Source organism: Oncorhynchus nerka, linkage group LG10, assembly GCF_034236695.1.
Source record: "Oncorhynchus nerka isolate Pitt River linkage group LG10, Oner_Uvic_2.0, whole genome shotgun sequence".
Classification (NCBI taxonomy): domain Eukaryota; kingdom Metazoa; phylum Chordata; class Actinopteri; order Salmoniformes; family Salmonidae; genus Oncorhynchus; species Oncorhynchus nerka.
This window is the reverse complement of record NC_088405.1, coordinates 43065536-43209714: the sequence shown is the minus strand read 5'-3', so window position 1 is coordinate 43209714 and position 144179 is coordinate 43065536. Positions and strand designations below refer to the sequence as shown.

At 43.5% G+C, this 144179-nt stretch overlaps 4 protein-coding genes and 1 long non-coding RNA gene across 5 annotated transcripts in view; 2 read left to right on the top strand and 3 right to left on the bottom strand.

The window, feature by feature from the left end:
* paox (polyamine oxidase) overlaps positions 1-6360 on the bottom strand; it is an 18823-nt gene extending 12463 nt beyond the window's left edge. Inside the window, exons 1-3 of the mRNA XM_029669973.2 lie at positions 6081-6360; positions 451-627; positions 43-173 (exon numbers count right to left, since the gene is read on the bottom strand). Of these exons, the coding sequence (XP_029525833.1) occupies positions 43-173; positions 451-627; positions 6081-6240 (468 nt within the window). The 5' untranslated portion in view covers positions 6241-6360. The remainder of the gene's footprint in view (positions 1-42; positions 174-450; positions 628-6080) is intronic.
* Positions 6361-27684: 21324 nt separating this feature from the next.
* rassf4a (Ras association domain family member 4a) lies at positions 27685-110707 on the bottom strand. The gene is made up of 11 exons (XM_029669971.2): positions 110573-110707; positions 62793-62856; positions 62516-62591; positions 40540-40655; positions 40382-40464; positions 36236-36399; positions 35628-35729; positions 35478-35529; positions 35253-35374; positions 33105-33202; positions 27685-28606 (listed from the first exon to the last, which is right to left on the bottom strand). Exons 2-11 carry the CDS (start codon positions 62834-62836, stop codon positions 28543-28545), a joined length of 921 nt encoding a protein of 306 aa, XP_029525831.1. The 5' UTR covers positions 62837-62856; positions 110573-110707; the 3' UTR covers positions 27685-28542.
* LOC115135352 (C-X-C motif chemokine 9-like) lies at positions 91501-94953 on the top strand. The gene is made up of 4 exons (XM_029669972.2): positions 91501-91608; positions 91809-91938; positions 92506-92589; positions 93857-94953. The coding sequence occupies exons 1-4, from the start codon at positions 91545-91547 to the stop codon at positions 93957-93959; spliced, it is 381 nt and encodes a 126-aa protein (XP_029525832.2). The 5' UTR covers positions 91501-91544; the 3' UTR covers positions 93960-94953.
* LOC115135353 (uncharacterized) lies at positions 104636-105442 on the top strand. Its single transcript, XR_003864491.2, has 2 exons — positions 104636-104805; positions 105196-105442. It is a non-coding gene; the product is annotated as an uncharacterized LOC115135353 (long non-coding RNA).
* Positions 110708-115273: 4566 nt separating the features above from the next.
* On the bottom strand, positions 115274-120605 carry tmem72 (transmembrane protein 72). The gene is made up of 5 exons (XM_029671964.2): positions 120292-120605; positions 117885-117951; positions 117190-117261; positions 116781-116920; positions 115274-116547 (listed from the first exon to the last, which is right to left on the bottom strand). The coding sequence occupies exons 1-5, from the start codon at positions 120365-120367 to the stop codon at positions 116135-116137; spliced, it is 768 nt and encodes a 255-aa protein (XP_029527824.1). The 5' UTR covers positions 120368-120605; the 3' UTR covers positions 115274-116134.
* Positions 120606-144179: the final 23574 nt, after the last annotated feature.

The following is a 144179-nucleotide window of genomic DNA, read 5'->3' as shown; positions in this document are numbered from 1 at the left end:
AGGTATACGGTGTGTGTATGTGTGTGGGCGCATGTGACGTACCTCTGTCCTTATGAACTCTCCAACACTGCTATACGGTTCTCCTCCCTGTCCGCTGAACTCGCCTCCCTCCTCCAACACCTCAGCAAACAGCTCTACAGCAGGACCCGTCAGCTCTGGAGTCAGCTTATGACCTGGTAGAAACATAACACAATGCTAACGAACTACTGACTAGCTAAGACTTTGTATGAGCCAATGTTTTTTCTATGGGGTTCATACATTTGACCGACAAAAAAAAAAGGGAACGGAGAGCGCATCCACAGTTTGGTCTGTCGCTTGTACATACACAACTCATGTTAGTTCAACTCATTTTAACTTCTGACGGACAAAAAAATGAAAAAAACTGACTGGGTGACATATTATTACATTTTCATCCATTAAAATCAGTCTCTGTCTGGGCCAACTTTTTACCAGAGCTGGAGAACCAGTTTGGTACCCATGGTGGGTGACCTCCTATAGCCAGGTCCTGGTTCTCTGGAGTCAGGCTCTCTGGGTCCAGCAGGCTGTACTGTCTGGACAGACAGAACACTGGGTTAGCCTCCGACGGACCATGGATCCAGTTAGCACCAATCTCTATGATGTTATTACCTAGAGGAGAGAGTGGGAAGGGAGAGAGAGTGTGTAATACATTCAAACAAGTTTAGCGACACACAGCATGTGTAGGTTACACAATTACACAGCAATAAAAACAAGTGCTATGGTTTTATGATACAGACTGCAGTTCAAGACTCACCATGGTTTGATATATTACTGCATATTGATAAAGCTACAGCCTACTGTATCACATGCTTTTTTGACAATGTTTATTGACAGCGGTCATATTCAATGGGTGTTGCCCATTTATAAATTCATCCGTTATTCTGCACTCTGGCACAATCAGACGAGAGTGCCCTGAAATCGGAGTAGATGGCCAGACTGCAGGAATGTCCACCAGAGCTGTTGCCAGAGAATTGAATGTTAATTTCTCTACCATAAGCCGCCTCCAACGTTGTTTTAGAGAATTTGGCAGTACGTCCAACTGGCCTCACAATCGCAGACCGCGTGAAGCCCACGCCACCCAGGACCTCCACATTTGGCTTCTGCAGGATTATTTAGGGTGGGGTGGGGGGGTTATTTCTGTCTGTAATAAAGCCCTTTTGTGGGGGAAAACTAATTCTGATTGGCTGGGCCTAGCTCCAAGTGGGTGGGCCTAAGCCCGCCCAGGCCCAACATGACTGCGACATTGCACAGTCAGATTATGGCTTAATAAATTTATTTCAATTGATTTCCTGATATGAACTGTAACTCAGTAAAATCTTTGAAATTGTTGCATGCTACATTTTTGTTCAGCATATATTGGATCTTTGTCCAGCTACTGTGAAAAGTTTGGATGTGTGTAAAACCATCCATAGTCTGCGTTGTTTTAACATTATATGCCCACAGGGAGAAAGGATGGTACCTGTAAGTGTGACATAGCCTATTTAGAACTTGAATTTTATTATTCATTCTCTTTTTAGGCCTTATCAATAATTAATTAATGTAATCTTGTTTATTGACAATGTTTGGCATGTCCATGCACAGCCATAATGCAATTTACAATAGGCCTAGATCCTATATCAGTGTGAATGCTATTGCAGCCATGCAATTACTTAGAACAATGTGGACTGCAAACGGATTCAAGTTAACATATTTATCAAAGATAGGTCTACATTGTTATTTTATTTCTGTAAGCCAGTAGCCGATGTGAGTAAGACCTTTAAACAGGTCAACATTCAAAGCTGCAGGGCCAGACGGACTACTCCGAGCATGCGCTGACCAACTGGCAAGTGTCTTCACTGACATTTTCAACCTGTCCCTAGCCAAGTCCGTAATACCTACATGTTTCAAGCAGACCACCATAGTCCCTGTGTTCAAGAACACCAAGGTAACCTGCCTAAATGACTAGCGACCCGTAGCACTCACATCTGTAGCCATGAAGTGCTTTGAAAGGCTGGTCATGGCTCACAACACCATTATCCCAGAAACCCCAGACCCACCCCAATTTGCATACTGCCGCAACAGGTCCACAGATAACATAATCTCTATTGCACGAAACACTGCCCTTTCCCACCTGGACAAAAGGAACACCTATGTGAGAATGCTAAAAAATGGACAAAGACTCCAACCACCCAGCCATAAGACTGCTGAACAGCTAACCAAATGGCTACCGGGACTACATGCATTTTTACGCTGCTGCTTCTCGCTGTTTATGAACTATTATCTGTGCAAAGTAACTTTACCCCTACCTACATGTACATATTACCTCAATATAGCCCCATTATTGTCATTTTATTGTTGCTCTTTAATTTTAGTTCATTTAGTAAAATGTTTGTTTTTTCTTAACTCTTATTTTTCTTAAAACGGCACTGTTAAGGGCTTGTAAGTAAGCATTTCACGGTAAGGTTTACTGCACCTGCTGTATTTCGGCGCATGTGACAAATAAAATGGTATTTGATTTGATTTCGAAATTAGCCCTGCTGTCACCATTCAGACATTGATACCACATATGCATTTGCTCGTCGTGGAGTTTGTCTTACACAGTGTAGTGCATAATAGAGTTGAAGAATGTAGAATCAGTTTAACAGGTGACAAAGAGATTATTTTACTACATTCAGTGGGGAGAATTCTATTGTCCCCGTCAGGAGTCCAGGCTTTTGACATAGATGGTAAGAGCTCTCATCTCTGGACCACACAAGCTTGAGATTGCATACTGCTAAGGCGCTCTCTACATCGGTCAGCAACATTGGTGACCAGGGTGGGATCCTTTCGATCAGTGGAGGCTGTTGGGAGGAGCTATAGGGGGACAGGGTTATTGTAATGCAATGGTATCAAACTCATTAAACTTACAGAAACCATGTTTGACTCTGTTCTATTAATTCAATTCCAGCCATTACAATTAGGCCGCCTCCTATAGCCCCTCCCACCAACTGCCACTGCTTTCGACATCCCTATGGGGCCTAGGCACACAAATTCTCCTAGAGAGAAGGGGGAACACTGAAGTATGTGTTGATGACAGTTCTACAGTCAACAGAGGCCCAGGCTTTTGGCATAGATGGTAAAGCTCTCCTTTCTGGACTGCAACATGGTAAGATTGTGCCCTCCACAGCACTTGATATACATTGATTGGTAGTTTAACCTATAATTAGATACTTCAAATACTGCCTGAGACACTTTTGCTATTTGTCTCCGTACTCAATAAATGGTGAAACACGGTCATGGTGTTCTTTTTTTCCGAATGTATATGCATGAAACACACATCATGAAAACCATGTCTCACACTCAGTCATAGTTTGTAGAATAACAAATGGATTGGTAAGATTTAGGCACAGTCACCTTTTATGAGGTTAGTGGGAAAGTTAATCATTTAAACCACCTAAATATACTCATATTCACTTAACATTTAGTATTCATCATTCTCAATACCTTATGTTCCAATGCATCAAACTCTATGCATGCCCACCATGGAATTGGTCAGCTGCTATTTGAGAACTAATCTGGTTTAGAAATCAAAGTGGTTATCTTATTACACAGATTGTATCGCAAGGTGCCACAGTGCCTTCAGAAAGAATTCGTACCCCTTGATTTATTCCACATTTTGTTGTGTTACAGCCTGACCTCAATGGATTAAATATATTTTTCTCAACCATCTACACATAATACCCAAAAAGTGAAAACATAATTTTAGAAAAATTAAATACAGAAATCGTATCTATATAAGAATGCACACCCGAGTCAATACACGTTAGAATAACCTTTGGCAGCGATTAAAGACTCTAAGCTTAATCGCTGTTTAAGACTAAGACTAAGCGCTTTGCACACCTGGATCGTACAATTTTTTAAATAAAATTCTTCAAGTTCTGTCAAGTTGGTTGTTGATCATTTCTAGACAGCCATTTTCAAGTCTTGCCATAGATTTCCAAGCAGATTTAAGTAAAACTGTAACTAAGTCACTCAGGAACATTCTTGGCAAGCAACTGCAGTGCATATTCGGTCTTGGGTTTTAGGTTATTTGTCCTGCTGAAAGGTGAATGTCTCCCAGTGTCTGTTGGAAAGCAGACTGAACCAGATTTTCCCCTCTAAGATTTAGCTCTATTCCGTTTATTTTTATCGTAAAAACCGCATTAGTCCTTGCCGATGACAAGCATACCCATAACATGATGCAGCCACCACTATGGTTGAAAATATGAAGAGTAGTACTCAGTGATGTGTTGGATTTGCCCCAAACATAAGGCTTTGTATTCAAGACAAAAGTTCATTTCTTTCACATTTTTAGCAGTTTTACTTTAGTGCCTTGTTGCAAACAGAAGGCATATTTTGGAATATTTTTAGTCTGTACAAGCTTCCTTCTTTTCATTCTGTCAATTAGGTTAGCCATGATATATCAGACCTATACCACACGTATGACAAAACATGTATTTTTTCTGCTCGAATTACGATAGTAACAAGATTATTATAGCAATAAGGCTCCTCAGGGTATTGTGGCAACGCATTGCATCGTGCCTAAGAACAGCCTCTAGCAGTGGTATATTGGCCATATACCACACCCCCTTGGGCCTTACTGCTTAAATATGTTTTGGCAAATATGCATATTGCAGCGGTCTCCAACACGGAACCCAAACTGGCTGTGCGCGCACCACCGTGCATACATTTATTTCCCCCCCCCCCACACCAAATGCGATCACGACACGCAGGTTAAAATATCAAAACAAACTCTGAACCAATTACATTAATTTAGGAACAGGTCGAAAAACATTAAACATTTATGGCAATTTAGCTAGCTAGCTTTCACTTGCTAGCTAATTTGTCCTATTTAGCTAGTATGCTGTTGCTAGCTAATTTGTCCTGGGATATAAACATTGAGTTGTTATTTTACCTGCAATGCACAAGGTCCTCTACTCCGACAATTAATCCACACAAAATGGCAAACCGAATCGTTTCTAGTCATCTCTCCTCCTTCCAGGCTTTTTCATCTTTTAACTTATATGGCGATTGGCATCTACACTTTCATAGTATATAACCAATGAGATGGGAGAGGCAGGACTTGCAGCGCAATCTGCATCAGAAATAGAAAGGGGGTTCTATTTTAGCCCTTGGCATCGCAGACGCTCGTTGGCGCGCAATGATTGAATAACATAGATTTCGAAATGTATTTTGCGACGCGAGCGGTGTAGTCAGCCTCCATTCTAGCATATATCATTACACACACCTTTCCACCTTTTTGCTTTTATATGGGATTCTATGCAAACGTATATTATTGAATGTTTCGTTAAGCTTGCAGCTAGTTCCTTGAAATGAGAATCATGCCAAAACATTTTAATTCACTGACAGAGATATGGATCATTAAACACAAATTTACGTTTATAGTAGCTGGCTAGGCTAGTCAAACTGTAATATTGCCTAGCTTTCAATAAATTGGCTAAATGGTCAACGATGTTACCTCTTCACAGGATCAAAACAAATCGTATTGCATGCTGCATATTTCAAGTGCACTCGAAAACAGATATTTATCTATAGCTATTCCTCTTCATCAGACAGCAACTTGCGTTTTCACAACAGGCTGTGTTTACGACTAGAAACAGTAGATATAAGATTGACTGTCTTCATCACGAGGTGTACGAAAGTTCAAATTCAGCCGTTCGCCACATTTGCCCGAGTAGACCGTGTTGAAGTATACTTTTTATGAGAAAATTCAAGGTGCCAACACCTGTTATAGTCATCATAAGAATGTTTTACTGTCATATGCAACAACAACCAAAAACAGCTCCTTCCTTAGACTGGGATCGATCAACTTCACGTTTTTCGCCTATCATCTTGATGGCTGCAGTTGGTGAAGTGAAGACATAACTTCATGACCTTTGATCACATGATTTTTGTAAAGTTCCTGCAGTCGAGATGTAAGCGTAAATCGGACGATTTTATCCCCATAATGCAACACTTTGAAAAGCGGTGAGAATCGACTTGGCAAAATTAAGTGATCCGATCGAACGCAGCCCATTCTCTCCTCATGTTCCCTCTACACTCACCCATTTTGCCTGTCTTTATCCTTCCTCCACTCCGCCCCGTCGCTTCCAGGATCCTCACATTGCGGAAACCATGTTTGGTTAACTTCAAAGCTGCTCCAATACCAGATATTCCACAGCCAACTATTACTATCTGCGAGTCCAAACCGTGCCGCAAAGCCATAGCGGTATCCTGATGTCTATCAACTGGTCTCCGTCTCTCCTTCTATCTTCTTATTCTTCTTCGATGGGGTTTAACAACTGGTCTCCGTCTCTCCCTCTATCTTCTTATTCTTCTTCGATGGGGTTTAACGGCGGTTGGCATCCGATGTTAATGGTTCATTACCGCCACCAGCTGTACGGGGTATTGAATAAGAACAACAACAAAAACATTCCGGGAAAGGTGGAAAACGACATCACACTAAATAAAACACGTAAAATAACAAGTAAAATAAAAACACCATACTTCTTCAATCACAGTCCACTCCAAAATGCATTCCTACACAGGCTCAGGGGCCTGTGTACATTCACAGACAGGATTTATTGCACTGCATCGCGAAGACCCCAAAAAACATCACCGCCTCCAGATGAGAGACACGTTGGACGCTCCTTACCCTTGCCACCTCATTCTCCTTCACCCTTCATAGGGCACTCCAAGAATTCAGGTGCATGTGCACCACCACAATTGCAGCATTTTTTCCACCCTGCCCACTTGACACATCACCAAATATTTTACATTTATGACACTGAATGGGCACAAAAGCTCTTACTGCGCAGCTCATGAATCCTAAGTTTATATGAGAAGGGAGCAGTGGAGCCCCACATCTTTTTTTTTGGGGGGGGGGGGCTTGCCTGTTTTGCATGTTATTTTAGCATTAATACGTGTCACATTTCAGTTTGCAACAATGTAAAAATATATACAGAATTTAGTTATTAAAGCTGCATACAAACTTTGTCTCTTTTTTGTTTTCTTGAGTAAGGCAGCTCAAATGCAGGTGTTCCGGGCAAGCTCAGTGCTTTCTGTGGTGGTGGTGGGGCAGGCCAGCAGAAAATACGGAGCGTTGCGCCATGATTGGCTCAGTGTTCTCTCACTCATGGGGACACTACTTCACCGTCAAGTCTAAAGGTAGACCTCAAAAATGTTTGCCCTTTGGATGCTGCCATAGAGTTACAATAGAAGTGCCCAGCCAAGAAGGCTCAAGGTCATTGGCCACAGATAAAATGACGTCAAATCACATTATATGTACAGTAGCTTTGATTGGACTGATCGTGTAAACGTCATACTTTCACAATCTTAGCTAGCAGTCATCATCATGAATAAAGTCAACAATCTACTGGTACATCCTTTTTAATCCATGTCATAATGAAGAGAAATTATAGATAAAATGTATCGATGCTCATCGGCCATTGGACATAAACATTACACAACAAGCTGGAAATTGCAACTTCAACAATGAGAGGTTTGGAAGGAATCAGTGACAGTGGCTGTGTGGTCCCAAAGCTGGAATTAAGGGTCTCTTTTACAAGTTTAAAATGCCATGCTGTCAATGAAGCTCAAAACTGTTAACTCGGAACTGTGAAAACTTGACTTCAGTGAGTTCAAGTGAACTAGGAAGTCAGAAATAAACGAGCTCCGACTGGGAAAATACGCTTTGAACGGTCATCCAACTCAGAATTTGTAAATCCGTCCTCTTTCTAGAGCTACGACCTGAAGACCAATGACGTCATTATGATTCAACCTTGCTTTTTTCCAGAGTTCCCAGTTGTTTTGAAAGTATCATAAATCCAGAGAATGCCAGACTTGATGACAACATTTTCCCACGAAGGACCACAGCACAACAAGGGGAGTCCAAAAATGTATTATATGCTGCTGCATAAATTATGTAATATGTCGGGAAATGTATATTCTGTAGCTAAGAATGTGATACTACGTGTATGTTGTGCAGTAAAATGTTAGTAGCCCATGTGCCTCACCCTAATGCTTTGGTCTATTTACCCCTATTATTTTGCCTACTGTTCTGACTTGGTGGTGCACATGTAGCCTATAACCAGTTTTAGAGAAATGTAATCATCGAATATTGTAAGAGATTTCATTGTCTGCTTATATGCCACTTTTATTTATCCTACGGTTCTGACTTGGTGTACAGGGAGAACACTGTAAGAACGGCCATGTTCTGAATTCTGTCGCTGTGCATTTCAAAAGAGCTAAACAAATAGTTATATTGACTACGCCCGCCCTAGCTCGCTCATTAACGTTTTAATCAAAATGACGGATTGCCTCATATTTGCTTGTCGTCCCCTTTATGCCATAGTTTGTACATCTCAATTGACATTAGAAACCACATTTGTTTAAGAAAGTCAGCCATATCAACTATGTTTTTTTAAAAGGCAGTAAATGAGGCTGAATGAACTGTTTTGCTGCCAGACAAGGCTCCACTGATAGCCAGATGTAGCGGTGGTAAGATGGTGGCACTGCTGTTGGGACAGCTTTATGTAGGCCCTAAAAGTTTGTGGGCACCGTTTGTCACCATTACAGTGCAATTAATATACTGTTTAGTGTTGTGTTGTGTATGACATGCATCCCACATAATTGTTTTTTGTTGCCCCACCAGATTTACATGCTAAAATCGCCAATGGAAGGGAGAGACTCTTCATCAAAGAACAGTAGGATGGATGAAGTGAACTTCTTTTCTCCATCCACCATACAGGTCAATCGACATGCACCAACCACTCCATCGATGTCTTCAGTTACATCCTCTACCTTTATTTATTGCGCCACCCCAGAAATAACATTCCACTCCGATATCTTTTTCAGTCTTAACACACAATTCTTCTTTGCAGACACACAAACAAATCTAAATAAGACCACTTCGTGACTCTCACCGACTCCACACTTTCTTCCAACACATTCCAGATTTTCATGGAGACGTTAAACGGATTTCCCAAGTAGCATTTATCCAAAACCCTAACCTTCCTATTTTCCAACATAGCTTTACTTCTCGTTTCCCTTTTTCTTCGACACTGTAACCCACTCATTCTCACCTTCTGTACGATTAGCTTCACTCGACACACTAGCGGTTTCAAACAAAACCTCAGTTTACACCATCTTCCGCATCCATTACAGATACTCTCTACTCAATCTAGCAGTACAGCTATCTGGCAGAAGAGCTTCCTAAGAGGGCTGTTGCTTCTTCTTCGGTGGGGCTGTTGGCATCCAACGTTATGATGCATTACCGCCATCTACTGTACTGGGGTGTGGGCCAGAGACAAGGAGAAACTAAATCCTACCTGCCAGCACCTTTTCTCTAAAAAAGACAACAAAATGTTTGAGGCTGCATCTAATTACGTTCTACTCAGTATACTCTTTAAACTCATTTCCTGTATCCCCTTCTCCCTCATACTGGATCTCAGCCTCTCTCTTTCCCTCTCATACTACCCACACTGTTTCAGTACATGCTCCACTGTCTCGGTTTCCTGACAATAATCCCACTTTCCTGTTGGATGCTTTTCCTTTCACATTTAAAGTCTTATTCAACTGGCTGTGTCCCACCCTTAATCTTGTAAAAAACAAAAAATAGCCTCCTCTCTTCTGTCTCTTCCTTCTGTCCTCCCTGTCCCAACTTTCCTCTTTACTTAGAATAAATGTCAGCCCTTTTTGTCTCTGTCAAATCAAATTTTATTTGTCACATGCGCTGAATACAACAGGTGCAGATCTTACCGTGAAATGCTTACTTACAAGCCCTTAACCAATAATGCAGTTCAATAAATTGAGTTAAGAAAATATTTACTCAATAAACTAAAGTAAAAAATAAAATAAAAAGTAACAATAAAATAACAATAATGAGGCGATATACAGGGGGTACCGGTACTGAGTCAATGTGTGGGGGTACAGGTTAGTAGAGGCAATTTGTACATGTAGGTAGGGGTAAAGTGACTATGCATAGATAATAAACGGGTGGCCATTTGATTAATTGTTCAGCAGTCTTATAGCTTGGGGGTAGAAGCTGTTAAGGAGGCTTTTGGACTTAGACTTGGCGCTCCGGTACTGCTTGCCGTGCGGTAGCAGAGAGAACAGTCTTTGACTTGGGTGACTGGAGTCTTTGACAGTTTTTTGGGCCATCCTCTGACACCGCCTAGTATATAGGTTCTGGATGGCAGGAAGCTTGGCCCCAGTGATGTACTGGGCCATACGCACTACCCTCTGTAAGCGCATTACGGTCAGATGCAGAGAAGTTGCCATACCAGGCGGCGATGCAACCGGTCAGGATGTTCGATGGTGCAGCTGTTGAACTTCTTGAGGACCCATGCCAAATCTTTTCAGTCTCTTGAGGTGGAAAAGGTGTTGTCGTGCCCTCTTCACAACTGTCTTGGTGTGTTTGGACCATGATAGTTTGTTGGTAATGTGGACCCCAAGGAACTTGAAACTCTTGACCCGCTCCACTACAGCCCCGTCGATGTTAAAACCTGTTGCGACTCTAGGGGCAGTATTTTTATTTTTGGAAAAAAAACATTCCCGTTTTAAACGGGATATTTTTTCAGGACAAGATGTTAGAATATGCATATAATTGACAGCTTAGGACAGAAAACACTCTAACGTTTCCAAAACTGTACAGATATTGTCTGTGAGTATAACGGAACTGATGTTGTAGGCGAAAGCCTGAGAAAAATCCATTCCGGAAGTGCCCCAGGTTTTGAAAGTGCTGCGTTCCAATGAGTCCCTATTGAGCTGTGAATGTGCTATCAACCAGCTTACACTTTCTACGTATTCCCCAAGGTGTCTACAGCATTGTGACGTAGTTTTACACATTTATGTTGAAGAATAGCCGTAGGCGGCTACATTGCGTAAGTGGTCACCTGATGGCTCCCAGGGTGACTCTCGTGTAAAATACAGAGGTAGCCATTACTCCAATCGGTCCTACTGAAAAACGAATTGTCCCGACGGATATATTATCGAATAGATATTTGAAAAACACCTTGAGGATTGATTATAAACAACGTTTGCCATGTTTCTGTCGATATTATGGAGCTAATTTGGAATATTTTTCGCCGTTTTCATGACTGCAATTTCCGGGCGATTTCTCAGCCAAACGTGAAGAACAAACAGAGCTATTTCACCTACAAAAATAAGTTTTTGGGAAAAAATGAACTTTGGCTATCTACCTGGGAGTCTCGTGAGTGAAAACATCCGAAGTTCATCAAAGGTAAACGATTTAATTGGATTACTTTTCTGATTTTCGTGACAAGGTTGCCTGCTGCTAGCAAGGCATAATGCTATGCTATCGATACATTTACACAAATGCTTGTCTAGCTTTGGCTGTAAAGCATATTTTGAAAATCTGAGACGACAGGGTGATTAACAAAATGCTAAGCTGTGTTCCAATATATTTCCCTTGTGATTTTCATGAATAGGAAGATTTTCTAGGAAGATTTATGTCCGTTGCGTTATGCTAATTAGTGTCAGTCGATGATTACGCTCCCGGATCCGGGATGGGGAGTCACACTGGGGGCCTGTTCGGCCCGCCTTTTCCTGTAGTCCACGACCAGCTCCTTTGTCTTAATCACGTTGGGGGAGAGGTTGTTGTCCTGGCACCTATAGGCTGTCTCATTGTTGTCAGTGATCAGGCCTACCACTGTTGTGTCTTCAGCAAACTTAATGATGGTGTTGGGTCGTGCTTGGCCATGCAGTCATGGGTGAGCAGGGAGTACAGGACGGGACTAAGCACCCACCCCTGAGGGGCACCCGTGTTGAGGATCAGCGTGGCAGATGCATTGTTGCCTACCCTTACCACTTGGGGGCGGCCCGTCAGGAAGTCAAGGCACTATAGTGTTGAACGATGGGCTGTAGTCAATGAACAGCATTCTCACATAGGTATTTCCCTTTGTCCAGATGGGAAAGGGCAGTGTGGAGTGCGAGTGAGATTGCATCATATGTGGATCTGTTGGGGCGGTATGATGATGATGATGATGTTGTTGAAGTAAGCCATGACCAGCATTCCAAAGCACTTCATGGCTACCAACATGAGTGCTATTCTAGTCTGTGCTAACTGTGCTAGCAAAACAGTGCTGTAGCGTAGCATCTGCGTCGTCTGACCACTTCCGCATTGAGCGAGTCACGGGTATTTCCTGCTTTAGATTTTGCTTGTAAGCAGGAATCAAGAGGGTAGAATTATGGTCAGATTTGCCAAATGGATGACGAGGGAGAGATTTGTATGCGTCTCTGTGTGGAGTAAAGGTGGTCTAGATTTTTTTCTTCCTCTGGTTGCACGTGGCATGCTGGTAGAAATTAGGTCAAAGTTTTTAAGTTTGCCTGCATTTAAATTTACCTGCATTAAAGTCCACTAGGAGTGCCTCTTCTGGATGAGCATTTTCTTGTTTGCTTATGGCATTATAAAGCTTGTTGAGTGTGGTAGTGCCAGCATCGGTTTGTGGTTGTAAAAACTTCAAATATAGATGAAAACTCTTGGTAGATAGTGTGGTCTACAGCTTATCATGACATACTCTACCTCAGGCGAGCAATACCTCGAGACTTCCTTAATATTAGACATTGCGCACCAGCTGTTATTGAGAAATATACACCCTCATCCCTCGTCTTACCAGACATAGCTGTTCTGTCTTGCCCATGCACAGAAAACCCAGCCAACTGTTTATTATCTTGTCATCTTTCAACCACGACATGGTGAAACGACACAATCCTCTATCCCATGCCCTCCAACACCCTTCCCACATCTTGGAATCTCCCTCCTACACACTGCTGTGATATGACCATAAACGTTGCACGTAGTGACAGTATGTGTTCTTCTTCTTCTTTAAGTTTTATCGGCAAATCGCAACCAGCTGACAGGTGCATACACCCCGCCACCTACTGTACCGGAGTGCGAGGCCGGCACGATCTATCTACATACACTATACTCTCTTAACTAACCCTGAATTTCTAATAAAACCTCACTACTCCCATTACCCCCTCCCAAAATACCACCCACTCCCGTCTAACCTCTCTGACCCTATTAAACAACCTCTCCCTTTCTACATCATACATTTCACAAAACAACCGTTTCCTCTACCATACAGCCATTACACATTCCAGCACCATGTTTCCCTATCAATTTCAAAGATGAATTCAGTCCCGTATGCCCTAATCTTATCCTACACAACATAACCTCCTCCCTTCTGTTCCCATTATATGAGAGCATCTCCCGTACAGATTTCCTTGTACATGTACTATAAAAATGTGACGGGATTACTACGTTCATTCCATTGTCTCTGGAATCCAAAAGAACTGAATTTCAATACATTTTTTTTTTACCCCAATAGCAGCATCATTATTTCTAACCAGAAATCGTCACGTTCTGACTTTCCAGATCTTAAACTACACAAAACTGATGTAGAGTCCAAACATATTACTACTCTTCTTGGTTGCACCTCCTCTATCCACTGCAATGCAGCAATTACCGCAACCATTTCTGTTGAATATACAGATAAATCATTTGTTAGTCTCTTACATAGATTAATATCGAACTCACGAATAAATACACCTGCTCCTGTCTTCCAATTCATGGGATCCTTTGAACCATTTGTATACACTGCAAAGCAAGAATAAAACTATTTACTTGTCACGTCCTGATCTGTTCTGATCTGTCACGTGTTCTTGTGATTGTCTCCATCTCCTCCAGGTGTCGCTTATTTTCCCCAGTGTATTTATCCCAGTGTTTCCTGTCTCTCTGTGCCAGTTCATATTGTATGTTCCCGTGCTCCTGTTTTCTATTCTCCTTTTCTAGTCTCCCCGGTTTTGACCCTTGCCTGTTTTTTTCTGGACTCCGTACCCGCCTGCCTGACCCTTCTGCCTGCCCTGACATCGAGCCTGTCTGCCACTCTTTACCTCTTGGACTCAGAATCTGGTTTTGACCTTTTGCCTGTCCACGACCATTCTCTTTCCATCCAGACTCTAACCATCTGCCTCCTGTGTCTGCATCTGGGTCTCGCCTTGTTCCCTTATATTACTAATATCTACATCCACTATTGTTCCTACATTACTTCTTCACACCACTGCTTATTTTCTTCAGACTAAGATCAACATATGGTCTTGTATAAAACTATGGTGGCACATTTCCTAATGTCACAGATGGCCATATAACAATATCTCGGAGTCCATATTCTTCAACCCTTTTTCAAATCTCTGGGCCAAAACCCCTCTTTTGATATCATTCTTATTCCCAGCAGTCTTCCAATACTGTCAGTGTAGGATGATATACTATACTACCCTTCAGTCTTGCCCATTCTGCCAGGGCTAGCTTAACTCTTCTAAGGGATAGTGGCATTTCCCCAGTATCTAATTGTAAAGCCTCAACCGGTGTAGTTCTAGATGCAAAACGCAACAGCAATGTAAAAGCCGCAAAACCATATACAAAGCACGCATCCATTATCTATGGACGTTCTCATCAAAGTACAATAAATATTCAGTAAAGATAGCCTATTTGCCCCCCAATCATGCCCAACTATTGTCCTCATTGTCACGTTCTGACCTTAGTTCCTTTGTTTTGTCTTTTGTTTTAGTATGGTCAGGGCGTGAGTTGGGTGGGTTGTCTAAGTTAGTTTGTCTATGATTTTCTATTTCTGTGTTTGGCCTGGTATGGTTCTCAATCAGAGGCAGCTGTCAATCGTTGTCCCTGATTGAGAACCATATTTAGGTAGCCTGTTTTCCATTGTGTTTTGTGGGTGGTTGTTTTCAGTCTTTGTGTTGTCTGTTTTCAGTCTTGGTGTGTCTGTGTTACGCCCCTGAAAACAGGGGAGAAATAATCACGAGAGTGATACGGTGTTGTTTTCTCAATTCAACTTTTAGTTCAATAATTTTACAAAAGTAACACATTACAAAACAACAGAAAAACCATTATACAAATAACACAGCAAAATATCTTATTAACAACGCACATGTTCATTCACAATCGACATAAAATGGCAGCTACTCTCAGTACGATGCTATTCTTCACTACAACCGAGCAGGGCTCATATTACTCTCTTCAAACTTAACTCTAACTTCCTCAAGATGTTACTAAGACACACCTTAAACACTCTTGACATGTTAGCGAGTTATAACATTTAAATTATAACTCGGGATAAATAATCACGAGAGTGATACGGTGTTGTTTTCTCAATTAAACTTTTAATTCAATGAGGATAGACCGTGATTTCACCCAGGAATATGGGTGGAGACCAGAGCAATCGATCTCCGGCTCATAGATTAAGAGCATTTCGTAGATCACAGATTAACACTTTTAGGCACCACAAAATAAAGTAATCAATATAATATTTACACATTACTCTCACAATTTGTACCCTTTGTACACTTGACGGATTTGAACTTTAACACAATTATGAATGTTTTCAATCTCTATCAACTAATACTGAATGCATGATCTTTTTAACCTTATATGTTTTAAGATCCTCACATACTATGAACTTACTAATACTTTTTAATGTATAACAGGCTATGCATATTTCCTTTAACCTGTCACATCTGCACCAGACAGAACTGTTTCGGTTGTTTCTTTGTTGTTTTGTTATTCCGTGTTCAGTTTACTTTATTATAAAGATGAACATGTACCACGCTGCGCATTAGTCCTCACCTTCTTCCCACGACAGCCGTTACACTCATAAGATGTAATACTTTCTTACAATTAGTCTCAATACATGTAATGTGACATCTCCATGTAAGTTTTTCATCAAACTATAGCCCCAAATAATAAAATTCTGTTACCCTTTCCATTCGTTCTCCAAAAAATTAAACACTAACATCTTCCTTAATCTTTTTGTTAGTGAACAACATCTGGCAAGATTTAGATAAAGATAACTTGAAACCCCATAATAAGGACCATTCCTCTACTGCTACAACAGCACCTTGCATTTTCTCTATTACATAAGGAATATTCATTCCTCTTTTCCAAATTGCACCATCATCTGCATGTAACGCTGCCCCTATACCCTTTCCAATATCCCCAAAGATATCATCAATCATCAACGTGAATAAGATAGGACTAATAGCACTACCCTGTGGAGTTCCATTTCCCACCTCATATTCTCTTGATAACACCAATCCCAGCCTAACCTGGAAGATTCGGTCAAACAAGAAATCCATAATCCAGTTATATGGGGTAGATGGGGTACTTGAGAAGACCACAGGCCTACTGGTAAAATGCACATGAGTGGGTACTTTAGGGGTACTTCGGGCAGAGCAAATTTCATATGGTGGTACAGTAACTGAAAAAGGTTGGGAACCACTGTTCTAGATAATACATCAATCTTCCTACAATCAACTTTTCCATTCATTTAAAGAGATTTGATGTACATGCAATAGGTCTATAACTAACAGGACTGGATTGATCTTTACCAGGCGTGACAAAAGACAAAACCACAGCATGTTTCCATCCTGATGGTAGCACTCCTGTCCTCCATATTTTGTTAAATAAACTCAAAATCTTTCCCAAAACTGCTGTAGGCAGATGTTTAAACATATTGTAGCATAATCAATCCTCACCTGGAGCAGTGCAACCCCACCCCTCTAAAGCCCTTTCAAACATGGCGAATTCAGCATCCAATGACTCTCCAGAATCACACTTCTTACGGTTTACATCTTGATGCATTTTTATAATTTCTTCCTTGCGTCTTTCACATTCATCTCGTAGATTGCCAACTTTATGCACTGCTGCAAAAGCTCTTCCTAGAGCGTCTGCTTTTTCTTTGTTTGGAACAGCCATAACATCTTTCTCAGCTATCACAGGTATCTGTCCTGTCTGTCCTTTCCCCATCATTCTCTTTAGCATTTTCCACACATCCCCCAGTTGTGTTTCCCTTCCTATAGAAGAACAGAAATCCCACCATGCACCTTTCTTTGTGTTCTTAATGACTTTCCTATAGCCCAATGCTCTCTTTCTCTGAAAGACTATCATGCTATCAAATGTCAAATTATTCTTCAACGTTTTAAAAGCATTATCACGATCAATCGCCTTATTACATACTTCCGTCCACCAAGGAACTGTCTTTCCTCTACCATCCCCCTCATCTTATTGGAATAGCCAATACGGCAGCATCCAACATGACTGAATTTACAGGTGCAGCACAGTTTTCTACTGACCTTTCCATTGACAATTTATCACGAAGTGTAAAAACGTTCCCAGTTTGCTTTGTCAAAGCACCCATTTGAAACCAGTTCCCTTTTCTGAAAACATAAGTCAAGCTCTATGTTGCACATGACTGGGAAATGATCACTACCTATTGTGGAATCCATCTTCAAATCCTGCTCACATATAATGGAGTAATGGAACGGAGGAGGACACCAATGTAAGATCTAAACATGACGATGTACCTCTAGTCACATTTACCCGTGTCCCCCGACCATCGTTTATAAAAACTAGTCCCCTCCGCTCCATAACATCTTCATCCACTTAACAATTGGCATCTGTGGTATTGCTGCCCCACAAGGTGTTATGCACATTGAAATCTCCACACCATAGCTCCTGATCACCTTTACTGGATTTCGCAACTATGTCCAACTCAGATACAGCGATGGACTTACAAGGATTATTTGTCATTAAAACACTCCAGTCTGAACTTAAATGACTTAAACCAGGTAGAAAGTGTGTAGAAATGATAATACATTTACATTTTTTATAATTTAATCTTTGAACAATCTTTCCTCAATAACAGTATTCTAAAATATTGGCAGAGCCATTTTGGTTGATTTCATGGTGTCAAACCAGTGAGTTTATTTGACTAGGAAAGTCAGGTAAGAACAAATTCTTATTTTCAATGACGGCCTAGGAACAGTGGGTTAACTGCCTTGTTCAGTGTCGTTCTTGTCAGCTCTGGGATTCAGCTCGGGGATTTGCAACCTTCCGGTTACTAGTCCAACGCTCAAACCACTAGGCTACATGCCGCCATAAAGAAGAGAGAGAAAAGAGGGACCAGTTAAATTTTTTAAGTGGGATGCTGCAGTTTTGCACGTTGTTATTTATTTTTCCTTGATATGGAGCAATATTCTATTATTATGTTGTTCAGATTGTATTAGTTTTGAATTGTTACATTTATATGCACTTTTGTTAATATACATTAAAAAAGTTCTACTTTAAATGCACGTGTGATAGCATTGAATGGTTAGATTTACATGCACTTTGTTTATATACATTAAAAAGTTATCCTTCAAATGCTCATTTTTAATAGCATTCTTTGTCATAACAAACCAATGCATTTTTAAATACAAGGTGGTTAAGGTAGAGTATGAGTTCATCTAATAATTTATTTAGAATTGTTTTAACACCAATCATAGTCAAACTACCACAAACAGTTTGACTTGAAAAAATATAAAACATATTTTTTTTAAAGAGCCATTTGGGAGCCAAAAGAGCCCGGCTCACTGAAAAGACCTGGAATTCCCATCACTACTCTGCACACCTCCTCCACCACCTCCCATTCCTCTTGGGTCAGAGCATCAACAGGTGCATTGACAACGGCCAGGGTAGAGATGATGACATCCTTTGACTCAAGAAACCGCTTCAACTTATAAAATGTTGAATTCCACCTTGTAGTGCAGTCTTGTTTAGGCCTCAGCTCAGGCATCCCCATCTGGCGTTGTGTAGACTTTAGTTTTTCAGCACCTACTGTGCTCCTGTGGAAGTATTCCACAGCTGCTTTCACTTTGTCCACAGTGGGCTTCATCACCTTCAGAGTATCTCTTACAATCAGATTGATTGTGTTGGCAAGACATGGATGATGGGTCCATTTAAACATTTTCATGGCTTTGGTTACGTTAGCTGCATTGTCGCTAACACAACAGACCACTTTTCCATCTTACTTGCCATTCTCTGGCCACTCTCAACAGTTCCTCTGCCAAGTTCTCTGAGGTGTGTCTGTCGCTGAACTCAAAGCAGTCCAGAAGACAGCTAGACATTGAAAAATCTTCATTGAAGTGACATGTAACAGACATGTAAGAAGTGGTTACGCTTGATGTCCAGCAGTCAGTGGTAAGGCAAACTGCAGTAGATATTTGGACTCTTTCCCGCGCTGAAGCCTGTGTGCTCTCGTACAGTTGTGGAATACTTGATTTGAAAGGGTTTTCCTGCTAGGAATGGTCTATATTGGATTTAGACTATTGCTATCATTTCTAAAACCTCTGCCCTCCACGATCAAATATGGCTGGTAATTGGTGTCAAACATTTTAGCCATTTTTGTTTTGCTACAGACATAGACTTTGGCATAAACTGGTCCATAGAAGACTGTGTTGCTGTGGGTCGCGGAATAGGCCTACTTGACTGAGTGGATACATCTCCACGTATGGAGGTGCTGGCTCCACCACTATCACTAGCAGGCCTACTTGACTGAGTGGATACATCGCCATGTGTGGAGTTGCTGGCTCCACCACTATCACTAGCAGGCCTACTTGACTGAGTGGATACATCGCCATGTGTGGAGTTGCTGGCTCCACCACTATCACTAGCAGGCCTACTTGACTGAGTGGATACATCGCCATGTGTGGAGTTGCTGGCTCCACCACTATCACTAGCAGGCCTACTTGACTGAGTGGATACATCTCCACGTGTGGAGGTGCTAGCTCCACCACTATCACTAGCAGGCCTACTTGACTGAGTTGATACATCGCCATGTGTGGAGTTGCTGGCTCCACCACTATCACTAGCAGGCCTACTTGACTGAGTGGATACATCTCCACGTGTGGAGGTGCTAGCTCCACCACTATCACTAGCAGGCCTACTTGACTGAGTGGATACATCTCCACGTGTGGAGGTGCTAGCTCCACCACTATCACTAGCAGGCCTACTTGACTGAGTGGATACATCTCCACGTGTGGAGGTGCTAGCTCCACCACTATCACTAGCAGGCCCGCTAGTTTCTCTTTCAACTTCACAGTTGGATGCACAGTTCCATACGCCGGTGTAGGTTGTGCGTAGAACTGTCTTTATATGAGATTTTGTTTTGGCAAATTCTACACTGTGCTCTAACATTGTCTACATTATTAAAATGCATCCAAATGCTACTGTGCTTCCGACTCATTTTCTAGATGTTGTTTTCACAGCTGTCCTTCCTTTCTCTCCTCAGCTGCTAAGTGTGTGACTGTGAGTGAGTTGGCTCGGGCCTCCCTCACGCATCTCAAATCAAATAACATTTTATTTGTCACATACACATGGTTATCAGATGTTAATGCGAGAGTAGCGAAATACTTGTTCATTGGTTGACACTGTGTGTCTGATTGTCAGGAACAACAGGTGAGGCTGTTAGTCTGAGCAGACAGCCTGAACGAATGTGTGTGCGTGCACTTGAGCATTTTGGCCTATATTATTTGATTTATTTTTTAGTTCTTTGAATTAGTTAATTCTATTCATTTAAATCTTTTGATTATTCATATCTTAATTTTAAAACTATTTTTATAAATAGAATCGGCTCTTCTGATATGCGAGCCGGCTCCCAACTTTCACCTACAAGAGCCGCTCCTAGAGCCGACTGGTTTCCGAACGACCCATCACTAGTACTGAGGAGTATTTCTGTCTTTAAAAAAGCCCTTTTGGCTGGGTCTGGCTCCACAGTGGGTGGGCCTATGCCCTCCCAGGCCAACTAATGGCTGCGCCCTTGCCCAGTCATGGTGAAATCCATAAATTAGGGCCAAGTGAATTTATTCCAATTGACTGAAATTGTTGCATGTTGCGTTTATATTTGTGTTCAGTATAGTTTTCCACATTGTATTTTGGCGATTATTTTTTGCGATGCGAATATTGGGTCGTGACAGGCAACCTGGTTCAATTCCGGTCCCGTCTCAAAACCAGTTGAAAACCCCTGCTCTTTTCTATCACTTCTCAGAGAGACAAACCCAGGTATAATATAATCCAATTGTGGTTTAAGCCATGTTTCTTGTACAGTATATCCGGTAAAACATCTAAATAATGTTTCAACTACTTCAATTCTTATCCACTGGCTATCAAACTCCTAGCATTCCATTGAACAACAAAGACCACCATAATACTATTGATTTGAATTCTGGTTCAGCATCCGATGTATCATTTCTACCGTAACTTCAGATATCCCTAGTCTTTGTTATTCATGCAGTCCTGCTCTTATATGGAGCAGTCATATTGATTTCCCAACACGTGAAGTCCAAGAGGGTCTACATATTTTCCGACCATGGTCCTCCATTTATGCTCGCGTATCCCATTAACAACCCGGCTGAGTTTCCACTGGCGCCTTCGGAGCCGCCACTGTCTGCCAATGTGTTTTATCTGCAGTAATTTGAACCCTAGGTTTGTTATTCACTTTCCGAACAGCGTTAGCATAGGATACATTTTTTGTCATTTTGTACCGCTGCGCTTCCATGGCTTTATGTTGTACTTCACATCCTTCGTGTGATGCAAATGTTCTCCGTCACAGTTACAACGTTTAACTTTAGCTTCAGGATCACATTTCCCACGCTCGGGATCCCCACCACACTTAGCACATCTCATTTTATTGATAAAAAATACATATATATTCTTATTTTGCACATCTCATTGAACCTTTTCACACATTAGCAACATGCCCTATCCGTTGGCACTTAAAGCACCAAAGAGGACTCTTTAACCAGATAACTGAGTGATCCCCTCAAATTGTAACAATACAGTTGTAGTGTCCACTCGACTGCCACTCTTTTTTGCTTTCCATCCTTTTCGTGTCAATAACTTTTCCTCCTGTCAGGGAAGCCTTGACTGCTTTCCAATGGAATCTCAAATTTCACCAGACCCCCATTTTGTGAATTTAATTTAGACTATTTGCAAGGATCAGGACCATCCCATAATCCAGCAGGTTGGCAACCTTAAATCACCCCAATCTCTTCCCTATAACTGCTTTTGTCAAATGCAAGGGATGGAAGTACTTACTTGCTGGTTCTGGGAACACTACCATATATTTTTAACTTTATACTCTAACCTCTTTGTCTACAGTCCTGCACTTTACAGTTCTACAGTACTCTCAACACTACTCATTGTCTCCCCAGCAGTATTCATCCCTCCATCACCCTCATTACGATTTCTCTTACTCCTATTTACAACAGGTGTAAATAGCTGATCATCACTGGTTTTTATCATCATTATCAATAGCCCTAATGTTACCATCTGAACTATCCGCCATGCCGACCCCAGTCACAGTACAGTTGTGCCAAATCCGCCAAAAAACAAACAAATAAAGATACAGTTTACCAACTGTCCAAAGCCAATGTGCGCAGCTACGCTGACTTTGAAAATTGCCCCGCTGCCGCCTCGATCACGTCACGACAAGAATACTTTCTTCTTCGTGGTATAGTATATGGTATATTGGCGATCACACAATTTAATGTGCATCCATCCCGCCATCTACCGTGCGGGATGGAAACAGGATTCCCCCCAAAACTGCCCCCAAAAAACTACAAAAAACGAAAGAAATAAACTAAACTAAATCAAAAAACGTTTCTGTTAAAAAATAAACAGATCTGATCCCTACACAGGCTCAATGGGAACCTGGGAGGGGGACTCTTCCGGCACCAGTACCTCTTGCTAGTCTTTAGATGTAAATGTTTCTTAGACTTCTTTGAGGCTTGTGCTGTACAATTAATAACTGTGGCAGTGAACGCAACAAAAATCCACCTTTTTAACACACAGGGTATCTTTTGTCTTGAAGCAAACATTTACTGCAGGCTGCGGTGCATCCACTACCATAACTTCACTAGCATCCCTTCGCATAGGAGATTAGATTGACTGCTTTAACTTTTGCCACCTCAATCTCCTCAATCACCACAATTGCAACACCATCGTTCTTCAGTATACTCTGTCCATCTGCACACACTTGAACCTTGGCAAAGTCCTTTACAATTATTACACTGCAGTGGTTTGGGAACGAAAGTTCTTAGAACATATCTTACATAACCAAGCTTCACATGTGTAGGTATTTGCTCTTAATCAAACAACGACAGGACCGACAGACTTTCTTCTTTTTCTCCATTCAGCCTGCGGGTCAGAGGCCGGGTACCAACTACACCAGGTATTCTCTTCAGGTATTCAACCTGAACATACGTCATCACCCCTGAGATGACTCCTTTGACAGGTGCACTATTCCCGAAGTTCAAAACACAAAACTTCTGTTGTCCGGATTCTTTTGAGGCCCACTGAAATCTTCCTCTGTTCTTCAGAAATGAAGTTAATCAAATCGCTGCTTGATTCGAACTCAGCATCCACTTACGCCATCTTATTGCTTTCTTCTTCTTCGGTGGGGTTTAACACCGGTTAACATCCAATAATGTTTCATTAACTGCTCAAACTGAACTATAGTATAAATCCATTACAGTTTGTGATACAAAATTGGAAAATGGGCAACGGGAAAAATAAATTAAAAGTATATTTTGAATTGCCCTACCAACTAACTCTAAACTCATTAAAACCCACCTTTTGTCAAATGTACATAAAAAGTATGTTTTGGGATTTTAGCAAACAGGGAAATGGTTACATCCACCATACATTTTTCCCATAGGGGATTTTATTAACACTTAAAATAAGGTCTGTGTTTCGTGTAGGCTTACCCTGGCATGACGTTTTGATAACTGTGTAAATCTCTCTAGGACAAGGCGACTTTTAGTCATCCTAATGGATCCTATAGCATTCTCTCAATCCTATAAAATTGTGTCACCTCTATCAGAATCCTATTTGACTACTTTTTTTACTAATGGAATTCAAAAGTCATCCTATTGGATCCTATTCTGGTAGGATTTTGTCACCCCAATCAGAATCCTAATTTTCAGAAATGTATTCAGTTATAATTTGTTCTCATTTGTTTTAGTACAAACATTAATTACCACATTTTTGTTGATCGGAAATATTAATTTATGTTTTAATCACTACCACAATATGGGAGTGATTTAAGTCTGAATTAAAGGTTTTCCCCTTTACATTGCTTATATGCAAATACAAATTAGAAGGAACAGACATTTTTAGGTACAGTTTTACAAAGATATTAGTATTTCCTTCATTTCATATACACTGCTCAAAAAAATAAAGGGAACACTAAAATAACACATCATAGATCTGAATGAATGAAATATTCTTATTAAATACTTTTTTCTTTACATAGTTGAATGTGCTGACAACAAAATCACACAAAAATGATCAATGGAAATCAAATTTATCAACCCATGGAGGTCTGGATTTGGAGTCACAATCAAAATTAAAGTGGAAAACCACACTATAGGCTGATCCAACTTTGATGTAATGTCCTTAAAACAAGTCAAAATGAGGCTCAGTAGTGTGTGTGGCCTCCACGTGCCTGTATGACCTCCCTACAACGCCTGGGCATGCTCCTGATGAGGTGGCGGATGGTCTCCTGAGGGATCTCCTCCCAGACCTGGACTAAAGCATCCGCCAACTCCTGGACAGTCTGTGGTGCAATGTGGCGTTGGTGGATGGAGCGAGACATGATGTCCCAGATGTGCTCAATTGGATTCAGGTCTGGGGAACGGGCGGGCCAGTCCATAGCATCAATGCCTTCCTCTTGCAGGAACTGCTGACACACTCCAGCCACATGAGGTCTATCATTGACTTGCATTAGGAGGAACCCAGGGCCAACCGCACCAGCATATGGTCTCACAAGGGGTCTGAGGATCTCATCTCGGTACCTAATGGCAGTCAGGCTACCTCTGGCGAGCACATGGAGGGCTGTAAGGCCCCTCAAAGAAATGCCACCCCACACCGCCAAACCGGTCATGCTGGAGGATGTTGCAGGCAGCAGAACGTTCTCCACGGCGTCTCCAGACTCTGTCACGTCTGTCACATGTGCTCAGTGTGAACCTGCTTTCATCTGTGAAGAGCACAGGGCGCCAGTGGCGAATTTGCCAATCTTGGTGTTCTCTGGCAAATGCCAAACGTCCTGCACGGTGTTGGGATGTAAGCACAACCCCCACCTGTGGACGTTGGACCCTCATGGAGTCTGTTTCTGACCGTTTGAGCAGACACATGCACATTTGTGGCTTGCTGGAGGTCATTTTGCAGGGCTCTGGCAGTGCTCCTCCTGCTAATCCTTGCACAAAGGCAGAGGTAGCGGTCCTGCTGCTGGGTTGTTGCCCTCCTACGGCCTCCTCCACATCTCCTGATGTACTGGCCTGTCTCCTGGTAGCCCCTCCATGCTCTGGACACTACGCTGACAGACACAGCAAACTTCTTGCCACAGCTCGCATTGATGTGCCATCCTGGATGAGCTGCACTACCTGAGCCACTTGTGTGGGTTGTAGACTCCGTCTCATGCTACCGCTAGAGTGAAAGTACCGCCAGCATTCAAAACTGACCAAAACATCAGCCAGGAAGCATAGGAACTGAGAAGTGGGGTCTGTGGTCATCACCTGCAGAACCACTCCTTTATTGGGGGTGTCTTGCTAATTGCCTATAATTTCCACCTGTTGTCTATTCCATTTGCACAACAGCATGTGAAATTTATTGTCAATCAGTGTTGCTTCCTAAGTGGACAGTTTGATTTCACAGAAGTGTGATTGACTTGGAGTTACATTGTGTTGTTTCAGTCTTCCCTTTATTTTTTTGAGCAGTGTATAATATTCAGCTATGCCTACAAAAAATGGAATGTTCCCTTTACCCTCTTTATGTTGGGACAAGGTGAGGAAAATGTAACTCTGTACCACCCGTGTGTGCCGTTAACCACTTTCTGTACCCCTCTCTATATCGGTCTCCTGATCTGTACTTACATCTGCCCAGTCAAAACAACTCCAATCTCCATACTTTTTTTTTTTTTTTTTACCCTAGTCCAAAAATCCTATGGGATTCCAATTAAAACATCTTATTAGTATCCAAAAGAAAATCCTATTCTAGATACAATTGTATAGGGTAGGTTCTATCCTATAGGATAGGATCAAATCCTATAGGAAAGGTTCCAAAATCTGATAGGATTTTAAAAATTATAATCCTATAGGATTTTTTGACTATGTCATAGAGATAGATAGAGGACACATCTTTGTAGCTGTGCCATTATAGAACCTGTGACAGAATGGGAAGCGCCATTGAGGCTATCTGTCACGAGTCCAACCGAGGGTGGCTTCCCTTCCCGGTCGGGTGGCGCTCGGCGGTCGTCGTCACTGGCCTATTAGCTGCCACTGATTGTCTTTCCTCCCCCTCCTTGTATGTGTATTGGTAGCACCTGTTTGTAAATGATTAGTTGGGCTTTATTAGACAGCCGGCCCGCCTGTTTGTTGCGCGGGATTAATTATTGTGACCTTCGGCTTTGTAGTAGAGGAACGTGTTTGTTCCTGGTTGTGTGTTTCAGTTGTAAATTTTTCATTCCCCGTGTTTGGGGCCGTTATTATTGTGAGCACCCTGTGGTGCGTTGGTGCATTAAAGAGCACAGCATTGCACTCTCTGTCAACTGCATCTGACTCCACACCCACGACACCCGGAGTATTTACACTCCATTTTAAAGAAAGACTTAACTTCTTCTTCATTCTTCTTCTTCTTCATTTGCTGATTGCTCCCAACTCTTAGGAATCCCACCCAGTTGACAACTTTAAAATGGCGGAAGCCCTCAATGGCAATGTCCACGTTGAAACTGGTTAAATCCACGATGAATCATCTATCTCTATGATAACAGGCACAATTCCTGCATGTGGGAATTTCTGCATCTGCAGGAACACCTCTTTATACTTCTTTTGGTCCATTTTTACGCTAGGAGTCGGGGGCCACTCCAGTACAGTAGGTTGCAGTAATGCACCATAACGTTGGATGTTAACCGCCGATAAATCCGACAGAAGAAGAAGAGGCGGTGGCAATGACAGTAGCACAGATAGAACAAGGAGCAGTTAAGGTTAGTTATAAATATCTTTGATGGTAGCTAGGAGAGGGGCGAAGGTCCGATTTAGGGCCTAGTAAAACCTTGTGGACAGATTTATTCCTCTCTCAGACTGTCAATAGGGTCAGGATAATTCCAATATGTCAGACCTATCGCGCAGTCATCAATAATTAAATGGTTGATTTCTGATTACTCTACTTTCCCCAAAACACTGAATATGGTGACTATGTGGATACTTCTATACACTATATTCTATTATATTCTTCAAATACAACGTTAATTTGGCACCAGACCACACTACTGTTTAATACTAAATGCAGTTAAATTGCATAATAACAATATGGAGCGTAATAATACATTACTGTCATTTTCAGTGAAGTGCTTTTTCACCAGATCCGCTATAACAGGGGGGCCCTGTGAAATCTGCAACAGAATGATATCTCACAAGATAAGGATGGTTGAACAAAGGTGCTGGTCATCTACACTGGAGTTAACCCTGCAGCTTCCTCGAGCTGCCGCTGCTAAATATGACAACACTTTTTTATTTTCTGTCTTTCACACGTGTCTCCCTTGTGTGATGAACCATCGAAAAGGGAATCCAAATGGTCATATTTTTTCAACTGTATATAATTGCAAACTAAAACTCTCCTGTCTTTTTTTACATACAGTGAAATGCTTTGTGTTTGTGTGTGTGGTAATATTTATTATCCCCACACCCCGGCTGTATAACCCTGATGGGCTAGCCAATACTTTCTCTCTAACACACACACACAGAGGTTGGCAGGAGTCCAAGTCCTATTAGAGTTACAGTATTTATTAGAACAGAATGGAACAAAACCTCTAACCTCTCTGATGAGACATACATCCTGTAAACAGTCTGTTCTGATTCAACTACTGTAACAGAATAAAGGACTGGCGTGACCAACTCTCTCACACACACACACACAGGTGGAGAAGGTCACTCACTCTCAGAACAATACTAACTCTGCTTTAACTCTACCCCTTTCTGTGGGAGAACAATGAGGTGTGTGTGTGTGTGTTTTATCTGTGTGGTAAAATACAGTATGGGCCTTACAGGTCTGCTAACCCTGCAGAAACCTGTAGCATAGTTATGTGAACACAAGTTTAGGTCAGGGTTTCCAACTCTGGTGCTGGAGACATGCAGAGCTGGGGAAAAAAAGCCTGCACGCCCTGTAGCTCTCTTATAATCTGTTACAGTGGCTAAATTAGAAATTGGCCTTGACAGAAATGTTGCCTTTCGAGGAAAGCTCAGTTTTAGAAGACCTTGACCTCTAAGACACACAGGAATCAGTATTTTACCAACGATAGTAAACAACAAGATCAATGGAAAGTATTCAATCATAGACAATACAGTAGCAAAAAAGTGACAAATTCTATGAATACAGTTAATTTGCGAAGTGACAAACATTGATGCAAGATGTGGCAGTATTGCATTCTTATTGCTGTTTACATTACATTCACTACGGTAGAAAGCTTTCAACATGTCTGTAGTTTTCATTACTAGAAAAAGCTATACATGCTATGGTTCAACTGTAGTTGTACATGAAGAAAGGTCTCAGTGCTCAAACAATCCGCTTGACTTCCTCTCACTGTAACAGTGTAATGGTCCTGTGAACACACACACACACACTCAGACAGTAGTGTCAGTGATGCCCTCCAGCTGCTGTAGAATCATGGACTTCAGTGCGCTGTACCTATGGACACACACACACGGTATGGTGGTGAATGGTAGTGGCCTTATTACACTTTGACAAAAACTGATTTCATGTTTATATTCTCCTAAAGGCATCTACAAATAAAAGCTTATTGGTTGCGTACAGAGTTTAGCAGATGTTATAGCGGCGAAATGCATGTGTTACTAGTTCCTGTGTTACAGTTCAGTAAACATTTTTAAAAAGTACACAAATAATATTCAAGAAATAACAAATGTCAGGACAAATCCAGTTGAAAACCCAAATAACACTGTACCAGTTATCCAAAATGCAATCTATGCGAATATACACCAAAACTACCTACTAAGATTGATATGTACAGCAGTATAAATATTACAGTGAGAATGTCAAGAATCCAGTATATAAATACACGGTGTGTATAAACAGTGTAACACAAATGCAATTATATACAGTGGTAGAATATTAGTATGAGCTATGTGAAGAATCCAGTATATTAATAAGAATCCGGTATAGAATCCAGTATATAAATATGGGACCCTGAGTGGCACAGCGGTTAAAGGCACTGCATCTCAGTGCTCGTGGCGTCACTACAGACACCCTGGTTCAATTCCAGGCTGTATCACAACAGGCCGTGATTGGGAGTCCCATAGGGCGACAGACACAATTGGCCCAGCGTCACCTGGATTTGGCCGGTGTAGGCCGCCATTGTAAATAAGAATTTGTTCTTAACTGACTTGCTTAGTTAAAAAAATAAAGGTTCAATAAATGTTTATAATAATAATACATATGCAGTGTGTATAAACAAACAAAAATGCAATTATGTACAGTAGTGAAATATATTCAAATAATGTCTCATACATGGTACAGCAGCATTGGCTGTTTGTGTATTGGCGTAAGCGTGTGTGTCTTCGGAGACTGCATGTGTAGGTGTCTGTGTGTGTTTTGTGTAAGTGAGTCTATCTTTGTCTCATACTACTTACTACTCGCACTAACTACAGGATGGCTGTTCAGCAGTCTGATGGCCGGACTCTCTCCCTCTTTGGCTCTCTTTACCACACCTGCTGTCTGAACCTCTGAATGCTCGGCTATGAAAAGCCAGCTGACATTTACTCCGGAGGTGCTGACCTGTTGCACCCTCAACAACCACTCTGATTATTAGTTGACCATGTTCGTCATCTATGAATGTTTGAACATCTTTTTTAAATGTTTTATTGTATTTCTTTATTTCACCTTCATTTAACCAGGTAGGCCAGTTGAGAGCAAGTTCTCATTTACAACTGCGACCTGGCCAAGATAATTTAAGATTTATTTTTTCAAAGCAGTGCGACAAAAACGACACAGAGTTACACATGGGATAAACAAACTTAGTCAATAACACAATAGAAAAATCTGTATACAGTGTGTGCAAATGAAGTAAGGAGGTAAGGCAATAAATAGTAATTACAATTTATCAATTTACACTGGAGTGATATGTATATGCGCAGATGAGGATGTGAAAGTAGAAATACTTGTGTGCAAAAGAGCAGAAAAACAAAAACAAATATGGGGATAAGGTAGGTAGTTGGTTGGGTGGGCTATTTACAGATGGGCTGTGTACAGCTGCATCGATCGGTAAACTTCTCTGACAGCTGATGCTTAAAGTTAGCGAGGGAGATATAAGTCAGCAACTTCAGTCACATTAGTGACTGTTTGCAATATGTTCCAGTCATTGGCAGCAGAGAACTGGAAGGAAAGGCAGCCAAAGAGGTGTTGGCTTTGGGGATGACCAGTGAAATATACCTGCTGTAGTGCGTGCTACGGGTGGGTGCTATGGTGACCAGTGAGCTGAGATAAGGCGGAGCTCTACCTAGCAAAGACTTATAGATGACCTGGAGCCAGTGGGTTTAGCGACGAATATGTAGCGAGGACCAGCCAACGAGAGGGTAGAGGTCACAGTGGTGGGTAGAATATGGCCTCCAATTTGATGAGTAGAGTGTTGGAGGCTATTTTGTAAATGACATCGCTGAAGTCAAGTATCAGTAGGATAGTCAGTTTTACGAGGGTAAGTTTGGCAGCATGAGTGAAGGAGGCTGTGTTGTGAAATAGGAAGCCAATTCTAGATTTAACTTTGGATTGGAGATGCTTAATGTGAGTCTGGAAGGAGAGTTTACAGTCTCACCAGTCACCAAGGTATTTATAGTTGTCCACATATTCTAAGTCCGAACCGTCCAGAGTAGTCATACTAGTCGGGCAGGCAGGTGCGGGCAGCGATCGGTTGAAGAGCATGCATTTCCTTTTACTTGCATTTAAGAGCAGTTGGAGGCCAGGGAAGGAGTGTTGTATTATGCTTGTTTGGAGGTTTGTTAACACAGTGTGCAAAGAAGGGCTAGATGTATACAGAATGGTGTCGTCTGTGTAGAGGTGGATCATAGAATCACCAGCAGCAAGAGCGACATCATTGATATATACAGAGAAAAGAGTCGTCCCGAGAATTTAACCCTGTGGCACCCCCATAGAGACTGCCAGAGGTCCGGACAACAGGCTCTCCGATTTGACACACTGAACTAACTATCTGTGAAGTAGTTAATGAACCAGGCGAGGCAGTCATTAGAGAAACCAAGGCTGTTGAGTCTGCCAATAAGAATACAGTGATTGACAGAGTCGAAAGCCTTGGCCAGGTCGATGAAGACGGCTCCACAGTACTGTCTTTTATCGATGGCGGTTATGATATTGTTTAGGACCTTGAGCGTGGCTGAGCTGCACCCATGACCAGCTCGGAAACCAGATTGCATAGCGGAGAAGGTATGGTGGGATTCGAAATGGTTGGTGATCTGTTTGTTAACTTGACTTTTGAAGATGTTAGAAAGGCAGGGCAAACTGTAACAGTTTGGGTCTAGACTGTCTCCCCCTTTGAAGAGGGGGGTGACCGCGGCCGCTTTCCAATCTTTAGGAATCTCAGACGATACGAAAGAGAGGTTAAACAGACTAGTAATAGGGGTTGCAACAATGGCAGCAGATCATTTTAGGAAGAGAGGGTCCAGATTGTCTTGCCCAGCTGATTTGTAGGGATCCAGATTTTGCAGCTCTTTCAGAACATCAGCTGTCTGGATTTGGGTGAAGGAGATGCCGGTGGGGCTTGGGCCAGTTGCTGTGGGGTGTGCAGAACTGTTGGCCGGGGTTGGGGTAGCCAGGTGGCAAGCATGGCCAGCCGTAGAGAAATGCTAATTGAAATATTGTGGATTTATCAGTGGTGACAGTGTTTCCTAGTCTCGGTGCAGTGAGCAGCTGGACTTTACAGTTTCCCTAAACTTTTTGGAATTAGTGCTGAAGGGGATGCACATTTCTGTTTAAAAAAGCTAGCCTTTGCTTTCCTGACTGTGTGTATTCGTTCCTGACTTTCTGTTAGTGCAGTTCGCCATAAGGTGTTTTTTTGCTGGTCAAGGGCAGTCAAGTCTGGAATGAAGGGCTATATCTGTTCTTAGTTCTAAATTTTTTGAAAGGGGCATGCTTATTTAAATTGATGAGGAAAGCACTTTTAAAGAACAACCAGGCATCCTTCCAGGTCGATTAGAAAGGCCTGCCCGCAGAAGTGTCTTGAAGAACGATCTAGCCTTAATGGCTATGTACTCTTATAATCTCCACCGGCACAGTGAGAAGAGGACTGGCCACCCCTCAGAGCCGGGTTCCTCTCTATGTTTCTTCCTATGTTCCAACCTTTCAAGGGAGTTTTTCCTAGCTTGCTCTTTGGGGTTTTAAGCTGGGTTTCTGTATAAGCACTTTGTGACATCTGCTGATTTAAAAAGGGCTTTATAAATAAATTGTATTGATTGGCTTTATAAATACATTTGATTGACTGAAGCTACAGACAGGATTACATAAGCATTTAAGTAATTTAGCAGATGCTCTTATCCAAAGCCACCTACATTAGTGAGTGGAGACATTTTTCATACTGGTCTCCCTCGGGAAACGAACCCACAACCCTGCATTGCAAGTGCCATGCCCTACAAACTGAACCACAGATATGGTGTGTGTGTGTGTGTGTGTGTGTGTGTGTGTGTGTGTGTGTTTTGTAGTTTATATCCTCCTTAAGGTGTCCTGTCAACACAGAGTAATGTTGTTCAGTAGGACATTACATTTTGTTGGTGGGTGAAAGTCATTCTATTCAGCACAATGTTTACAGAAATAACACACTAAAAGACAAACCATAGACAGACCATAGAAACAATATACAGCAGTACAATAATGACAAGATGAACATTCAACTCTTACAAGACATCTTCCTCTCACCAAACTAACTGTATCAATGGCACAGCACATTATCCAAGGCAAGTTCTGAATACTGCAGCTAGCCATTGTGTCACGTTCTGCAAAGTTTACTTCCTTTGAGTGAAAGTTCAAACATAAATTGTGTTGTACAGTACTTTTTGCACAGCTCAGAATTGTTTTGCGAGAGGAAATGTTGCTCAAGAACACTAAAAACACGTAAAAACCACCCAAACCCTTCAGTAAATTTGTTTGTTGTGAAGAGCGACATACTTACTTTCTGGTCAGTTTAGAAATCTCTCTCTCCTCTTCCTCTTTCAGTTTCTCTACAAAGCTATCCAGGACTGGCATCTCAAAATTAATGTACTGAGCCACCTGGGGAGAAACAGAAGTATTGTCATATAACACCTGCAATATTTTCTCATAACATAAAGTAGGCCTATCATTTATTTTTTACACGTGAGTAGAAGAAGCCAAAACGAGAGTAGAATGGTTGGACTCTTGCATACTATGTACTTGCAAATAAACATTTATCAAATATGTTTATATGATGACAGATCTGTCAGATATAGAGTTAAAATGTATTACATTTTGAGTTCGCATCCCAAAATTACACTTTATATAAACTAAGCAGGACCCTGTCTTTCAAAGATAATTAATAAAAATCCAAATAACTTCACAGATTTTCATTGTAAAGGGTTGAAACACTGTTTCCCATGCTTGTTCAATGACCCATAAATTAATGAACATGCACCTGTGGAACGGTCGTTAAGACACTAACAGCTTACAGACAGTAGGCAATTAAGGTCACAGTTATGAAAACTTAGGACACTCTAAAGAGGCCTTTCTCTGAAAAACTCTGAGAAACACCAAAATAAATTGCAATGTCCGTACTGTGAGACGCCTAAGACAGCGCTACTGGGAGACGGGACGGACAGCTGATCGCCCTCGCAGTGGCAGACCACATGTAACAACAGCTGCACAGGATCGGTACATCCGAACATCACACCTGAGGGACAGGTACAGGATGGTAACAACAACTGCCCGAGTTACACCGGGAATGCACAATCACTCCATCAGTGCTCAGACTGTCCGTAATAGGCTGAGAGAGGCTGGAAGAATCGTCGAAAGAATGAGCGTTACACCGAGGCCTGTACTCTGGAGCGGGATCGATTTGAAGGTGGAGGGTCCGTCATGGTCTGGGGCAATGTGTCACAGCATCATCGGACTGAGCGTGTTGTCATTGCAGGCAATCTCAAAGCTGTGCGATACAGGGAAGACATCCTCCTCTCTCATGTGGTACCCTTCCTGCAGGCTCATCCTGAAATGACCCTCAAGCATGACAATGCCACCAGCCATACTGCTCGTTCTGTGCGTGATTTCCTGCAAGACAGGAATGTCAGTGTTCCGCCATGGCCAGCGAAGAGCCCGGATCTCAATCTCATTTAGCACATCTGGGACCTGTTGGATCGGAGGGTGAGGGCTAAGGCCATTCCCCCCATAGAAATGTCAGGGTTGCAGGTGCCTTGGTGGAAGAGTGGGGTAACATCTCACAGCAAGAACTGTGAGATGTTAAAAATCTTGTGCAGTCCATGAGGAGGAGATGCACTGTAGTACTTAATGCAGCTGGTGGCCACACCAGATACTGACTACTACTTTTGAATTTGACCCCCCCCTTTGTTCAGGGACACATTAGTGACTGTTAGTCACATGTCTGTGGAACTTGTTCAGTTTTTGTCTCAGTTTTTGAATCTTGTTATGTTCATACAAATATTTACACGTTACGTTTGCTGAAAATAAATGCAGTTGACAGTGAGAAGACGCTTCTTTTTTTGCTGAGTTTACATCACAGAAGACTGAAATATAACAAAACCGCTTGACATAGAAACACCGGAGTTTCTGAAATAATAACAACAGACTTTCTGGTTTTTGAAATAAGGTTGATTAATTATCAAATTATGAAAAATATGAATAACATTCCACCTATGAGGCCACTAGGGCATTTGATTGCAGGAAAGAGCTACTACATGTTTACTTGCAAGTCCACACAGTGCACCAGAGTCCCATTAAGCTGAAGATAAATACAACGCACCCACATAACTATGATGACACAGCTGTATTGGAAAAACAACAATAAAAGTATTTCAATTTGAGCCTAACATTACGCTGAACAGAAGGATATATTCACTGTCAACAATAATGTAGCAGCTGCAATTACAGTCTGCAATTAAACAGCCACTGCCCCAATTGTTAATACAGTCCTAACAGGGAAGTCTATCATCAGCATTCCATTAGATCAAATACCACTGATTATGTCACTGGGATATCGCTATGGGTCTGTATTTGGAGGGCCACCACAACATGGAGGACCAACCTCTTAGAATACACATACAGTATGAAAGAGAGAGAGAGAGTGCAGGCTCACGTCATGTGTGACCTCCTCCCCAAGATCCGTCTCCATAATAAAGATTTTGGAGATCTTCTCACAGGGTCCATGAAGCACACGGTACACCAGAGGATACGCACTGTCCTTCAATGGGGTTCTTTCTGCAACACACACACACACACACACACATAAATATACTATTCCATACATACCCAAGCATAAACACACACACACGGCACAAAGGAACGAGATGTGGTCACTTACCACCAGACTCATGGACCATGTAGAGAACAAACTCATCTGATTTATTCTCCACCTGGAGACACAGAGAGTCAGAAACATGACAATCACATCTGAGAAACTAGTGTGTGTGTATTGTGTGAGTGTGTGCTAAAATGTGTGTGTATAACTCACTCTGAACTTTTGTAGCAGCAGGTTGAGGACCTGTAGTGTTGTCATGGAGCTGTTGACTCGGACGTTAGTGACCGACCCGAACGCTGGAGTAAATACTGATGTCTGGCGAGAACACATGCACGAGTGCGCACACACACACGCGCACACGCACACACACACACGCACACGCACACGCGCACACGCACACGCACACGCACACACACACACACACACACACACAAATATATACAGTGAAAAGGGCAGTGGGCCCAAAACGGATCTTTGAGGAACAATATAATTTACATTTACATTTCAGTAATTTAGCAGCCTCTTATCCAGAGAGAAGTGTGTGCAGTTAGTGCATTCACCTAAAGGCAACTAGGTGAGACCTCCACGTATCACAGTCATAGTAAGTAAAAAAAAAAAATGCATAAATAAAGCAGATATCAGTAAAGTCAGTGCTATAGTAAGAAAAGACAAGTGCGAGTGTTCGTGGGATTAATCAAGATACTTTTTGAAGAGGTAGGTTTTCAGATATTTTCTGAAAAAGGGCATATAAAACTTTGGAGTCACCAGTAAGCACAGCTATGTGTGTGTGTGTGTGTGTACATACTGTATGCATGTGTTACCTTGTGGTTATAGAAGTGTCCATTGATGGAGAATCTGTGTGAGCGTAAGTGCTGCAGGTCGGAGTGTGAGTGTGTCTTTGACCTTCTGGTGACCCCCATGAAGGAGGCATCACTCCTGGTTCGCAGCAGCTGGGGGACCTCCTCATCATCCTCCTCCAGACTACCTGAGGGAGAGAACAAAGAATTAGAACTTCCTCTTCCTTCTGCTCCTCCTCCTTACCCTCATCACCCCCCCCCCATACTACAACTCAAAAGTAATGCTTATACAGTGTGTGTACAGGCCATAATACTTTTAGTGTATTTATAGATACAGTGCCTTGCGAAAGTATTCGGCCCCCTTGAACTTTGCGACCTTTTGCCACATTTCAGGCTTCAAACATAAAGATATAAAACTGTATTTTTTGTGAAGAATCAACAACAAGTGGGACACAATGATGAAGTGGAACGACATTTATTGGATATTTCAAACTTTTTTAACAACTCAAAAACTGAAAAATTGGACGTGCAAAATTATTCAGCCCCTTTACTTCCAGTGCAGCAAACTCTCTCCAGAAGTTCAGTGAGGATCCACCTGTGTGTAATCAAGTCTCCGTATAAATGCACCTGCACTGTGATAGTCTCAGAGGTCCGTTAAAAGCTCAGAGAGCATCATGAAGAACAAGGAACACACCAGGCAGGTCCGAGATACTGTTGTGAAGAAGTTTAAAGCCGCATTTGGATACAAAAAGATTTCCCAAGCTTTAAACATCCCAAGGAGCACTGTGCAAGCGATAATATTGAAATGGAAGGAGTATCAGACCACTGCAAATCTACCAAGACCTGGCCGTCCCTCTAAACTTTCAGCTCATACAAGGAGAAGACTGATCAGAGATGCAGCCAAGAGGCCCATGATCACTCTGGATGAACTGCAGAGATCTACAGCTGAGGTGGGAGACTCTGTCCATAGGACAACAATCAGTCGTATATTGCACAAATCTGGCCTTTATGGAAGAGTGGCAAGAAGAAAGCCATTTCTTAAAGATATCCATAAAAAGTGTTGTTTAAAGTTTGCCACAAGCCACCTGGGAGACACACCAAACATGTGGAAGAAGGTGCTCTGGTCAGATGAAACCAAAATTGAACTTTTTGGCAACAATGCAAAACGTTATGTTTGGCGTAAAAGCAACACAGCGCATCACCCTGAACACACCATCCCCACTGTCAAACATGGTGGTGGCAGCATCATGGTTTGGGCCTGCTTTTCTTCAGCAGGGACAGGGAAGATGGTTAAAATTGATGGGAAGATGGATGGAGCCAAATACAAGACCATTCTGGAAGAAAACCTGATGGAGTCTGCAAAAGACCTGAGACTGGGACGGAGATTTGTCTTCCAACAAGACAATGATCGAAACATAAAGCAAAATCTACAATGGAATGGTTCAAAAATAAAACATATCCAGGTGTTAGAATGGCCAAGTCAAAGTCCAGACCTGAATGTGCAGGTGTGCAAAACTGATAGAGACATACCCCAAGCAACTTACAGCTGTAATCGCAGCAAAAGGTGGCGCTACAAAGTATTAACTTAAGGGGGCAGAATAATTTTGCACGCCCAATTTTTCAGTTTTTGATTTGTTAAAAAAGTTTGAAATATCCAATAAATGTCGTTCCACTTCATGATTGTGTCCCACTTGTTGTTGATTCTTCACAAAAAAATACAGTTTTATATCTTTATGTTTGAAGCCTGAAATGTGGCAAAAGGTCGCAAAGTTCAAGGGGGCCGAATACTTTTGCAAGGCACTGTATGTACAGGACCTTCGGAAAGTATTCCGACCCCTTGACTATTTCCAAATTGTTACGTTACAGCCTTATTCTAAACTTGATAAATAAATGTTTTTACCACAACAATCTACACACAATACCCTATAATGACAAAGCAAAACAGGTTTTTAGAAATGTTTGCAACATTTTTTTTTTTAAATAACAGAAATACCGTATTTACATAAGTATTCAGACCCTTTGCTATGAGACTCCAAATTAAGATCAGGTGCTGCCTATTTACCTATACAGTATAAAGTCTCACAGTTGACAGCCCATGTCCGAGCAAAACCCAAGCCATGAGGTTGAAGGAATTGTCCGTAGAGCTCTGGGACAGATCTGGGCAAGGGTAACAAAACATTTCTGCAGGTCCCCAAGAACACAGTGGACGCCATCATTCTTAAATGGAAGAAGTTTGGAACCACCACGACTCTTCCTAGACCTGGTCGCCCGTCCAAACTGAGCAATTTGGGGAGAAGGGCCTTGGTTATGGAGGTGACCAAGAACCCAATGGTCACTCTGACAGAGCTCTAGAGTTCCTCTGTGGAGATGGGAGAAACTTTCAGAAGGACAATCATCTCTGCAGCCCTCCACCAATCATGCCTTGTGGTCAGACGGAAGCCACTCCTCAGTAAAAGGCACATGCCAGCACACTTGGAGTTTGCCAAAAGCCACCTATGACTCTCAGACCATGAAAAACAATATTCTCTGGTCTGATGAAACCAAGATTAAACTCTTTTGCCTGAATGCCAAGCGTCACGTCTGAAAGAAACCTGGCACAATCCCTACGGTGAAGCATGGTGGTGGCGGCATCATGCTTTGGGGATGTTTTTCAGCGGTAGGGACTGGGAGACTAGTCAGGATCGAGGGAAAGATGAACGGAGCAAAGTACAGAGAGATCCTTGAGGAAAAGCTGCTCCAGATCTCTCAGGATCCCAGACTGGGGTGAAGGTTCACCTTCCAACAGGACAACGACACTAAGCACACAACCAAAACAATGCAGCAGTGGCTTCAGGACAAGTGTTCAACCTTCCAAAGTTCTCCCATGTCACACGCACCTCCGCACATTCCACTGGCTTCCAGTCAAAGCTCGCATCCCCTACAAGACCATGATACTTGCCTATGGTGCGGCAAGAGGAGCTGTCCCTCCCTACCATCAGGCTATGCTCAAAACCTACACCCCAACCCGATCACTCTGTTCTGCCACCTCTGGTCTCTTGGCCCTCCCACCCCAGCGGGGCGTCAGCTCCCGCTCCGCTCTGCCCAGTCCAAGCTCTTTTCTGTCCGGGCACCCAAATGGTGGAACCAGCTTCCCCCTGAAGCTAGGACACCAGAGTCCCTGCCCATCTTCTGAAAACAACTGAAACCCTACCTCTTCAAAGAGTATCTTAAATAATCCCACAGCAACCCCCCCATACCCCCTTCTCACACTGACCTCCCCACCCACCCCACACAAAAAAAGACTCACTGTTGACTTATTGTAGTTGTTGTTGCTCTGACTGCTGATAACTACTTATGGAGGACAAACGTACTTATGACCGTGATATGTGGTTGTCTAACTTAGCTACATTACGTGAACAAAAGTATGTGGACACCTGCTAGTCGAACATCTCATTCCAAAATCATGGGCATTAATATGGAGTTGGTCCTTCTTTGTTGCTATAACAGCCTCCACTTTTCTGGGAAGGCTTTCCACTAGATGTTGGAACATTGCTGCGGGGACTTGCTTCCATTCAGCCACAAGAGCACCAGCAAGGCCGGGAACTGATGTTGGGCAATTAGGCCTGGCTCGCAGACAGTGTTCCAATTCATCCCAAAGGTGTTCCATGGGGTTGAGGTCAGGGTTCTGTGCAGGCCAGTCATGTTCTTCAACACTGATCTCAACAAACCATTTCTGTATGGACCTCACTTTGTTTATGGGGGCATTGTCATGCTGAAACAGGAAAGGGCCTTCTCCAAACTGTTGCCACAAAGTTGGAAGCACAGAAGCGTCTAGAATGTAATTGTATGCTGTAGCATTGAGATTTCCCATCACTGGAAATAAGGCGCCTAGCCCGAACCATGAAAAACAGCCCCAGACCATTATTCGTCCTCCACCAAACTTTACAGTTGGCACTATGCATTTGGGCAGGTAGCATTCTCCTGGCATCCGCCAAACCCAGATTCGTTCGTCGGACTGCCAGATGGTGATGAGTGATTCATCACTCCAGAGCGGAATCCACACATTTGAAGCTGTGTCCACATACTTTTGTATAAAGTGTATCTTAAGATGAATGCACTAACTGTAAGTCGCTCTGAATAAGAGCATCTGCTAAATTACTAAAATGTAAATGTCTGTGTGTGTGTACTTACTGGTCAAGGCAGGGTCAGTAGTTCTGTCGAGTATGTTGTTGTTAGATTCTGTCTGCTTTTGAAGAACCTGGGTTCTCTCATTCCTACAAACACAAATTATTGACATAACTGATTGGCACTCACATAGGCTTAGTGCATTTGTGTGTGTGTGTGTGTACCTGTTGACTCCTCCATAGTGGAGTCTCTCGTTGTCGTCGTGCATCTGCAGTCTGATTGGTCGCCGCAGACCCCAGTAGATATTCAACAACCCCTCGACGACCAGTGCTTGCTCCTCCTACACACACACACACACACACACACACGGTGTGTCTGTATAAAACGTGCTGCCTTATGCTCTACTCATTCTCTCACTCAATCACACACGGTCGTGTGGCCGGTCACACACTTGCTCTTCGGACCAGCTACAGGTCTGTCAGTCTCAGAGAAAATTCACCATAGAAAATTCCATAGATCCTACTATCCATGTGGGTTTTCCAACATACGTAGATGTTGGAATATAGAATGGTAATGGTAGTGGTAAGGAAAAAGACACACGTGAGTCCTCGCGACTCATTGATACTATCATTCCTCTAATTTAGTAATTGTCTTACAAACACAACACACAGATCTCTAACCCTCCTGTCTCTCCTCTGTAATATGAAGCATAGATGGCTGCTTCTGGCCCTACCTCCCCACCATCACTGAGACCTTGGAGGTCCCGGCCCACCAAGCACAGTAATTCTCTCAGTCTCCATCCCAGTGCATCATTACTTTAAGACATGAAGGTCAGTCAACATGGACATTTTCAAGAACTTTGAAAGTTTCTTCAATTGCAGTTTCAAAAACCATCAAGCGCTATGATGAAACTGGCTCTCATGAGGACCGTGTCATGACTTTCCCTCTTGAGTGAGGATCATAGCTGCCAGATCAGCTCCCCCCCTCTCTCCCACCAGAGTTTTATGACTTAACTGCCAGGTAGTTTAATACCTTGCAGGAACTCTCTCCCACTCTGCAGAAATGGAAGTTGAAAATCCCTTTGTTACAACAGAGAGATTTTGGAGTACAGTAACATCCAAGACTGGATAAGGAAACAATATTTCTGTTATCTAAACATTTGGAATGGTTTGTGGCTATTTAAAAAATAATCATGTCCAACATTTGTTTTGTGATATCATGAAAGACATTGTAATGTAAACATTGTAACTTTAAGAGCTTTCACAATATATGTCAGAGTTATATCTAAATGTTGTAAAACTTATATGATTAAATATGAAACTATTTGTGAGAAGATAAAATGTGATTTTAGTATAAACCTGGGCATAGTCAAGTAAAAAAAAACTCGTGACGAAATTCACATCAGACCAAGTAGGATGACGGTAAACCTGACGTCACGAATGGTTAGACAACAGAGACCATAAAAACGTGGAGTGGTGGCTGCACGTTGAAATGGTAGGAATTTAAAGCGGTGGCTACGCGGCTGAGAAATGGTTTACAGGTTTACAGGTTTAAGTAGACAATAGACATGAACTTCACATTTCATGTTTGCATATTTAATGCATCAAGATCTATATATAATATATTTTAGGAATGTCACGGCCGTCGAAAGAGGTGGACCAAAGCGCGGCATTGTGAGCGTACATTTTCCTTTTCATTTAAAATGTCACCAACAAACAAAGAACCAACCATGAAGCGTACAGTGCTATAGTGCCACTAACAAAAATAACTACCCACACTGAAAGGAGGGAAAAAAAAGGGCTACCTAAGTATGATTCCCAATCAGAGACAACGATAGACAGCTGTCCCTGATTGAGAACCATACCCGGCCAAAACATAGAAATAAAGAAACATAGAAAACAAAACATAGAATGCCCACCCAAATCACACCCTGACCAAACCAAAATAGAGACATAAAAAGGCTCTCTCAGGTCAGGGCATGACAATACTAAAGATTCCAAACTGAGAGCAAGAAAAATCTAAATGTGATACAAGTGCCTGATTTGGGCTGGAACACACCGGTACTGAGTACTGGCACCTTAAATTATCTACTGCTTGATTATCGGCAGATAAAAAATATTCGCACAGTACTGGCACCCAAAACGAGTGCCGGCACCCATTTCAGTCCACTTCAACCACTGTCTGAAATAAATTTTACTTCTGAGATTCTGTTCTCTGGGCCGCTGATAAATAATGCTGAGCGACTAGTGCTTTTTGAGGCCTGTTCGCTGTCAGTTTGATTGAACGAAATTTAGACCGTTATCAACTTCAGTGAAAAACAACAACATTAAATACACTTTGCGTTATGTGGGTTGAATGCTGTAACAACACAGAATAACACAATAAAGTCCCATGATTGTAGTAACTGCCCATTATACTCCTTATCACTTATTAACCATATTTTATTGAAGTAAAGAAATGTGAATAAATTATGTGAGTTGTTGTATATTTAATTTGTTTTATTTGATGACTATTATTTCATTCCAAGTCATCATCTCATCTCTATAGAACTGCTGCCTATGCTGTCTGACAAAATCACTATTTTGTAGTTCTTCAAAGTAAATAATGCATACTTTTATGAACGCTAAATACCAACTATCAATCACTTAGATTGTGTATTTTCAGGTAGAGATACCTCGGGAAGCAACCGCTGCTTTCTATATCACCTCACGATAGCGCATTCTTCTCTGTTCCATAGCAGTAATAAAAGAAACACATACAGGTAAAGTAGATGCGCAACGGATTATGCTCATTGTAGTTAATTACCACGTTTTATGAGCTAAACTATGTCGAATATTAGCCTGTTAGAAACTACAACTTCCTATAACATCGCACAGTTCAGGCTTGATCCGATTTATCTCTAGAGAAACTGTGCGATGTGCGCATTGAACTCACAGAAGAAAAAATAACAAAATGGAAATCATATGATTGAACTGAAGTTGGTAAAATAGTTGTTTAAAAACAGAAAAATTACAGAAATTTCAGTTAAATGTCTAAGCACTATTGATAAGTCATCCTGACAGAGTAGCCAGTGAATCTGAGTAGCTCTCTCCCCCTCTGGTGGTGGTCTATGGAAACTGCAATAACGTAGGGGACGACAATCGGATAAAACGCAATCTGTAATTTCGATTAAGATATTAATGAGCGAGCTAGGACCGACGTAGTCAATATAACTATTTGTTTAGCACTTTTGAAATCGACGACAGAATTCAGAACATGGGCCATTCTTACAGTGTTCTCCCTGTACACCAAGTCAGGACCGTAGGATAAATAAAGGGGGCATTTAAGCAGACAATGAAAGCTCTTAAAATATTTGATGATTACATTTCTCTAAGGTTATAGGTTATAGGCTGCATGTGCACCACCAAGTCAGAACAGTAAGCGAAATTGAGGGGTAAACAGACCAAATTATTAGGGTGATGCACATGGGCTACTAACATCTTACTACACAACATACATTTAGTATTACTTTCTTAGCTACAGTATACATATCTCCCTGGGATATTACATAATTTATGCAGCAGTATAGAATACATTTTTGGACTCTATCTTGTTGTGCTGTGCTCACTTGAACAGGAAGGTGGCACGGCGGTCCTTCGTGGGGCAAATTCAAAGTCTGGAATTCTCTGGATTTATGGTGCTTTTAAAACAACTGAGAACTCTGAAAAAAAACGTCATTGGTCATTGGTCTTCAGGTCGTAGCTCTAAAAAGAGGCCAGATTTACAATTCCGAGTTGGATTATCGTTCAAAACGTATTTTCCCATTCGGAGCTTGTTTATTTCCGACTATCCCGTTTACCTTGAACTCACTGAAGTCAAGTTTTCACGAGCGGGCACAAATCGTGCTTCATTGACAGCATGGCCAATGTTAAAATGTTTATAATTTTAAAAAGAGCCCCTTAATCCCAGATCTGGGACCACACAGCCATTCCACTGAATAGCAGGCTAGTGATTGTTTTGCAATGCTTGCAGTTAGCCACTGTCACTGATTCCTTCCAAACCACTCATTGTTGAATTTGCGATTTGTTGTGTAATGTTTAAGTCCAATTGCCGATGAGCACCTGTACATTTTATCTATAATTTCTCTTCATTATTTCTCTTCATATGACAAGGATTAAAAATGATTTGCCAGTAGATTGTTGACTTGATTTCATGATGATGACTGCTAGCTAAGATTGTGAAAGTATGATGTTTACATGATCAGTCCAATCAAAGCTACTGTACATATAACGTGATTTGACATAATTTTATCTGTGGCCAATGACCTTGAGCCTTCAGGATGGGCACTTCTAGTGTAACTCTATGGCAGCACCCAAGGGGCAAGAATTTTCTAGCTCTAAACTTAGACTTGGCAGTGACATAGTGTCCCCATGAGTGACAGAACACTGAGCCAATCACGGCGCAACGCTCCGTATTTTCTGCTGGCAAGCCCCACCACCACAGAAAACACTGAGCTAGGCTGAAACACCTGCATTTTGGAGCTGCCTTACTCAAGAAAACAAAAAAGAGACCATCTTTGTATGTGGCTTTATTAAATCAATGATATATATACATATATATATGGCCCTTAGCTGTGGTATATTGGCCATATATCACAAACCCCCGAGGTGTCTTATTGCTATTATAAACTGGTTACCAATGTAATTAGCAGTAAAAATAAATGTTTTGTCATACCCGTGGTATACGGTCTGATATTCCACAGTTGTCAGCCAATCAGCATTCAAGCTTTAATCACCCAGTTTATAATTCCCATTATAACCTGGGTCGTTTGAGCCCTCAATTCTGATTGGCCGATAGCCTGGGTATATCACGGGTATGACAAAACATGTATTTTTACAGCTCTAATTATGTTGCTTACCAGTTATATGACGCGTCGCATCGTGCCTAAGAACAGCCCTTAGCCGTGGTATATTGGCCACATACCACACCCCCTCGGGCCTTATTGCTTAAGTGGCAACCAGCAGGGGTAGCTACAGTCATAAACTTCAGCTTGATGTATCTCTTCCATGGCTTGAACCTTCAGTGTGACAGTGGCTCCGACCAGAAACAACCCTTAATCCATAACCCTAGTCATGTAGCCCTAGAAATGACCTCTACCCCTACTCCATTGCCAGCAAGCAAACCTTGGCATAGGATGTCATAATTACTGTAAAAGCTACACATGACGATCAAATGAATGAATTATATTTAATTACCTTCATAGCTTTAAAATAAGCTCAACCAGCATAAAGCTACCAGAACATGTAGTTAGCTTCTCTATTATTCTATGTATGCTACTTTCGCAACACTGTTCACACACTAAGTGGGTCTGATAATGCACAAATGGCATGCATGCAGACAGACAGACAAGCGAGTCTACTGGCACTTTTACTACCATCAACAATGTATGTAGGGCATTATAAGTACATCACCTGACAACTGTTCAGGTCATATGAGCTTAAAGTAACAATGCATACCCATACTCAATAACACATATGCACATGCACCCACGGACCCACCCAATCATGTGCGCACACACACACACACACACACACACACACACACACACACACACACACACACACACACACACAACCGGTTTACCTGGCAAGGAATCCAATTACAGGTCCTTACAAAAATGATTTCAGTGTGTGAGACTGTGGCGAACCATGACTATTGGATGTACAGTGCCTTGAGAAAGTGTTCTTATACCCTTATTCCACTTTTTTGTTGTGTTACAGCCTGAATTCAAAGTTCTGGCTTCAGACCAAGAAGTCCTTGAGTGCCCCAGCCAAAGCCTAGACTCGAGTCCCATGGAAAATCCGTGGAAAGACTTTCTGTTCACTGCCACTCCCTGGGGTGGCAGGTAGCCTAGTGGTTAGAGCATTGGGCCAGCAACCAAAACGTTGCTGGATTGAATCCCTGAGCTGGTAAAAATCTGTCGTTCTGCCCCTGAACAAGGCAATTCACCCACTATTCCCTGGTAGGCTGTCAATGTAAATAAGAATTTGTTCTTAACTGACTTGCCTAGTTAAATAAAGGTTAAATAAAAATATCCAACTCAACAGAGCTTGAAGAAAATTGCATGGGAGAAAATCCCCAAATCCAGACATGCAAAGCGGATACAGGCATACATAAAATGACTCAAAGCTGTAATCACTGCCAAAGGTGCAAAGTATTTCATTTTTAATATATTTGCAAAACTGTCTAAAAACATGTTTTCACTTTGTTATTAAGGGGTATTGAGTGTAGATGGGTGAGAAAAAAAATCTGTTTCATCAATTTTGAATTCAGGCTGTAACACAACAAAATTTGGAATAAGTCAAGAGGTACTTTCTGGTATATCCAATTTGTTACAGCAAAATTTTAAAAAAATCAAGAAAAAAAAACTTAGAGCATCACTTAATGCGCACAACATTATATTGTGTAGTTGGACCTTTCTAGTGCAGACTCTATTGCAGGAGAAGCAATGCTTTTTGATGACAGCATCAAACAGGCTTGAGCTGTGCTTCAGGCTGCAACTCACACAGAGACAGCACAGCTGTCCCCCGCCCCAGATATAATTTGTGCCCCCCCAGTTTTGCTTCTCCATAAACACAAGAAATAGTAGACAAATTAACATGCCTGTTTTTGCCAATGTAGCGCTGCCAGTCCTGCCAGAAGGCGCAGAATGGGACAGAGGCTATGTCTCTGCCTATCCCAGTCTGCTGTCCCCACATGCTTCAAGATGGCCACTATTGTTCCTGTACCCATGAAAGCAAAGGTAACTTAACTAAATTACTATCGCATGTAGCACTCCCTTTTGTCATCATGAAGGGCTCTGAGAGACTAGTCAAGGATCATATCACCTCTACCAGACCTGTCACCCTAGGCCCACTTCAATTTGCTTACCGCCCCAATAGATCCACAGATAATGCAAACACCATCGCTCTGCACACTGCCCTATCCAATCTGGAAAAGAGGAATACCCAGGTAAGAATGCTGTTCATTGACTATAGCTCAGTATTCACCACCATAGTACCCTCCAAGCTCATAATTAAGCTTGAGGTCCTGGGTCTGAACCCTGCCCTTTGCAACTGGGTCCTGGACCTCCTGACGGGCCGCCCCCAGGTGGTGAAGGTAGGAAACAACACCTCCACTTCGCTGATCCTCAACACTTGGGCCCCACAAGGGTGTGTGCTCAGCCCCCTCCTGTACTCCCTGTTTACCCATGACTGCGTGGCCATGCACGCCTCCAACTCAACCATCAAGTTTGCAGACGACACAACAGTAGTAGGCTTGATTACCAACAATGACAAGACAGACTACAGGGAGGAGGTAAGGGCTCTGGGGCTGTGGTGCCAGGAAAATAACCTCAGGAGGCTGAAGAAATTTGGCTTGGCACCAAAAACCCTCAAAGTTTTACAGATGCACAATTGAACAGTCTGACCTCGCCTTCATCCCATCGGGCTGTATCACCACCTGGTACAGCAACTGCACTGCCTGCAACAGCAGGTCTCTCCAGAGGGTAGTGCGCTCTGCCCAACGCATCACCGGGGGCAAACTACCTGCCCTGCAGGACACCTACAGCACCTGATGTCACAGGAAGGCCAAAAAGATCAAGGACAACAACCACCCGAGCCACTACCTGTTCATCCCGCTATCATCCAGAAGGAGAGGTCAGTACAGGTGCATCAAAGGTGAGACAGAGAGACTGAAAAACAGCTTCTATCTCAAGGCCATCAGAATGTTAAATAGCCATCACTAACACATTAAAGGCTGCTGCCCTTAATACATAGACTTTAAATCACTGGCCACTTCAATAATTGGAACACTAGTCATTATAATAATGTTTACATATTTTGCATTACTCATCTCATATGTATACACTGTATTCTATTCTACTGTATATTAGTCTATGCCACTCCGACATTGCTCATCCATATATTTATATATTCTTAATTCCATTCCTTTACTTAGATTTGTGTGTATTGGGTATATGTTGTGAAATTGTTAGATATAACTTGTTAGATATTACTGCACTGTCAGAGCAAAAACATCTGCTAAACACGTGCATGTGACCAATAAAATGTGATTTCATAACCTGAGGGCATACCCAGAGGGGTGAGGGAGGGGAGATGTAATATATAGTAGGTACAATTCCCAAATGCATTCTGACTGGGCACCTAGCCATTCAATGTCATAAGGTACCGCTTTCATTACCTTGTTTTGGAAGCTCATTGGATCCCAGGGTGGGTTTTCTTTTCTTACAGCGGGGTACGAGTTGTTCACTTTTGCAGACAGCTAGGCTTACAGCTAATAATAGGCCAGCTAGTAGCTACTAGCTTCGTTATGTTTTATTGCTCGTTGCCTAAGCTTTGATCAGCATTGATAGACCTGTCCGAAAATGGCTGGGCACTGCCAAGGGCAGACAAGCTCACCAACCAACCTGCAGGCCTGACCACTGAGGTCGAGGAACCTAGCATCAAATGTTATACCCACCCATCCCCCACGCCACCTGCTGACCAACAAGAAGCAACTTGGTTACCCCGGTCACGAGCACCTGACGACCTGTTGGATCTAACCAAAACTGAGCTAGTGGAAGCAGAGTGTATTGTGGCTGGCACGTTCTTGCAAAGTGAAATCTCAACCACAGCCAGCAACAACACATGGTCCCCATTCAGTGTTCCTCAAAGATACGGCGGGCCTTTGTCAGCAATGCTGACTGTGCTGTTGGCACTGAAAAAACATTTTGGGGGCATCTACAGCAATGTGCAAAACAATTGTTCTCCACCCTGAAGAAAGTATTCGATAAACACAGACTCTGAACACAGAGCATGTTACAATGTTACAATCAATGAAAAGCCCAGCTTGTCCAGCTGACATTTGAGAGGGACCTGACAAGTATATTTTGTCAGGAAGAAGAATGAAATCAAAAACTTCTCATGAGTATCAACACAGCATCGAGGAGGCTGCGACTCTTCTAAATGGTAAGCTACAACCTTTATCGCCCTGGCCGCAATGCCAGAATTATTTTTTCATTGGTTTTCCCTCATGTAAGCCTGCTGGTGGTTTGGCAAACATTTTAATGTAAGGTACAGTTTAGGGCTATGCTTATGCATCGTTTCGATATATCTTTGATTCTTAATGTCATTACTTGCTTTTGCAGGTCTAATTGCTATTGATAGATATACAGCTTTGCGTTATTTGATGGGTATAGGGACAATGACCAATGTACCTTAAATGGTTGTGCTATAAGTTTAGCCCTGGATGTCCCCTACAGTGGTGCTGAAATTGGTAGCGCATCAAACGTTATCCATCAAACGGCGCTGACTAGCGGTAGCCTTCTGTCCATGGCCCTGAATCGATGGTTGCATTGTGTTCTGTTTTAATGAGCACATCTTGGGCTACCAGTCTTTGTGAGGATTCTCTTCAACATCGTGTGCTTTCTTGTGTGAAGAATTACAGCTGTTGTGTATGGCTGCATTTCAGATAGGCCTAATAAAAAAAATAAACATTTTGTATGTTACAGTAGTAGGACCAAGACCGTGTGTAGCTTACTAAAGGAAGTAGGCAAACGTTCACTCAGTTATCATTCATTTGCATGACACATTAGTTGTGTGATAGGCTACCGTAAAAGTGATGTCAATACTATGAAAATGGCGCATAAGCCTACTTTTTTGCCCCCTCCCTGCTCTCTTGCTATAGCGCGTGTGTGTGTGTGAAACTCTTCCACACAGAAAATATGGAGAAGTAGCGGCTTGGTTACGCTCATTGTGTAGTGTCACCAATTCAAAAGTAATGTAGCTGTAATTAAGTTTAACCTATGAAGCCTGCAAGAATAAGAATGTTAAAGAATAAGTAGTCCATTGACTCGAAAATAATAAGTCAGTAGACCCCAATCGTAACAATACAAAAATGGAAACCATTTAGCAATTCCAACACGAAATGAAGAAGCCAGCTATTACTTCCCATTACAAACATCTTTTAGCACTGTCAGCACACAAAATAACCAGTGATTATGTTCAAATCCAACAATGTTTCACACACATATCAAAGAGATTAATAGCAACACATTTACATTTAAGTCATTTAGCAGACGCTCTTATCCAGAGCGACTTACAAATTGGTGCGTTCACCTTATGACATCCAGTGGATCAGCCACTTTACAATAGTGCATCTAAATCTTTTAAGGGGGGGGTGAGAAGGATTACTTTATCCTATCCTAGGTATTCCATAAAGAGGTGGGGTTTCAGGTGTCTCCGGAAGGTGGTGATTGACTCCGCTGTCCTGGCGTCGTGAGGGAGTTTGTTCCACCATTGGGGGCCAGAGCAGCGAACAGTTTTGACTGGGCTGAGCGGGAACTGTACTTCCTCAGTGGTAGGGAGGCGAGCAGGCCAGAGGTGGATGAACGCAGTGCCCTTGTTTGGGTGTAGGGCCTGATCAGAGCCTGGAGGTACTGAGGTGCCGTTCCCCTCACAGCTCCGTAGGCAAGCACCATGGTCTTGTAGCGGATGCGAGCTTCAACTGGAAGCCAGTGGAGAGAGCGGAGGAGCGGGGTGACGTGAGAGAACTTGGGAAGGTTGAACACCAGATGGGCTGCGGCGTTCTGTAGGGGTTTAATGGCACAGGCAGGGAGCCCAGCCAACAGCGAGTTGCAGTAATCCAGACGGGAGATGACAAGTGCCTGGATTAGGACCTGCGCCGCTTCCTGTGTGAGGCAGGGTCGTACTCTGCGGATGTTGTAGAGCATGAACCTACAGGAACGGGCCACCGCCTTGATGTTAGTTGAGAACGACAGGGTGTTGTCCAGGATCACGCCAAGGTTCTTAGTGCTCTGGGAGGAGGACACAATGGAGTTGTCAACCGTGATGGCGAGATCATGGAACAGAATCTGTGTCACTCAACAGATGATAATTTGAAACGAAATCCTTCCTCCGGTCATTCTTTATGAAATGGGCAATGGCAAGGTCTTGTAGTTTGTCCTTTGATTTTATATCTGAGAGTAGTACTCTCGGTTGAGATCAAAGCCAAGGCTGACAGTCGGGCCTGTCTGGTGCTGTTCCTGGAGTAAGTCTTGATCCATTTCAGGGTGGAGAATATCCTTTCAACTGAGGCAGTGGACACAAGAATGGTCAAGACCAGACAGATAAGCAGATACAGTTGGTACATACTCTTATACTCTTACATACTCTTAGCCGCTTCTAAATTCTGGAGAAAATGGAGAAGACAGGCCGGGCTCCTACCTTCGAAGTCAGAGTTGGAGTACATCACTGTGTGAGTTTAGTTTTGAGCCACGGTAGATCAAAGTAGGGCTCTAGATTTCCTCAAGACTTGAGAAAGCAGTATTTTATCATTGTGAGAAAGAGCTTCTCTGTGCTGCTGCTCGTTAAGCCGAAGGTCTACTCGTGTCCGCAAATGTTTTTGAACTCACCGTAGCTCACAGGTGTGAAGTTGAATCTTGGTGGAAGAGAACTGACTTCATAAAACTGTCTAGGTCTTTGAAACCAGTAATGGCCCAGGTTGATATCTTGTCGGTGCTGAAGAGTAGACAATAATCCCAACAGTGCAGCTTGTTGGTCTGCTCACACCCAGTCATCCACGGTGTTGGCCTCCCCCTCTGCATAACATTTCATTTCTAGTTCAAAGCTAATCTTGAAAAGGGCGATGCTAACAAATTAGCCACCATTTCCTCCTCGATAACACCTGCTAAAGCCACCTCCATTGTCACACTCAATACAAAAGCATGGGAAAACTAGGCTATTTCTCTCAGTCAGTAGTCACTTTACTTTTTTTCAAAATGGTCCCACCCATTCCAAGTCAAAATGTGATTGGTTCATTCCACGGTCACTCCAAAATACACTTGAATAGGCAGGCCCGTTACGTTGTCGGGCAAAAGCGGGGAGGGAGGAGCGCCATTCTCAAATCTAACAGTAACGTGTGCCACTCTGTCATTTTGTCAACAAGACAGCATGGTGCATCATCCAGAAACATACAACATACATCAATTTTCCACAAAATAAATGTTAGAATTTTCTAACTAATTTTCATTGGGAAGGCAGATAAATCTCAAAAGCAATCACTTTTGCATGTGAAAACACAGAATCTTACTCATCACCCCACATGCTCCACGAGTGGAAAATCTGTGGCAAACATTTGGCAACGAAAATATTTAGTGGCAAACAGTTTGAAATAGTTTTTTTTTCTGGCAGACAGTTCTCTCAATATTATATTTCAATCTGTGGGAAACCTGTGACAACAATAATCTGTGTTCCAAGATCAGTAACCGTTGATGACCAATCAGGGGGATTAGAAATGTCTGTTGGAAAAAGGAAACCAAGCTATCTAGCTAGCTAGCTTCAGTGCGATTGGAAAGTACTCAGACTCCTTGACTTTTTCCACATTTTGTTATGTTGCAGTCTTATGCTAAAATTAATTGGCATTCAAGCCAAAGAGTTTCATCAGACCAGAGAATCTTGTTTCTCATGGTCTAAGAATCCTTTATGTGGCTTTTGGCAAACTCCAAGTGGGCTGTCATGTGCCTTTTACTGAGGAGTGGCTTCCGTCTGGCCACTCTACCACATAGGCCTGATTGGCAGAGTGCTGCAGAGATGGTTGTCCTCCTGGAAGGTTCTCCCATCTCCACAGAGGAACTCTGGAGCTCTGTCAGAATGACCATTGGGTTCTTGGTCACCTCCAAAACCAAGGCCCTTCTCGCCCGATTGCTCAGTTTGGCCAGGCGGCCAGCTCTAGGAAGAGTCTTGGTGGTTCCAAACTTCTTCCATTTAAGAATGATGGAGGCCACTGTGTTCTTGGGGACCTTCAATGCTGCAGAAATGTTTTGCTACCCTTCGCCAGATCTGTGCCTCGACGCAATCCTGTCTCTGAGCTCTGCAGACAATTCCTTCAACCTTATGGCTTGGTCTTTGCTCTGACATGCACTGTCAACCTTGGGACCTTATATAGACAGGTATGTGCCTTTCTAAATAATGTCCAATCATTTGAATTTGTCACAGGTGGACTCCAATCAAGTTGTAGAAACATCTCAAGGATGATCAATGGAATCAGGATGCACCTGAGTTCAATTTAGAGTTTCATAGCAAAGGGTCTGAATACTTATGTAAATAAATGTGCAAACATTTCTAAAAACCTGTTCTCGCTTTGTCATTATGGGGTATTGTGTGTAGATTGATGAAGAAATTGTTGTATTTGATACATTTTAGAATAATGTTGTAGCATAACAGAATATGGAAAAAGTCCAGGGGTCTGAATACTTTCCAAATGCACTGTACCTACTAAAGTTGTCCGGTAAGTGTCTAAATATTAATTAAACTTCCTAATGAACTTTAACATTTGATGAGCTACATTTTTTAATTTTAAATTTTTTTTATTTTACCTTTATTTTACTAGGCAAGTCAGTTAAGAACAAATTCTTATTTTCAATGACGGCCTAGGCACAGTGGGTTAACTGCCTGTTCAAGGGCAGAACGACAGATTTTGTACCTTGTCAGCTCGGGGATTTGAACTTGCAACCTTTCGGTTACTAGTCCAATGCTCTAACCACTAGGCCCCAAATGATGCCTACTGTAGTTAGCAATGCCATGTTTTATGGGATAGATTGAAACATTTTGTTGATACTAGTTTCAATATGTCAGGACAACTGTCTGGCTAGTACTTAGCTAGCTAACGTTAGCTATCATATTTTTGCACAATTAATGTGATAGCTAGCTAGCTAATGATATGCCTGAACAGTTATATGTTTAGGTGAATATGTTGCTCTCTTTTAATACATGTCAATATGCTAGTCTCACGGTCCAGTAGCATGTTAGTTAGCACAACATCTAAGGTAGCAACAACATGAGTTGATTTGGCATCAAAGCAAAACTTGACTTTTTCAGATGTATACCCTTACCCTACCAGTGGTGTTGGAAGATGCTGTATTGTGAGGAGGATGCATCAACACCCTGGAAATAAAGCTAGCTCATTTTTATCTTGTGTTGTTCTTCTCTCTTTCTAGAAGCGATCAGTTGCAAGACAAAAATACAGATTGAGGCCTTCAATCAAAATGAGGACAGAGAAATATGTGTACACCATGTCAAGGCTTTTACATGCATGGCTTTGAGATGTAAGTTACACTTCAAAAAATGTTGGGTTGTTTTCTGTAAAAACAGCCAGGTTGGGTTGTTGGTGCTGGGTTATTTAGGTTGGATTATGGACATTAAGCCCAGTCGGGGGTTAATTCTCCCGCTAGCAGCGCGTGGAGTCCAGCAGAATGTGAGCAAGTATCGAGATGTGGCATTGTTGTAACCGGTAACTTGCAAGTCTTTTAGTGTGACTGAGTGGAAAACGGTTATTTTGACAGACTAAGGGTGTTTTGGCTGACTGGAAACAGTGAAAACGGTAAATAACAAATCTTACGAATTATTAATTTTGTGGTCATTCAGGTTGTCCTATCATAATTATGTAGTTAGCTTAGGCATTAGCTAATGACCGTCATCTAGCTAGCCATTTCCTGAGCTAATATCTCTGGCTGTGATAATGCTAGCTTACCACGTGTTATCACGGAATATACCTAAATGTAAGGTTTTTGTCGACGTTTGGTTAGCTAGCGAATTATGTCAGTGCCTGTAATGGTAGCTAGCTAAAGTTTGCTAGCTAGCTACCTTAGCTAAGTCTGACACTTTTTCTGGACTGTGTCAGACACTGTTCAACTTGTTAGCGAACGTTAGCTAAATTAGCTGGCTAGCAACCATAGCTAGATTTTACTTTGCAGAAGATGGCGATTAAGGCAGCCCCCCACACCTCTCTGATTCAGAGGAGTTGGGTTAAATGTGGAAGACACATTTCAGTTGAATGCATTCAGTTGTGCAACTGACTCGGTTCCCCCTTTCCCAGTGGAGGAGATAGACCAGGAAACGCGCTTGCTTTTGGACAACTCAACCAAGATAGACCACAGATAAGTCATTGTGGGAAGAACAAGCAAGAACGTGGGCAGAGCCAAGCACAAGCTATTGGCCCATTCTAGCATATACAGTTGAAGTCGGAAGTTTACATATACCACAGCCAAATATATTTAAACTCAGTTTTTCACAATTCCTGACATTTAATCCTAATAAAAATTCCCTGTTTGAGCACAGTTAGGATCACCACTTTATTTTAAGAATGTGAAATGTCAGAATAATAGTAGAGATAATGATTTATTTTGTCTTTTATTTCTTTCATGACATTCCCAGTGGGTAAGAAGTTCACATACACTCAATTAGTATTTGGTAGCATTGCCTTTAATTTAAAAAAAACTTGGGTCAAACGTTTCTGGTAGCCTTCCACAAGCTTCCCACAATAAGTTGGGTGAAGTTTGGCCCATTCCTCCTGACAGAGCTGGTGTAACTGAGTCAGGTTTGTAGGCATCCTTCCTCACACAAGATTTTTCAGTTCTGCCCACACATTTCTATGGGATTGAGGTCAGGGCTTTGTGATGGCCACTCCAATACCTTAACTTTGTTGTCCTTAAGCCATTTTGCCACAACTTTGGAAGTATGCTTGGGGTCATTGTCCATTTGGAAGACCCATTTACAACCAAACTTTAACTTCCTGACTGATGTCTTGAGATGTTGCTTCAATTACAACAATACTGAATGAACACTTATTTTAACTTAATGTAATACATCAATTTAGCCTCAAATAAATAATGAAACATGTTCAATTTGGTTTAAATAATGCAAAAACAAAGTGTTGGAGAAGAAAGTAAAAGTGCAATACGTTTAAGTTCCTTGCTCAGAACATGAGAACATTTGAAAGCTGGTGGTTCCTTTTAACATGAGTTTTCAATATTCCCAGGTAAGAAGTTTTCGGCTGTACTTATTATAGGAATTATAGGACTATTTCTCTCTATACCATTTGTATTTCATTAACCTTTGACTATTGGATGTTCTTATAGGCACTTTAGTATTGCCAGTGTAACGTTCACTAGTTCCAAAAACATCCAGTGATTTTGCATAGCCACATCGATTCAACAGAAATATTCATCATAAATGTTGCTGATAATACAAGTTATACACATGGAATTATAGATATACCTCTCCTTAACCTCTTGAACCTCTGGGGGCAGTATTTCATTTTTGGATGAAAAACGTTCCCGTTTTAAACAAGATATTTTGTCACAAAAAGATGCTCGACTATGCATATAATTGACAGCTATGTATAAGATACATGAATGTTTGAGGAATTTTAATTATGAGATTTCTGTTTTGAATTTGGCGCCCTGCACTGTCACTGGCTGTTGTCATATCATCCCGTTAACGGGATTGCAGCCCTATGAAGTTAACTAGTGATTATGTGAAGATTGATTGTTTTTTATAAGTTTAATGCTAGCTAGCAACTTACCTTGGCTTCTTGCTGCCCTCGCGTAACAGGTAGTCAGCCTACCATGCAGGCTCCTTTTGGAGTGCAATGTAAGGCAGGTGGTAGAGCGTTGGACTAGTACCTGGAAGGTTGCAAAAATGAATCCCTGAGCAGACAAGGTAAAAATCTGTCGTTCTGCCCCTGAACAAGGCAGTTAACCCACCGTTCCTAGGCCGTCATTGAAAATAAGAATGTGTTCTTAACTGACTTGCCTAGTTAAATAAAATATAAAAAAATAAATATAATAAATTCCACCAAATCGGTGTCCAAAAATACCGATTTCCGATTGTTATGAAAACTTGAAATCGGCCCTATTTAATCGGCCATTCCGATTAATCAGTCGACCTCTAGTCAGAATAGAGACAAAGTAGAGTTGCAATTCAACAGCTCAGACACGAGAGGTATGTGGCAGGGTCTACAGTCAATCACGGATTACAAAAGGAAAACCAGCCCAGTCGCGGACCACGAATCTTGCTCCCAGACAGACTAAACAACTTCTTTGCTCGCTTTGAGGACAATACAGTGCCACTGACACGACCCGCTACCAAAACCTGTGGGCTCTCCTTCACTGCAGCCAACGTGAGAAAAACATTTAAACGTGTTAACCCATGCAAGGCTGCCGGCCCAGACAGCATCCCAAGCTGCGTCCTCAGAGCATGCACAAACCAAGTGGCTGGTGTGTTTACGGACATATTCAATCAGTCCTTATCCCAGTCTGCTGTTCCCACATGCTTCAAAAGGGCCACCATTGTTCCTGTACCCAAGAAAGCGAAGGTAACTGAGCTAAATGACTATCGCCCTGTAGCACTCACTTCCGTCATCATGAAGTGCTTTGAGAGACTAGTCAAGGACCATAGAGTGGTAGGCTTGATTACCAACAACGACGAGACAACCTACAGGGAGGAGGTGAGGGCCCTCGGAGTGTGGTATCAGGAAAATAACCTCACACTCAACGTCAACAAAACAAAGGAGATGATCGTGGACTTCAGGAAACAGCAGAGGGAGCAGCCCCCTATCCACATCGACGGGACATTAGTGGAGAAGGTGGAAAGTTAAGTTCCTTGGCATACACATCACAGACAAACTGAAATGGTCCACCCACACAGACAGCATGGTGAAGAAGGTGCAGCAGCGCCTCTTCAACCTCAGGAGGCTAAAGAAATTCATCTTGTCACCAAAAACACTCAAACTTTTACAGATGCACAATCGAGAGTATCCTGTCGGGCTGTATCACCGCCTGGTATGGCAACTGCTCCACCCACAACCGTAAAGCTCTCCAGAGGGTAGTGAGGTCTCCACAACACATCACCGGGGGCAAACTACCTGCCCTCCAGGACACCTACACCACCCGATGTCACAGCAAGGCCAAAAAACGATCATCAAGGACAAAAGCCACCCGAGCCACTGCCTGTTCACCTCGCTATCATCCAGAAGGCGAGGTCAGTACAGGTGCATCAAAGCGGGAAACCGAGAGACTGAAAAACAGCTTCTATCTCAAGGCCATCAGACTGTTAAACAACCATCACTAACATTGAGTGGCTGCTGCCAACATACTGACTCATCTCTAGCCACTTTAATAATGGGAATTGATGGGAATTGATGTAAAATATTTCATCTACTGCATCTTTATGTAATACATGTATCACTAGCCACTTTAAACTATGCCACTCATCTCATATGTATATAATGTACTCGATACCATCTACTGCATCTTGCCTATGCCGCTCTGTACCATCACTCATTCATATATCTTTATGTACATATTCTTTATCCCTTTACACTTGTGTGTATAAGGTAGTAGTTTTGGAATTGTTAGTTAGATTACTCGTTGGTTATTACTGCATTGTCAGAACTAGAAGCACAAGCATTTCGCTACACTCGCATTAACATCTGCTAACCATGTGTATGTGACAAATACATTTGATTTGATTTGATTTGATTTGAATGTGTGAACGTTTCATCCCAAAATAAACTGGTCACATTATTTATCCTTTATTTAACTAAGTCAGTTAAGAACAAATTATTATTTTCAATGATGACCTAGGAACAGTGGATTACCTGCCTTGTTCAGGGGCAGAACAACAGATTTGTACCTTGACAGCTCAGGGATTTGAACGTGCAACCTTCTGGTGACTAGTCCAACGCTCTAACCACTAGGCTACCCTGCCACCCCAACATAACTTTCTAAGGACTGTTTGAGCAAAATGTTTCTGTGAAAAAAACAGTGTGGCTAGCTCAAATGCTGACTGTTGCGTCAATCAAAACTGGACATTCTAAATAACTGTTCTAATCACACGGGTTTGAGCGTACTCTGCATAGATCACTGTAGAATGATCACACCCGTTTGTTGGTATGTGTGAAAAGGTTAATGGAAGCTTCTCTAATGTCAAACATGTAAAGTTTGGTGTACAGCAGGGGAGGTCTCTAGGCCCTCTACCCTTTTCTATTTTTCCCAATGACCTGCCACTGGTATTAAACAAAGCATGTGTGTCCATGTATGCTGATGATTCAACAATATACGCATCAACAGCTAATGAAGTCACTGAAACCCTTAACAAAGAGTTGCAGTTTGTTTTGGATTAAGCGGGCAGTAATAAACTGGTCCCGAATAGGGCTGTTGGGGTGACCATATTACCGTCACACCGGCGGCCATGAGTCATGAAGGCAGTCAAATTCCATATGACCATGTTGTCACGGGAATTAGGCTTCTCCAAGCTCTGATGCTGCTGGTCATTAGTAGCCTACCAAACTTGCTAACTGCCTGGTACCCAGCACTCTAGTGTCCATCTAATCACTCTGACATCAATGCAAATCTATTTAAAAATCTAATGAAACACTTCATGAGAGCCCATGTGCTCATGTTGTGCATTATTTCTATAGGCTATGCAATTGCAGGAGAAAACAGAGTGATGGTCGCTAATAAAAAGAGGAGGATCCCATCAGCTTTCTATTGGCTAGGCCTACTATATTTATTTCTCAACTTTCCTAGTATTAAGCACATTGGTTATATTTACAACAGAAGTATAGCCTACTCGGCTGGCATCAAGAAAAAAAACACAGGGAAAATGTCCTCCATTCGCTATTTAAATGCAAAGATACCTTTTTTAGACATATTTTTTCCCGCTGTCCCTGTTTCGATACAGGTCCATGATAATGGTCCATTCTAAATCAAAACAAATGTCACATATATTGTTCAGTATATGTAAAGACTAGATTAAATCAAGAATAGTCTGATGGGCGACAATATTAGCTTATCACTTGTGAATTATATGTTATCATGATTATCATGAATGATGCCCAGCATAAGAATCAATGCGACTTGTTCGAATCATAGTCCCACACATCATGTAGCCTAGCCCATAGGCTTATATGTTTTAATAAGATTCGTATCACTAAAGTGGCCAAATAACTTCTTAAAATTAATCACATTAATCCGCTTTACAAGGGGTGTAGAGCCTAACTGGCATATATAAGCAGCGCGTGAGATTCAAGTTTGGGGAAGATCATTTTCACCATAAAAATGCATCTTTATGATAAAAGCATTACATGCATAATTGCATTTGCGGTCACTTTTGATCATGATGTTTTCCGCTAATGGAACATTTGCGCTTATAGCCTACTACCATGTGCGCATTGCTGCGCTTATAATGTTAAGAAATAGCCTAATAATTTATCAACATTTTAAGGCAAACGTTCTTATCTGTTGCGTCAGCCACAGTGCATAAAAGTATGCTATTGGTTGTATTCATTTGTGATCTATTGCATCCCACAACTGTCCCAGACTATGTTTGTCATATTTATTTCTCGCACAGAATAGGTTGACTTTTGTACTATGAGGGATAGTAAATTGACATAGGCTAGTGCTTTTGCTGTTTGTTAGGCCTACTCATATTATAATGCTGGGTTAATAATAATAATAATAGTTGGATAACAGATCAGCTCTCGGAACTCATTAAGAATCTTCAATATAACCATTCATTCAGACGGTTAAATAAATAAACAGAGAATATCTAACTATAATGCAGGGTTAATAATACTACTAATAATAATCGTTGGATAACAGATCTGCTCTCGGAACTCAATATAATAATTATTTCAGAATGTTAAACCCATAGGTTTTTAGGTCTGTAGTAGGTTATAATAAACTGAAAATTGCGTATCAATTCATAAACCATGTGCCATGAAATCGGGACATCGCAAACCTCTTCCCAACCTTTTTTCAATCCATATGGCAGAGCTGTCAATTTTTTTGTCCTCAAATGAAACTGGTATATATTTTTTATTTATCACAATTTTCTTTAACCAATTTTGTTCTTTAATGCAGGGCCGACAGACAAGTTCCTTACTTTTCCCCCCTTCCACTTGATAAAGGTTCCAATTGAGGAAGATTATTTTATTATTAATTACTATATTTGAGTTTAACCACAGTATTTGAGGTATTATTTGTTTAGACTTTTCTAGTGGATTAAACTGAAATTGCAACCAACTTTCTATGGCTTGTTTAAAAAAATAACGATATTTTGGAGATTATTTCATTTTCAAATAACCGAAAGTGAGCGGTTGTAATCTGAATAGAGGGAAAAAGGCCATTCTTGAACATGCGGTGAGACATTCTTACTAATTTGTAAATAAAGCCAGTTTGTTATCTAGAATTATTTATTTTCTGTGTTTAGAGGCGGAGAAACCAAAAGCCCACCGTGGCTATTTTTAGAAAATTGTCAGTCCACATGTCAAGTGTAAATCCCCCATTGTATTTACCCATGTTCTCTCCAGGACCACTGACATTTTTTGTTTGTTGTTGCCTGATGCAGGACTCTAGTGCCAGAGAAGAGAGACTCTCAGACTGAAAACACCTCCATTCATTTACGAAAAGATAGTCAATTTGTGCCACAGTTTAGACAACCCATAGATCAGCTTTCTAACTCCCCTTGTGATTGTGTGGTGCAATGACAGAATGCCACCATCTACCACTAGCGGCCACGGCATAAGCTCGTAACTTTCAAAGGAAGAACCCCTGTACCTAGTCAGTTGCAAAACTGAATGCATTCAACCAAAATGTGTCTTTCGCATTTAACCCAGCCCCTCTGAATCAGAGACACTCATGGCTCATCCATCCATTGATCTATTAATTCACAGGAACTTCCTCCCGTCACTTCTCACACTACATACATGATAAATAAACATCACTTTAGCACATAGCTTCACTGCATCAGTTGGCTACACCACAAAAACAAACATTTACAGTATAACTGCTTTGCTAAGCACCTCATCAAGACGTAATTTGTAAAAAAAAAAAAAAAAGCCTTTGTTCATGTGTACTGCAAAGTTGTGGTGAATAGGTTTCTAACTATTGCATTGTAAATCAGTAGAGCTGTCAGTGAGTGTTTGTGTGTGTGGAGAAGCAATAGATAAACTGGTTCCAGTTCAGTTGGATGTCTTCATACATTAATCTGACCCCTTTAAGACGTTGTTATACCTGAACCGCCAAACTGACTGACAGGCAGGCACACACACACACACACACACACACACACACACACACACACACACACACACACACACAGCTCTACTGATTTACAATGCAATAGTTAGAAACCTATTCAGCACAACACATGAACAAAGTATTTTATTTTTTGCCTTTAGTCAGTCCTTATCAGCATGGGAGTGTAGATGAGACATGCTGATTACCTACCGCAAGGTGAGTGAACTACTCCAGATAAAAGTGAAAGAGTTCCCACGACTATAGGTGACTGATGGACAGAGTAATTTAATGTACCAGGCCAGTTTACAAAGGGCTCCTACCTCTCTGTGTCTGAGTTGGAAGCTCTTCCCCTCATGGTAACAGTTGTAGGTCCTGAGCATAGACAAGATGTCTGACCTGAATATCAACACAACACCAGAGAGACAGACATGGTTAATATAGGTATTGATGCATTCTACTCGTGGTACATTAACATTGGATGAGTAAGAAGCTCTGTATACGTTAGTTCATAAAAAAAATTATATTACACATGACTACATACATGTGGTACTACGTAATCTGAGGTCATATGCAGGACAGACACACAGCTGGACTCACTTTGGGATAAACTTCTCCTCATCCAGCTTCACATAGTCAGCCATTCTGAGATTCTCTCTCCTAGCTGTATGAGTTAGAGTTAGAGAGAGAGTTAGAGAGAGAGAGATTTATGTTAACAAAACAACGCAGTAATTTGTGTTGGGACGTAACCAGAGCGTTCTGTTCTATAGAGATGCTGTAGGGGGAAAAGTATACACGCTGTACAATATACACACTGTAATAACATGAATGTAGTTACTAACATTTTCAGAAACATAGACTCAATTTCAGAGCACATACAGTAGTAACGTGTTGAATATGAATTACACTAATACTTTCATCTGTACAATCTACAGACTAAAAGTGTATTACAGGAGACCGGAGGCAACACTCCTTCCACTTTTCGTGCTACATTTCAAGATGGTCATGGTATGGAATTTAGGAACTTATTTTTCTATTTTCCCAGGGAAGTACCTGGCTCTCAATGGGGAAAAAATAGGGAATAGTTGCATGTAAATACCTGTCTGGACTAAAGCATGTATGGTGTGGGGGTGTGTGTTTGTGTGTGTGTGCGTGTGCGTGTGCGTGAGCGAGCGCGAGAGCATGAGAAAGAGAGCCGAGCTAGCACATTTGGTTCCTTGGCAGTTGTTGAACTTTGGTAAAATGGAACGTTTTTTAAACGTTCTCAGAACGTACATTTTTAGGTTGCAGGGAGTTTCTGAGAACGTTTTACTATGGTTCCCTGAATGTTTTCCTGGGAGGTTTTATTAACATTCTGAACATATAGAAATGAATTTGCTTAGGCATTAGTCATGCAAACACATTTCCTTTTAATTGGGGGTCATGTCGTGTGTGTAGGTGGCAGGAAAATCAAACTTGGTATAAATGGAGTAGTTTAATAACGTAAAAACAAAACTCCAAAACCAAAGTACATAATAAAAATAGACGTGGGTACAAGAACCCGTCGCACACCAATCATTAAAACACGAGCATAACAATAAACATTCTCTGACAAGGACATGAGGGGAAACAGAGGGTTAAATACACAACATATAATGAATGGGATTTGGAACCAGGTGTGTAGGAAGACAAGACAAAACCAACGGAAAATGAAACATGGATCAATGATGGCTAGAAGACCGGTGACGTCGACCGCCGAGCACCGCCCGAACAAGGAGAGGCTTCGACTACGGCAGAAGCCATGACAGTACACCCCCCGACTCTAGCCGCGCGTCGACACCGGCCTTTGGGACGACCCGGAGGACGAGGCGCAGGGTGATCCGAATGGAAACGGTGGAACTCTCTCAGCAGAGAAGGATCTAACACGTCTAACACGTCCTCCACCGGAACCCTGCATCTCTCCTCCGGACCGTATCCCTCCCAGTCCACGAGGTACTGAAGGCCCCTCGCCCGACGTCTCGAATTCAGGATGGATCGAACGGAGTACGCCGGGACCCCCTCGATGTCCAGAGGGAGCGGAGGAACCTCCCGTACTTCAGCCTCCTGGAGCGGGCCAGCCACCACCGGCCTGAGGAGAGACACATGGAACGAAGGCTTAATACGGGAAACGGGGGGAAGCTGTAACCTATAACACTCTCCTCAGGACTTTAAATGGTCCCACAAACCGTGGACCCAGCTTCCGGAAGGGCAGGCGGAGGGGCAGGTTTAGGGTTGAGAGCCAGACCCTATCCCCCGGTGCGAACACCGGGGCCTCACTACAGTGACGGTCTGCGCCAACTTTCTGGCGCAGTACAACGCACTGAAAGTGGACGTGGGCGTCGTCCCATGTTTCCTCTGCACGCCGGAACCAGTCGTCCACCGCAGGAGCCTCTGTCTGACTCTGATGCCAAGGAGCCAGAACCGGCTGATACCCCGATACACACTGAAATGGAGAAAGGTTAGTGGAGGAGTGGCGTAGTGAGTTCTGGGCCATTTCTGCCCAGGGCCCACTCCCACGGCTGGTTCTGGCAATAAGACCTCAGAAACCTACCCACATCCTGGTTAACTCTCTCTACCTGCCAGTTACTCTCGGGGTGAAAACCTGCAGTAAAGGCTGACCGAGGCCCCCAGACGTTCCATGAATGCCTTCCAAACCCTTGACGTGAATTGTAGCTTGTCGTCACCCCAATCAGACACTATATCCTCAGGCACCCCGTAGTGCCGGAAGACGTGTGTAAACAGGGCCTCCGCAGTTTGTAGGGCTGTAGGGAGACCGGGCAAAGGGAGGAGACGACAGGACTTAGAAAAACACTCCACAATGACCAGGATCGTGGTGTTACCCTGTGAAGGTGGAAGATCGGTTATAAAATCCACCGACAGGTGCGACCACGGCCGTCGTGGAACGGGTAAGGGTTGTAACTTACCTCTGTGCAGGTATCTAGGAGCCTTGCACTGAGCGCACACTGAGCAGGAGGAAACATAAACCCTCACATCCTTAGCTAAAGTGGGCCACCAGTACCTCCCATTAAGACAGCGCACAGTCCGACCGATCCCAGGATGACGTGTGGGCCCAATAGATCAGCCGATCCCGGACAGCAAATGAAACGTACAGACACCCAGCTGGACACTGAGGGGGAATGGGCTCTGTACGTGACACCCGCTCAATGTCCGCGTCCAGCTCCCACACTTCCGGCGCCACCAAACAAGAGGCTGGGAGTATGGGAGTGGTATCCATGGACCGCTCCTCTATGTCATACAGCCGAGACAGTGCGTCTGCCTTAACGTTCTGGGAGCCTGCTCTGTAAGAGAGGGTAAACACAAAACGGGTGAAAAACATGGCCCACCTTGCCTGGCGAGGATTACTTCTCCTCGCCGTCCGGATGTACTCCAGATTGCGGTGGTCAGTCCAGATGAGAAAGGGGTGTTTAGCCCCCTTAAGCCAATGTCTCCACACCTTCAAAGCCTTAATGACAGCCAACAGCTCCCGGTCCCCCACATCATAGTTTTGCTCTGCCGGGCTGAGCTTCTTAGAGAAGAAGGCACAGGGGCGGAGTTTCGGTGGCGTAGCCGAGCGCTGAGAGAGCACAGCTCCTATCCCAGTCTTGGAAGCGTCCACCTCCACTATGAATGCCAAAGAGGGATCCGGATGGGCCAACACAGGAGCCGAGGTAAACAGAGCCTTCAGGTGCCTAAAAGCTCCGTCCGCCTCAGCTGACCACTGCAAGCGCACCGGGTCCCCCTTCAACAGTAAGGTAATGGGAGCAGCTACCTGACCAAAACCCCGGATAAACCTCCAGTAGCAGTTGGCAAACCCTAAGAATCGCTGCACCTCCTTCACTGTGGTGGGAGTCGGCCAATTACGCACGGCTGTAATGCAGTCACTCTCCATCTCTACTCCTGACGTGGAAATGCGATGCCCTAGGAAGGAGATGGACTGTTGGAAGGATAGGCATTTCTCAGCCTCAACGTGCAGGTCATGCTCCAACAGGCGACCAAGCACTTTGTGCACCAGGGACACATGCTCGGTGCGTGTAGGGGAGTATATCAGAATGTCATCAATATACACCACTCACCCTGCCCGTGCAGGTCCCTGAAAATCTCGTCTACAAAGGATTGGAAGACTGATGGAGCATTCATCAACCCATACAGCATGACTAGGTACTCATAATGCCCTGAGGTGGTACTAAATGCCGTCTTCCACTCGTCTCCCTCTCAGATACGCACCAGGTTGTACGCACTCCTGAGATCCAGTTTAGTGAAGAAGCGCGCCCGTGCATTGACTTGAGGTAGCGGGGTAACTGTACCTCACCGTGATTTGATTTAGACCTCGATAAGCAATGCACGGGCGCAGACCTCCATCCCACTTCTTCACAAAAAAGACTAAGGCATTTGTGAAAATTCTAAAGCAATATAGAGTGGGATAGCGACCGTGCGTTTGGACAATTAATAGACACTGCAGTAAATAAAACTGAATAAAAACATCTGTCTTGTCCGAGACCGGAGTCTACACAGACCGGTGCACTATAGCCAATCAGAACTACAGTAGGCCTTTAGTCACGACTTCCGCCGAAGTTGGCGCCTCTCATTGTTCGGGCAGTGTTCTGTGCTTGTCGTCACCGGCTTGCTAGCTGCCACCGATCCATGTTTCTGTTTTCCATTTGTTATGTCTTGAGTGTACACACCTGGTTCCCATTTAGTTATTATTATTTCCCTATTTAACCCTCTGGTTCCCATGATGTGTTGTGCATGATTGTTCCTGTTATGTGCTAGTCTTGTGTGTTAGGGTTTGTATTTCCCTACGTGGATACTTTGTACTGTTTATTTTTTGTTGTTGAGTAAAATACGTTATTTTCACTCAGTTCTGTTTCCTGCGCTTGACTCCGTCCTCACCTATACACCACTGACGCTGACAGAATCACACACCTCATTATGGAGTCAGCAGGTACACCCAGTCCTCCAGTACCAGTGTAGGAACAAGTCCAGCAGCACGCGACGATGCTTCAACATCTTGGCAAAGCTATGGATCGCGTGCTGCTCAACATGGAACGATGGGAAAGAGGGGGTTTTCCTATAACCTTATCAACTAACACCACAACCCACACCGCTGTTCACCCCTCCGTCATCTGGACCCCATGGGATTCGGCTCTCGCTCCTGAGCGCATATGATGGGACAGCTGCCGGGTGCCAGGGTTTCCTTTGCCAGTTGGAACTCTACCTGGCGACCGTTCACCCGGCTCCCTCGGGATACAAGAGCGTGTCCGCCCTCATCTCCTGTCTGTCTGGGAAGGTGCTTGAGTGGGCCAATGCTGAATGGGGAAGTATCGATGCAGCGTCGTTCGGCTGAGGATTTCACGCTTGTTCCATATCAGACAGGGGATGGGGAGCGCACAGGAATTCTCACTGGACTTCAAGACCCTGGCTGCCAGCGCAGGATGGAATGAGAGGGCCCTGATCGACCATTACAGATGTAGTCTACATGAGGATGTTCGTTGGGAGCTGGCCTGCATGGATATCACCCTTACCCCCGACCAGCTGGTGGATTTATCCATCTGGCTGGATAACCTGTTGGCCTCCCGCGGACGTCCGGATTGGGGTCCGTCCATTCCATCCCACAACACCTCCGTAGATACACCTATGGAGCTTGGAGGTGCTGCTCTAAGGGTGACCGGAAGGGGGGGCTGTCTCCTGCACTATCTGTGGCCGCAGAGGACACACTGCTGGTCGGTGCTGGAGAGGTTTCCCAGGAAGTCGAGATGGCAGGCAGGGCACTCACCCAACCCACCCAGAGCCTCCTGTTGCGCACATGTTTATATCTATAGAATTTCCTGAGTTTTCCCCGCATTCCCAGCATAAGGCGCTAGTAGATTCAGGTGCAGCTGCGAACTTTATTGACCATTCATTTGCACTTATTTTAGTGATCCCTATTGTTCCTGTTGATGTGCCTTTCCCTGTACATGCCTTAGTCATCATTTAGGGTTGGGTCTGATTAGGGAGGTCACTGCTCCACTATGTATGATTACGCAGGGGGGTCATGAGGAAGGGATTAGTCTATTCCTGATCGATTCTCCTGCGTTTCCTGTCGTGTTGAGGTTTCCCTGGTTGGCCCACCATGACCCCACTATTTAGTGGCAACAGAGGGCTCTCAAGGGATGGTCACATCAGAGTTCAGGGAGGTGTATAGGTGTTTCCATATGTGCAACTACGGTGGAAAGTCCAAACCAGGTCTCCACCATGCACATCCCCCCTGAATATGCCGATTTGGCTCTCACGACTCAACTACCACCCCATCGACGGGGGGGGGGGAATTGTGCGATAAATCTCCAGGTAGACGCAGCACTTCCCAGGAGTCACGTGTATCGTGTGTCACAGGAGGAGACGGCGGCTATGGAAACATATGTCACTGAATCTCTGGAACAGGGATACATTCGGCCTTCCACTTCACCTGCCTCCTCAAGTCTCTTTTTTGTGAAGAAGAAGGATGGTGGTTTACGCCCGTGCATTGACTATAGGGGTTTAAATCAGATCACAGTGAAGTATAGTTAAAGTGAAGTAAATGTTTACTTGCACAGTGGAGTCTTTGTTTAGACATATAGTTAGCTTAACTTGAAGTGAAAATGACTTTCTGACTAAATTAAAAATGTGTAATATCTGTAAATGTAGCTAGCTAGACTATCTTACATGGATGGACGCTTCTACTTCTGTCACGGATGCTATGGTTGCCCTTAGTTTGAAGATGTAATCCAGAGCCTTCTGTGTGTTCTCTTTTTGACTCCCTCTGCACATTTCCAATCAAAACGCCAGATTTTTCTCCATCTCCTTAATTATCATACTCTAATTCCATTTCGCATTCCAGTGAATTCCAAACTCGGTCCTCCAGAAAGTGGAGAGCAACAGTTTTGCAGTTGAACTATGTGATATCTTTCAAAAAAGCTGCATTAGAAAGGATGATCTACACGTACTGACCAGCCCATGTTATAGACAGAAGAGTGCTACATGGCAGACCAATCCAAACTCATCTCTAGGCTTGTCCAGCCCATCCATTATCTCAGAAAAATCATGGCTAGCGGGAAGGTTGCTGACTTTTTCCATGGCTATACCAACTAGGCTCTTAAATTAACAATTGTATTTGTACTTACAGATGGTATACACGTTTGTTATGAAGGCACATGAACATTCACATGTTTCAGAAGACATTTCTGCAAATTGAGAAATCGAGAAATCATGTTACTAAACTGAATAAAAATAAGAAACTACACTATGAAACAAAGATAAATGACAAAGAATGACAGGCAAACTCAGCTCCACCATTCAATGAATCAGATGGCTCATTCATCAAAAAACTCACTGATATTGCCAACTACTTTAATGATGTTTTTAATTTGCTAGATTGGCAAATTTAGGTATGACATGCCAGCAACAAACACTGAAACTACACATCCAAGTATATATGACCAAATTATGAAAGACAAGCATTGCAATTTTGAATTCTGTAAAGTGAGTGTGGAAGAGGTGAAAAAATAGTTGATAATGACAAGCCACCAGGGTCTGACAACTTGGATGGAAAATTAATTTGGATAATAGCGGATGATTTTGCCACTCTTATTTAGTTGACCAATCAGCCAATCCTTAGTAAACTTTTGGAAAAAATTGTGTTTGACCAGATACAATACAGTAAACAAATTGACAACAGACTTTCAGCATGCTTATTGTGAAGGACATTCAGTAAAGCCAGGATGTCTATGTATGCGGATGACTCAACACTATACACGTCAGCTACTACTGCAACTAAAATGATTGCAACACTTAACAAAGAGCTGCAGTCCGTTTCAGAATGGATGGCAAGGAATAAGTTAATCCTAAATATTTCAAAAACTAAAAGCATTGTATTTGTCCCAAATAAATATTGTCCCAAAACTAAATATTGCAATGAATAATGTGGAGATTGAACAAGTTGAGGTGACTAAACTGCTTGGAGTAACCCTGGATTGTAAACTGTCATGGTCAAAACATATGAATACAACATTAGCTAAGATGGGGAGAAGATGGGTCTGCTCTGCCTTCTTAACAGCGCTATCAACAAGGCAGGTCCTACAGGCCATAGTTTTGTCGCACCCGGACTACTGTTCAGTCGTGGGGTCAGGTGCCACAAAGAGGGACTTAGGGAAATTGCAATTGGCTCAGAACAGGGCAACACGGCTGGCCCTTGGATGTACACAGAGAGCTAACATTAATAATATGCATGTCAATCTCTCCTGGCTCAAAGTTGAGAAGAGATTGACTTCACCACTGAGAGGTATTGACATGTTGAATGCACCGAGCGGTCTCTTACTACTGGCACACAGCTCGGATACCCATGCATATCCCACAAGACATGCCACCAGAGGTCTCTTCACAGTCCCCAAGTCCAGAACAGACTCTGGGAGGTGCACAGTACTACATAGAGCCATGACTACATGAAACTCTATTCCACATCAAGTAACTCATGCAGGCAGTGAAATTTGATCAAATAAACAGATAAAAAAATCCACTTTATGGAACAGTGGGGACTGTGAAGAGACACAAACACAGGCACAGACACATGCATCATTGAGAAGCTAAGTTATTGAAATGACATGGAGCTGTAGGCCTAACAGTCCTGCTTGCTGTAGCTTTTTTAACATAAGTTACTTATTAGCATAAAGGCTTACTTCAATATACAGTATATCAATCAATCATTCATTTGTGCATGTCATCACACAGCATACAAGTCATCCATGTCTTTAAAACCAGTTAGAGCTAGGCAGAGTACTGCCCCCTTTGGAGGAATTGCGTGCCCATAGTAAACAGAAAAAGAATCTGTCCAAAATTGCTAATATATGCATATAATAATTATTATTGAATAGAAAACACTCTAAAGCTTCTAAAACCGTTCTAATTATGTCTGTATGTAAAGCAGAACTCACAGGGCAGCCATTCTCCCAAAGTCTCTCTGTCAGCAGTAAAGTTGGGCCAACTTTGACGTCATCGCCCCTACCCTTCCCAACCAGCTACGGATCTGGGAACAGTTTCTATGTCTTCAGTGCGATGTCTCCTTTCAATGGGGCGTTTCATTGTGAAAATCGCGTGCTCTCTCACCCTTTGGCGGGCTAAAACATTCGGGTCACGCGAAAATACATGCACTCTCATGCGCACGTCACGTCTGGAGATCCCTTTGTTCCAGGATTCATTACACAATGTGAGTTTGTCTGTTCGAGTTGAGAATTGTTTTGCACGTTTAGAACATCCTAAAGCTTGATTCTGCACTTAGTTTGACCAGTTTAGTCAACATATAATATGTAATTTTGAAGTTTTGATGCGCAACTCCTCGAATTTTGGCTGCATTTCAGCCGGAATTTGTGCGTTTGATAACCCAAAGACGCAGACTTGAAAGCCAAACGCTGTTTTTGGTAAGTATGACTCCTTGCACGACTTCTGATCGAAGACCATCAAAGGTAAGGGAATATTTATGTGGTAATTTTGTGTTTCTGTTGACTCCAACATAGCGGAGAAATATTGCTAATGTCTGAGCGCCGTCTCAGATTATTGCCTAGTGAACGAATTCTGTAACGTTAAAAATAAATGTAACACAGCGGTTGCATTAAGAAGCAGTGTATCTTTCTAACTATATGTAGAACATGTACAGTGCCTTGCGAAAGTATTCAGGCCCCCTTGAACTTTGCGACCTTTTGCCACATTTCAGGCTTCAAACATAAAGATATAAAACTGTATTTTTTTGTGAAGAATCAAAAACAAGTGGGACACAATCATGAAGTGGAACGACATTTATTGGATATTTCAAACTTTTTTAACAAATCAAAAACGGAAAAATTAGGCGTGCAAAATTATTCAGCCCCCTTAAGTTAATACTTTGTAGCGCCACCTTTTGCTGCGATTACAGCTGTAAGTCGCTTGGGCTATGTCTCTATCAGTTTTGCACATCGAGAGACTGACATTTTTTCCCATTCCTCCTTGCAAAACAGCTCGAGCTCAGTGAGGTTGGATGGAGAGCATTTGTGAACAGCAGTTTCCAGTTCTTTCCACAGATTCTCGTTTGGATTCAGGTCTGGACTTTGACTTGGCCATTCTAACACCTGGATATGTTTATTTTTTAACCATTCCATTGTAGATTTTGCTTTATGTTTTGGATCATTGTCTTGTTGGAAGACAAATCTCTGTCCCAGTCTCAGGTCTTTTGCAGACTCCATCAGGTTTTCTTCCAGAATGGTTCTGTATTTGGCTCCATCCATCTTCCCATCAATTTTAACCATGTCCCTGCTGAAGAAAAGCAGGCCCAAACCATGATGCTGCCACCACCATGTTTGACAGTGGGGATGTGTGTTCAGGGTGATGAGCTGTGTTGTTTTTACGCCAAACATAACGTTTTGCATTGTTGCCAAAAAGTTCTATTTTGGTTTCATCTGACCAGAGCACCTTCTTCCACATGTTTGGTGTGTCTCCCAGGTGGCTTGTGGGAAACTTTAAACAACACTTTTTATGGATATCTTTAAGAAATGGCTTTCTTCTTGCCACTCTTCCATAAAGGCCAGATTTGTGCAATATACGACTGATTGTTGTCCTATGGACAGAGTCTCCCACCTCAGCTGTAGATCTCTGCAGTTCATCCAGAGTGATCATGGGCCTCTTGGCTGCATCTCTGATCAGTCTTCTCCTTGTATGAGCTGAAAGTTTAGAGGGACGGACAGGTCTGGGTAGATTTGCAGTGGTCTGATACTGTTTCCGGGTTGGAGCGAGCGGTCGCATTCGCACTTCGCTCCGCAGGTTGTATAACTTTTCATTACATTTCATTACATTTCACTATAGTACAACGGTTTGATTTGTCTAATCTTAGCAATTTCTTCTTAGCTAGCTACATAGCCGTCTTTGTATCAAAGATAATTGCGTAATTATCGTATTTCGTCGTCCTAACGTAGTCTACACTGCCATCTGCCAAGCAGCTAGCCAGCTAGCTAACGTCCACCCTCTACCGAATAGCAGCACTGTAAAAACTATTACACTCAACTGAATGACCTGATTAGTGTAGTGTTAGCTAGCTACATAGTTGTCTTGCTGTCTTCGTATCCAAGATAATTGTGTAGTTTAGAGTGTGTAGTCTTAGAGTGATTATCTTAATTTACCGAGGTTAGCTAGCCAGCTATTTGTCGTCCTTAACGTAGGAGACACTGCTAGCTAGCCAACAGCTAGCCAACGTCCACCGAATAGAACTTCCTCACTCAACAACCCGGTCGCATTCCGCTTCGCTCCACAGGTAGTATCACATTTTCATTTCATTTCATTACAGTACAACGGTTTGATTTGTTTGATCGTAGCTAGCTACATAGCTAGCTACATAGCAGTCTTTGTATCAAAGATAATTGTGTAGTCTAGAGCGATTTTCTAGGTTAGCTAGCCAGTTATTGTCGTTCTTTTAACGCAACGTAACGTAATCAACACTGCTAGCTAGCCAGCTAGCCCCCGAATAGCAGCACTGTGGAAACTATCACACTCAACGGAACGACTTGATTAGTGTAGTGTCAACAACGCAGCCACTGCCAGCTAGCCTACTTCAGCAGTACTGTATCATTTTAATAATTTTAGTCAATAAGATTCTTGCTACGTAAGCTTAACTTTCTGAACATTCGAGACGTGTAGTCCACTTGTCATTCCAATCTCCTTTGCATTAGCGTAGCCTCGTCTGTAGCCTGTCAACTATGTGTCTGTCTATCCCTGTTCTCTCCTCTCTGCACAGACCATACAAACGCTCCACACCGCGTGGCCGCGGCCACCCTAATCTGGTGGTCCCAGCGCGCACGACCCACGTGGAGTTCCAGGTCTCCGGTAGCCTCTGGAACTGCCGATCTGCGGCCAACAAGGCAGAGTTCATCTCAGCCTATGCCTCCCTCCAGTCCCTCGACTTCTTGGCACTGACGGAAACATGGATCACCACAGATAACACTGCTACTCCTACTGCTCTCTCTTCGTCCGCCCACGTGTTCTCGCACACCCCGAGAGCTTCTGGTCAGCGGGGTGGTGGCACCGGGATCCTCATCTCTCCCAAGTGGTCATTCTCTCTTTCTCCCCTTACCCATCTGTCTATCGCCTCCTTTGAATTCCATGCTGTCACAGTTACCAGCCCTTTCAAGCTTAACATCCTTATCATTTATCGCCCTCCAGGTTCCCTCGGAGAGTTCATCAATGAGCTTGATGCCTTGATAAGCTCCTTTCCTGAGGACGGCTCACCTCTCACAGTTCTGGGCGACTTTAACCTCCCCACGTCTACCTTGACTCATTCCTCTCTGCCTCCTTCTTTCCACTCCTCTCCTCTTTGACCTCACCCTCTCACCTTCCCCCCTACTCACAAGGCAGGCAATACGCTCGACCTCATCTTTACTAGATGCTGTTCTTCCACTAACCTCATTGCAACTCCTCCAAGTCTCCGACCACTACCTTGTATCCTTTTCCCTCTCGCTCTCATCCAACACTTCCCACACTGCCCCTACTGGATGGTATCGCGCCGTCCCAACCTTCGCTCTCTCTCCCCCGCTACTCTCTCCTCTTCCATCCTATCATCTCTTCCCTCTGCTCAAACCTTCTCCAACCTATCTCCTGATTCTGCCTCCTCAACCCTCCTCTCCTCCCTTTCTGCATCCTTTGACTCTCTATGTCCCCTATCCTCCAGGCCGGCTCGGTCCTCCCCTCCCGCTCCGTGGCTCGACGACTCATTGCGAGCTAACAGAACAGGGCTCCGGGCAGCCGAGCGGAAATGGAGGAAAACTCGCCTCCCTGCGGACCTGGCATCCTTTCACTCCCTCCTCTCTACATTTTCCTCTTCTGTCTCTGCTGCTAAAGCCACTTTCTACCACTCTAAATTCCAAGCATCTGCCTCTAACCCTAGGAAGCTCTTTGCCACCTTCTCCTCCCTCCTGAATCCTCCCCCTCCTCCCTCTCTGCAGATGACTTCGTCAACCATTTTGAAAAGAAGGTCGACGACATCCGATCCTCGTTTGCTAAGTCAAACGACACCGCTGGTTCTGCTCACACTGCCCTACCCTGTGCTCTGACCTCTTTCTCCCCTCTCTCTCCAGATGAAATCTCGCGTCTTGTGACGGCCGGCCGCCCAACAACCTGCCCGCTTGACCCTATCCCCTCCTCTCTTCTCCAGACCATTTCCGGAGACCTTCTCCCTTACCTCACCTCGCTCATCAACTCATCCCTGACCGCTGGCTACGTCCCTTCCGTCTTCAAGAGAGCGAGAGTTGCACCCTTCTGAAAAAACCTACACTCGATCCCTCCGATGTCAACAACTACAGACCAGTATCCCTTCTTTCTTCTCTCTCCAAAACTCTTGAACGTGCCGTCCTTGGCCAGCTCTCCCGCTATCTCTCTCAGAATGACCTTCTTGATCCAAATCAGTCAGGTTTCAAGACTAGTCATTCAACTGAGACTGCTCTTCTCTGTATCACGGAGGCGCTCCGCACTGCTAAAGCTAACTCTCTCTCCTCTGCTCTCATCCTTCTAGACCTATCGGCTGCCTTCGATACTGTGAACCATCAGATCCTCCTCTCCACCCTCTCCGAGTTGGGCATCTCCCGGCGCGGCCCACGCTTGGATTGCGTCCTACCTGACAGGTCGCTCCTACCAGGTGGCGTGGCGAGAATCCGTCTCCTCACCACGCGCTCTCACCACTGGCGTCCCCCAGGGCTCTGTTCTAGGCCCTCTCCTATTCTCGCTATACACCAAGTCACTTGGCTCTGTCATAACCTCACATGGTCTCTCCTATCATTGCTATGCAGACGACACACAATTAATCTTCTCCTTTCCCCCTTCTGATGACCAGGTGGCGAATCGCATCTCTGCATGTCTGGCAGACATATCAGTGTGGATGACGGATCACCACCTCAAGCTGAACCTCGGCAAGACGGAGCTGCTCTTCCTCCCGGGGAAGGACTGCCCGTTCCATGATCTCGCCATCACGGTTGACAACTCCATTGTGTCCTCCTCCCAGAGCGCTAAGAACCTTGGCGTGATCCTGGACAACACCCTGTCGTTCTCAACTAACATCAAGGCGGTGGCCCGTTCCTGTAGGTTCATGCTCTACAACATCCGCAGAGTACGACCCTGCCTCACACAGGAAGCGGCGCAGGTCCTAATCCAGGCACTTGTCATCTCCCGTCTGGATTACTGCAACTCGCTGTTGGCTGGGCTCCCTGCCTGTGCCATTAAACCCCTACAACTCATCCAGAACGCCGCAGCCCGTCTGGTGTTCAACCTTCCCAAGTTCTCTCACGTCACCCCGCTCCTCCGCTCCCTCCACTGGCTTCCAGTTGAAGCTCGCATCCGCTACAATACCATGGTGCTTGCCTACGGAGCTGTGAGGGGAACGGCACCTCAGTACCTCCAGGCTCTGATCAGGCCCTACACCCAAACAAGAGCACTGCGTTCATCCACCTCTGGCTTGCTCGCCTCCCTACCACTGAGGAAGTACAGTTCCCGCTCAGCCCAGTCAAAACTGTTCGCTGCTCTGGCCCCCCAATGGTGGAACAAACTCCCTCACGACGCCAGGACAGCGGAGTCAATCACCACCTTCCGGAGACACCTGAAACCCCACCTCTTTAAGGAATACCTAGGATAGGATAAAGTAATCCTTCTCACCCCCCCCCCCCCCTTAAAAGATTTAGATGCACTATTGTAAAGTGGCTGTTCCACTGGATTTCATAAGGTGAACGCACCCATTTGTAAGTCGCTCTGGATAAGAGCGTCTGCTAAATGACTTAAATGTAAATGTCTGATAGTCCTTCCATTTCAATATTATCGCTTGCACAGTGCTCCTTGGGATGTTTAAAGCTTGGGAAATCTTTTTGTATCCAAATCCGGCTTTAAACTTCTTCACAACAGTATCTCGGACCTGCCTGGTGTGTTCCTTGTTCTTCATGATGCTCTCTGCGCTTTTAACGGACCTCTGAGACTATCACAGTGCAGGTGCATTTATACGGAGACTTGATTACACACAGGTGGATTTTATTTATCATCATTAGTCATTTAGGTCAACATTGGATCATTCAGAGATCCTCACTGAACTTCTGGAGAGAGTTTGCTGCACTGAAAGTAAAGGGGCTGAATAATTTTGCACGCCCAATTTTTCAGTTTTTGATTTGTTAAAAAAGTTTGAAATATCCAATAAATGTCGTTCCACTTCATGATTGTGTCCCACTTGTTGTTGATTCTTCACAAAAAATACAGTTTTATATCTTTATGTTTGAAGCCTGAAATGTGGCAAAAGGTCGCAAAGTTCAAGGGGGCCGAATACTTTCGCAAGGCACTGTATATTTAGTCAAAGTTTATGATGTGTATTGCTGTTATCTGGTGGAGTTATCATAATTTCTCCGGACATTTTAGTAGCATTTTTTGAACATGTCGTCATTGTAAACAGGGGGGGGGGGGGGTACCCTTTGGGGAACCTGTACCGTTAACACGTTAAATACAGTCAAGCATTTTAGTTATAAAACTAAATAACAAAGGGAGCCTTGAATAATTAAACAATGAATAAACCTAAATATGTCGGCTAAAGTGATTGAATTCACAAATGCATTTGACTGTTTTTAATATTGGCTGTACTTGAGACTTTAAACCCTTTTTTGTTTTGTTTATAAACAGACTATATGGGATTGATTATAATTTGTTTGTAAATTATTATTGTATTTGTTGTGCTGTTTACACTGTTAGAAATGTAGCTTAATTCAAATGATTAATATTATGGTGTTTCTATTCCAAGGAAAACAAAAATGCATTTTACAGTAGCCTACAGTAGCCTATGTAGCCAAGGGTTTCCACGAGGAAAATATTTGCACTGTACAACGTGACCTGTCGGGAGTAATCCTAACATTTCCATATCCTAATTGTAGGCTAACCAATACCCAAACAGATATTCAGTGAATATAAAATCAGATTGATTTATGAAGACCAGTCAACATTGCTGGTCTCAAAGCAGAGCGAAACGGTGCTGAAATCGTTAACCACACGTGGGTAGTCTATTGCTTCAAATCCTATTACAACAATTGGATGACTTTGGGTGTTTTCAGTAAGCAACAATTGCCTTCAATTGCATTAGCCTACGTTATTTCAAATATTTCTGTCATTCAGTGATATTTATTCCCATAGTAATTTGTTATGGATCCATCAAGATGTGGTTAGACAACAGTGCATGTGGTGGGCTATGCAAAGAGATGGGAGAAGTAGCATGCCTTGCAAACATCGGTTTTTCTTCATCCTCATCATTCAGTTCATTTCAATTCAATTGTAATACATTTTGTCACTCCTGTTCAACAACTACAAATCACTTTTGCATGTGCTCCAAAGGGATAACATGATATAGGTTAATTAAATAATCGAAAGGACCATTTTCATTATTTACTTGTCTAGTGGATAATTATTTTTAGCATATAATTGTCACGAACCTCGCTGAAGAGGGTGCCTCTTCCTGTTCGGGCAGGGCTCGGTGGTCGTCGTCACTGGCCTATTAGCTGCCATCGATTCTTTTTCCGTTTGTGTTTGTTATTGGTTAATTGGGTACACCTGTTTTGTATTAGGGTTTGTTTGTAGGGTATTTAAGGGCACTAGGCCTGCTGGGTTTTTGTGCGGGCTTGTTTATTGTTACTCTGTGTTTGATGGGTTATTTGCTTTTCGTGTTCTTTATTTATCCGGTCTATTTTGTCCTGTTGTTTTTGGACTGGCAACTATTTACGCCTTGTGTGTTGGCGTCATTCATTTTTGGTTGCACCGGTGAATAAATTTGTGATAAACGAAGGAACCCTGCTCTCTGCGCCTGATTCTACCCACCACTCATAGTTTATCGTAACAGAAGCCCGCACCGAAGAAATGGAATCAGCAGGAGCAGGGACCACCCCTCTCCCCACTATTGAGGAGCGCGTCCATCACCACACAGCTGTCCTCCATCGGATTGGTACGGCGATGGATCAGATGATGGAGAGGATGGAACGATGGGAAAGGAGTGGTTTACCGACGCCTATCTCAGCTCTCCCACTACCGACACCATCTACACCATCTACATCGTCCTCTGGGTCCGGCGCACTGCGTCTCACTCCCCCGAGGGAGTACGAGGGAGCAGCGGCTGGGTGCCAGGGATTTTTGCTCCAGCTAGAGCTCTACCTGGCTACCGTGCTTCCGGCTCCCTCGGGTGAGGAGAGTGTGAGCCTCCTCGTCTCCTGTTTAACGGGCAGGGCCCTGGACTGGGCTAACGCGGTCTGGAACAGTCCAGACTCGGCTCGGGACAACTACCTGGAGTTCACCCGCCGTTTCAGAGCTGTGTTCGATCATCCACCAGAGGGGAAAGCGGCGGGTGAGCAACTGTTCCACCTCAGACAGGAGATGAGGAGTGCGCAGGACTTCGCGTTGGAGTTTAGGACCCTAGCTGCTGGTGCTGGGTGGAATGACAGGGCCCTGATGGATCATTACCGGTGTAGTCTTCGGGAGGACGTCCGCCGGGAGCTAGCTTGCAGAGACACAACTCTCTCCCTGGATGAACTTATAGACATGTCTATTCGATTGGACAACATGCTGGCTGCCCGCGGGCGTTCGGAAGGGGTCCTGTTAATTCCACCCTCCAGCTCTCCCACTCCCACTCTGATGGAGTTGGGAGGAGCTGCATCTAGGGGAACCAGAGGGGGCTCCTCCTGCTCCTATTGTGGACGTAGAGGACACACTTCGGACCGGTGTTGGAGGAGTCCCTCTGGGAGTCGAGATGGTCGGCGGAACACTCCTCGGCCACCCCAGGTGAGTAAGCACCAAACTCACTCAGAGCTCCTTGTTGGTCACATGTTTTTGTTAATTCTTTTCCCTGCGTTTTTCCCCTCTCTTCAGCATAAGGCGCTAGTCGATTCAGGCGCAGCTGGGAGTTTTATGGATCGTGGACTCGCCCGTAAATTGGGTATTCCGTTAGTGCCGATAGAACCACCTGTCCCCGTGCACTCCTTAGATAGCCGACCGTTAGGGTCAGGGCTGGTCAGGGAGGCCACGATTCCGCTGGACATGGTAACGCAGGGGAATCATAGGGAGAGGATCAGTTTCTACCTTATTGATTCACCTGGGTTCCCGGTGGTATTGGGGGTTCCCTGGCTGGCTATTCACAATCCCGTTATTTCCTGGAAACAGGGGGCTCTTAACCTGTTGCTTCTACCCGGGACGCTTGCATCCCAACTAGAGCTCTGGAAATGCAAATGCGCTACGCTAAATGCTAATAGTATTAGTTAAAACTCAAACGTTCATTAAAATACACATGCAGGGTATCGAATTAAAGCTACACTCGTTGTGAATCCAGGCAACAAGTCAGATTTTTAAAATGCTTTTCGGCGAAAGCATGAGAAGCTATTATCTGATAGCATGCAACACCCCAAAAGACCCACAGGGGACGTAAACAAAATAATTAGCATTTCGGCGTTACACAAACCGCACAATAAAATAGAAAACATTCATTACCTTTCACCATCTTCTTTGTTGGCACTCCTAGATGTCCCATAAACACTATTGGGTCTTTATTTCGATTAAATCGGTCCATATAAAGCCTAGATATCGTTATATGTAGACTGTGATAAACAAAAAAAATATTGTTTCAAAACGTAACGTCATTTTTTAAAATTCAAAAAGTCGACGATAAACTTTCACAAAACACTTCGAAATACGTTTGTAATGCAACTTTAGGTATTAGTAAACGTTAATAAGCGATAAAATTCATCAGGAGGCGATGTAAAGATCATTAGCTGTCCGTCTGGAAAAATGTCCGGCTAGAAACTCAACGAAAATATCCGGTCCTAGACCGGATTAGATACGGTGTCCTGTATGTGTTTGACCAAGAAAAAACTCGAAGGGAAATGACAAGACTCTAGACACCCTGTGGAAGCTGTAGGTACTGCAACCTCAGTCAATTAATTGTGGTTCACGTTTATCAATGGGTTCAAGTAGCGCATGGATATATTTTCCCCATTTTCAGTGATCAGTTTTTCCTGTGCTTTTCGATGTAAATGCCGTTCTGGTAAAGCCACAGCAGTGATTTAACCAGTTTTTTAAACGTCTGAGTGTTTTCTATCCACACAGACTAAGCAAATGCATATACTATATTCCTGGCATGAGTAGCAGGGCGCTGAAATGTTGCGCGATTTTTAACAGAATGTTCAAAAAAGTAGAGGGTCGACTGAAGAGGTTAAGGGGTGGTCAGACGAGTGTTCGGAGAGGTTTATAGGAGTTTCCATCGGTGCCACGACGGTGGAGAGTCCAGACCAGGTTTCCACCGTGCGCATTCCCCCAGAATATGCCGATTTGGCTATCGCTTTTAGTAAGAAGAGAGCGACCAAATTACCACCTCATCGACGGTGGGATTGCGTGATAAACCTCCTGGAGAACGCTGCACTTCCCCGGAGTCATGTGTACCCACTGTCACAGGAGGAGACGTTGGCTATGGAAACATATGTCACGGAAGCTCTGAGACAGGGGTACATTCGGTCCTCCATGTCACCCGTCTCCTCGAGTTTCTTTTTTGTGAGGAAAAAGGAGGGAGGTCTGCGTCCGTGCATTGATTATCGAGGTCTCAATTCGATCACAGTGGGATTTAGTTATCCGCTACCTCTCATCGCTACGGTGGTGGAATCATTCCACGGAGCGCGTTTCTTCACAAAACTGGACCTCAGGAGCGCGTATAATCTGGTGCGTATTCGGAAGGGAGACGAGTGGAAAACAGCGTTTAGTACCACATCAGGCCACTATGAGTACCGCGTCATGCCGTATGGGTTGAAGAATGCTCCAGCCGTCTTCCAATCCTTTGTAGATGAGATTCTCAGGGACTTGCACGGGCAGGGTGTGGTAGTCTATATTGATGACATCTTGATTTATTCTGCCACACATTCTTGCGCATGTTTCCTTGGTGCGCAAGGTTCTTGGGCGACTGCTGGAGCATGACCTATACGTCAAGGCTGAGAAATGTGTGTTCTCCAAACCAGACGTTTCCTTCCTGGGTTATCGCATTTCCAGCTCGGGGATGATGATGGAGTGTGACCGTGTTAATGCCGTGCGTAATTGGCCGACTCCGACCACGGTTTTTATTTTATTTTTATTTCACCTTTATTTAACCAGGTAGGCTAGTTGAGAACAAGTTCTCATTTGCAACTGCGACCTGGCCAAGATAAAGCATAGCAGTGTGAACAGACAACACAGAGTTACACATGGAGTAAACAATTAACAAGTCAATAACACAGTAGAAAAAAAAAAAAAAAAAAAAAATGGGCAGTCTATATACAATGTGTGCAAAAGGCATGAGGAGGTAGGCGAATAATACAATTTTGCAGATTAACACTGGGGTGATAAATGATCAGATGGTCATGTACAGGTAGAGATATTGGTGTGCAAAAGGGCAGAAAAGTAAATAAAAAAATTAAAAAAACAGTATAAAAACAGTATGGGAATGAGGTAGGTGAAAATGGGTGGGCTATTTACCAATAGACTATGTACAGCTGCAGCGATCGGTTAGCTGCTCGGATAGCTGATGTTTGAAGTTGGTGAGGGAGATAAAAGTCTCCAACTTCAGCGATTTTTGCAGTTCGTTCCAGTCACAGGCAGCAGAGTACTGGAACGAAAGGCGGCCAAATGAGGTGTTGGCTTTAGGGATGATCAATGAGATACACCTGCTGGAGCGTGTGCTACGGATGGGTGTTGCCATTGTGACCAGTGAACTGAGATAAGGCGGAGCTTTACCTAGCATGGACTTGTAGATGACCTGGAGCCAGTGGGTCTGGCGACGAATATGTAGCGAGGGCCAGCCGACTAGAGCATACAAGTCGCAGTGGTGGGTGGTATAAGGTGCTTTGGTGACAAAACGGATGGCACTATGATAGACTGCATCCAGTTTGCTGAGTAGAGTGTTGGAAGCCATTTTGTAGATGACATCGCCAAATCGAGGATCGGTAGGATAGTCAGTTTTACTAGGGTAAGCTTGGCGGCGTGAGTGAAGGAGGCTTTGTTATGCGGAATAGAAAGCCGACTCTTGATTTGATTTTCGATTGGAGATGTTTGATGTGAGTCTGGAAGGAGAGTTTGCAGTCTAGCCAGACACCTAGGTACTTATAGATGTCCACATATTCAAGGTCGGAACCATCCAGGGTGGTGATGCTAGTCGGGCATGCGGGTGCAGGCAGCGATCGGTTGAAAAGCATGCATTTGGTTTTACTCGCGTTTAAGAGCAGTTGGAGGCCACGGAAGGAGTGCTGTATGGCATTGAAGCTCGTTTGGAGGTTAGATAGCACAGTGTCCAATGACGGGCCGAAAGTATATAGAATGGTGTCGTCTGCGTAGAGGTGGATCAGGAATCGCCCGCAGCAAGAGCAACATCATTGATATATACAGAGAAAAGAGTCGGCCCGAGAATTGAACCCTGTGGCACCCCCATAGAGACTGCCAGAGGACCGGACAGCATGCCCTCCGATTTGACACACTGAACTCTGTCTGCAAAGTAGTTGGTGAACCAGGCAAGGCAGTCATCCGAGAAACCGAGGCTATTGAGTCTGCCGATAAGAATATGGTGATTGACAGAGTCGAAAGCCTTGGCGAGGTCGATGAAGACGGCTGCACAGTACTGTCTTTTATCGATGGCGGTTATGATATCGTTTAGTACCTTGAGCGTGGCTGAGGTGCACCCGTGACCGGCTCGGAAACCAGATTGCACAGCGGAGAAGGTACGGTGGGATTCGAGATGGTCAGTGACCTGTTTGTTGACTTGGCTTTCAAGACCTTAGATAGGCAGGGCAGGATGGATATAGGTCTATAGCAGTTTGGATCCAGGGTGTCTCCCCCTTTGATGAGGGGGATGACTGCGGCAGCTTTCCAATCCTTGGGGATCTCAGACGATATGAAAGAGAGGTTGAACAGGCTGGTAATAGGGGTTGCGACAATGGCGGCAGATAGTTTCAGAAATAGAGGGTCCAGATTGTCAAGCCCAGCTGATTTGTACGGGTCTAGGTTTTGCAGCTCTTTCAGAATGTCTGCTATCTGGATTTGGGTAAAGGAGAACCTGGAGAGGCTTGGGCGAGGAGCTGCGGGGGGGGCGGAGCTGTTGGCCGAGGTTGGAGTAGCCAGGCGGAAGGCATGACCAGCCGTTGAGAAGTGCTTATTGAAGCTTTCGATAATCGTGGATTTATCGGTGGAGACCGTGTTACCTAGCCTCAGTGCAGTGGGCAGCTGGGAGGAGGTGCTCTTGTTCTCCATGGACTTTACAGTGTCCCAGAACTTTTTGGAGTTGGAGCTACAGGATGCAAACTTCTGCCTGAAGAAGCTGGCCTTAGCTTTCCTGACTGACCGCGTGTATTGGTTCCTGACTTCCCTGAACAGTTGCATATCACGGGGGCTATTCGATGCTATTGCAGTCCGCCACAGGATGTTTTTGTGCTGGTCGAGGGCAGTCAGGTCTGGAGTGAACCAAGGGCTGTATCTGTTCTTGGTTCTGCATTTTTTGAACGGAGCATGCTTATCTAAAATGGTGAGGAAGTTACTTTTAAAGAATGACCAGGCATCCTCAACTGACGGGATGAGGTCAATGTCCTTCCAGGATACCCGGCCAGGTCGATTAGAAAGGCCTGCTCACAGAAGTGTTTTAGGGAGCGTTTGACAGTGATGAGGGGTGGTCGTTTGACTGCGGCTCCGTGGCGGATACAGGCAATGAGGCAGTGATCGCTGAGATCCTGGTTGAAGACAGCGGAGGTGTATTTGGAGGGCCAGTTGGTCAGGATGACGTCTATGAGGGTGCCCTTGTTTACAGAGTTAGGGTTGTACCTGGTGGGTTCCTTGATGATTTGAGTGAGATTGAGGGCATCTAGCTTACATTGTAGGACTGCCGGGGTGTTAAGCATATCCCAGTTTAGGTCACCTAACAGAACAAACTCTGAAGCTAGATGGGGGCGATCAATTCACAAATGGTGTCCAGGGCACAGCTGGGAGCTGAGGGTGGCCGGTAGCAGGCGGCAACAGTGAGAGACTTATTTCTGGAGAGGGTAATTTTCAAAATTAGTAGTTCGAACTGTTTGGGTATGGACCTGGAAAGTATGACATTACTTTGCAGGCTATCTCTGCAGTAGACTGCAACTCCGCCCCCTTTGGTAGTTCTATCTTGACGGAAGATGTTATAATTGGGTATGGAAATCTCTGAATTTTTGGTGGCCTTCCTGAGCCAGGATTCAGACACGGCAAGGACATCAGGGTTAGCAGAGTGTGCTAAAGCAGTGAGTAAAACAAACTTAGGGAGGAGGCTTCTGATGTTGACATGCATAAAACCAAGGCTTTTTCGATCACAGAAGTCAACAAATGAGGGTACCTGGGGACATGCAGGGCCTGGGTTTACCTCCACATCACCCGCGGAACAGAGAAGGAGTAGTATGAGGGTGCGGCTAAAGGCTATCAAAACTGGTCGCCTAGAGCGTTGGGGGCAGAGGATAAGAGGAGCAGGTTTCTGGGCATGGTAGAATATATTCAGGGCATAATGCGCAGACAGGGGTATGGTGGGGTGCGGGTACAGCGGAGGTAAGCCCAGGCACTGGGTGATGATGAGACAGGTTGTATCTCTGGACATGCTGGTTGTAATGGGTGAGGTCACTGCATGTGTGGGAGGTGGGACAAAGGAGGTAACAGGGGTATGCAGAGTGGGTCTAGGGGCTCCATTGTGAACTAAAACAATTATAACTAACCTGAACAACAGTATACAAGGCATATTGACATCTGAGAGAGACATACAGCGAGGCATACAGTAATCACAGGTGTTGAATTTGGAAAGCTAGCTAAAAAACAGTAGGCGAAGCTAATCCGCTAGCACAACAAACAGCAGGTAAAATGGCGTTGACTAGGCAACGGGGCCGACAGGTAAGACAAACAAGCAGAAAGGAGTACCGTGATTAATGGACAGTCCAGCGTGCGTCAGCTATGTAGCCAAGAGATCAGTGTCCAGGGGGCAGCGGTGGATGGGCAGGGGGGCTGGGCTGGCGAGTGTTATCCAGGTTTTTAAAAAAAACTAACAATGACTAACTAGCTTGTAGCTAGTTAGCTGGTTAGCGTCTGGAGGTTCTTGAGTGTGTCATAAAAATAAAAGAGTAAAAGTAACAGCGATTCCGTATCACATTGGGTGAGGCAGGTTTCCGGAAGGTATAAACAAATTAAAAATCAAAAAGAGATAGAAAGTAAATGGGGTCAGAGAGTGATTGGGACGCGGTGGTACAGACGGTTAGCAGGCCTGTGCTAACAAGCTAAAAGTTCGTAGGCCCGAGCTAGACAAGGTAGCAGTTAGCGGACCGGAGCTTGACAAGCTAGCCGTTAGCAGGCCGAATTAGCAAGCAGGGAGATAGCGAGGGCTAGAGAGTTAACCTTTGGGGGACGTCGCGATGGGGTGAGTCTGTTTATTCCTCTTCATGCGGTGAGCTGGAGATACAGCGATTCAGAAAGCTCGCGGGCCTTGGCCAGCAGATGGATCTTTGGCGATGTCGCAGCGGAAAAGCCTGTTGAAACCCCCTCGGACGATTATGTCGGCGGACCAGTCGTGATGGATCGGCGGGGCTCCGTGTCGGCAGTAGAGGGTCAGTAGAGGGTCCAGGCCAATTGGCAAATTAGGTATTTTTGGACCTCTTCAGCAAGTCGGGAGATGGGCTTAGCTCGAGGCTAGCTCCAGGCTAACTGGTGCTTGCTCTGGGACAGAGACGTTAGCCAGGAGTAGCCACTCGGATTGCAGCTAGCTATTTACGATGATCCGGTATAAGGGTTCAGAGCTTGCGGTAGGAATCCGGAGATGTGGTAGAGAAAAAGCAGTCTGATATGCTTTGGGTAGATGTCGCGCTGGTGTCCTAGTTAGCGTTGAAGACCGCTAGCAGTGGCTAGCTAGTAGCTAGTTAGCGGCTAGCTTCTGATGAGGGTTCAGATTCTAAAGTATAGAAAAAGCAGATCCGTACCACATTGGGGGATGCGGGTTGCAGGAGAGTATATTCAGCCTGTAGTTGGAAAGTGAGATTAAAATATGTACGAAATATATACAGAAAAAAAAACGAGGAATTTGTTATTTGTTTCTGGCCGTTTTGAGGAAAAAAACTATATTTACACTATACAGGACGGGACAAGACAAAACACACGTCCGACTGCTACGCCATCTTGGATGTGGAGGTGGTTTTTTTCCACAAAGGAGGTGCAGCGGTTTTTAGGGTTTGCCAATTACTACCGGAGGTTTATCCGGGGTTTTGGCCAAGTAGCGGCGCCCATTACCTCACTGCTGAAGGGGGGACCGGTGCGTTTGCGGTGGTCAGCTGAGGCTGATGGAGCCTTCAACCAGTTGAAGGTACTGTTCACTGGAGCTCCCGTGTTGGCGCATCCGGACCCTTCATTAGCATTCATAGTGGAGGTGGATGTGTCCGAGGCTGGGGTTGGGGCCATGCTGTCTCAGCGTTCGGGCACGCCACCGAAGCTCCGTCCCTGCGCTTTCTTTTCTAAGAAGCTGGATCCGGCGGAGCGGAACTATGATGTGGGGGATCGGGAGTTACTAGCTATGGTAAAAGCCCTGAAGGTGTGGAGACACTGGCTAGAGGGGGCTAAACACCCTTTTCTCATCTGGACTGACCACCGTAATCTGGAGTATATTCGAGAAGCGAGGAGACTGAATCCGCGTCAGGCTAGGTGGGCCATGTTTTTTACACATTTTAGATGTACAATCTCTTACAGACCAGGTTCCCTCAACACTAAGGCCGACGCACTGTCCCGTCTCTATGACACCGAGGACCGGTCCATCGAACCCACTCCCATCCTTCCAGCCTCTCGGCTGGTGGCCCCAGTGGTATGGGAGGTGGACGCGGACATCGAGCGGGCGTTGAGGGTTGAACCTGCGCCTATACAGTGTCCGACTGGTAAAAGTTACGTACCGCTTGGTGTCCGTGATAAATTGATTCGGTGGGCTCACACACTACCGTCTGCGGGTCATCCGGGGATTGATAGGACGGTGCGAGGTCTTAGGGGGAAATACTGGTGGCCTACTTTAGCTAGGGATGTGAGGATCTATGTCACCTCCTGTTCGGTATGCGCCCAGAGTAAGGCTCCTAGGCACCTTCCTAGAGGGAAGTTACAGCCCCTCCCGGTTCCACAACGGCCATGGTCCCATCTCTCGGTGGATTTTCTTACTGATCTTCCTCCATCTCAGGGAAACACTACCGTTCTGGTCGTTGTGGATCGGTTCTCTAAGTCCTGCCGTCTCCTCCCATTGCCTGGTCTTCCCACGGCCCTACAGACTGCAGAGGCTCTATTTACCCAAGTCTTCCGGCACTATGGGGTTCCAGAGGATATAGTCTCCGATCGGGGTCCCCAGTTCACGTCCCGGGTTTGGAAGGAGTTTATGGAGCGTCTGGGGATCTCGGTCAGCCTTACCTCTGGTTATCACCCCGAAAGTAATGGGCAGGTGGAGAGATTAAACCAGGAAGTGGGTAGGTTTCTGAGGTCGTATTGCCAGGATCGGCCAGGAGAATGGGCGAGGTACGTCCCGTGGGCAGAATTGGCCCAGAACTCTCTTCGGCATTCGTCCACAAATATGTCGCCATTTGAATGCGTACTGGGCTACCAGCCGGTCCTGGCTCCGTGGCATCAGAGTCAGACCGAGGCTCCTGCGGTGGAGGAGTGGGTACAGCGCTCTAGAGAGACCTGGCAGGCAGTCCAGGCTTCTCTCAGGCAGGCCAGTGAACGGCAGAAGAGTGTCGCTGACCGCCACCGCAGTGAGGCACCGGTGTTCGCACCAGGGGACAGGGTCTGGCTCTCGACCCGAAACCTGCCCCTCCGCCTGCCCTGCCGGGAAGCTGGGGCCGCAGTGTGTGGGGCCATTTAAAGTCCTGAGGAGGATAAACGAGGTTTGTTATAGATTGCAACTTCCCTCTTATTATCGCATTAACCCCTCGTTTCATGTGTCTCTCCTCAGGCCGGTGGTAGCTGGTCCCCTACAAGACAATGAGGTGCCGGAGGTCCCTCCACTCCCTCTGGACATCGAGGGGTCCCCGGCGTACACAGTACGAGCTATTCTGGACTCGAGACGCCGGGTGGGGGGCGTGCAGTACCTCGTGGACTGGGAGGGGTACGGTCCGGAGGAGAGGTGCTGGGTACCGGGGAGGGACATTTTAGATCCTTCCCTCTTGAGGGATTTCCACCGCCTTCACCCGGATCGCCCCGCGCCTCGTCCTCCGGGTCGTCCTCGAGGCCGGTGTCGGCGCGCTGCGGGTGCCGCGCGTCAGGGGGGGGTACTGTCACGAACCTCGCTGAAGAGGGTGCCTCTTCCTGTTCGGGCGGGGCTCGGCGGTCGTCGTCACCGGCCTATTAGCTGCCATCGATTCTTTTTCCGTTTGTGTTTGTTATTGGTTAATTGGGTACACCTCTTTTGTATTAGGGTTTGTTTGTAGGGTATTTAAGGGCACTAGGCCTGCTGGGTTTTTGTGCGGGCTTGTTTATTGTTACTCTGTGTTTGATGGGTTATTTGCTTTTCGTGTTCTTTATTTATCCGGTCTATTTTGTCCTGTTGTTTTTGGACTGGCAACTATTAACGCCTTGTGTGTTGGCGTCATTCATTTTTGGTTGCACCGGTGAATAAATTTGTGATAAACGAAGGAACCCTGCTCTCTGCGCCTGATTCTACCCACCACTCATAGTTTATCGTAACAATAATGTGAATTAGGCCCCATGTAAAATCATTGACAAAACTGCGAGAGATACTGTTTTCATGACCAACAGGTGCTGTTAGATTACAATATAATTGATCTGCTAGTTTGGAACAGTGTAAACAAAACTACAAAAGTAGAAGTAATACCAGAAAGTCTGTTCTAATGAATAAAAATGATAAAGCCTTTAGTACAGCATAGGAAAGCTTAAAAACAGCTGGATTTGCGAAATTGATTTGTCCAACATTTTGCGGTGGCATGAGGCTTGGTGATCATAGAATCAGTAGGATATTATTAAACAAACAGTCAAATAGGCCACAGAAGCGGGAATAGCATAGGGCTGAGTGACTCACTCATTCCTGGCTTTCGTTCAAAGTTATAATGCAGGGTTCAAGACATATTCTGATTGTCTTTATGTAACAGTATAACTTTAGACCGTCCCCTCGCCCATACCCGGGCGCGTACCAGGGACCCTCTGCACACATCAACAACAGTCACCCCTCGAAGCATCGTTACCCATCGCTCCATAAAAGCCGCGGCCCTTGCAGAGCAAGGGGAACTACTACTTCAAGGTCTCAGAGCAAGTGACATCACCGATTGAAACGCTATTTAGCGCGCACCACCGCTAACTAAGCTAGCCGTTTCACATCCGTTACATTTAGCATGCAGTCTCTCCTCTCGCTACAGCCAATTTTGTTTGAATTATTATGTGGATTATAATACATTTTAGGGGTTGATGTATTTTCCATCACAGCAAATCTGGTCTGTGATATTGAGTTAGAAATGTAAAACTTTAGAGTAGTTAAGCATCGAATACATTGCAAGTTCGCCCTTTTTTGGCCATTAGGCTACACTCCACAATATGACTGAACTCTGATTGACCGCAGCATCTATCCGTAGTCTAAACTGTGGCACAAATTGGGGGATTTTTCACACCTAGCCGAGCTATTAGACTATCATCTTGTAAATTAATGGAGGTTTGAATGTTTCAGTCAGTCTCTCTCCTATCGCCGTAGAGTCCTGCATCAGGCAAAATAAATCAGCTGGCGGGTCGTCCCGGAGTTGAGAAAGAACTTGGGTAAATACAAACACCCATCCTCAACCCAAATGAGATGGTTTGGGATGAGTTGGACCACAGAGTGAAGGAAAAGCAGCCAACAAGTGCTCAACATTTGTGGGAATTCCTTCAAGTCTGTTGGAAAAGCATTCCAGGTGAAGCTGGTTGAGAGAATGCCAAGAGTGTGCAACGCTGTCATCAAGGCAAAGGGTGGCTACTTTGAAGAATCTAAAATATATTTGGATTTGTTGAACTCTTTTTTTGTTTTGTACATAAAATGTACAAAAAATATTTATATATATTTTCCTTCAATATTTTCCCCTAACCCTACCACCCCTCCCCTCATTGGAGTTAACCATTGGACAACAACACTTAGGATTCATCTTTCAGCTTATACATACTCATATTTACTTTCGCTGAAAGGGAGAAAGGGAAATTCCAGTAAGCGTGTGAATGCTTGGAAACCCCAGATACGGGCTTTAGGGGGCGGAGTGTGTGGATACATAAGAGGCTCAGGCAGCTCTACTGTTCACTTCAGTTCTCAGTTGAAATATGAACTCTGTCCTGTCTGTCTACCTGCTGGCGAGTCTGTCACTTTACTGCCTACTGCTTACAGGTAATAACCTTACACACACGGACAGGCGCACACAGGTTGGGTTAAAGTTTGTATCAGCAACATTGTGATTGTGAGTCAGTCTGTCGGTCTGTTTTTCTGGAATATTATTTTCCCACGTGGTGTAATGAGAGTTAAACCGTGTGTGACATGAGGAATTTCACCTGAATCACCATTTGCTGTTTCCGTGCCCGTCTCTACAGTGGGTAAAGGTGAGGGGCAGTTTGTTCCAGGGAGGTGTGAGTGTTATGACACAAAGAGAACTGTCAGCGGACCACTGTCTGACCTCAAAGTCACATTCAAAGGCCTCACCTGCAACACTGACCAAATCATGTAAGTATCAGACCACACATGCACACAGAACGGCCCACACCCAGACATGTGCACGCACACAGACAAGCTATAGTATAGTAAAATGTTTAACCTCAAAGCTATTTTAGTTATTTATTTTACCTTTATTTAACCAGGCAAGTCAGTTAAGAACAAATTCTTATTTTCAATGACGGCCTAGGAACAGTGGGTTAACTGCCTGTTCAGGGGCAGAACGACAGATTTGTACCTTGTCAGCTCGGGGGTTTGAACTTGCAACCTTCCGGTTACTAGTCCAACGCTCTAGCCACTAGGCTACCCTGCCGTAACTACCTACTAGGCACACACTGGTTGAATCAACATTGTCAACATTGTTTCCACGGTATTTCATTGAAATTACCTTGAACGAACGTGGAATAGATGTTGAATTGATGTTTGTACCCAGTTGGTATGAGTGTATGTGTGTGATAAAGCATGCGTTTCCTCCTCGTGTTGTGTCATGTCAGTGTGTGTGTAATGATTATGTGTAATGATTATCTGTGTCCCTGTGTTTGTGTGTGTGTTAACTGTGTCTCTCTCTGTGTGTTGTAGAGTGGTAATGAAGAGGACCAGTGAGCCTGTGTGTGTGAATCCAATGGGACAACTGGGAAAACAGCTACTGCGCTGCTGGAAGAAGTAAGAGACATTTTAACATCCAGTACTTAATTTACTTCACTTTACTTCCCAGTTAGCACATTTGGTTCCTTGGAAGTTGTGGGAACGTAAGCTTTTGGTTTCCCATTGTTTCTGGGAACAAAAGCCATACAGTACATTTCCTGACCGGTAAAACTGAAACGTTCTGAGAACGTAACAGAAAATGTTACCTGTTCTGGTAACTTACATTTTAAGGTTGCAGGAAGGTTCTGAGAACGTTTTCCTGAGAGGTTTTATTAACATTCGGAGAACAGAAATGATAGGTTATTTGAAGGATTTTGAATAACTTCCTTAACATTTTTATTGAATGTTTCAATAAGACTTTTACTAACACTTGACAGTTTTGTTGACGCTGAGAACGGAATGGATATGTTTTTAAATAACATTCTTTGAACGCTACTAATGCTTTCTTGTGTTTTTTTACGGAAAGTTTTCTTAATGTTCTGAGAACATAACTTTAAATAGAACAGTGAGGAAACCCTGCAGAAAACATCATGCTGAACTACTGAAATTCCCACAGAAGCACGTAGTCTCTTAACATTCTCTGAACTATGAGAACATTCCCTATGTCAAACCAGTTGGAGAGCCTAGAACATTACCCAAAATTGTAAATGTAACCATGTTTGAACTTTTTGTTCTGTTAAAGTAATGAAATACCAAGAAAATAATGTGCTGAGAATGTTACAAAGCCAAGCAAGTATCCTGCACCATTCCCAGAAAGGTGTGGGAAGTTTGTATGGAAAATAACCACAGGCAACGACGCGCTCAGTCTCACCAAGACCTAAGAAACATATGGTTTTCAGAACGTTATGTGCTAGCTGGGTTCACTTCAGCATTTGTTACTATTCTTTTCAGTACTTTACTGTAAGTGGGTAGTTATATGGCATACTTCCGAAAGACAATCTAGAATGTCTAACCAATTTGGCAACACAATGTAGCAAAGGTTGTTGAACGCAAGGCTGGTTTGCGATTTTAGTTGACTCTAGATGAAAATATGCATGTATGCAGTATGCTGCAGAGTAAATACTGACATGTGGGTTTGATAAAATTGAGTCGTTAGTTTCAGTTGGACTGTGATTCAGATCATAAAATCCTGTCAACATGTTGTGATTACAAAGAGCCGTTCAGCTAGTTTCTCTCTCTCTATCATTTATCTGTCTTCATTTACCCTCTCTCTTTTTCTCTCTCTACCTTCCTCTACCTCCAACAGCTGTACTAAACATATCCACGTATTCTCTCTCTCTCCCAGAACCAGCGGATTGGATAAGAAGAAGTGTCTGAGAAGGAGGAGAGGGCAGGGGAAACGAGGACAGAAACAGAGGAAACTCAGGGGACAATCTAAAGAGAGCTAAAGAAGGGCAACACCAATCCCTGCCTTAGGGTGACCACAGAGCCAGTACCTGTCCATTCTCCTGACCAGTACTGTAGTGTTCTAGCTAGTTTACACTGTAACCCCAGACCAGACCAATACACTAGAGGCACTACAGACACCAGAGGCACCGGTACCAGAGGTACTACCAATTATAGACACCAGATGACAACTACAGACACCAGAAAAACTACAGACACCAGAGGCACTACAGACACCGAACCCGAATCTGGGTTTACATGAGATGTTGAATATGGCGATTGTCCTTTAAGCCTAGGAAGTAGCCATTCAACTTGCCATTCACCAGCTTTCAAGCTTAATAATGACAAAATACGTACTTACCAAAAAAATGGAGTTTCGCTGAGCAACTATCACCATTACTGCCGTTATGGACTAACTAGACGATCGGCTATAAAGGCCTGGGGAAAGATGTACTGTACATCAAACATACCCTATAAGGTCTACATAATTGACTTGCATGAAATATTATTGCATTCTGTGTAGCGCGGCTGAAACAACAGATTGTTATGACGTTCATACAATGTTGTCAATCAATTACCTTTCCTGTTGCTGGATCAGCCGACCTGTGCGTGGCAGTAATGAGGGATTTTATTGAAGGTGCAGGAGAGGTGGATTTAGAGCATGCACGCTTGGTCAAAAACAATACTTAGATTCAGACAACACATTTTTTGGGGGTTGCATGTAACTTTCTATTTAGACTTTTTTTGAAAGTACATACCGACCGTGAGCCCCGATTCTTGTTCATTCAGACACCAGAGAAACTATGGACAACAGAGGTTCTACAGACACCACATACAAATGTGTTGTGTTGAATGGATATCATTAATGTATCATTATGTTCGGTTACAGACATTGTCGTTTCTAACTGTTTATCGTAAACACTGTTGGTATCTATGTTGCTATTTGTAATACTTTTATACTTTTTCAAGGTGTTTTGTAATAAATATTAAAACGAATGCAGTGACTGACTGTTGTTCAATATGTTCTTGTTTTCTACAGCCATTATAACATTCTGTTATTATCAGTCCCTCTCTTTTTCTCTCACTCTCCAAAAACTCCCTCTCTTTCTCCAACCCCCCTCTCTTTCTCTCACTGTGTCACACCCTGATTGGTTTCACCTGTCTAGAGCTTGTCTCCACCCCCCACCAGGTGTCTCCCATTTTCCACTGTGTATTTACACCTGCGTTTTCTGTTTGTCTGTTCCCAGTTCGTCTTCTATTGTAAGGTCGTCCCAGCGTGTTTCCTGCGCTCTATCTTTTTGGGTTTGTACTTTTCCGGTTCAAAACTTTCTGCCTGCCCGATTCTGAACTGGTTTATGAACTGCTGCCTGCCCTGACCCTGTCTGCTGTCCAGTACCTGTCGGACTCTGGTCTGGTTACAAACCTCTGCCTGTCCTCAACCTGCCCTTTGCCTGCTCCTCGTGTTATAATAAATTATCTGAGAACTGAACCATCCGCCTCCTGTGTCGGCATCTGGGTCATATCCTGAGTCTAGATACAATGAAGAATTATGTAATAGACTATCTGTTTCCATGAAGGAACCGACTTCTTTTGTTAATCAACTAGAATCTCATATCAGCTACAGCAGGAAAGTAAATACTACACATCAAACATCATTAGTAATGCTAAATATTTTACAACACACATATCCACAACCAAACATCTTCTATAAATGATTCTGGTTTTATTGTCCTGAATAAGTGACTGTCACGCGCATATGTGATTAGACCTGTTATCTCCCCAAGCTAATGCCCAAACTTGACTTTTTGTGAGGTGCTGAAGACCTTGGTTCAAACCCAGTTGGTCACATCCACATGACAGCAGGTGTTTTAGTGTTTCTATCTGTCTCTGAAAGAGTTAATATAGAATCAAGGCAGAACAGATAAAGTTACACTGGCTGAGCTATGGAAAAACACAGGAGACATTTTTTTATTGAGCCTTTATTTCGACAGGGAGTCATGCTGAGACCTAGCTCTCTTCCACAGGTGAACCTTGTAAACACACAAATACACATCAAATGTACACATCACTGTTCACATAACTATTCACATCAATACACGAAAAGAAAAACACAATTATAGAAACCCACATTTTTCAGGAAAAAGGTCCTCAAATCAGCCTGTTGAATTGCCCTAGAGGCACCAATTCCTCCAACTTTAGAGAGCCTGGAGACCATTACACAAGCAAGGTGCAAAACAAACTAAAAGCAGGTTTACTTAACTCAGAGGAGATTGAATTAGCCATCCCTGCGACCTGGTCTGGTGTCTAATACATCTATAAGGTAGCCCTTTACACTCGTACCCGTACACAAGTTGAAAATGACTGATTTAGACCTAAGTGCCTAAATATGGAACGCGGTGGCTGTACAGTGTTATGCTATACATGAGGTCAGAGGTCAGGGTCTCTGCATCACAGCTCTGTATGAGTATTAACTGAGAGGCGTTCTGAACTTGAGCACTGCGTGTGACAATAAGTTGCCCCCATCCCTCCTGCTAAATGGGCAACTATTGCCAAACAAACTGGTTGTCTGAGTGAGGGAAATGCTGTCAATTATGAGAACTCAATGTATTTTGAAAAATTAGATATTGAGGATTATAATAAATACTGCTTTGATGTCATACAAGCAGGCTAAACACTTGTGAGTCCAAATGTGCACTTTACATTTCTATGTCATAAAACTCATGTGTTAATGTTTATCATCACTATGTTTGATGTACAGTTACAAGATGACATGGCGTTATACCCTGGGGTGTCCTGAACAGAATGAGCCTGTTTGTTGTATTGTGAATAAAATTTGCTGTGGACCACGCCTCTGAATGCACTCATGACCCCCTTCTACGCACACCAAAATTACAATCTGCTTCTCTGAATTGCCTTGTGAAAGCCTAACAGTGTAGGACCGTATTTGATCATTTAACTAGTCATGTTGGCCACAGAACAAGCTTTGAAATGATACCCATCTGACTCAGATTGCGATTTGGATTGTGCAAACACTATTGTTAGTAAGTGTGATAGCAGGGATGCAGGACTGTGTTCAAAACAACTACAACTGAACTTGCTGTAGTTCCTCAACGGCAAAGAGGAGAGCTCAAAAAAAGTACCTTATAGTTGAAGACTCTTATTTGAGTCATAAAAGTAAATTGAAATTACTTAGGAACTGTGCATGCTTTGGAGAGGTAATGTGGCCACTTGAAGACACCAGGTAGACCTTTCACTTAAACCCGTTTTTTTGTTGTCTTATCAGTGCATTCAGAAAGTATTCAGACCCCTTCCCCTTTTCCCAATTTTGTTTCGTTACAGCCTCATTCAAAAATCAATTAAATATGTTTTTTTTGTCATCAATCTACAAAGCAAAAACAGGTTGTTAGCCATTTTTGGAAATGTATACAAAATAAAAACTGAAATACCTTATTTACAAAAGTATTCAGACCCTTTGCTATGAGACTCGAAATTGAGCTCAGGTGCATCCTGTTTCCATTGATCATCCTTGAGATGTTTCTACAACTTGATTGGAGTCCACCTGTGATAAGTTCAATTGACTGGACATGATTTGGAAAGGCACGCACGTCTATCTATATAAGGTCCCACAGTTGACAGTGCATGTCAGAGCAAAAACCAAGCCATGAGGTTGAAGGAATTGTTCGTAGAGCTCCGAGACAGGATTGTGTTGAGGCACAGATCTGGCGAAGGGTGCAAAAACATTTCTGCAGCATTGACGGTCCCCAAGAACACAGTGGTCTCCATCATTCTTAAATGGAAGAAGTTTAGAACCACCAAGACACTTCCCAGACCTGGCCGCCCGGCCAAACTGAGCAATCGGGGGAGAAGTAAGTCCAAGATGGCATAGCAGTTCAGACGTCTTTTGTCCTCGTCTTGTCCCGTGTATATATATATATATATATATATATATATATTTACAACTTTTTTCACATACATTTTTTAAATTTTCCATCAACTCATCTTCAAAACACTCTCCTGGAACCTGCCTCACCAATTTATATTTATAAAAAAGTATTATTTACCTCAAATCTGTAATCCTCCAAGAAGCTAGCCAGAAGCTAGTTCAGAAGCTAGTTCAGAAGCTAGTTCAGAAGCTAGTTCAGAAGCTAGTTCAGAAGCTAGTTCGCTTCTTTACTGGCAAATCGTTAGTATTCAGCTAACCACGGTTTGTGGTCATCAGCTATCCTTTAGCTCGAAAATCTATCGCCAGTTTTGTACGGTGCAGCGCAGCGCGGCTCGGAACGGAACATACCGGACCAATTTCTCTCTCCATGTCCCTGGATTTCAACCGCTCTCTGGACATTCATACCTGGATCTCTATCCGTGTGACTATCGGCTTTCGTCGATTCCGGAGCAAACATCAATTATTCCGGAGCTAGCCAGCTCCGTCAATCACTCCTGAGTTCCATCAATCACTCCTGGGCTGCAGTCACCTATCCGGACCCGTTTTACTGCCTACGCGGAGCCCCACCGGGCCTTCCTTTATCTTGGCCAGGTCGCAATTGTAAATGAGAACTTGTTCTCAACTTGCCTACCTGGTTAAATAAAGGTGAAATAAAAAAAATATTTAAAAAAGGGCCTTGGTCAGGGAGGTGACCAAGAACCCGATGGTCACTCTGACAGAGCTCAAGCGTTCCTCTGTGTGGGAGAACCTTCCAGAAGGACAACCATCTCTGCAGCACTCCACCAATCAGGACTTTATGGTAGAGTGGCCGAGAGACGGAAGCCACTCCTCAGTAAAATGAACATGACAGCCCGCTTGGAGTTTGCCAAAAGGCACCTAAAGACTGTCAGACCAAGATAAACAAGATTCTCTGGTCTGATGAAACCAAGATTGACCTATTTGGCCTGAATGCCAAGCATCCCATCTGGAGGAAACCTGGCACCATGCCTATGGTGAAGCATGGTGGTGGAAGCATTCTGCTGTGGGGATGTTTTTCAGCAGTAGGGACTGGGAGATGCGAAGGATCATTAGGGATCATTCAATATTCCCTTTATTTAGTTGTTCAGTGAAATCATCCCATGTGAAGAGTCAACTCATTTAATTCAAGTTCAATTCGTAACTAAATTGTTAAAAAAAATGTATATTGGAAAGATTTAATAATTTGCAATTATGTCTACTTATGATAAGGTAAAAGGTTTATGTGTCTGCCTCCATACAATATGGTAAATTTATCCAACTCAAAAAAACTCTACAAATCTATATTTAAATGGTAACAATATTAATTTGCATATATTTCTGGTAATTCCCATATACTCCCTTTAATTGCCACAGAAAGGTATCTGAATATTCCCAAAAATGTGCAACCCTACATCAAACACATATCTTACAAGTAAATATATTTTTGTTTGGTTAGCCATATAACTTTCCCTGACATCACATTGTAATTTTCAATTGACCTGATATCGTCGGATGGCTAGTATTCAATGTCTGCGGATGCGTTGTCTTCTACCCAAGATATAAAATGCTATCATAATTGACCGTAGTGCATATAAAGCACACACAACACCTCCTGGTGGTTTCATGATGACTGAAAACATAACTGTATGACGAACGAGTGACGAATTTCTGGGCAAGGGTGGTCCATTTAAAATTAACACATTATTCTCTCGCCCCTTGCCCTGCAAGTCTCAACTCATCATACGTCATCAGAAGTGTCCACTTAATTTCAGGACTGAGGGGAGAGGGTGTGTCTTTTGCGTGTTTGGAATGCAGAGAGAGTGAGCTAGCCATATTTAGTATTATTTTCACTTTCAGTTACTTAGCTAGCAAATACAGCCGACTCAAACACCCAGCTCAAACAGAGAGAGATGCTATCTTAGCTAGCTGGCTATGGCTATCCATCACTGGAACTCTTCCAAGTCAAGGTAAGCTTTTGATTTTATAAATGTTTTGCCACTGAGGCCCCTCAGGGGTGCATGCTTAGTCCCCTTCTGTACTCTCTGTTCACCCACGACAGATTGGCCAAACACGACTCCAACACCATCATTAAGTTTGCTGATGACACAATATAGTGGTAGCCCTGATTAACGACAACGATGAGACAGTCTATAGGGAGGAAGTCAGAGACCTGGCAGTGTGGTGCCAGGACAACAACCTCTCCCTCAATGTGAGCAAGACAAAGGAGCTGATTGTGGACAACAGGAAAAGGCGGACCGAACAGACCCCCATTAACATCGACAGGAGCGGGTTGAGAGTTTCAAGTTCCTTGGTGTCCACATTACCAACAAACTATTATAGTCCAAACACACCAAGGCAGTCGTGAAGAGGGCACGACAACCTATTTTCCCCCTCAGGAGACTGAAAAAATTTGGCATGGGTCCCCAGATCCCCAAGAAGTTCTACAGCTGCACTATTGAGAGCATCCTGGCCGGTTGCATCACCGCCTGGTATGGCAACTGCTTGGCATCTGACCATAGGGCACTACAGAGGGTAGTGTGAACTACCCAGTACATCACTGGGGTCAAGCTTCCTGCCATCCAGGACCTACAGTTGAAGTCAGAAGATTACATACACCTTAGGCAAGTACATTTAAACACAGTTTTTCCACAATTCCTGACATTTAATCCTAGTAAAAATTGTCTTAGATCAGTTAGGATCACCACTTCATTTTAAGAATGTGAAATGAGGGTGACCAATCCGGGGCCCGCAACGAGTTTGCCCAGTCCGGGGCCCGCCGCGAGGGTCCTGGACTGGAAAAATGCTGGAAATTTGCCGGAAAGTTTCCGACCCTTTTGCGACGTCATATGCACTGGTAGTTCAATTTCTAACTTATTTAAATTTGTTTTTACTTACACTTGTATATTGACTTTTCCATATTGAATTGATGTTGGTGTATTTCAGGCCCCGGAGTGAATAGAATTGTATACTCACACACTCGATCAGAAACGAGGGCTGAGGGGCTTACTTTGCCAACTTCCCTTGCTTGGCTAATTGTTTGGACCGACGGTAAAGATGGCCATCAGGGATTCCCCCAAGGAATATAAGTGGAAGTGGAGAAGTGTGTGTCTTTTACGTGTTTGAAACGCAGCCTCTTTCTTTCGGGCTTCTTCCCTCATTTTTGAAGGAATTTATTTATTTAAAACGGTCCAACTATTGTCTTTCTCTCTCTTTGCGTCAACTATTCACTATATTTTATGTACTGCAGTGCTAGCTAGCAGTACAGGTCAGCTTAACAGGTCAGCTTACGCTTTCAGTACTAGATTCATTTTCTGGTGCTTTGATTGGGTGGATAACATGTCAGTTCCCACTGCAGGAGCACTGATAGGTTGGAGGGTGTTGTCATAATTACTGTGTAAGTCTATGGAAGGGGGTGAGCCTCCAAGGTTTTGTAATTGAAGTCAATGTACCCAGAGGAGGATGGAAACTAGCTGTCCTCTGGCTATGCCATGGTACTACCCTACAAAGTGCTGTTGAGGCTACTGTAGACCATCATTGCAAAAGTGTCTTATCAATTATTTGGTGACGTGAATATATTTAGTATAGTTTTATCTAAAATTCGATGGTTAAATGGTTCAGTATTTACATTTCTCTGAAATTCACTGAGGAGGATGGTCCCCCCTGAGGAGCCTCCACTGGTACATATGCATAAATCATCAGATACATGTTTTTATTATTTGGAGAGCGTGTGTGTGTTATAGATCTATTGCAGTTCATAGGAGCCCTGTGATTTACTAGAAACCATGTGACTGGGAGCTGACTGGATATGGGAATGCAGGAAACAAGGGGTGAGGGACACACACACACAGTGCCTTTGTCCCTCTCACCGCTTGTTTCCGGCATGCCCATATCCAGTCAGCTCCCAGTCACATGGTTTCTAGTAAACCACAGGGCTCCTGTGAAACCTACTTTACCAGGCCATCTGGGGTCACACACACACACACGACAAGGCTGCAACATGGAATAAAGCATCATTAGATACTAAAGGAAAACTAAAAGAATACGGTCTCTCAATAATTACTAATCCACATCCTGTCCCGGCCCACTGTGTGAGGTATTACGTAATATCTACCCTGACCTGGAGTAACACTAACCTATGACACCAGTAAAGCCTCTGTGTCCTGGAGTCGGCTAAACTGATTTATTTTAAACACTTGTTTCCTGTAGAACGTGTTTTGTGACAGAGGGCAGAGAAGAGGGGATAAAGAAGGAGGAGAAAACAGAGAAGAGAGATAAGTGGAGAGCTGAGAGAGAGGGGAGAGAAAGAGGAAGAGAGAGTTAGGCAGGACAGAGAGCAGAGTGCACAGAGGGACAAGAGGCTGACCAATTCGTAAGGTCAAATCTATGTTTGTCTTTCTGAGAGTGACAACCTGGGTAATAGACAGAGCTTTATAGAGTTAGAGCTATATAGAGTTAATGAGTTATATTGTTGCACATTAACACCATTGCTGACATAGACAACGGCATTTTCTTCTCAGCCTGTTCTCTGACAGGTGAACACAAACGAATGCCTGAAGCACACGCACACACATGCGCACACACACAGTGTGTAGAGCAGGTATGGGCAACTTTGATGGGAGTGGGGGCCACAAAAAAGTGTCACGTGCAACTAGAGGAGAAAAAAAAAAAAGACTCTAGACCACCTTTACTCCACACACAGAGACGTGCACAAAGCTCTTTCTCGCCCTCTATTTGGCAAATCTGACCATAATTATGTCCTCCTGATACCTGTTTACAAGCAAAAACTAATGCAAGAAGTACCAGTGACTCGCTCAATACGGAAGTGGTCAGATGATGCGGATGCTACGCTACAGGACTGTTTTACTAGCACAGACTGGAATAGGTTCCGGTATTCATCCAATGGCATTGAGGAGAATACCACCCTCAGTTACCAGCTTCATCAATGCATTCATGCATTCACCCGCAGTGAGAGTACATACAGTGGAAGACGGAAGTTTACATACACCTTAGCGAATTACATTTAAACTCAGTTTCTCACAATTCCTGACATTTAATCCTAGTAAATAAAAATGCCCTGTTTTAGGTCAGTTAGGATCACCACTTTATTTTAAGAATGTGAAATGTCAGAATAATAATAGAGAATGACTTATTTCAGCTTTGATTTCTTTCATCACATTCCCAGTGGGACAGAAGTTTACATACACTCAATTAGTATTCGGTAGCATTGCCTTTAAATTGTTTAACTTGTGTCAAATGTTTTGGGTAGCCTTCCACAAGCTTCCCACAATAAGTTGGGTGACTTTTGTCCCATTCCTCCTGACAGAGCTGGTGTAACTGGGTCAGGTTTGTAGGCCTCCTTGCTCGCACACGCTTTTTCTGTTCTGCCCAAACGTTTTCTATTGGATTGGGGTCAGGGCTTTGTGATGGCCACCCCAATACCTGACTTCATTGTCCTTAAGCCATTTAACCACAACTTTGGAAGTATGCATGGGGCCATTGTCCATTTGGAAGACCCATATGCGACCAAGCTTTAACTTCCTGACTGATGTCTTGAGATGTTGCTTCAATATATCCACATCATTTTCCTCCCTCATGATGCCATCTGTTTTGTGAAGTGCACCAGTCCCTCCTGCAGCAAAGCAGCCCCACAACATGATGCTGCCACCCCCATGCTTCATGGTTGGGATGGTGTTCTTCGGCTTGCAAGCATCCTCCTTTTTCCTCCAATCATAATGATGGTCATTATAGCCAAACAGTTCTAGTTTTGTTTCATCAGACAAGAAGACATTTCTCCAAAAAGTTTGATCTTTTCCCCCATGTGCAGTTGCAAACCGTAGTCTGGCTTTTTTTTAATGGCGGTTTTGGAGCAGTGGCTTCTTCCTTTCTGAGAGGCCTTTCAGGTTATGTCGATACAGGGACTTGTTTTACTGTGGATATTGATACTTTTGTACCCGTTTCCTCCAGCATCTTCACAAGGTCCTTTGCTGCGGTATGACGGCTACGTGGTCCCATGGTGTTTACTTGCATACTATGGTTTGTACAGATGAACGTGGTACCTTTAGGCATTTGGAAATTGCTCCCAAGGATGAACCAGACTTGTGGAGGTTTAAAAAAAAATTCTGAGGTCTTGGCTGATTTCTTTGGATTTCCCCATGATGTCAAGCAAAGATGCACTGAGTTTGAAGGTAGGCCTTGAAATACATCCACAGGTACACCTCCAATTGACCCAAATTATGTCAATTGTTCTATTAGAAGCTTCTAAAGCCATGACATAATTTTGTGTGGAGAAGCTATTTGACCTTAGCCCGTTAGTAAGGACAGCAGCCCGAGGGTCATCAAATAAAACCATAACACATTTTATAAAGTTGTCATCTAGACTAAATTTAGTCAGAGCTAAGAATAGGTAGGACCACTCCACACGGTCAAATGCTTTTTCAGCATCTAGGGAGACAATCCACAGCACTTCGTTGGTAGGCTTGAATAACATTAAGAAGACGCCTGTCATTATTATGTGAGTTGCGGACCTTAATCAAGTCAGTTTGGTCCCCTTTCACAATTAGTGGCAATAACTCTTCTAGTCTTGTGGCTAGGATTTTAGAAAGCAATTTTCTATCCACGGTCATAAGGGCAATAGGTCTGTATGAGGAACAAGACTCTGGGCATTTCCCTTTTTGAGAATAAGTGAAATGTTAGCTTCCCTCAGTGTTTGAGGGAGACTTTCATTTGAAAATGATTGGTTAAACATATCAAGCAATGGCTCAAGGATCAGGCCATGGAACTCATTATAGAACTCACTACAAAACCTGTCTGATCCTGGGTCCCTACCATTTTGCAAATTCTCAATTCCAAACATTATCTCTTCCTTGGTAATAGGGACATTAAGGAGAGACTTCTGTTCTTCGGAAATAGTAAGGAGCTCAATCTTACTTTGGGTGCATCATTTGTCAGTTCTGAGGCATAAATATTTGCATAAAATGTCTTCAATTACTAATTTAGCCATTTATTTTTATATAAATGGTTGCAATCAGAATCAGTAATAATAGCAATTGACTGGGAGTCTGCTGTCTTTTTAGCTAGGTAAGACAAATATTTTCCTGGTTTATAGCCATGTTCATAAAGCTTTCCACAGACAAATCTAATTTTATTTTCAGCGTCCTGTTTTAGGAGAGAGTCCAATGTTGATCTAAGGACTGATATTTTTTTAATAGTTCAGGAGTGGAAATTTTTATGTAGTCTTCTTCAGCTGCCAATTCACCCTCTAATGTTTTTGCTTTTCATGTTTTTTTCCCATCTCTTAGTGGCTGAGTATGACATAATCAGATCCCTGGCGTACACTTTACAGGTTTCCCAAAGGAGTGACAAGCTTGTCTGTTGATTGAGAGTTAACAAAGAAAAATGCTTTAACCTCTGTAATAAAATATTATGTACAGTGCCTTCGGAAAGTATTCGGATTCCTTGACTTTTTCCACATTTTGTTATGTTACAGCCTTATTCTAAAATTATTTTTATCAATTTGATGACAAAGTAAAAACAGATTTTTAGACATTTTTGCACATTTATTTAAAATAAATAACAGATATACCTTATTTACATAAATATTCAGACCCTTCGCTATGAGACTCGAAATTGAGCTCAGGTGCATCCTGTTTCCATTGATCATCATTGAGATGTTTCTACAACTTGATTGGAGTCCACCTGTGGTAAATTCAATTGATTGGACATGATTTGGAAAGGCACACACCTGTCTATATAAGGTCCCACAATTGACAGTGCATGTCAGAGCAAAAACCAAGCCATGAGGTCGAAGGAATTGTCCGGAGAGCTTCAAGACAGAATTGAGTTGAGTCACAGGTCTGGGGAAGGGCACCAAAAAATATCTTCAGCATTGAAGATCCCCAAGAACACAAGACTCATCCTAGACCTGACCGCGCAGCCAAACTGAGCAATCGGGCGAGAAGGGCCTTGGTCAGGGAGGTGACTCATTCTGACAGAGCTCCAGAGTTCCTCTGTGGAGATGGGAGAACCTTCCAGAAGGACAACCATCTCTGCAGCACTCCAGATATCAAGTCTTTAAGGTAGAGTGGCCAGACGGAAGCCACTCCTCAGTAAAAGGCACATGACAGCCCGCTTGGAGTTTGCCAAAAGGCACCTAAAAACTCTCAGACTATGAGAAACAAGATTCTCTGGTCTGATGATACCAAGATTGAACTCTTTGGCCTGAAAACCAAGCGTCATATCTGGAGGAAACCTGCCACCATCCCTATGGTGAAGCATGGTGGTGGCAGAATCATGCTGTGGGGATGTTTTTCAGCAGCAGGGACTGGGAGACTAGTCAGGATCGAGGGAAAGATGAACAGAGGAAAGTACTGAGAGATCCTTGATGAAAAACTGCTCCAGAGTACTCAGTACTCTGAATGTCCTTGAGTGGCCCAGCCAGAGCTCGGACCTGAACCCGATCAAACATATCTGGAGAGACCTGAAAATCGTGCAGCAATGCTCCCCATCCAACCTGATAGAGCTTGAGCGGATCTGCAGATAAGAATGGGAGAAACTCCCCAATCACAGGTGTGCCAAGCTTGTAGCATCATACCCAAGAATACTGTAATCACTGCCAAAGGTGCTTCAACCTTGTACTGAGTAAAGGGTCTGAATACTTACAGTGGCTTGCGAAAGTATTCACCCCCTTGGCATTTTTCTTATTTTGTTGCCTTACAACCTGGAATTAAAATATATTTTTGGGTGGTTTGTATAATTTGATTTACACAACATGCCTACCACTTTGAAGATGCAAAATATTTTATATTGTGAAACAAAAAATAAATAAGACAAAAAAAAAACAGAAAACTTGAGTGTGCAGAACATAGTCAATACTTTGTAGAGCCACCTTTTTTGCAGCAATTACAGCTGCAAGACTCTTGGGGTATGTCTCTATAAGCTTGGCACATCTAGCCACTGGGATTTTTGCCCATTCTTCAAGGCAAAACTGGGGGGTACTGTCACGACTCCTACCGAAGGTGGCTCCCCTTCCTGTTCGGGTGGTGCTCGGCGGTCGTCACCTTTTTCCCCTTCTCTGTTGGTTTGGTCTGATTTGTTTCACCGGTTTCTTGTTTAGACTTTTAGTTTGGCTATTTAAGTCGGTAGGCCCGTCTGCTCTTCGTGCGGGCTTGTTTATTCTCACTTTGTATGTGTGGTAGTGCGATCTTGGTTTGGTTCCTGTTTTGGGCATTTGTTTTATGACGCTCAGTTTCGTTGTATATACTATTTTGCCCGGTGCTGAATAAAGTGCTATTCAGAACTTTCTGCCTCCTGCACCTGACTCCGCACCCACTACGCCTAATATTGTCACTGTGACCCTTTGAGTTGTGTGTCCAGGATCACCTCAGCATGATCCGATATGACTATGCTTCCTATATTAGTAGATAAAACAGACGATAAAAACATCCTGGGCATAAAAAAGTAATCTATTCTAGTCTGACATCCAATGAGGTGCAGAGAACAAAAACTGTTGGCGGGATGAAAGGTTCACCATACATCAGCATTCCCCAGATCATCACAAATAGCTTTAAGAGGCCTAGCTTGAGGAGAGGGTATAGCTATTCTGCTGGGAAACTTGTCAATAAGTGGGTTCAACAAATATTTAAAATCTCCTCCAAACCCTGCAGTGTCGGAGTTTAATTCTGAAATTGTAGAAATAAAACATTTTTCCTTCTTCAGAAGTAGCGAGGCAATTAATTTGCTAACTATCATACAGTAGGCGTATATAAATAATTATATAGTTAATATAAGTAGACATGCAATCATAATTGACTATAGAGCATACAAAAATCCTACAATGTGATATTCTGGATTTTCTTTTCTCATTTTGTCTGTCATAGTTGAAGTGTACCTATGATGAAAATTACAGGCCTCTCATCTTTTTAAGTAGGAGAACTTGCACAATTGGTGGCTGACTAAATACTTTTTTGCCCCACTGTATAAAGCAACCACAAGCTATCGGTGGCTGAAAACACAATCGTCGCGGGATGAACAAGTGATGAATTTCCGGGCAATTTAAAATAAATTCCTTCCTCCCTCCACCCTTGTCCTGCAAGTGTATACTCGTCAGATGTCATGATACGTCATCAGAAGTGTCCACTTAATTTCAGGGCTGAGGGGAGAGAATGTGTCTTTTAATTGTTTGGAATGCAGCCACTGTGTTTTTTCTACAGCACCATTTTGTCCGAATACATTTGCTATTTAACACAACCGTTAGTGTGACAAAACTATCTGTAGAGTTGAAAATGCGATGGAAACACATTGAGCTTGAGATTTTATTCTATACATGAAAACTTCAGCGAAAAAGTACATTTTGTGTTCACTACATCATCACACACTGATTTTTACCCACAACAAGTCAGTTTGGTGGAAATGTTTTTTAGCTGATGTTTTTATATTCACGTGAAAATCTGTTGCCAATTGGACTGACTGACATAAGAGGAAAACTAAAAACATTTTTGAAATGGCACCTTAGTATTCTACTATTCTAACTCTGAACATTAAGTTGAGACTCCGAATGAGTTCCACAAAAGTTTGCCCATCCCTGGTGTAGAGTACTTAAACAATTAGTCCATATTTTTCATTGTGAGAATCAATTAAACGCACAACACTGGTGTTCCCATGTCGTTGAGTGGTTCTCATTGGGGTTAGTGGGAGGACACTGGCACCTAGTGGTTAAATCACAAATTGCATTGGCACCAATGATCAGTCTAACCATCTGTAAAGTCACCTGTCATCAGCTCATATCATTAGACTCGACCACAGCAGGACGAACAACACTAACCTATTATCTAACTCATATAGAGAAGAGGTAATGTTGGAGACTGCACTACAATGTCCTATTTAAAAATGTTTCAATTTACATAATCAAATGACTTGTCCCATTTGTATCAATAATCATCCTTGATTCGATGTATTGTCACAGCCCTGTAGGTGCTGGTTGGTAAGAGGATCTCTCGCTCTCTCATTGAGGTTTAGTTAGCGCCACAGGTTGATGGGAGTGAAAGATTTTACAGGACACTACAGGTGGGGTTAATCCATTAACCCTGGTCTGGGACCTTTAACTCTGTGACCACAGAATCAGCAGTGTGTGTGTGTGTGTGTGTGTGTGTGTGTGTGAGATAGGGGCCCAGTTCTCCTCTGGATTCACTGACAGAGATGACTGGATAACTGGATCATCCAGCATGGTCATACATATTCATAAACTAAAATAGATGTATAAATATTCCACAACGTTAAAGCATCTAAGTCTGTCACCATTTACATGAATTATTAAACCCCAGCACATGGACCTTCAGAGACAGACCAGGCATATGCTCCTCACAACTTTAGAAAATAAATCAATATGATTGTAGGGGAAGACAGGGAAACAAACCTGGGTAGCTGGCGTGAATGCCAAACACCCTATGCACCAATAGGGTTACCCACTTGATGAGAATTGTAACGTGGCTCAGATAGCAAGGATCACTACAATGAACAGGAAGGAACATCCCTGTGCCCTCACACATCCAGCCATGCGTTCCGAAGGCCTCACGGCCACCATCTCCCTTCTGACACCAGTGTAGGGGAAGGTGGGGCAGGGAAGCAAACCCAGGTCACTGCTATGAAAGGCACCCTAAACACATTGCCCCAATAGGGTTAACCCACTTGCTGGGAATTGTAAAGTGACTCATATAGCAAGGATTGCTAGTATATATTCTGTGGTTATCCATACTGTGTTACCTTTGAGGTGATGCCAAAGGCAAATGTCCACCAGTGCTTGAACAATATAACTCAGTCTATTCTATTGATGCTCCCTCCTATTATTTTCTGCTGATGTTTCCTATTCGCTTCTATTGATGTCTCTTATTTTATATTCTATTTTACTCTATAGCTGTTTCCTCTTCTATTCTAGTTTAGTCTGTTGTAGGCTATAGATGTCTGCCGTGTGGAGCCATACAGGCTCAGGTCTTTGAGGACAGTATCCCCGTGGACAAAGGCTCCTCAGACAGCAGAGCACTAACTAATTGATTGGATCAGGCAGAGCGAGACCCTGTCCATCTAATTGCTGCTCCCCTTCCCAGCTGGGACCAGCTGGTAACTGTCTATTGTTTGTGTAAAAGGATTTTCTCTAAAAACACAAGTAAGTGAAGAAGCACAGAAAATCTGCTGAAAATGCGATTATGCTTCTAAATCATATCAAAAAGTAAATACAGTATTTTTTTTTTTTTATCTCAGTCTGGAATGTCGAGCTCAACCGCTTTAATATGCTTTTTTGTTTTGTTTTACTGTTTAGTGCCTCAAAGAGTTTTCCATAATAGCCAATGGCAACTATGATATACGTTTTAAATGATCCAGTCATGTATGAATGACATACTTTATTAACTACCTCTGTCTTATAGCATCATGAATCCGTGCGCTTTTTCCTAAACTCTTTTCTTCACTCAGTTGCCGACCGTGTATAACATTTGACAGATCAAGCAACAAAAAAACCAAACAACGAGAAGATTGTCGACAGTAGGCTGGCTATATGAACCACAAAAGAACGACGACTGACATAGTAAGGAACCGATGAGCATACATTTAACACAGCGGCTGTCATTAGCATGCTTTGGAATGATCTAATATAATATATTCCAACAATAACTGCAGATCTCTTACCATCACAGAGTGCAAAAGGAGGGTAGCGTTTTTTAAAATTATTATTCCAAAACCAGGCGGTCTCAGTCTGGTATTCGCTGCATCTCCCTTATCTCGTATCTCCCTTAAAACCTCCTTGACCCTGCGCTATTCTGGTGTTGGATTGAAACCGGGTTGAGAGATTGACAGAAATATTATCCAGTAACGGGGCTGATTGATAAGACAAAACCAATAAGATTCATCTGTGGGCGAGTTTACGTTGCCTGAGGATCCAGCGCTGCGTACCTCTTATATGAATATACAGTTGAAGTCGGAGGTTTACATACACCTCAGCCAAATACATTTAAACTCAGTTTTTCACAATTCCTGACATTTAATCCTTTTTAAAAAATCCATGTTTTAGGTCAGATAGGATCTCTACTTTATTTTAAGAACGTGAAATGTCAGAATAATAGTAGTGAGAATGACTTATTTCAGCTTTTATTTCTTTCATCACATTCCCAGTGGGACAGAAGTTTACATGCACTCAATTAGTATTTTTTGCCTTTAAATTGTTTAACTAGGGTCAAACATTTCAGGTTGCCTTCCACAAGCTTCCCACAATAGGTTGGGTGAATTTGGTCCCATTCCTCCTGACAGAGCTGGTGTAACTGAGTCAGGTTTGCAGGCCTCCTTGCTCGCACTTTTTCAATTCTGCCCACACATTTTCTATAGGATTGAGGTCAGGGCTTTGTGATGGCCACTCCAATACCTTGACTTCGTTGTCCTTAAGCCATTTTGTCACAACTTTGGATGTATGCTTGAGGTCATTGTCTATTTGGAAGACCCATTTGCCACCAAGCTTTAACTTCCTGACTGACGTCTTGAGATGTTGCTTCAATATATCCACATAATTTTCCTTCCTTATGAAGCCATCTATTTTGTGAAGTGCACCAGTCCCTCCTGCAGCAAAGCACCCCCACAACATGATGCTGCCACCCCCGTGCTTCATGGCTGGGGTGGTGTTCTTCGGCTTGCAAGCCTCCCCCTTTTTCCTCCAAACACAACGCTGGTCATTATGGCCAAACAGTTCTATTTTTGTTTCATCAGACCAGAGGACATTTCACCAAAAAAAGTACGATCTTTGTCCCCATGTGCAGTTGCAAACCGTGGTCTGGCTTTTTTATGGTGGTTTTGGAGCAGTGGCTTCTTCCTTGCTGAGCGGCCTTTCAGGTTATGTCGATATAGGACTCGTTTTACTGTGGATATTGATTATTTTGTACCTGTTTCCTCCAGCATCTTCACAAGGTCATTCACTGTGGTTCTGGGATTGATTTGCACTTTTCGCACCAAAGTACGTTCATTTCTAGGAGACAGAACACGTCTCCTTCCTGAGCGGTATGACAGCTGAGTGGTCCCATGGTGTTTATACTTGCGTACTATTATTTGTACAGATGAATGTGGTACCTTCAGGCATTTGGAAATTGCTCCCAAGGATGAACCAGACTTGTGGCGGTCTACAATTTTTTTCTTCACAGATTTCTTTTGATTTTCCCATAATGTCAAGCAAAGAGGCACTGAGTTTGAAGGTAGGCCATGAAATATATCCACAGGTACACCTCCAATTGACTCAAATGATGTCAATTAGCCTATCAGAAGCTTCTAAAGCCATGACATACTTTTCTGGAATTTTCCAAGCTGTTTAAAGGCACAGTCAACTTAGTGTATGTAAACTTCTGACCCACTGGAATTGTGATACAGTGAATTATAAGTGAAATCATCTGTTTGTAAACAATTGTTGGAGAAATGACTTGTGTCATGCACAAAGTAGATGTCCTAACTGACTTGCCAAAACTATAGTTTGTTAATTAATAAGAAATTTGCAGAGTGGTTGAAAACCGAGTTTTAATGACTCCAACCTAAGTGTATGTAAACTCCCGACTTCAACTTTAAATCACAAAGCAGTATAACAACGTGCCTGAAGAGATTGATTATTATGAATTAATTGGTTAATTATAGCCTAGTGGTAAGATCATTTCCTTCTGCACTGATGTAAGAGACAGCTAGACAGGTGAAAGCAGGCTTCCAGAGAGCCACTTTATCCCTTCTTACCTGTCCTGTATTTTCAGATCAGGACAGATGAAGGACAAGAAAGGTGGAAAGGAAGCCACAGTTGACTGTTGAGAAGCAGCCCTCACATCCTGTCTTTGAGACTGGATTTGGCATCTAGGAAACTATCACAGGGCAGGAGCTGGTATAAGAGAATCCGAGGAAGTGTATGTGTGTGTGTGTGCGCGCGTAGGTGCATTTGTGTCTATATGTGTGTGTACCAGAGGGTAGGTCAGTTATTCCAGCAACCAAGACACTTCTACCAGGGGAAACTCTTTGTTTTAGAGGATGTGATTATGACAAAACACATTCCAAATAAGGAACGTGTGTTTGAATGTTTTTAAAGGATGAGGAAGTTTGAGGAAGCAGACTGGAAATATTGAGGCTGCGTGTTAATAACACCTCTTTCCTGCCTAACTGTTCTCATTCTTTCTCTAAATAACTCCTGAGGTTACTCTGGCAAAAAGCAAGTTCAGTTTTTTGAAAACAGTAACAAAATGTATTGTATCACAGTGCCTTTCTACTTTCTAAATATTTGTAACTGATTTAACTGTACTGTATATAAGAACAGGAATACAGTATGTGTATATGAATAGTGTATAATAATGATTTTTGTTGTCTCTTGGTGTCTGGACAATATATCACTCTCTTATCTTGTGTTTTATGTAATGTAATATTAGCTCATGTTTTCTTGTATCTAACTGTTCTGCACTGCTGAATGTACAACAGCTAATGTGGATCCTAGCTCTCTTCTCCTCTCACCCCAGCTCCCCAGGACACAGAGCTGAATTTGGGACAGTTCAGTCACTACCCCCTTTCAAGGGGACAATACAGAGCAAGGTTACGAACCATTCAGCTTCCTCAGGACAAAGAGTCCCTGTAACCCACCCTTAATAGCCCCTGGACAATAGCCAGAGAGACCCTGTAGAGGAGTTGTAGTGTATACTGAATTCAGAACTCTGATGAGTGGAGCAGCCTGCTTGCTAGTGTATGAAAGAGAAAGGGAGGATGACAGGAGGATAGAAGACAACCATGAGGGGATACCACAAGTCTGGGTTCTGTGTGTGTGTGTGTGTGTGTGTGTGTGTGTGTGTGTGTGTGTGTGTGTGTGTGTGTGTGTGTGTGAGAGAGAGAGAGTCTACCTAGATTTCCAGCGCTCTAGGTGTTGTCTGATGTATGAGTATCTGCTTCTATTGATTCTCTCCAGAGTCTGGGTTCTGTCTGATAAAGGGTGTGTGTGTGTGTGTGTGTGTGTGTGTGAGAGAGAGAGAGAGAGAGAGAGTCTACCTAGAGTTCCAGCGCTCTAGGTGTTGTCTGATGAATGAGTATCTGCTTCTATTGATTCTCTCCAGAGTCTGGGTTCTGTCTGATAAAGGGTGTGTTTGTGTGTGCATGCTTTTGTGTGTGTATGCATATTGATTAATAGCTAGAGTAGAAGAGATATGTCTGCAAGCATGGATTTCTAATGCCATAATTCCTTTTGAGGTGAGTTCTACAGGGTATATTAACAGGATTTATCTACCGACTGTTTGATAGCTAATTGAGAAGACACCTTTGTTGTTGACACCTGTGTTCCTCCCAGAGGAATTGTGTCTACCAGACCTGGGTTCAAATATTATTTGAAATCTTTCAAATACTTTGATAATTTGCTTTTACCTGCGTGTAGTGCTAGATGGGATGGATTATACATTTTGGGACTGTTTTCAGTGGCACAACTGGCTAAGGTGTTTCAAGAGGGCGGTCACCTGTGTTTGCAAGACAGAAGACACTAGATTGAGGCTGAGTACCAGCTTGTGATAGAGGAAGCTTAATGAAGAGCCGGGTTGGAGCAGAGCCTGTACACCCTGTAGCTACACCTACCTGTGTCTGATGTTGTTTCTACTGAGAACTCTCCCAGGAGATAGAAGAGCCAATTGTTTGTCAGGATCCCACTGGGCAAAAACTGGTTGAATCAAAGTTGTTTACACATAATTTCAACCTCCCCCCAAAAAATCTGTGATGTGTTGGAAAACTGATTGTCATCAACGTAACGGCAATTTTTTTTTTTTTTACCCAACCTACTGTAAATCCGACGACATGGTGACTTATTTGTGGATTTCACGTTGAATCCACGTTAGTTGACAACTCTACTAAGTAAATCCAAACTAGACGTTGAACTGACTTCTGTTCCCAGTGGGTTGCTAGGGCAATCCAGGAGTAACCTCTTCCTGTGCTCCATCAGCATGGTCACCCCACCTAGGTGGTCCGTTACGACACGCACGCATGCACACACGCACACCCAAATAGGGAGTGTAATAAATAACCATACACACAATCCTTCACACACAACACAGAAGTAAGCACATATACACACACACACACACACACACACTCACTCACTCTCACATAGGGGACCAGGGTCAGAAGTTCAGGGACACAGAAAGGGTTCTTGCTGTATATGAATAATGCATGGGGGATGTAAGTGACCCTCTGCCCGAACAGACAAGCGCACACACACACTGCCCTGACCCTTAATGCTTCAACCACCCTACCCCCACACTTCTCCAGATATGTACAGTAAATCATCCATAGCATAAGACAAAGAGGATTTGGTCAAATTACATTGTAGAACAACACCATAAAGCCTCACAATCCGTCGGTACAAAGGGGTTTTATTACTATAGAAATCATTCTACATGTGCAAAACATTATACACATGTTCTGTGTGCAGCTAAAACAGATTCCATACAGCACATACATTCACTTTAGTGGACTGCCTCGCTTAAAATCAGACCCTTACTTTAAATGATCACCATCGCCATCGTCATTATGATCACCATTAAAATCATCATCATTATCATCTTCATCATATGCAATAGATTAAGTCAAACTTAAGACTGTGCGGTCAGCAGTTAGTAACAGCAGCCTTTCCCAAACGTCGGTGTAGTGTGTGACCCTCCTACAGCTCGTGGAATGTGGGGCCCACACCTGTATCATACAAAGCCAGTGTTTCTGCTCTTTATATTACCATTAGCTAACAGAAATGTGTTCAATCTAAGAAAGAAGTGGGCAAGCAAACACGTTAGTCTGTTTTCAATGAGTTAACTCTCCTATAGTATATAGACCATTGATTATATGCATTATTTGGCATTGGGTCATTGACTGATGAGCATCAGCATCCAAACGTTAGTCACCACCACCACAATTCACCTTTAACCTCAAGGCCCGTGGTTCAAACCTCACCTCAACTGTCCCCCTGCATTACTATAGTAGTGTATGTGCGGTGTCTGAGGAGGTCCCTGGTTCAAGCCCTGCTCCAGCTGACCCCCAACTGTATTGCTTCTGTAGTGTCACACACTCACTCGTCCACTCCTCCGCACCGACAAGGTTCTCCACTTGTGGCAGTCTTTGGCCATCTTCTCCACTGTGCCCCAGCTCTGCTGATGTTAATGGAGCTCAGTCTCTCTTCTCCACCATATTGTCCTGGGCCTTCAATGAATAACAGTAGTGTAATGTTCAGTTCGTGATCATAGGAGCGGTGTCCGAGGTGGTCTCTGGTTCAAAGTCATGGTACTCCTCCATTTCTGTCTCCTCTGTAGCACTGTTCTGGAAATGCACATGTCTATTCTTCTCTTTCCTCACTCGCTCTAGTTCTGACCCTGGCTGCTCCATCTCTACCTCCAGCATGGCCCGGCTGCTCTCTCCTCTCTCCCCCACTCCCAAGCCACTCTCCCTGGGTACGAAGGCCAGCCCTGCCCCTCTCCTGCCCATCGCCATGTGGAGGAAAGAGAAGGTATGTTCTGTCCCTCCTCTCTCAGACACACACACAGACGTTATCCCTACATTGTCCTCCAGGTCTTTAGGGGACACTGTTTCGGTATTTTTGCTGAGGATGAAGTTGAAGAAGGCTGTGACCAGGAGCATGATGCCTGGAATCATAGGAGAGAACTTTTCAAACTGAAGAAATACAATACATTTAAACATCAGATGTTGTTTTGAATTTAAACTGAATCTAAAAGACATGTTGGGTGAGTATCAATGTTTGTGAATTACATCAACCTTATTAAATGTAATAATAGTGTGTAGTAGTACCTGGTAATGATGGTTAGGTAAGGATAATGCCAAGGTTAGGTAATGTTGTTACCTGGTAGAGTGGTGTTACCTGGTATAACAGCATGCCACACTAACACAGGGTGAAGGAAACACACCACTGACATCATGGAGTAGTAGAGGAACTTCTGAAAGCCTCCAAGACGAGCCATCTTTCCCCACAACACAAACACACGCCACCCTGGGGGGAAACTAGAGAGGGGGGGGGGGGGGGGGGAGATGGGTGAGGAGGGGGAAAAGCAGGGGACAGTTTTATGTTTGAGTTTTTTTTGTTCACTTCACTTATGAAAGAAATAGCCACACATTTGCTATGATGAAAAAGGACAAATTGCATCCTAATTCCCTATACAACACTCTCGCCCTTTGGCTCCCATAGTAGTGCACCATACAGAGAATAATGTACAATTTTGGATGCACACTTAGACAAAGCCTTAGTTGGAGATTGTGGGTAGTGTACTCACGGCAGACACATCTGCAGGAGGGCATCAAGGAAGTAGGCTACCTCAAACACCATCATACCTGCCCCAGACACCCTAAGGGTTTCAACACACAAACAGATCAAAGAACAGACCAAGAACCAAACAGATGCTAGTGATCAGACAACTACGGAGCAGAATAAGGGACAATGTCATACAGAGTACAACCCATGACATTTCCTATCAGAAGACTCGGTCTCCACTGTTGATAAATGTAATAAACAGTCTTGCATTTCTCTACTCCTCAGGGAGATGTTTTCCTGTGCTGTGCAGTGCGTGTTGCTTCATGGGAGTTTAGCCATGGGTCACAGACATAATGTAAAGTAGGACAGTGACCCAGGTCACTTGCCTCTCCTCCTGCTTGCCCCGCTCTTCCTGTACTGCCTCCCCCACCCTAGACCACCCCTCCCCTAGCCACCCTCCTCTTTTTCCATTATGAGTGCAGATTGACCTGAAACACACATTCTTTCTTTTATTAAAGTAGTGTGTGTGTGTGTGTGTGTGTGTGTGTGTGTGTGTGTGTGTGTGTGTGTGTAGGTGGGGGGGGGTCTAGAGGGACTCCTGTTTGACTTATGGGGAACTGTATGTACCAACAGTAACCTATCCAAGTGAAGCAGGACGTTTTTATATAGCCTAACAGAGTTTAGCAGTGATCATTTCTATCCAATGAGAGTACTCACAGCAGGTAGATGGCCAGACTGTGGAACTTCCCCTGTCGTAACGTATCCACTCCTACAACACAAAGCACTGGAGACAGCAGAAGGGCAGGTTACACATGAACACACACACACACACACACACACACACACACACACACACACACACACACACACACACACACACACACACACACACACACACACACACACTTCACATTTAGCATTTAAACAAAATAGTGATGATGATTTAGATGAAATTGATAGTAAATTAACTACTGAATTAAGTACTTTATTCCAAATTAACTCTAGGCCTAATTGTCCAACAGGTTATTCGTACATGTAGTGGCCACTAGATGTCAGAATTACCACATGGCTGTCTTTCCTAAGTACACTATATATACAAAAGTATGTGGACACCCCTTCAAATTAGTGGATCTGGCTAGTTCAGCCACACCTGTTACTGACAAGGTGTATAAATTCGAGCTCACAGCCATGGAATCATTGGCAAACATTGGCAGTAGAATGGCCTTGCTGAAGAGCTCAGTGACTTTCAACGTGGCACCGTCATAGGATGCCACCTTTCCAATAAGTCAGTTTGTCAAATTTCTGCCCTGCTAGAGCACTTAATTGTAAGTGCTGTTGTTGTGAAGTGGAAATGTCTAGTAGCAACAACAGCTCAGCCATGAAGTGATTGGCCACACGTTTGAAGCGCGTAGCACTTAAAAATCGATTGCAACACTCACTACCGAGTTCCAAACTGCCTCTGGAAGCAACGTCAGCACAAGAACTGTTTGTCTGGAGCTTCATGAAATGGGTTTCCGTGGTCGAGCAGCCGCACACAAGCCTAAGATCACCATGTGCAATGCCAAGCGTCGGCTGGATTGGTGTAAAGCTTGCCGCTATTAGATTCTGGAGCCAGGAGAACGCGCCATGCCCCAATGCATAATGCCAAATGTAAAGTTTGGAGGAATAATGGTCTGGGTCTGTTTTTCATGGTTTGGGCTGGGCCCCTTAGTTCCAGTGAAGGGAAATGTTAATGCTACAGCATACAATGACATTCTAGATGGCTCTGTGCTTCCAAATTTGTGGCAACAGTTTGGGAAGGCCCTTTCCTGTTTCAGCATGACAATGCCCCCGTGCACAAGAGGGGTCCATGAGGCCTCCCAAGTGGCGCAGTGATCTAAGGCCACTAGAGATCCTGGTTGGAGTCCAGGCTCTGTCGCAGTTGACCGGGAGACCCATGGGGCGGCACACCATTGCCTCAGTCTCCCCCTCATCTTTCCAACACTGTACTATCTCTTCAGTAAGGCTTTCAACAAAATACAAAAGCAGTGGTACAGCCCAACTCCTTGAAAAATGTATTCAAATAAATAAATATCTGCAGTGAAGTAGGTACCACTGCAGTATGTCTACATTACATTCAAGAAAGTGAAGCGAGAGTGAGTCAACTGTTTGTGGGTTGCTTGTTAAGGATAGACTAAATTTCTTTAAATGGTTTACATTTTAAATATGGATTGTGTGTGTGTGACTTTAAAACGGTTTAAATTTGTGTGTGTGTGTGTGTGTGTGTGTGTGTGTGTGTGTGTGTGTGTGTGTGTGTGTGTGTGTGTGTGTGTGTGTGAGAGTAAGGTGACAGGGTTGAAACGGTGGTCACTACTGACATGTGGAAGTCATTGGTCAAATCCGTTTTCCAGAAATGCGGTGCTGGAATCTGCACCAAGGGAATATGTCTAGATCAGGGGACCGAGGCTAAATGGTTAGTCGGACTTTATGGAGTGTTTGGAGAATTAACGCTGCCTGTAGACTAGACCTAGTGGAAAATGACATGCTTCTCAAAGGGACGGTGTAGATCTAAAAAGTAAGTGTGTGTGTGTCAGCATATGGTCAAATTAGCCAATAAGACAGTAAGAGATGAGTTCTGTGTGATGTATATTACACTGTAAATACCAGACCTTTAAATGGATATAGCAGGAGGTAGAGAGTGTACTGTAGCTGAAACAAAGCAGTATGTGATCCATGCTATGATATAGTATGAGAGTAGACTGAGGGAGCTCTGTGTCTCCGTAGCCCTCTAGGAGCACTAAAACACAGTTATATATCATACAATACAGTACGTATTAGTCTAGACTATTTAGCCTGCTGTTCTCACTAGAGAACAAGAGGAGATAAGCCTTAAGGTTCATGATTAATCCTATACACTCACTCACTCACTCACTCACTCACTCACTCACTCACTCACTCACTCACTCACTCACTCACTCACTCACTCACTCACTCACTCACTCACAACCTCTGTGATAGATGACAAAATTCGTCTCACAGCTCCATTTTAACGTCCAGTCCTACAGTCTGTCTCCTACCTGATGTTGTGTGAATGAGAAAGAGATAGTGTGTGTGTCCAGTCAATTACAGTCCTGCGGTCTCCTACCTGCTGACGTAGAAATACCCAGAATCCTGCAGGCAACCTCTACCACGACCCACCAGGCTGTCACCACGCTGCCCATCGCACAAACACTTCTCTCCTCTTTTACAACTCTTCTTTCTTCCTTCTCTAATCCACCTCTCTCCAGTTCAAACGTCAGTCTGTGGGTTCTATTGGAGCCTATATTAATGTGACATTTTGCAGTACAATCTCACAGGTGAGCTTTAGTAGCTACAGATGCACTATGCAATTTCAGCTCCAGGGGTTACAGTGGCAACAGAGGCAGCATCCACACAGCTCCATGGGGCTCAGTCTTTCTGAGCCGCTCAGTGAGTGGCTGGGTACTAATCGGTCTAAAGCAGCGTTGAAACACACACACAAATACCCAAGCTTGTGCACAAGCACACGCACACGCGCATGCACACAGGCACGCACACACACACACACACACACACACACACACACACACACACACACACACACACACACACACACACACACACACACACACACACACACACACACACACACTTAGTCGGTTTATACAGCATTCCACACACACAAGGTGAGTGTGGCCGGTCGGATCATGGTTGTGTGTGTATCGGGTGTTTGTGTGTGAGTGCTACAGGTTGGTGAAGGGTGGTTGTGCCAGAGTGTTCTTTCTGATGGCTGGTTAAAGATTACCTGGTTTGTGAATGACATTAAAAATAATGCTGTGGCTGGATTGCCCTTCCCAGAGGTGGTCATAAACACAGACACACACACACGAACGTACGTAAACGCTACACATGCATGGAAAGACACTCACACACTGAGGTCAACGACCTTCAGTAGATAAGCATCCTAGCTCCCTTCACCAGCAGCATACCACTCTGCAGCCCACTGATGGCTTGCCTTGGGAGCTCGGCAGGGTTGGTCCTGATCAGTCCCTGGATGGGAGACCAAATGCTGCTGGATGTGGTGTTGGTGGGCCAATAGGGGGCACTCTTCCCCCTGGTCTAAAGTGATGCCCCAGGACAGTGAAGTGCACATACGTAGCTGATGTTACTGGAATTATTTTACCGCACTTTGCATCCGCACAGCTCTCCCAGTAAATGTGTTTTTGTAAAATATTCAGTGTAAATTGTTAAAAGCAGTCCTTATGCATAGAGTTGTATGGTTTGTTCAACTTTGAAATAAATGGTTTTTGTATGGCATATGTTTTCGTGAAAGGGAAAGGGGGATACCTTCCGCATTTAACCCAACCCCTCTGAATCAGAAAGGTATGGGGGGCTGCCTTAATCGACATCCAAGTCTTCGGCGTCCGGGGAACAGTGGGTCTTGCTCTGTGACAGAACTGAATTGCCCCTTGTCTCTTTTTCTATCCGTGGGAATACTTGGGGACATATTTTCTAAATAACATTTTAGCTGAATTCCTGGTTATTTTACAGTCTTTTTTTTTAAACAAAAAAAATCAATAGTGGCACGGTTTTGGCCCACAGGCTGCCGACTCCTGCCCTAGATGTTTAGAACATAACCTAGATGTTTGTAAAATGGCCTAGCTGTTTAAGCCCTGAGGAACTTTAAGAGTGTGGAAATGCTGTGAAGAGTGGAAAACATGCTGCCGCCGCCAACAAAGACCCCTTGATCAGCGGTGACACACACACAGGCGCACACACGCTTACACACACACACATACTGTAAGCTGGCACACACACTGAGTACCGGACCTGTGTTAGTCCTATTGGCAGAAACACAGACAGAGCTGGACCTCAGATTGACTCCTGTTGTGGGTTCAAGTATGTAAATCTCATTATACACACACACACACACACACACACACACACACACACACACACACACACACACACACACACACACACTCAAGCAAGCAAATGCACTCATACACAAACTCACTCACAAAGGCACCTTTGTTTCCCACTCCAAGTCCACTTGTTTCCAGCTTAACAGCCAGGTTATTTGTGTGTGTTTAACCTACTGTGATGCAAGCTTCTAGCAATAATCAACTGTTTCAATCCAAATCAAACACAACACTCTGTGAATCTGGGAAACTACAGAGGCTAACTGCTGCTGGAGAGACTAAGTTTGTCCAGAAATGTTAATCAGAAAGAACACAAAATGTGTAGAATAATATGTAGGACTATTAAAGGGAGCCGTTTAAGTGGAGCATGAAGACCTGGGGTTAAATAGCAGAATTTACGAGAGTGTTTTTCTCTGTTTGAGTTTTATATTTGTTTTGTCTCGTGGGTTTCATAACCACATCTTTATAACAATTCAATAATGATGAGACTCTGCGGCACAACCCCAATACATCGCAAAAGTATTCTCTGTGACCTAGGACCCAGATGACCATGGTCTGCAGCTGCAACTAGAAGATACTGAACTGAACCACACCATGTTGTAGTAACGGCCACAATCATATGTCCTAGAAACAATGTCGTTGTCCTATAGCTCTATTAAGTAGAGTTAGGTCATTGAAGCGCACGTTATGCTGCAAAACATGAACAATTTTCAGCTTTATATTTTTTCTCGTTGCTGCAACTACCCAATAGGCTGGGGAGGCAAAGGTGGAGTCATGCGTCCTTTGAAACATGACCTGCCAAACCTCGCTTCTTAACACCCGCCCGCTTAACCCGGAAGCCAGCGCACCAATGTGTCTGAGGAAACACTGTTCACCTGACAACTAAGGTCAGCCTGCAGGCACCCGGCCCAAGGAGTCACTAGAGCGCAATGAGCCAAGTAAAGCCCCTCTGGCCAAACTCTCCCTTAACCCGGACGACGCTGGGCCAATTGTGCTCCGCCTTATGGGACTTCCGATCACGGCCAGTTGTCATAAAGCCCGGGATCAAACCTGGGTCTGTAGTGAGACCTCTAGCACTGTGATGCAGTGCCTTAGATCACTGCGCCACTCGGGAGGCCCAGCTTTGTATGTTTTATCATAACCTTAGACCACAACCACCCACACTAGCCTGTAAGGAGGTCTGGTCTGGGATGTGATGCTCTAAAACCTCTAGTCTCTCGTCTGCCTCGCCACCCTCCTCAGATGAGAGTGATATAGGGCATACGTGTTTACATCTACATGTACAGGAAATCACAGAAAAGACCACCCACTTATAATGCCCACATTTGAATGAAATGGCCTTACCACATTAACAAACAATGAACACCACAACAACAAACAGTAAACATCACATTGCAGATACCGCATAACAAGAATATCAATGTGTGCCTTCTACCCCTACGTAGCAGTATACCAACAAGACTGGCTGGTGTAATCACTGCACATTTGTTTGGTCTGTCAGTCTCCGATCTCTCCGACGCAACAAACGAGGCATAAATAATAAAACACACACACGAAGACACTGTTTTGTGAAACTAAACCGTGATAGCCTGACCAAAATGGGAGGTGTTGTGTGTGCGTGCGTGCGTGCATGCTTGTGTATGTGTGTGTGCGTGTATGCCTGAGTTTGTGTGCATATGTAATAAAACAAGTCAGACACTAACCCAGTAGCAGTCCGTTGTTGGGGTGATTAGTGGTCGTTACGCTAAGAACAGAATATTGCATTACAGTCTACAGGTGGTGGAACAGACAGACTGTCAACGGTTCCCGTCACATCCTCTAATCCTCCCTCTGCAATAACAAACGGGGTACTTTTCACTCCACACACTCTCAGGGAATTGGGCAGAGAACACAGTCTAATAATGGGAACACAAGACAGGTGTAGATAGAGTATGGTGTGGGTGAAAATAACTTAAGCAAGCTGACAGATATCCAGTATACGTGTGAATATAGTGTCACAGTGTAATTACAGTTCAATGTTTTTATTTGGTGAATTGAGCTGTAGACAGAGGATCTGACACATCGACAGGCCCCCCTCACACAATCATGCATGCATGCGACACATACACATACAAACCCTGACACACACACTCTTCCCATATTAGCCAGCGCTGAGACATGAGTCCTGGGCCTGTAGTCTACCCACGTGGGCATCTGTTACTCATGAAGAGTTACCCACATGGGCATCTGTTACTCATCTTCCTACAGGGAATACAGCTCTAATGGCGATTACAGTGGCAGTTTTATCTGGTGGTTAAACAATTTTCAGACATGCTCAGTAATTACCCTTGTACAGAAACAGTCAGAGACAAATATAGCAGTGTACTTTTCTAAAGGCTTCACTGAGTGTAAATAGTGGGTTTTGTTTCTGAAAAAAGACAAAGTCACAATGATTAATTACATATGAAATATAGCACAAGCTGGTTAAGCTGATTGTATCATATTCCAATGTGTCATTAGCTACACCCGATTGTCATACTGATAGCGGTGGTACAGTGTAGGGGAGTATTCACTACTCTAGAGTGCCACCTTGTGGTGGTAGTACTTCACTACACAACACTGCTTTTACATCCGTTTGCATCAGTCTCTGTTACACACTGCCTTACTGTAGTGTTACAACACTTTAGTGTTGTATTCATGGATGCCAAAGGAAGCCAGGATTCTCCAAAAGAATGAACAGCAAAAAATGTTTATGTATCTTTCGTCACACTGTGTTTCAATTCGCAAGAGGCGAACAAAACAGTGCCCCTCTGTCTCTGTATGTATAGCCCAATCTATCTGATGCTGTCTGGTCAAAAAGAGTACGACATTGTTGCCACCTGTAGCATTGAATGCAAGGAATGTCAGCGAGTGTTTGGCCTCCCTTTAAAAAAAAGTATCAAACAATAGTCAATCCGCATTGAGATAAACTGAGTGAGCCAAACATGAATGGTCCTGGCAGACCAAAAAAAAGGGGGAAGCTACCAAACACATCACATTAGAAATCAAACGTCATTGACAGAAAACTTTAATTGTTGCATCTCATGTGTTGTTGTCCTCCGGTGGCTAGCTAGCTAGCTAGATAAAATTGTCCCTTTCCTAAATTAGCTATGGATAGAAACATTAACTGAAGCTGGAGACTCATATCTCCCTCACTAACTTTAAGCACCAGCTGTCAGAGCAGCTCACAGATCAATGCACCTGTACATAGCCCAGCTGTAAATACCCCATCCAACTACCTCATCCCCATACTGTTATTTATTTTATTTATTTTTGCTCCTTTGCACCCCAGTATCTCTACTTGCGCACTCATCTTCTGCACATCTATCATTCCAGTGTTTAGTAGCTATATTGTAATTATTTTGCCACTATGGCCTATTTATTGCCTTACCTCCCTTATCCTACCTCATTTGCACAAACTGTATATCGACTTTTTCTATTGTATTATTGACTGTATGTTTGTTTATTCATGTGTAACTCTGGGTTGTTGTTTGTGTCGCACTGCTTTGCATTATCTTGGCCAGGTCGCAGTTGTAAATGAGAACTTGTTCTCAACTAGCCTACCTGGTTAAATAAAGGTGAAATGAAAAATAAAAAAAATAAATAGGGATAGGAATTTGGACTTGTGGTTTTACTTAATTCTGGCCAATGATGGCCAATGATTTTAACGTTGATTCTGATCCAACCATAAACTCATACATTGTGCCTCTTGCCTGAGATATTGAATGTTCAGTATGTAGCTGGATGTAGTAGGCTAACTAATGTTAACTGCTGGCTCATCGTTGCCCATGAAAGGAAGTTAGGCTAGCGAGCAAGCATTTTAGCCAGGTAGCATAGGACAACAAAAACAAAAGCGTGCATGACAGTCATAGACCGTTTAGGCAACATACAAGAGGAGGATGGCATTGGTGTTTCTCTACAAGTAGGGTGAGTCAACATGTTTCTTCTACTTGCATGCTAACGCACGCACGCACACACACACACAAATAAAGTCGCATGGACGGCCAAATCAGATTAAGATTACGTTGATTGGACTAAATACATTTTTTTGGTATATTTTAGTTGTCACTGTATTAGGTGATTAGATGCTGTTGAAATTGTCCTGTTTTCTTTGCAACTCGCTGTAATTCTCCATGGTTCTAAATCAATAGTTGTTCAGTAGTCAGAAACATTCACTTTCTTGACCATGCTGTCGGTCATTTAACTGTTTGTTACATGCAATATGTTTTGTGGACAGATGTTTCTCTCCGATTTTATGATGGAACAAAGGTGTGGTTGAATTTATTCTGCCACTGTGTCTTATTGTCTCAGCCTTAGGCCTAGATATCACGGCCACAAGGCATATGAACTAACATGTTATAGAGCAAACAACGCAATCATCACAACACGTAGGCTGCAATATGGCATTCCTTTTCTTGGCTTCCACAGCCATTTTACCCATGCATGTTCTTTGTCTCCTTTCCGTGTCTTTGTATGTCTGTCTCTGTCTCAGACCCAGTCTGCTTTCTTTACCACAGTCTCTGATGCTAAACATGATCAGGACACTGACCAGACTGTAACATCTGTTAGATAGCACAATTCTTCAACTGCATATCAGTTACAATTGAACAGAATATTTGTTATCATTCTAGTAACTATCTGTAGATATGTTTCGGGACTATCCAAATAAAGTTTAAAAAACAAACATGTTAAGCTTAGCTGATGGACTACAGACTATCTACTTCACATTCAAATACGTGTCAACTGAGGAGCGTGTTTAGTGCATTCATTAACACTGGAATAAACCACGGTAGATGTGCATTGGGACTGAATAAAGTGAACGTTTAATGAGGTAAATATGCAATAATCACTCAACAGATCCAAATGTGCGGCAGTTGTTAGGATGACTGAAATTACCTTTTGACACTGGAGCACCTGGATAAATCAATCAAGTGGGAAACAAACAAACAAACAATGACTCTGATTCAAATCAAATCAAATCAAATTGTATTTGTCACGTACACATGTTTAGCAGATGTTATTGCAAGTGTAGCTAAATGCTTGCTCCAACAGTGCAGTGATATCTAATAATTCACAACAATACACACAATACACACAACATAAGAGTAAAATAATGGAATAAGGGCATAGACTAAAATACAGTAGAATAGAATACAGTATATACACTACCGTTCAAAAGTTTGGGGTCACTTAGAAATGTCCTTGTTTTTTAAAGAAAAGCAACAAAAAAAATCCATGACAAGAACATCAAATTGATCAGAAATACAGTGTAGAAATTGTTAGTGTTGTAAATTACTTGTCATGACTTCCGCCGAAGTTGGTCCCTCTCCTTGTTCGGGCGGCTTTCGGCGGTCGAAGTCACCGAACTTCGAGCCATCGCTGATCCTCTTTTCATTTTCCATTGGTTTTGTCTCGTCTTCCATCACACCTGGTTCCAATCCCATCAATTACATCTTGTGTATTTAACCCTCTGTTCCCCCTCATGTCCTTGTGGGTGATTGTTTGTTGTAAGTGCTTGTGCTCGGCTGTCCTGGTGTGCGTTGGGTTATGGACCCATTTGTTTTATTAGTCTGTTTTCCAGGGTTTTTGTTTGTTAATGAACTGCATAGTTGGAAACACAGTTATTTCTCTCCTGCGTCTGACTTCTCTGCCGCCAGTTCGCACCCCTATTGTAGCTGGATACAGCTGATTTTTAATGGAATATCTACATAGGCGTATAGAGGCCCATTATCAGCAAGCATCACTCCTATGTTCCAATGGCACGTTGTGTTAACTAATCCAAGTTGATCATTTTAAAAGGCTAATTGATCATTTCTAAGTGACCCCAAACTTTTGAACGGTAGTGTACATATGAGATGAGTAATGAAAACATATGTAAACATTATTAAAGTGACTAGTGTTCCATTATTAAAAAGTGGCCTGTGATTTCAAGTCTATGTATATGGGCCAGCAGCTTCTAAGGTGCAGGGTTACGTAACCGGGTGGAAGCCGCCTAGTGATGGCTATTTAAAACGTCTACATTATCGGTGTCCCACCTGCGGGATGGTTGAGCTAACGTAGTCTAATGTGATTAGCATGAGGTCGTAATTAGCAAGAACATTTCCCAGGACATAGACATACAGTGGGGCAAAAAAGTATTTAGTCAGCCACCAATTGTGCAAGTTCTCCCACTTAAAAATATGAGAGAGGCCTGTAATTTTCATCATAGGTACACTTCAACTATGACAGACAACATGAAACAAAAAAATCCAGAACATCACATTGTAGGATTTTTAATGAATTTATTTGCAAATTATGGTGGAAAATAAGTATTTGGTCACCTACAAACAAGCTAGATTTCTGGCTCTTACAGACATGTAACTTCTTCTTTAAGAGGCTCCTCTGTCCTCCACTCGTTAGCTGTATTAATGGCACCTGTTTGAACTTGTTATCAGTATAAAAGACACCTGTCTACAACCTCAAACAGTCACACTCCAAACTCCACTATGGCCAAGACCAAAGATCTGTCAAAGGACACCAGAAACAAAATTGTAGACCTGCACCAGGCTGGGAAGACTGCATCTGCAATAGGTAAGCAGCTTGGTTTGAAGAAATCAACTGTGGGAGCAATTATTAGGAAATGGAAGACATACAAGACCACTGATAATCTCCCTCGATCTGGGGCTCCACGCAAGGTCTCACCCCGTGAGGTCAAAATGATCACAAGAACAGTGAGCAAAAAGTGTAAATGACCTGCAGAGAGCTGGGACCAAAGTAACAAAGCCTACCATCAGTAACACACTACGCCGCCAGAGACTCAAATTCTGCAGTGCCAGACGTGTCCCCCTGCTTAAGCCAGTACATGTCCAGGCCCGTCTGAAGTTTGCTAGAGAGCATTTGGATGATCCAGAAGAAGTTTGGGAGAATGTCATATGGTCAGATGAAACCAAAATATAACTTTTTGGTAAAAACTCAACTCGTCGTGTTTGGAGGACAAAGAATGCTGAGTTGAATCCAAAGAACACCATACCTACTGTGAAGCATGGGGGTGGAAACAACATGCTTTGGGGCTGTTTTTCTGCAAAGGGACCAGGACGACCGATCCGTGTAAAGGAAAGAATGAATGGGGCCATGTATCGTGAGATTTTGAGTGAAAACCTCCTTCCATCAGCAAGGGCATTGAAGATGAAACGTGGCTGGGTCTTTCAGCATGACAATGATCCCAAACACACCGCCCGGGCAACGAAGGAGTGGCTTCGTAAGAAGCATTTCTAGGTCCTGGAGTGGCCTAGCCAGTCTCCAGATCTCAACCCCATAGAAAATCTTTGGAGGGAGTTGAAAGTCTGTGTTGCCCAGCAACAGCCCCAAAACATCACTGCTCTAGAGGAGATCTGCATAGAGGAATGGGCCAAAATACCAGCAACAGTGTGTGAAAACCTTGTGAAGAATTACAGAAAACGTTTGACCTCTGTCATTGCCAACAAAGGGAATATAACAAAGTATTGAGGTAAACTTTTGTTATTGACCAAATACTTATTTTCCACCATAATTTGCAAGTAAATTCATTAAAAATCCTACAATGTGATTTTCTGGATTTTTTTCTAATTTTGTTTGTCATAGTTGAAGTGTACCTATGATGAAAATGACAGGCCTCTCTCTCTTTGTAAGTTGGAAACTTGCACAATTGGTGGCTGACTAAATACTTTTTTTGCCCCACTGTATTCTAGCTTCTGGGCCTGAGAAATAGGCAGTTTCATTTGGGTATGTTTTTCATCAAAATACTGCCCCCTAGTCTCAAGAGGTTCATCCCGGCCATCCTACAATCTAAGCTTTGATGCCCTCAACCTCACTCAAATTATCAATGAACCTACCAGGTACAACCCCAAATCCGTAAACACGAAAACAAATCCTAATTAACTCTTCATCATATATGCATAGTCACTTTAACCATATCTACATGTACATACTACCTCAATCAGCCTGACTAACCGGTGTCTGTATGTAGCCTCGCTACTGTATATAGCCTGTCTTTTTACTGTTGTTTTATTTCTTTACCTACCTATTGTTCACCTATACCTTTTTTGCACTTATTAGTTAGAGCCTGTAAGTAAGCATTTCACTGTAAGGTTGTATCCAGGTTGAATTCAGCGCACGTGACAAATAAACTTTGATTTGATTTATCTTCAGAGCTCGTGCTGCTAGGTGACTTAAACTGGGACATGCTTAATACCTTGGGCCATCCTACAATCTAAGCTTGATGCCCTCAATCTCACACAAATGATCAATGAACCTACCAGGTACGACCCCAAATCCGTAAACACGGGCATCTTCATAGATATCATCCTAACCAACTTGCCCTCCAAATACACCTCTGCTGTCTTTAACCAAGATCTTAGCGATCACTGCCTCATTGCCTGCATTTCCTGGATAGATTGTAAACTCTCCTTCCAGACTCACATTAAGCATCCCCAATACAAAATTAAATCTAGAATCGGCTTTCTGTTTTGCAACAAAGCATCCTTCAATCATGCTGCCAAACATACCCTCGTAAAACTGACTATCCTACCAATCCTCGACTTTGGCGATGTCATTTACAAAATAGCCTCCAACACTCTACTCAACGAATTGGATGCAGTCTATCACAGTGCCATCCGTTTTGTCACCAAAGCCCCATATACTACACAACCACTGCGACCTGTATGCTCTCGTTGGCTGGCCCTTGCTTCATACTCGTCGCCAAACCTACTGGCTCCAGGTCATTTACAAGTCTTTGCTACGTAAAACTCTGCCTTATCTCAGTTCGCTGGTCACCATAGCAGCACCCACCTGCAGCACACGCTCCAGCAGGTACATTTCACTGGTCACCCCCAAAGCCAATTCCTACTTTGGCCGCCTCTCCTTCCAGTTCTCTGCTGCCAATGACTGGAACAAACTGCAAAAATCACTGAAGCTGGAGACTTATCTCCCTCACTAACTTTAAGCACCAGCTGTCAGAGCAGCTCACAGATCATTGCAGCTGTTCATAGTCCATCTGTAAATAGCCCATCCAACTACCTCATCCCAATACTGTATTTATTTAGCTGCTTTGCACCCCAGTATCTCTACTTGCGCATTCATCTTCTGCACATCTATCACTCCAGTGTTTAATTGCTATATCGGAATTACCTCGCCACTATGGCCTATTTTATTGCCTTTACCTCCCTTATCTTACCTCATTTGCACACACTGTATATATACTTATTTTCTTCTACTGTATTATTGACTGTATGTTTGTTTATTCCAAGTGTAACTCTGTGTTGTTGTATGTGTCGTACTGCTTTGCTTTATCTTGGCCAGGTCGCAGTTGTAAATGAGAACTTGTTCTCAACTGGCCTACCTGGTTAAATAAAGGTGAAATAAAATAGATGACACAATCTCAATTGCACTTCACACTACCTTCTCCCTCCCGGACAGGAGAGGAAATAACTATGTGTGAATGCTGTTCATGGACCTCAGCTCAGCGTTCACACCATAGTCCCCTCCATGCTCATCAACAAGCTGGCGACCCTGGGACTGAACACCACCCTCTGCAACTGGATCCTGGACTTCCTGACGGGCTGGCCCCAGGTGGTGAGGGTAGGCAACAACACCTCTGCCACGCTGTGTTTAGTCCCCTCCTGTACTCCCTGTTTATCCACGACTACGTGGCCATGTATGACTCCAACACCATCATCAAGTTTGCTGACCACACGACCATGGTATGTCTGATCACAGATGGCGATGAGACTCCTACATGGAGGTCAGAGATTTAGCAGTGTGGTGCTAGGACAATAACCTCTACCTCAATGCCAGTAACACCAAGGAACTGAACGTGGACTACAGGATAAAGAGGGGAGAGGACTTAACATGATCCACAAACACCCACACAGTCGTGAAAAGGGCACAACAGTGCCTGAGGAGGCAAAAAAATGTGGTGTGGGCCCTCAGATTCTCAAAAAGTTCTACAGCTGCACCATTGAGAGCCTCTTGACTGGCTGCATCATCGCTTGGTATGGCAAATGCACTGCCATCGACTGCAAAGCACTACAGAGGGTGGTGCGGACAGCCCAGTACATCACTGGGGTCAAGGTCCCTGCCATCCAGGACCTCTATATCAGGCGACGTCAGAGGAAGGCCTGAACAATTGGAAAAGACTCCAGCCACCCTAGCCATAGACTGTTCACTCTGCTACCGTCTGGCAAACAGTACCATGGGCTCTTGCACCAACAGGCACCAAAAGGCTCCGAGACAGCTTCAACCCCCAAGCCAAATAAATTGTCTGCTAAATAGTTTATTAAATGGTTACCCAGACTATCTGCACTGACCCTAGCTTGCACTGACTCTATGCACACTCACAAGACTATATATACTGGCCCTAGCTTAATACTCGTCGCCAAACCCACTGGCTCCATGTCATCTACAAGACCCTGCTAGGTAAAGTCCCCCCTTATTTCAGCTCGCTGGTCACCATAGCATCACCCACCTGTAGCACGCGCTCCAGCAGGTATATCTCTCTGGTCACCCCCAAAACCAATTCTTTCTTTGGCCGCCTCTCATTCCAGTTCTCTGCTGCCAATGACTGGAACGAACAACAAAAATCTCTGAAACTGGAAACACTTATCTCCCTCACTAGCTTTAAGCACCAACTGTCAGAGCAGCTCACAGATTACTGCACCTGTACATAGCCCACCTATAATTTAGCCCAAACAACTACCTCTTTCCCTACTGTATTTATTTGATTTATTTATTTATTTTGCTCCTTTGCACCCCATTATTTTTATTTCTACTTTGCACATTCTTCCACTGCAAATATACCATTCCAGTGTTTTACATGCTATACTGTATTTACTTTGCCACCATGGCCTTTTTTTTTGCCTTTGCCTCCCTTATCTCACCTCATTTGCTCACATCGTATATAGACTTGTTTATACTGTATTATTGACTGTATGTTTGTTTTACTCCATGTGTAACTCTGTGTCGTTGTATGTGTCGAACTGCTTTTGTAAATGAGAACTTGTTCTCAACTTGCCTACCTGGTTAAATAAAGGTGAAAAAATACACACTATGTACACACTCACTAACACACACTACACTGACATTCTCACACAAAACTGACACACATTCACACTACATACGCACACATACACACGCATACTGACACAACACAAATACACATACACACGCACACACACTATAACAATCATCACATGCTGCTCTGTTTTTAATTTGTATTATTATCTATCCTTATGCCTATTCACTTTACCCTGCTTTCATGTACATACACTGTTGTAACTTTAATGTGTTACAGAGTTAATATTTAAGTTAACTCATTGAGCTGTATCTAAACATATTTCTTTACAGTTATTTACATATGTAATTGTATTGGTTTGAATTGAATTACGCTTTTTGACTGCAAGTTCCAGAATGCCTTGCGACAGGAATGAGAGAGATAACGCGCCAATTATGTGCAGGTGCTAGTGATTGTGACAGCATCTTACCTGCATTGCTCTGTACCAAAACAAAGTTGTTAAATGTAACGTGAACAAATATTATTACTTAAAATAAGTTTTCGTATCAAACCCGACGTCCCGAGTCATTACTTTGAAGTTAGTTAATCTAAAATACACTGAACAAAAATATAAACGCAACATTCAACCATTTCAAAGATTTTACAGAGTTACAGTTCCTATGAAGAAATCAGTCAATTGAAGTAAATTCACAAGGCCCTAATCTATGGATGTCCCATGACTGGGAATACTGATATGCATCTGTTGGGCACAGATACCCTAAAAGAAAAGGCAGGGGCGTGGATCAGAAAACCAGTCAGTATCTGGTGTGACCACCATTTGCCTCATGCAGCGAGGCATCTCTTTCACAAAGAGTTGATCCGGGCTGTTGATAGTGGTTTGTGGAATGTTTTCCCGCTCCTCTTCAATGGCTGTGCGAAGTTCCTGGATATTGGTGGGTACTGGAACACGTTGAAGTTCCTGGATATTGGTGGGTACTGGAACACGTTGTCGTACACGTCGATCCAGAGCATCCAAACGTGCTCAATGCGTGACATGTCTGGTGAGTATGCAGGCCATGGACGAACTGGGACATTTTCAGAATCCAGAAGTTGTGTAGAGGTCCTTGTAACATGGTACCGGGCATTATCATGCTGAAACATGAGGTGATGGCGGCGGATTAATGGCACGAAAATGGGCCCCGTCACAATATCACTGCACATTCAAATTGCCATCGTTAAAATGCAATTGTTTTCATTGTCCATAGCTTATGCCTGCACATACCATAACCCCAAACACGCTGTCTGCCATCAGCCCGGTGCAGTTGAAACTGCGATTCATCATGAAGAGCACACTTCTCCAGCATGCTAGTGGCCATTGAAGGTGATCATTTTCCCACTGAAGTTGGTTACGATGCCAAACTGCAGTAAGGTAAATAGTCTGGTCAGGATGACGAGCATGCAGATGAGCTTCTCTGAGACGGTTTCTGACAGTTTCTGCAGAAATGCGTTGGTTGTGCAAAACTAAGAAGTTTCATCAGAAGTCCGTGTGGCTGGTCTCAGACGATCCCGCAGGTGAAGAAGCCGGATGTGAAGGTCCTGGGCTGGCGTGGTTACACGTGATCTGCGGATGTGAGGCCGGATGGACGTACTGCCAAATTCTCTAAAACAACATTGGTGGCGGCTTATGGTAGAGAAATTATGTGCACCTGTGTAATAATCATGCTGTTTAATCAGCTTCTTGATATGCCACATCTGTCAGTCAGGTGGATAGATTATCTTGGCAAAGGATAAATACTCACTAACAGGGATGTAAACAAATTTGTGCCCAACATTTTAGAGAAATAAGCTTTTTGTGCGTAAGGAACATTTCTGGGATCTTTTATTTCAGCTCATGAAACATGGGACCAACACTTTACGTGGTGTGTTTGTATTTTGTATATACCTCAAATACCTCACACCCCTGCACATTGATCTGGTATTGGTACTACCTGTATATGGCTCCATTCATGTGTATTTTATTCATGGTAAAGTCTACACTTGTTGTATTAAGCGCGTATGACAAATAGTTTGATTTGATTTATATAATTTGTTTGTCTCCTGAAAACACATGACACCTGGTCCTTTGTAGCTCAGTTGGTATAGCATGGTGCTTGAACCCACTATGCCAGGGTAGTGGGTTCAATTCCTGAGACCACCCATATGTAGAAGGTATGCATGCATGACTGTAAGTTGCATTGCATAAAAACATCTGCTAAATGGCATATATTATTATGAGACTAAGGATTTGCATCCATTAGTGATGTCAAGAAGTTAAAATAATTAATTAAACACGATTTTCTGTAATTGTTTTTTGATGTTGTTTGAATTTGCTCTTTACATTGAAGCTTTTTACATTTAAAAAGCAGTGCATTGAGTTCCAGGCATACTATACTTTGATTGTAAGGAAAGAAACACAAAATAATCTGTATCAGAAACAAAATGCTCCAAATGTCTAGTCTGTTTTACCATTCCCTTACGGGATACAATTATTTCCTTATGGAGTTATCAAGAGATCATTTGATTTATTCTAATTGGTTTATTTTTAAATTAACAGGCAGTGTTGTTGTTTTTTTCCGGACGCGTGGATCAGATTGTGAGTCATGTGTCCCTTTACCGGGCCCTTTACCGGGACCTTTGGTAAATATGCACAAAGATTTGATTCACATGCCTGATTAATTGTCGTTTTCCCCACCTCGAGTGATATATGTGTATTGCTGTTGTTGTTTTCTTTTGTTCTCTTTGTTTTTGTCCTGCTTCTATAACAAATCTCACCAGATTGGGTCTGCTGGATGGTCGTGACTTCTTCCGAAGGATTCTTCTTCTGACTCCCTGACCTGTGACGCCACAGTGAGATCATCAGGGGATGGGGGGGGGGGGGGGGGGGGGTTGGGGTTAAACTGTGTGTTGTTATTCTTTATGACATTTAGGGGTCTGAATTTACTTATTTACAAATGCCCTAAACTAAACTGTTGTCCTGGTCTGTCCTCTCTCAAGGTAATGGCAGAAATGGTATCTAGATGCATGGGAGATCATTGCATGGGAGATCATTGCATGGGAGATCATTGCATGGGAGATCATTTGGCCGATGAACAGTGTGAACCTCAACACCTCCCCTCTAATCGGCTGAAAATGGCTTAAATTGCGATCAGTATGGTCCTTCACCACTTCTTCTGTGAGACCTGAGTCCGAGCCAGAAATCTGTACACAGCAATCGAAGATATCAACGGCCTTTTCTCTTATGCTCTTTCTCTCAGGAGTGACATGGGGTGCATGTAGAGTGAGCATGGAGAGAGATCCAGTCCAAACTTCTCTCATGCTACTGGTGTACTGGTAGGAAAATGGACAAAGACATAATGGACTGTAAAGGACAGTGGCGGCTCAGGTGAGAGACATTATCAAGGGCCATCCACTTTGAACATGTGCCATTAAAAGGGCAAACTAAAACACTATCTGAAGAAGAACATGAAGAAATGCCAGGAAGAATGAGTGCTGTGAAGGGGGTTGGTCAACCGTGCCAGTAATTGATTTAGGCCTGTCCAAAATTGTTTATTTGGGGTATCAGGTTGATTGTGGAGGTCTGCAAAAGGCAGAATTTTGTAATTTAGAATAAGAATGAATTGAAATACCTATCTGTCATTAATATAAGTGATGAGAAAAGCAAGGGTCTTAAATTAAAGTGATATAACCAACGTGAAGCACTAAGGACTCATTCTAAATTTGGATTGGTTAATTTATCAATAATTATAATTATGATTTGGAAAGGCAAGGCTTCTAGAGACTTCTAGAGAGCTGTGTCCTAAAAACTCCTTGCTGTCCCCAGTCCACCTGGCTGTGCTGCTGCTCCAGTTTCAACTGTTCTGATAGCGGCTATGGAACCCTGACCTGTTCACCGGGACGTGCTACCTGTCCCAGAACTGCTGTTTTCAACTCTCTAGAGACAGCAGGAGCGGTAGAGATACTCTCAATGATCGGCTATGAAAAGCCAACTGACATTCACCCCTGAGGTGCTGACTTGCTGCACCCTCGACTACTGTGATTATTATTATTTGACCATGCTGGTCATTTATGAACATTTGAACAGCTTGGCCATGTTCTGTTATAATCTCCACCCGGCACAGCCAGAAGAGGACTGGCCACCACGCAGTCTACTGTGCACAAAAGTGTAGGATATACTACTGTGCAACACCCAACACTATTCCTATCAATTATTCTGGATATAATGACACTAAAATACATACAGTTGAAGTCAGAAATTTACATACACTTAGGTTCGAGTCATTAGAACTTGTTTTTCAACCACTATACAAATTTCTTGTTATCAAACTATAGTTTTGGCAAGTCGGTTAGGACATCCACTTTGTGCATTACAATACATTTTTCAACCATTGTTTACAGACAGATGATTTAACTCATATTTCACTATATCACAATTTCAGTGGGTCAGAAGTTTACATACACTAAATTGACTGTGCCTTTAAACAGCTTGGAAAATTCCAGAAAATGATGTCATGGCTTTAGAAGCTTCTGATAGGCCAATTGACATCATTTGAGTCAATTGGAGGTGTACCTGTGGATGTATTTCAAGGCCTACCTTCAAACTCAGTGCCTTTATGCTTGACATCATGGGAAAATTAAAAGAAATCAGCCAGTCTGGTTCATCCTTGGGAGCAATTTCCAAAAGCCTGAAGGTACCACGTTCATCTGTACAAACAATAGTACGCAAGTATAAACACCATGGGACCACGCAGCCCTCATACTGTTCTGTCTCCTGGAGATGAATGTACTTTGGTGCGAAAAGTGCAAATCAATCCCAGAACAACAGCAAATGACCTTGTGAAAATGTTGGAGGAAACAGGTACAAAAGTATCTATATCCACAGTAAAATGAGTCCTATTGTCACGCCCTGGTCTAAGTATTTTGTGTTTTTCTTCATGTATTGGGTCAGGCCAGGGTGTGGCATGGGGTTTTTGTATTGTGGTGTGTTTTGTCTTGGGGTTTTGGTGTGTATGTATTGGGATTGTAGCTAGTGGGGTTATCTAGCAAAGTGGTTCTCAATCAGAGGCAGGTGTTTATCGTTGTCTCTGATTGGGAACCATATTTAGGCAGCCATATTCTTTGAGTTTGTCGTGGGTGATTGTCCTTAGTGTCTTTGTTCCTGTCGCTGTGTTAGTTGACAAGTATAGGCTGTTTCGGTTTTCGTTACGTCTATTGTTTTGTAGTGTTTGTGTTATTTCGTGTTTACGTTTGTTTGATTAAACATGGATCGCAATCTACACGCTGCGTTTTGGTCCGACTCTCCTTCACCACACCTAGAAAACCGTTACAGAATCACCCACCACCAACGGACCAAGCAGCGTGTCAACAGGCAGGAGCAGCCCAAAGAGGAGATGCGCTATAAGGATTTCTGGACATGGGAGGAAATCCTAAATGGAGAAGGACCCTGGGCTCAGCCTGGAGAATATCGCCGCCCCAAAGAAGAACTGGAGGCGGTGAAAGCGGAGAGGCGCCGGTATGAGGAGGCAGCACGGCGACTCGGAAGGAAACATTTCTTGGGGGGGGGCTCAGGGAGAGTGTGGCAGAGTCAGGAGTCAGACCTGAGCCAACTCTCCCTGTTTATCGTGAGGAGCCAAGGAGGAGACCAGAACCAGAGCCGGTGTTGGAGGTGAGCGAAACAGAGACTGTGAAGGAGTTAATGGGGAAATTGGAGGAGAGAGAAATGAGGGAGTTGCTGTGTTGGTGGTTTTTGCATGGAATTCGCCCGACGGAACGTGTCGGGGATTTGATGGCACCTGGGTTAGCGCTCCATATTCGTCCTGAGGTGCATGTTAGTCGGCTGCTCTCAAGATCTCCAGTACGCCTTCACGGTCTAGCCCATCCTGTGCCACCTCCACACTCCAGCCCTCCGGTAGCAGCTCCCCGCACCAGGCTTCCTGTGCCTGTTCTTGGTTCAGTACCACCAGTACCAGCACCACGCATCAGGCCTACAGTGCGCCTTGCCTCTCCAGCGCTGCCAGAGCCTTTCTCCTCTACAGCGCTGCTGGAGTCTCCCTCCTGTTCAGCGCAGCCAGAGCCTTTCTCCTCTACAGCGCTGCTGGAGTCTCCCGCCTGTTCAGCGCAGCCAGAGCCTCACTCCTCTCCTGCGCTGCTGGAGTCTCCCGTCTGTTCAGCGCTGCCAGAGCCTTTCTCCTCTACAGCGCTGCTGGAGTCTCCTGCCTGTTCAGCGCAGCCAGAGCTGCCAGCCTGCATGGAGCAGCCTGAGCTGCCAGCCTGCATAGAGCAGCCAGAGATGTCAGTCTACATGGAGCAGCCAGAGCTTCCAGTCTGCATGGAGCAGCCAGAGCTGTCAGTCTGCAAGGAGCTGTCAGTCTGCATGGAGCAGCCAGAGCTGTCAGTCTGAATGGAGCAGCCAGAGATGTCAGTCTGCATGGAGCAGCCAGAGCTGTCAGTCTGCATGGAGCAGCCAGAGCTGTCAGTCTGCATGAAGCAGCCCGAGCTGCCAGTCTGCAAGGAGCTGCCAGTCTGTAAGGAGCTGCCAGTCTGCACGGAGCTGCCAGTCTGCACGGAGCTGCCAGTCTGTAAGGAGCTGCCAGTCTGTAAGGAGCTGCCAGTCTGCAAGGAGCTGCCAGTCTGCACGGAGCCGCCAGAGCTGCCAGTCTGTAAGAAGCCGCCAGAGCTGTCAGCCTACATGGAGCAGCCAGAGTCGCCAGTCAGCATGGAGCAGCCAGATCTTTCAGTCCGCCAGGACCTGCCAGTCAGCCAGACTCTTCCAGATCTGCCAGTCAGCCAGACTCTTCCAGATCTGCCAGTCAGCCAGACTCTTCCAGATCTGCCAGTCAACTAGACTCTTCCAGGTCTGCCAGTCAACCAGACTCTTCCAGATCTGCCAGTAAACCAGACTCTTCCAGATCTGCCAGTCAGCCAGACTCTTCCAGATCTGCCAGTCAACCAGACTCTTCCAGATCTGCCAGTCAACCAGACTCTTCCAGATCTGCCAGTCAGCCAGACTCTTCCAGATCTGCCAGTCAGCCAGACTCTTCCAGATCTGCCAGTCAGCCAGACTCTTCCAGATCCGCCAGTCAGCCAGACTCTTCCAGATCCGCCAGTCAGCCGGGATCTGCCAGAACCGCCAGTCGGCCAGGATCCGCCAGTCGGCCAGGATCCGCCAGTCGGCCAGGATCCGCCAGTCGGCCAGGATATGCTGAAACCACCAGCCAGCCAGGATCTGGTAGATCTACCTACCTGCCTGAGCTTCCTCTCACTCCTGAGCTTCCTCTCACTCCTGAGCTTCCTCTCACTCCTGAGCTTCCTCTCACTCCTGAGCTTCCTCTCACTCCTGAGCTTTCTCTCACTCCTGAGCTTTCTCTTACTCCCGAGCTTCCCCTCAGTCCCGAGCTGCCTCAGTCCCGAGCTGTCCTTCAGTCCCGATCTGCTCCTCAGTCCAGTGGGGTTCTGGGTGAGGACTACTAGGCCATGGTCGGCGGCGAGGGTGGACTATCCAGGGACGCGAGGAGAGGGGACTAAGACATTGACTGAGTGGGTTCCACGTCCCGCGCCGGAGCCGCCATCATGGACAGACGCCCACCCGGACCCTCCCTATTGTTTTGAGGTGCGTTCGGGAGTCCGCACCTTAGGGGGGGGGTTCTGTCACGCCCTGGTCTAAGTATTTTGTGTTTTTCTTCATGTATTGGGTCAGGCCAGGGTGTGGCATGGGGTTTTTGTATTGTGGTGTGTTTTGTCTTGGGGTTTTGGTGTGTATGTATTGGGATTGTAGCTAGTGGGGTTATCTAGCAAAGTCTATGGCTGTCTGGAGTGGTTCTCAATCAGAGGCAGGTGTTTATCGTTGTCTCTGATTGGGAACCATATTTAGGCAGTCATATTCTTTGAGTTTGTCGTGGGTGATTGTCCTTAGTGTCTTTGTTCCTGTCGCTGTGTTAGTTGACAAGTATAGGCTGTTTCGGTTTTCGTTACGTCTATTGTTTTGTAGTGTTTGTGTTATTTCGTGTTTACGTTTGTTTGATTAAACATGGATCGCAATCTACACGCTGCGTTTTGGTCCGACTCTCCTTCACCACACCTAGAAAACCGTTACACCTATATCAATATAACCTGAAAGGCCGCTCCGCAAGGAAGAAGCCACTGCTCCAAAACTGCCATAAAAAATCCAGACCACGGTTTGTAACTGCACATGGGTACAAAGATTGTACTTTTTGGAGAAATGTCCTCTGGTCTGATGAAACAAAAATATAACTGTTTGGCCATAATGACCATCATTATGTTTGGAGGAAAAAGGGGGAGGCTTGCAAGCCAAAGAATGCCATCCCAACCGCGAAATACGGGGGTGGCAGCATCATGTTGTGGGAGGTGCTTTGCTGCAGGAGGGACTGGAGCACTTCATAAAATAGATGAAATCATGAGGTGGGAAATTATGTGGATATATTGAAGCAACATCTCAAGACATCAGTCAGGAAGTTAAAGCTTGGTCGCAAATGGGTCTTCCAAATGGACAATGACTCCAAGCATACTTCCAAAGTTATGGCAAAATGGCTTAATTAAGGACAACAGGGTCAAGGTATTGGAGTGGCCATCACAAAGCCCTGACCTCAATCCTATAGAAAATCTGTGGGCAGAACTGAAAAAGTGTGTGCGAGCAAGGAGGCCTACAAACCTGACTCGGTTACACCAGCTCTGTCAGGAGGAATGGGCCAAAATTCACCCAACTTATTGTGGGAAGCTTGTGGAAGGCTATCCGAAACATTTGACCCATGTTAAACAATTTAAAGGCAATGCTACCAAATACTAATTGAGTGTATGTAAAATTCTGACCTCCTGGGAATGTGATGAAAGAAATAAAAGCTGAAATAAATCATTCTCTCTACTATTATTCTGATATTTCACATTCTTAAAACAAATTTTAGCTAGGATTAAATGTCAGGAATTGTGAAAAACTGAGTTTAAATGTATTTGGCTAATGTTGATGTAAACTTCCAACTTCCGACTATTCACAATATGATCTGGTATTGAAATAACATGAAAAATACATTTTGTTTTCTTCATGTTACACATGCTAATTTTAAACAATTACAAGGAGATTGAAGTATTCTACTTGAACTTCAATTTGGCCTACCTTGAGAATCAGACATTTTCTCAATTTGGTGCTAGAAAAATCATTGTAATTATTGTAGATAATTTACGATTACAATTAAATGCTTGAAAAAGTCCCTGAAAGTCCTTGAATTTGACTTGCCAATCAATGTCTGTATGAACCTGCTTAAAGGCCTATGTTGTTGTAGTTGGAGTTATGACTAGGGTCTGTCTGTCATATCTCGTGTAATTCTCCCGTCGTACCTGGTGTCTTGTGTGACAAACTGGTGACTTCTGGAAAATAAACTTTTACAGTAGAAAATGGCCTATGTGGCATCGGTAGTCATCATATACATGATTTATAGTCCCAAAATGGACTAACAATTTTGCAGGATCTACATTCCTCTCTATAGTTTTCAATATATTCATTATCCTCTTCTTGTTGTGGTTGTGGTTGACATTGTGCACTCAATGTCCCCTCTTCCTCTCTGTTTGTTGTGCCATTCAGGGACTCCAAAATTCTCTCTGATGTCAAAGGTTATTATTGGCTGTCTTATTGGCTGTTGCTGAGGCTGTTCATATGGTGACAAAGTCGACCACAGAGAAGACATCTGTCACAGATGCTGAGGATTAGACTGTAGCTTTAGCATCTACAGCTGTAACTACTGTAGCTACAGCAAGTACTACTCCAGTTGTTCCCACATCTACTGGCCAGAGAGGGATCTGCCGACTTCGATAAGGATGAATTCTGTCCCTCACACCACACCATAGCCATAATGTCTTATTCACTACAGTGTCTTCAGTACATCACCCCAGGTATAGGTCCTGCTCCTGGACTGGGGACATGCCTCCTTCTCTCTGTAATGTTGTAATAGTGGAACATTCACAGCCTGGATTACCAACATGTTTACTTCACATTTCAACATCTGGAAATATCTAAACCCTCTCCCACGCACTCTAAGACCCATCAAATGTGTGTATATCCCTAGCATTTCTGTATCCTCTGCAGGATTGTACTGTGATTTGTGAGGCAATAGAAGAGTGACTCCGCAGATGTACTAACACTCCCCCTTGTGTTTTCTCTCTTTTTCTCATTCGTTTCCTCTCTCTCTCTCTCTCTCTCTCTCTCTCTCTCTCTCTCAGGGGAAGGGGAAGGGGACAGTAAAGGAGGTGAGTTCTGACTCCAGGGAAGATTATATGTTTCACATGTTCATCTCATCATGTAGTTCTACTGGCCGTAAAGATATCTCTGGCAAAACTCTTCCACCCCCCTCTCTGCTATTGGTATATCCCATCCTTTACCATGTATGAGCACCTCCGGAACCCAGACCGAACCGATTATTGGCAAATTGGTGACCTCTTTTCAGAGAAATTATGTCAGAAATTAAATGTAGACTCAGGGATGTGACATCGACGCAGAAAGTAAACAGCATAGTGGGTCAATTTCCCCAACAACTAAGACAGTTGAAGCTACCTACCACGCTCTCACAGCGTGAAGTGAATCCGTGCGCATGTGCAGATACTGCATGCAACTGTGTGAGAGCTACTTCTTGAATCTCGCTCATCTCAATATCTGCAGTGCTGCTCGTGACAACGTCATTTCGCTGAGTCTAACTTTAATATTAAATACATATTATATATTTTTATTATGCTCTGTTTTGTCCCTGTGGGGCTATCAAACCCCACAGGGACAAACGGACTGACGGACATTTCCCAGGTTTCTCTCTGATGGTGATGTGTGTGAGTATGGAGTGTTGGGACAGGCCCATCTACCTGTGTCACAGCTGTCAGGAGAGAAGCCCCACCCATATCTTCATGCCTCACCTCACCTCCGCACTCCACTCCCAACGCCCCACGGTCAGAGTGTGTGCGTTTTTGTATAACTTTTTATTCCACCCTTCTATTACCCATCTATATAATGCTTATGAAGCCTTATGAACGCTTTATAAA

Coding starts and splice junctions, on each gene's coding strand:
- rassf4a (XM_029669971.2), bottom strand. CDS start 62,836: ATGGCTGACTATGTGAAGCTGGATGAGGAGAAGTTTATCCCAAA. Junction 62,592..62,792: donor GAGGAGAAGTTTATCCCAAA/GTGAGTCCAGCT, acceptor GTTGATATTCAG/GTCAGACATCTTGTCTATGC. Junction 33,203..35,252: donor GGGAGGAGGTCACACATGAC/GTGAGCCTGCAC, acceptor GTTTCTCCCCAG/GTGGCTCAGTACATTAATTT.
- LOC115135352 (XM_029669972.2), top strand. CDS start 91,545: ATGAACTCTGTCCTGTCTGTCTACCTGCTGGCGAGTCTGTCACTTTAC. Junction 91,609..91,808: donor TTACTGCCTACTGCTTACAG/GTAATAACCTTA, acceptor CCGTCTCTACAG/TGGGTAAAGGTGAGGGGCAG. Junction 91,939..92,505: donor TGCAACACTGACCAAATCAT/GTAAGTATCAGA, acceptor TGTGTGTTGTAG/AGTGGTAATGAAGAGGACCA.
- tmem72 (XM_029671964.2), bottom strand. CDS start 120,367: ATGGGCAGCGTGGTGACAGCCTGGTGGGTCGTGGTAGAGGTTGCCTGC. Junction 117,262..117,884: donor AGTCTGGCCATCTACCTGCT/GTGAGTACTCTC, acceptor TGAAACCCTTAG/GGTGTCTGGGGCAGGTATGA. Junction 116,921..117,189: donor CTCCTGCAGATGTGTCTGCC/GTGAGTACACTA, acceptor CCCCCTCTCTAG/TTTCCCCCCAGGGTGGCGTG.